Raw genomic sequence first — 144,179 nt, forward strand, 5'->3', positions numbered from 1 at the left:
GCTGCTGAAATTCAAAATAAGTAGTTTTCTATTCAAAGTAGTTTTTACTTTTTATCCCCCAGTCTTTGCAAGTACAAGGATTAAAGGTTTACTCCTGCACAGCTAGCATCTAGCCTTTTAATTTCCCAGAAACAGTGTGCTATCAGTGGCTTAGGAGAGCTCTGCAGAGATCCTGTTCCCCTACTAAACCGCAAAGTGTCAGAATTAACTTTGATTTTTGAAGGTTTTTGTTTTTCAAATCCTCAACTATTCCCAGTTCAAATTAAATGGCTCCAACTGCTCACTGTCAAATAACTGATGATGCATGATTTAAATTAAAAAAGTATCTTGTTAAGAGCAGCAACTTCGCAACCTTAAATAAAAGCAGATAATTAAATTTCGTAGAGAATTTTAACCATGATGTTATAAAATAATTTGAGTTTACTTAGAATTCCTCATTCTTACAAAGAACTTTCCGCTACAATACGTAACTGCTATTTTTTGAAGAACAGTTATTTTTAGCTTTGTAATCAGTGTAACAGAAGACAAGAGTGTTTTTACATATAACAAGCAGTTTAAATAAATTTAAGACACTTTCTGTAGAATCATCATCAAATGATGCTTTTTATCAATTACTTATTTAAGCTTTTAACCACATAAAGGATAATGCACATTACATTTTATTCACACTATAAAAAAGCACAATATACAGGCCATATCCTTTAAAGTGCAACACAAGAGAACATTTCTGCAACATTCAGTTTCTTCAAAGACCCACAGACGTAGGTATTTAATATTGAGAAACAAATCCTGTTCACAGGTGTATCAACACTGAGTTTAAATTCTGAACGGTTATCAAGATTGCTCCTTAAGTGCCACACTAAAAGCAATGCTTACGATCACTAAATGATATTATCATATCTGCTTCCATATTACACGCCTCCGTATCTCAAATCCAAAATGAAAGCTGTTATCTTTTAGTCAGTGAAGAGCATCTGCAGAGCCCTTTATTGAATACAGTTTCTTGACTATGTTCAAAAACCTTCTCTGAAGTATACTTAGTTTCATCATATAGGCTGCTGCTTCAGATGTTTTATCTACCAAGAAAAATATGGTAAACGGAATAGAGCAAGCATGTCTCTTGAGTTGGCAGCACATGCTTTGTTATGTTTGGCACTATCTACCAAATGCATTGGTAGCACACAGCATAAGCAAGTACCAATTTGCTTTCCACTTCATAAGTATTTTTGGTTGGATGTTCTGCTAACAGGCAAAAACCTTGCTTGTTCCTGAGATGAGCAAAACAAATTGAGCTTCATCTAAGGCTGCCAACGGGAAAATCTTCTGCATTTCTAGACTTGCTGAGCTTGATTTATAAATTCAGTCTTCCCCAAGGCGCCATTTCTGAGACTCTTCTTGACGCACATCTGGCCTGATCTGGTTTCTCATTCCACCTAGAACATTTGAGGTTGCCTCTGTTGCAACAATGAAAGGTTTCACCACAGTTGGTGGAATTTGGCGGAGGACTCCTCCTACTGCTCCAGTTACCCCTCTGTTTTCATGCTCACGAGCAGCAGTCTCATAGATGGTTTGGGCTGTGTCCGTAATTCCCTTTGAAAAAAAATAACAAATTAGTTATGCCAAAGACAACAAAGCAAACTCTCCTAATTTAAAGAGCAACTTAAACTGCTCAGTATTTTTTTTTTGTAATTTAACTGTGATACAACTACATTTAGACAAATCTGATTTAACCCTTCTAACGACTTAAAAATAACACTACCACGATCTTACAGATGAAAATGACTGAAGCAACTTCTGGTGGTATTTCTTGTAAATAAAGGAAGAAGTTCTGGGCTATTCTTTGCTATTCAAAACACAACGGAATTAACTGAAAACTCCCCAGCTGAGACTTAATTTCCTCAAGAACTACACACAACAAGAACTAAAATACAAAAAGTTCAACAAACAAAACCAACAAAACATCAGCATTCTAACTAACTTCTAATATGTTGTCAAGGTAAAGAGACAGAGCTTTTACTTGTCTGCACGCAGCATTACACTAACAATCTCAAAATTAATTGTGTTTAAAAAAAAGCCTTATATGCTTCTAAACAATAGTAAAATCTCAAAACTGAAGACGCACTCATGCTTCTCTGTCTAACACCTTAACTAATTTTTATTTAAACCATACAAGGCTTATATTAGTTTGAAACTACTGATGAACATAGTCTTGTCCAAAATGTAATCTGCTCGGCTTAACCTAGCATCTCACATACTATTTGCATGGTCTTTTCTGATATTTCTTAAATTTTATTAAGGACAGTTACGTTTGCACTCACCTCTTTTACAACACTGTATGCTTTGGCAACACCTTCTCGTAGATCTACTGGCTGATGTGCCAAACGATGGCGAGGGAATCGTTTAATCTTTTTTGTTTCAATAAAAGTTGGCCCTGGTGATACCATATCATACGCTGTTTCTGCAGCCACCTGATGATCAGGAACAGAAATAAAACAAAAAAAGTCTTATTTCAGTATCCCATCCCATATTTAAGCTACTTGTAGGGAAACATAATTGAAACAAAATTATCAAATAATACTCATTTACATCAGATTAAAGTTCTGTACTACAATAACTTCTAAAATGGGTGCAGTTTTAACTATTAAGTTCAAAAATGAAACAACAAATAACAAAAGGTTTTTAAGCTTCCTCCCTACTCCCCCCAACTGTTGTTGCTTCAAAAGCATCTTCTAACCTGTAGAAAACATTCAAAATGAAACTAATCTGAAATATTTGAACAATGATATGTTTTCTTGCTACAAAATCAGACATTTCCATTCATGAAAAATATCAGGTTTTGGGCACATATACAATCTTTGCAAAGTTAGGCAGTAAAAATATTTTATCATTAGGTATTTAACATTAAGGAACATAAATTTGTTAGTACTTCAAACCATGAGTAGAGTTACTGTCTATTACTTTTTCTTCCTCTTCAATGAATAAGTACAGAAAATGTTTTCAAAAAGTTTTCAGGATCTATTACTGGAGAAAACATGTGCAAGATGTTTCTTAATATCAGAAATGTTCTTAGTGCTGCTAAGCATTTTGCTAGTTAGTCTCTCCAATACCACACAAGGTATTCTAAGAAACAGGTAATAGTCTGGGTGCTGGGCAACAGTTCGGTACAATTTCTAGATGTTTCATTTGATGAAATCATTCAAACTGCCACAATCCTTGCCTAATCTCATCTCTGTTTTCCTAGTAGTACAACACTTAGTTATTCTTACCTGTTCTCCCAAGCTAAAGCATAGCATTAACAAATTAGCTTAACATAAAGCACTTACCAGCAACACTTCTCACTTATGCTTAACTTTACATGCAATACACTGTACCTGTATTGTCTGAACCATTCTGTTTGTTAGCTCCAGGGCTGCCATTGCAGTTGAAGTACCAAAAGATGCTGCTCCTCTTTGAAAGCCCCTTACAATACGGCCGTCCTTTCGGTACTGCTCGATTGGCAACCACACCAAGTCTTTCAGACCTTGAACTGAAATGAAGAGTTAGTAAGTTCTCAGGATGCATTGGGAGGAAATAGAAACAAGTTACCAGTGTTTTGTTGTTGTTGCTTTAGGAAAACAAAAACAAAGCAATGAAAAGAAGAATTAAAAAAAATGTCACTGTGAGCCTGAACAGAAATTAAATTTAGCTTACCTAACTGCACTAGTGAATGCATAGGTCCTACTCCTCCCAAAATTCCTGGCAGCTGGTTTTTCTTTATATCATTAAGCCATTCACTGATGGCATAGGAGAACAATTTATCAACACCTAATAATCTGAAATAAATAAAATAATAATTATTAAAAAAACACAAAGAATTCCTGATAAAATAAATGTAGTATTCATTGAAATAAGCAAAGATGTCATTCAAACAAGAGGTAAGCCAATTTCAAGTGTTATCTTGTGTTAGCCTTTGGCTAACAAAAATGTTTCACTTGCCTCACAAAAGCAAAGTTCAAAACTGTATACTACATCCGGTTCAACAGGAAACAAACACAAGTAAAATTATAGAGCGTAGCAAATATATTAAGTAGTTTCCTGAAAATAGATGTTCTTTTAACTGTCAATTTATAAATATTTCTCCAGTATAGTTTCTGTATAATTCAAAAAGCAACTGACCAGAAATTGTTTAAGGCCTAGTCAAAATTAAATACTCACTATAAATACTGAAATGGAGAAATGTATGTTATCAGAGAATTTGCTTTTTTGCTTGGTATACTTGGTTATTCACTGTAAACATATCCAATTTGGAATTCTGATGATAGCTAAAATTTAATTAACTTACCCATGCCTATAACAAAGTCTCTTCAGCTTTAATTCTGAGCAGTTTAACTGTGCAAGCCCAATAAGAATCCCAGCTAGTGTCCCCTGTAAGTGAAACATTTTGTTAACATAAAAATTCACCCATCAGCACTACCTGTGAGAGATAATTTCAATATCTTAACTCCTTCTGAAAGCATTTCTGCCTAAACTGATTGTCCCACCAAAACCCAAATGCCACTAGTCATAGCACTATGAATCTCACGTCCAGTTGTTTTGCAAGTTATATGAAAACTTGCAAAAAGTTAAAATCCAGTTTAATCAGCTGCTCTATGGAAAACATGAAGAGGGCACATTCATAAATACTAAGGTAGAACAAATAATGAAAACAGCTGTGGCATTACTATGTTTCAGGTATTATAGAGCTGCTATTTCAAGTTACTTTGGGTTGCTAACCCTAACCCTACCTACTTTGGATGTGTTGGTTGTTCAAAATGTTGCTGCTTTTATTTGTTTGTTCTCTTACTGATTTGCCATCAGAACAAAAAATCCAGCTTTGCAAACAGGATTTTCTGAGGCGTGCTATATAAAATTCAATATGATAATAAAAACAATCTGATAACTAATATATATTTTAAAAAGAAATATGAGCAATTTTATTTTAAATCTGTGCCACATTCTGATATTACGAATGAAACCCACACATTGCAAAGGATAGGGACCAAAAGAAAAATATTCTGGCATTAAGGAGAAAAACAACACATTGTGCAATTCTGGTATTTTTTGAAGGCCACCACAATTCTGTATAAGACTTGTAGCCAGTCACTGAGCTTATAAATAAGACTATCAAGACTCACTGCATTAATCATACCAGGAAGTGCTACTTCTCAGTATTCAGATTAAGAGTGAAATAAAATCAAGTTTAAGCTTTACTGAAACTGCAAGAAAAAAAGAGCTCTATGATTCTCAGGATTGCATCAATAATGAGTTGGGAACAAAATAAATAAACAAGCAAGCAAATAAATATATATAGCCCAAATCTTACGGGAGAAAAACAGAACATTTTGTTCTACAGAATCAGCAACATACACAAACCTGATCCATTGATACATGTTTGCCATGGTAATCAAGCCGTATCGGAACTTCTGATGTAAAACGAAACTCTCTAAGATACAAAGAGGAAATTTTAGAGTTAGGAACAGCAATAAGAAATAAGAGAATCCTTTCAAAAGAAACCCATGGTTTCCCATTCTCCCAGAACGGGATGCCACACCACTTACTGTAAAAACCTCAAATCCTCTAGACATCATGCTAGTGCTGAAGTATTGTGGAATAAGTGCACAAACTGCAAATTTAGCTTTTCTTGATTTATTACCATCTTGACAAAGTTAATATTTACAGTAATTTTAACAATACCGCAGAAGTGCTACTAAGTCTAAACATGAACACCTTCCCCCAGTTTTCACAGCATGAATTTTGCAGAGAGGGAAAAAAATATACTGCAAATGATGAAACTTAATCAAAAATTCTTTTGGTGATATATTTGATAAAAACAGAACCACAGCCATTCTCTCATAATTTGGCTCTGCCCTGCTTACCAAAACAAACATCTTCACTTACAGTCTGAATACATAATGAAGAAAAAGCTTCTGCAAAACAAGCTGCAATTATTGTAATCAATTCTCAGTCAGGAACACATTCAGAGTTTCTCTTGTGGTATTTCAATCTCATCCCTCTGCTGTGATTTCTTTTATTTTATGTACTTTGTTTCAAGTATTCTCATATCTATTTATATTAGAACTAATTTACATTGTCAAGAGTACAAAGACTGTTCTTTTTATATATTTGCAAAATAAATTACTGGTTTTGTACATGGCACTGCTTTGATTCGTTTTCTTATCCAGTGCACAGTAGTTTGCTAAAGTTCATTAAAAATTTATTATTTACTTTCCAGTTATGGAAATAAATACATTTCATTTCTCTTACTAGTGAATAAACCACCACCACAACTGTGCTTAAGATACATAAGTTTATCACCGTACTTCCTTAAAACAATCAGTAAAATAGCTGTTGGTCTCTTGAAAATTTTTAATTAAAATTTACCTGAAAAATACTGGCTGATCACTGTATGATGTCACTTCTTGTGAGAAACGATGATCATCCCCATTAATGACATCCATAGCATCAATGCTACCGTTTTCACTTGTTTGCTTGTGTGATGAGAAAGAAATGACTGGACTTGGGTCCTTAAGGCTACTGGCATACCTGGGCAAACTACAAGTAACTTCAGCACCAGGAGACTTTTTAACTAAAATGATAAAAGATTATGCATAGTAAACAGACTCATATTTTTCCATTTTATACAGTCATTTTATACCTTAACTCATCTATACCTTAACCTTTGTAAATACTAATATAACATAATTACATTAATTAGTAACTACTACTAATTACGTTTCATTACAGTACTTACAAATGTTACTAGCAGGATAATAGTTAGATTCTCTTGGATAGTAACTTAGCTACCATTAGAAATCATTATAAGAAGCTTGAGGTTTATGCATCAGCAAAAATAATCCATCCAATCTGAATAAGAACACAGATAGTACTTCATTACTAAGGCATTACAATATGATGTCTCAATTGAAATAAGTAAATCCCAGCTGCTAACAAACTCACTGATATAGCTAATAGAGAAAAAGTGCATTTCAAAATGTAAGGCTTTTTTTGATCAGATGTGCAGTTGAAGTGTTGATGTAACTGTACATATACATTTTGTCCTGCTTAGTTATAAAACTGACCTCTGTTTCTTCCCCAGGAGTTACACAACCCCAAACTGTCAGACAGACATATTAATTTATGCAAGAAGTATGAAATAACGTTTTTGCTTCAATCTAACAGTAACTCTCAATTGTTATATATACATTACTCAAATTTTCCAGAAGTTCTTATTAAAGGTGCTCTAATTTCGGTGAAACATTTTATACAGCAGAGTTCCCAAATGTTGAAAATCCTTGGTGTTTACAAAACACAAAACCAAAAATACCCAAAGTTTATATATTTTTTAAAAAGCACTACTGTTGATTTTTGGTCAGTATCATAACTTATTTTATACATAAAACTTGTGTGTCTACTTATACATATGTACACACATTAAAACAGGAAGAACACATTTGTGTTAGAAATTTTGAAGTTTACCTTCAGGATCTGGAGTAACTAAGAGTTCCACTTCTGCAGAGAGGCTAGTGAAAAAGTCCTTCAGGAAAAACAAGGCATCCTGGTGTCAACAAAAAAAATATAAACGGATTTAAAAACAATAAACAAAAACCTCTAAAATCTCTTAGAACAATGACAACCACCACAATCCTACAGTCACAGGTCTTTTTTCTCCCTATAAATATGAAGCAAACCTCTCTCTTAGTGAAGCCTGTTCTAGAACCCAAATATTTTAATGGTTATACACTTTACTCTGATTTCCATTAAAAGTGCACTGAAATTTACTTTATATTCACTTTTCCTAATGTCAGACCCATCATTCTTGATCAGCTCTCACCAGTGTTTCAGTAAAAGGCATTTATACCTCTACTGTTGTTTTATGTCTTGTTACTGTCTTCATATTATTACATTGTTTGCTTTTTTGAAAGATGCATCACACTTTCGTCTTGTGCATCCTGTAATAAGCGACATCTGGGCTTTCTTTTCTTTTGGATCCTTCTTGGTTGTTTTTTTTCGTTTGTCTGTTTGTTTTTGTTGTTATTGTTGTTGCTGTTCTGATTGCATGCAACTCTCTACTTCCAGGAAAGCTGTCTTTTATTTTACAGAAGTCATAAAAGGTGAATTTGGTTACATTATGAAACATAAGCATTAAAGCTATTAAGATAGAACGTATTTCCTCACTGGATGGCAAAAAACACAATTTTCTACACAAAACTGTTACAAACTATTCAGTTGACAGTTGGACTAGACTATCTTACAGGTTTCTCCAACCTCAATGATTCTATGACACAGGCTAGAATTTTCTTTTATGAATAAAGGAAAAATCTGCTCTCGAACTTGAGCAAAGGTAGGTGGGGAATTCCTAACTGTGCCCTTGGAGAAACATCTCTTCGTAGATATTCAATTAAGCAAAAAATTCCTCTACAAAAAGTAATGCTTACACTTGAAATTTGTATGCACAGAGATACATATCTTCCTCACTGGTACAAAAAAAAAAAAAATTTATAGTATGTGAAAAATACTTTGTACAAAGGCTTGCCAATAAATATAGAATAATTTCTCCTGGTTCTATTCCTCACACCACTGCCGTTGATAATGAGACTCAAGGATTCACAGTATGTCAGCGGTCCTTAAGTGTCAAGTGCCCTTGACTAAAATGCTGTGAATAGCTTCTGGTTTAATGATTAACATTCTTCCAGTAAAACCACCAAAACGACTTCACTAGCAAACAAAGCAAGATTACATAAGCATTATGCTTTTTAGATATCCCCACTTCAAAACATGTAAAAATCACCAGAAACTGCAAAAGATAAACTGGTAGTCTTGAGAAAACAGCCAGCTACATAGTTAGTTTCTAAATTAAAAACAAACAAAAAAGGCTAGTCACTGTACTAGCTATCACACTAGACAAGTTCCAACACGGACATAAACAGAAACTGAGACCCAGATATGAATGGCTATAATTAAAAGTTACCAAACGTGAGATAGCAACCCCATAAAACCAGGTCTAAATGTCACAAGTGAAAAAAAAAAAAAAAAAGGGAATCAATCAGTATTTTTGCATGAGCACAACCAACCTGGTCAATATTGAGGCGAAGTGGCATTAACGAAACACGTAAACAACATTCCTGTGGGGATCTGCCAGACTCTGGTCGGACATGTAACGCTTTAACTGTTAACTGAGGAATAACCAAGGTAAATTAAAAGTAGTAACCTTCACAATTATTACATCTCAGAACACTCAGTAGGACAGATGTTTGTCTCTAAACCTCTAGACTGATTTGTTTTAATGTGCCACTTATAAATCTAGTGATGTGCAATTACTTCAATTTCATTTTTTAACAAAGTTAATAGTAAGAAAATTTGAAAAATATTTGTAAATTATAAAACTAATAAGAACAGAATATATCAAAAGTACAACTCTGTATGTGTAGTGAAGTTTAAGAATACGCTAAGAAGTAGATGCTTGTTCAGAACAAAAATCTGAAAGCTACTAATGTAGTCCTGCACACATTTCTAAAGAAAAATGGAAAATTAATCTGACATACTAATATTCACAGTGACTTTTTAGGGAGTTTTAGCATTCACGAGGAGTCATGAAAAATAACAGTAATCATTTAAATGACTTCCATTGCTCTGTGACCTCACTCTTGTTCCTCTTTTTGAAAGATCAGTAACCGCTTATAACTTCCACAAAGACAGTTCAGCTTCTATAGTTATAAATGAATTAAAGCATTCCATAACAGTACCATGTTTGAATGTGCTTTTCTGGGCATCTCCTTACTACAATATAGATAGAGAAATTTATTCATCTGTGATGTAGCTAAGCGATCTCTGATCTCCAAGTCTTGAACAATAAAAATCTGCCGTGACACTGGTTGTTCCAACAGACCAGATTCACCTTCTGCAGCACTTTGGGGGTATACTTCATGCTGGAATTTCACCTTTTAAAATATAAAAGAATACAGCACAATCCATTTCAGTGATAAACAATTTTTAAAAAGAATATTACTAAAAACAAATAGACAAAAAAAGCCACACACAAACTCATGCTTAAGAAATCCTAAGAACTCAGTTCACTATTTTAAATTTTTGTGCACCTAACATAAATCTTTCAATTCATATTTGTGTAAAATATTTGTATTTCAGGATGCAGATGCAAGCCAGGTCAAATAGTAAGCAGTATAAAATGAAGAACAAGTTTTGCTTCTCATTTTAGTATGGACTCCACGCTGTAGTTTTACTTCCTCTTTCTTTCAGTGTATAGAAGTGCATATTATGCAACGTAGCAATTCTATGCTTCATTTCTTCCTTTTCAAACAGACTTCTCAAGTAGCTTCTTCCAGTCTCAGTTCCTTTTTTTTTTTTTTTTTTTTTTTTTTTTTTAAATTACCCACTGTCCACCTTAGTCCTGACAAATTGTAATGACTTCGCCTTCCTAAATTCTATGCAGTTCTGAATTTCTTTTTCTTCACCTCTTGACGTGATCCTCAATCAAAGACCTGTGGTTACCTACAAATCATGACTTGTCTCAAGTCCCCTCCTTTTCTGCAATGGGGTAGGCCACACATAGCAAGTTGAACAGTGTTCTACCGGCCACGTACCGAGATTTTAAGAAATGCTGAATGAAGTGCCCTGTACTGAAGATACACGTAATAAATCTTGAGATGAAAGGAAAACATAAGTTGGTCATAAATACTACTAAGAAACTGCTTGGTTTTTATAGTAGTTTCTTCATTTTAGGTTGTGGATGCCCCATCCCTGCAGACATTCAAGTCCACACTGGATGTAGACAGATGCTATTGGAAGAAAGCCTGCTCAATTCAAATGGAAAGCTGCTATTAAACCAGTATAGCATGTAATATATTTTCACAGCCATGGCAGAAGATTTTTGTCATTCACCTTGCTTAACTGTATTTCCATAAGGAAGTCTGGGTTTCTTCCTCTTCCCCCACAAGCCGTACTCCTTCCGTGTCTTGTGGGTGTATGAGAAGGAGAACTATGGGGACTTCTGTGGGAGAAAAAAGAAAAAAAGAACACTTTTCTTGACTAACTTAAAGCCATCTCACAGAGACTGGAAGTTAATGTTAACCAAAAAATCCCATTCTATTACTAAGTAATACACACTGACATGGAATGCTTAGCTGCATGTTTCCCATCAAATTAACTTTCATAAATTTTGCCCATGATAACATTAATTCATCTTTAGCTTACAGGACTTCCTTCAAATTACATCCCACCTACTACAGCAATAGTTGCTTACACTCCTTAAGCTCCACCTGCTTAGGAAATTTTTCATATAACACTTAAAAACAAAACCATTACTCCACTCTCAAAATAAATTAATAAATCAAATGCCACAACAAAAATCCAGATTGTTCAGCTTAAGATATTGGGAACATACACTGAGATAGACTAAGTAAGCACATTTCTTGTGTGGAAGGAACAAAGGAGTTAAGAGAAGACGACTTAAGGTTAATCTTACTATGCAATCTCAAATCAAAGGGAAATAAAGTATTTTAAAATGTACTAATGTTCAGAAGTATGCCAAATACTTACACAAAACTTTTAGCTGGAGATGTTGGTGGTGCAGACCCAAAATCCCTTCCACCATAAAGATGCCAAATAAGAGAGATTTCCTTCACAATGTAGCGTACCAGAGGAGCAGGAAAATGAAGGGGAGCTTTGCTTGCATCTGTTTTTTTCACAGGTTGACTGAAATGATTTTCCTTTATCAAAATTGCATCATCAACCAGTTTTCTTATTACTGGTTCTTCTTCTTTCTCCTAAAAATATACATAAAGATAAATAACATCAAGAAGATAAAATACACATTCCTTACTAAGATGTTTATTTTTTTTCATATGAAAAGAAACTGTTCTATGCTGTTTTCTGAAGGCTACACAACAGGCTTGGTTTAGGAATGATATGTATACAGTAACAAAAACCAAAAAGTACATAACAATAAATGAAAAATTGAGCTTAAGTGAAAAGTAATGAATACCAAACTGAAAATAAAACATTCTGAGGGTAAGGACACCACATACTCCATGTGTATACGACTAACACAGGTCTACTATATAAGGCATTACTGGAAACAGACCTCAAAAATAACTGGGCAAGCACTAATGATCAGGAATCCGAAACTAGCTCTGTTTATTAAGGAGAGTACAACCAGAGATTATACGAAGAATGTGAGCACAAACTGTTTTCAGACAGCTTGAGTATAGTATCCCAAATCTTTTAATGCAGTGGACAGATACGGACTGACATGGCACACAAGTTTTTCTGTGACTGGTAAGGATCTTATGCTCACAAGACTACTGAATGCTTGGTCCATGAGAAAAATGAATAAAATGTTAGAAGATAACAACTTTGCACATCTTTTAAGTATTATATCTTTCTTACAACTACTTTGTAAACCATCCTTTTATTGTAAGCCCAATGGCAATAATTAATCATGAATAAAATGCATATAAGCTTTTGACATAATATTCAGCTCACAGAACAACATTTTCCTGAGATATAGAAAAACTTGATCCAAAAATAACTGCATATATTTCCAATAATAATGAATGAATGTCTTTCACAAAAATAATTATTTTTGTGCACTCACAAAACCTTCTAACTCTGTTTACATATGGATTTATTTTTATTTTTTTATTTTTAAGTAATTCTCAAAACTTCTTACAGAAACAGCAGCTTTTGGTGCAAAAAGAATGCAGAAATCATCACTTTCTGCAGGAACATCTCCCACAGTTTCATTTATCAGATGATGAGTGAATGAAGTGTAAGTGGGACTCGGATCTTGTGAGATATTTCCACTCTCATCTGGAAACAGGAAGAGATCTGAGCAGGATGGTTCCTGAGTTTGAGATCTGTCATCCAAAACTCCTGGAAGCAGAGAATAAACATGCTTCATTAGAAAAGTCTTTACAAAGCACCAGCAAAATAATGCAGTATTTAAGTGAAACTTCTTACTTTAATTGCAGTATCAAGAGAAGCTGACAGGAGTTAGAGACATTTTCAAAAAATTAGTCTACTATACAATTAAAACAATTACAATGTATTCATAAGTAGTTACTAGTAGAGATGATTTTAAAGATAAAGTCTTCATAAAAATATCATATAGATACAAAACATCATCTCATTCTAGTAACAAGATGACAGTATCAATAACTTCCAGTATCACACCAATAGCTTACCTTCAACTGTGGAAATAAATATTATCACTATTTATAGTACAAAATCCTTAGCCAAATTAAACCTGGATTTAGCTGCAATCAGGATGCAGAAGCCATAATTCTGTATTTGATCAATTACCTTGTTATGTCTGCTAATCAAAAGATTTCCTCATGGCTCCAAGTTTTGTTTGCAACTTGGAAGTGTACCATCCTCCTAATCTACCTCTGTACACAGAATAGTGGTTTTTGATTCCTCTACGCCACAGAGTGCACATAGCTTACACCCATGCTGACTGACAATCAGATTACAATCTTGAACTACTTCTACATTACTGTTGCTAATAGTGAGAATTTAGTACCTGATCATTAGAAGACTTCATACATAAAAAGCATGCTGCAATTATTTCCGCAGTGTCTCAATATACACAAAACTTTTGATCCTACTTTATTTAGAGAAAGGTTGCACATCGTACATATTTATGGCCCCAACAGATTCTTACCATTAGGCTCTATCTTCACAGCAGAAGTCTGATGAGTCTCAATTTCCTCCATAGCATCACTCATCAGATCCCGTAAAATCTGTTGCTCTGATTCAGCGAGCAGTGGCCCGTGTGAAGAAGGCTGACTAAAGGTCTCCACCTGTAGGCAACAAACCATATATAGTCATATTTTAAAAAAATGGCAATATCATGCTAAATAAGATTTTGCTAGAATGCCCTGGAACACAGCAGTTGAACTTTATTAACGTAATTTTTCTTTGTATTACACTTTTTCTTTGTTATATATGAATTTGGTACATTAAGTAAACAGCAGAAAATATTTACAACCATCTAGTAGTGATCAAGACAGAAAAAAAAATTAAACTAAAAGGTAACATTTTACTCTCTAATATTTTTGAGACAACAAAATCATTTGCAACATTCTTCATGTTCTTTGGAGAAAGAACGTAGACATCAAAACTAAAACAGATTACCAGAAAGAGTACAGCTAATTACATCAATGTTATTTTGTGATTTTTTACCTTCATTTTTGGCTTGTTAACTCCGCATTTAATCTCTGTTTTACTTGGAGGATGTAAATCACCATAACTCGCAATATATTGTATAAGATTCATTAGTGCAGCACATGAATCAGAGCAGGTGCGAATATGGATTACATCACTGGAACAGTGCAGCTCAAAACGTGGTTTAGTCTGGATAACAAGAAACACACTTAAAAGTACTCTTATAATCAGTCTGAAGTTCCATAAAAATAGTTTCTATACATAGATAATTTAAAATTAGTAACTAGTCAAACAGAACTAAAAAAAAAAGTACACACAATCTTAAAATGAAGAATACTTGATTCTAAATATAATAAAATAATTTATAAATCACAAATCAGTCCTGATTATTTTAGATTTTATTTGTGGTTAAATACTTACTCTTTCCCCATCAGAATCAGATTTTACTGTTGTAATAGTTAGTTCCAGCAGGCCCATATCCATAACACGAACATAATCTGAAAGACAATGCACAAAAAATTTAAGAAGAAAAAAATGAAAAGGACAAGTATCTTCCTTTGTTTATTTTTGGTTGTTAAAAGTATTAAAACAGATTATTTTGTGAAAACTTTTTCCAGTACATCACCTCTAGAAACACTATTCGTGTGCAGTGCAATCTATTAGAAATTTATCCTTATCTTGTCCACATAAGTTACAGCCAGATGCACACAGAAACTGGATGAGTAAGCATCCTAGGTGCTTACTACTGAAGCAGTAGAGGGGACATTTTAATACTGTACCCATCTTTCAGCACCAAGAATAGCTTACTTCCCCACTTCTTTGTTTAAACACTGTACGCATGCCTTTATTCTGTTCTTCACTAAAGATCTCCCAACTAAGCTAAATACACACATCTGTGGCACAGGGCTTCATCACTTCTGCAATTTTTTTAAATATTCCTTCAAGTTTCTCAATTCCAACAGTTGTTACTGTATAAAACAGAGTAGAATATATATTTTTCTGATAAGACTACCTAGAATTCCAAGCCATACAACAACTTTTAAGTTCAACTACTGAGAATGCGTAACACATGAAAAGAGCTTCTCTGACATGCTACTGCAACTACAAATCTAAACTAAAACAATCATATTTCCTTCTGAGCTACTCATTTCATATTTAACAAGCCAATATTCATCTCAGATCTTCAATAATTTTAATATATGCTGAATATTCCTGTAAAGCTCTAACACGTGCTATGAGATATGGCTTAGTAGCTTAGTGTTAGTAATGGTGATAGGAGGACAGTTGGACTAGATGATCTTGTAGGTCCTTCCCAACCTTGTGATTCTATGATTCTACAGTGAGAAATTCAAGAACTGATTAAATCCTTACCTCTATGGAGGTTTACCATAACAGTGTTGCACTTGTCAGACAGATGCAAAGCAGCTTCATCTAAAATTACCCTAGAACAATCAGTAAACCAACAAATAAATAACAAAACAAACAAATAAATAATAGACGAAATAAACACAACAAAGAAATGCCACAAGATTCAGCAGGCATGGAAAAGAAACAATATTTACCATAGAAAAATTTTGTTGTTATCAACATACTAAATATGGTCAATAATCCCTAAATATTTTGTTAATTAATACAACGTCTGCACATAGCAAATCTTTATGAAACATGAAGTGCTGGTAATTAAGAAAAAGCAACTTTGTTTTTCCGGCTTTCCAAACTCATTAAAAATTGCAGAATTCTGGTTGTTAATGAAAGCAATCCAACAAAAAGAGTAAGGCGTTCAGCCTAACAAAAAAGAATGATTACACATGAACAGAGTATATTTCAAAGATACAGCTCACCAGTGTGATCATTTACACAATGTGAATGCTTCATAGATCAAATAATAAACAGGCATTACAAGTGTCACAGAACATCCCATGTTTCACAAGCACTTAAATTATACCTGAGAGTAGAATAGGATTTATCAACTGCAACGCTGCTGGAAATGCTGAAAGTTTCAACAGTAAGTAGAGATCTGACTGGCAAATACACGGGCCTAGCAACAAATGAAAAAATATTTTCTTTCAATTAAAAATTGTTGCTTATTATATAAAATGTGTATTATGTAATAACAATTTTTATTTTTCATTGATAAACTTTTACTTTATATACTTATACATTTAGAAGCAGCAAAATCTTCCTTGTTTTAGAGAAGGGTTTATCTTACTTCAGATTGCTTAGAGTTTGCCATATTTCCATTTAGAACTTTTTCCAAACAAACATAAATAAATGTTATTAACAATATGCAAACTAGAATGTTTAAAATTAAGAAATACGTTGCTGCAGTGCCACCAAACGACAGACACCTGCATTTCATTTACCTGTAATCGAGAGCACAACTCCACAGATGCACATGAAAAGTTGTAACTGTAGCTGGAGGATTATATCCCAAAACAGGCTCATCAGAAATATTCAAAAAATATAAAATCTAAAAATCATAAACATATCATTATAATTCTTCAGCATCTGATAATTTAACAAACAATAATGCATTAGAAAAGAAAAAGTCCGCAACAGGTATGATAATAAAACATTTATTATTTTATTACTGGAAGGAACAGGTAGTGAATTAATCTCAAATATTTGAAAGTGCTTACCCAGTATGTGAACACAGGAGAGCACTGAATGTAAACTGGGCAAAAAGATGCAAACAAACTAACGTGTAGAATTAAAGGTGTGGAAGAGACTGATCCACAGAATCCAAAGCATCCACCTGTCTGTCATGGTTTAGTGGGGTTTTTGTTGGGTTTGTCTGGGGGCTTTTTTCTTTTTTACCCATTGTTTATTTAAGTCAAAGATTATTAATGTACTTCCATAATGAAAAGGGCAAGAAATAATGGATTATTGATTTTTAATCTGAAATAATCTTTCAACAGCACAAAAAAAGGTAGGACAAAAGGTAATATTAAAAAAAAAAAATATAAGGTTTAGTGTCAAATTTGAAGCAATTGTCATAAAATAATGAGACTGAAGTTGAAAATGCAATTGAGAAAAACACTAGAAATCTGACCTGTTCATGCCAGCTTAGACCTGAAGGCAACACTCTGTGTAGAAGGGTGGCTCCTCTTAGTCCAACAGCAACTAGAAATTCCTGTACAAGAAAGCTGTACAAATTAGTTTACATGACATACATGCAAATGACTGAGATCTAGATAATAAAGTGTTCTTCCTTGTTCTCCCAAAATTGACTATAAATTGTCTAAGCAGAATTCTCTAAAAACTGAAGGACTAGATCAGGATTAAACAAAACAAGACAATCTGTTTCCTAAAACAGAAACCTCGTTCAATATAATCTAGTATTTGTTGCAATGGAATAGCCTGAAAATTATCATCAATTTTCCAGTGGCAGTAGAAAAGCTATTCATTCATTTATTCAGAGCTTCACCAGGAATTAAAAGGAGTACTAAACCAGTGGAGTCCCATATTACAGTGTGTTTAAACCTGAGTCAGCAGAACCACAGTGACACTCTGCTGCTATGCAGATTCCTTCCCTCCCTAGATAACTCTACCAACCTGTTTGTCACCATTATGCTGGCAAACAGGTCATCTTTGAGCCACGCTAATGAATGCTACTGTTGAAACCAACTCATTTACCAGAGAGCTGCGTCAAACATGCAAGCAAAGGCTATGCAATAGGCAACACTGTCAATAAGCTGATCGGAATAACTTTTAACTCTTCATATTTGTTTTGCCTGGTTTGATACCAGATTAACTCAACCAAGATAAAACACAAAAATGTCAGTTGGAGAGCAAGCATATAATATGATCAGCAAAGTAAAGCACTGGAAGAATTACTACATTGTGCTGATAAATAAAATCCACAGTTCACCCAAGAAAATCTGATTTTAACAAAACTAAAGGAAAAGTGGCTCATAAGTCATGGTTTCTTCATCTATAAACCTGTAATCTAAATGTTCCCATATACACTGAGACAAATAAAAGCGCAAATTTAAAAACACAAACCTTTGTATTGCTCTCTATTTTATCTGATTGGATTTTGACTGCAACGGTCAGCATATTTGGGCAGTTCTCTCCCACACCATCTGAAGATGTCCTGCTAAGACCATCTTCTTCCGAAAAACAAATAGTAGGTTCTAACCAATGGGGACGTATTGTGCTGGGTAGTCGTATTTCAGATGAAGGAACAGCCCCATCCACCATGCCTGCAGAAATTGTGCAATGAGTTACACTGAGGTTCAAAGCTACCTCTAATGAAGCATTAAGGAAAATCCTTTTTATTCTTAATGTCTTTTAAATCCTTCCATTACCACCAAATAAAGTCAGGCATACACACTGAAAACCACAAATTGCAAAAGGAAGGTTACAGGTGATGCAATATTTAAAAATGGTTATAGCTAAAATCTTTAACTATAGTTTTGTGAGATTTTTTTTTGTTTCTTTTTTGTTGTTTCTTTTGTGTCCAGAATCTTTTAAAATAAATATCTACTACCATGTACAAGAGCCTACATTCATAACAAAGAACACGTATAAGAGGACCACAAAATCATTACAGACTAGCAGTTGACAGGAAAAGCCTGAATCAAACTGCTGTATCACCGCAGTATCTTAGGAGCATTACCCATGGTTTAAAATCAAATGATACACTATTGGAGAGGAAAAAGCAGGAGGAAGTGTGGGAATAACAGCATTTCCTTCTACTGAAGAAATACAGGAATATCTCCTTAAAATTTAGCTCCCACAGCTACCTCCATCCCAACCCTACCTTGATGATACAAATTGAGGCTGCTAGAATGGAGACAAACGTAGTGTCTATCTTCAAAACCTTCATATTTAGTCACACTAAAAAGTGAACCATTGTTGAATTCCAACCAGAATTCTCCATATTTTCCTTCTAATGTTTTTCCATCATCCTGCTGAAGGAAGAGCAGAAGTGATACGCTGAGTTAGACAGCTCAGACTAACCCAACACTTCCTACTAGCATCATTTTTCTGCTTGCATTTTGTTATTCTCATGTTGAAATAAGTTTAAAAAAATTGCTAAAACATTATGTCACTTTACAATCTAGTTACATTATAGTACATAGAATGTAAGAAGATTACAGAGTTCCTGTTATATACACGTGTTCCTTCATGAAGATGGGACATTTTGCATGAAAGGGTCCAATGGCCAAAAGCAAAAAAACTTTCTACGTTTGATTTTGTGAAATTTTCCAGCCTCAGCATCTTACCTTTACATCTGTGAATATCGACACTAATCCATGCGTGACATTTAGCAGAACAGATAGAAAGCTTTGTGAATGTTTATTCTGAGAGTCAAGCTTTTTCCTTCTGCGTGAACGATAATTTGGATCAACAGTGGAATAATATTGTAGTGTTTCCTCTTCAGATCCACTCTCATCATCTAAGAGATAAAATAGCAAATGACTAACTTTCTAGTTAACACATTATGCCAATAATTCATTGTTTATCCAGGTGGTGCAATTTAATTTCACTTATTTTTACTTGATTGAAAATCTACATTTTTTTCCACTCAGTTTAAAAACTTTCTTACAGATTTGCAAGTTCTTTCCAGTATCATCATAATCACTTCAACCACTTGAGCTATTGTGATACAAAGGCTGAAGAGGATCTATTAAGTGCATTACCATAATTAACTGCAGATTTGAATTGACTGAAGCTGTCTTTACTGAAAGTATTGATGAGTTGACTGGCCACAGATAGTCCAACACCATAAGAAAGGTTTTCAAATGTTTCTACAGGAGATGGAGCAGTTGGTTCCCACAACAGCAAATCATTGCTGATTCTAGAAGGAAATATATTATTACCATTATATAATACACTAAATTCCCAGCAAGTATAAAATGAATAAAGCACTAACTCCTTCACAGATTTAATATATCAGATTTCATAAACAATGAGGAGAAAGTTAGGAGAACAAGAAAGAATAATATTTCCAGATATAAAGGCCATAAGAAATGAGAATATTTTTTCCTCAATAATTATAATATGCATATGGCATATTAGAGCATTAATAGTGACACAAAAATCTCTAGTAATTGTATGTTGGGTAAATAGGCTGGGGAGGAAAAATACTATTTTGATCACATCGATTTCAAAATGAAGTTGCAGGAAACATTATTTACTTTGATTTTACATGAGTCTGTGTCTATTAGTGGAACACAACTTGTACGTTCAATAACCTGAGCATTCAATGTAAGACTAAGCACTGCAACCTTGAAAGAGAAATAATGGCCAATACAGGATAGCATAAATCATTATCTTTCTTTGTGTAGGTGACGTAGTATAATAGTTATTTTTTAATTGATATAATCTAGTTGAGTTGCTTTTTATCCCCCCTCTGCAGATTAGGAACAACTAGCAGAAACAGTGATGGGAATCAGGATTTAAGTCAAGTTCACTTTCCCCCATTAGCCTCTGTAAGAGTTAAAATAACAGAAATAAAAATGTACTGTTAGAGTTTTGCCCATCTTACGAACTTTTAATTTTTAAGACAAAAGTCACTGAATTAAAAAGAAAAAATGTATTCAACAGTTTCTGAAGTATAACGATTATTTATAAAGGAGAATCCAGAAATATTAGGGCAGAACTAAGCACTGTGAACAAAGGTCTGAATAAGTTTTTCACTGAAAGCAAAAGTCTGTTTAACTTTATCCCTTGTTCACAAAAATCTGCTACATACTTTTTCAGCAACTGACTCCTATGGCACCAATCAGACATATGATAGTGTCCCTGAAGTTAACTCTCAAGTGAAATGTACTTTACAAAGTACTTGATATTCTTAGTAAACCATTCAAATGAATTCTAGCTATAGTTACTCATTTAAATGCTTTCATCAACAATTAATACAGAACTAAAAGTATAGGCAATGATAACTAAGTAAAACAATTATCATACTTGCCTGTTGTAAAGTTTTTCATAAAAGCCTTTGTTTGGTAATGTCAAGTGAATGTTTGGTAACATGAGCTCCAGTACATAATGAGAATTGTTAATTGTTTTATCCTGAAACTCAGTCATTTCAACTACATCTCCTGGCATCACCATCTGAGAGAAAAACAAAACAAACCCCAAGGTGAAAATAAAAATGAACAACTGACGGTCAGAAGATGCACGTAAGTGAGAAGATCTAAGTGTAAGAATACATTAATTTTATCTATTAACACAAAGCAATAATAAAATTTCAAAGTACCTCTTCATTTTCAAACATGACTCTACGAGAAGAAAAAGGAGAAGGCTCTGGTCTTCTAATATCACAGACATCTTTCAAAGAATGAGGTCCTCCTTCTTCTTCCTCTTGAAAATTACCATCTCCTTCCTCCTCCTCAGCTGCTATCCTTTCCAGAATGGAGTGCACAGCCAGAGGGTTTATTTTCAATACAATCCTGATGTTGGAGATGTTATGCAAAACAAGTCATTAGAGACGCCAAGAATTTTTATATTACTGCACAGACACATTAAACCACTACTACTATTAAACCAGTAAGCACAAGTGGACTTAGCAAGTCAATTATCAGGGTTCTTTTATCAGCAGGAACATTTCGTTAGAGGAGAGTTACACACTGAGAAAAAACACCAAACTTAAAGGCATAAAGGAATATAGAAAAAATCACCAGGCCAAAAGTTTAGTGTCAGCTATTTTCCAATCTATCAAGCAACCATTAGCTGACCAAATGCTTTTTCAAAATGTTTTTATCATCCTGACACCAGCAGCTATTAGAAACAAACTAACTAATGCTCTGCATGCTCTCTGCCCATTATGAGTATAAACTGTTATATTTTATTTCTATCACCGTACAAAAATAAAAAATACTGAAAAAAAAAAAATTAATGCAGAAAAAGCTACTGAAAACTGTGGCAAAAAATACACGCAGCAAATTCTAAAATCACCTTTTTAAGCAGCATTAAGTGATTCTGTTCAGTAACTGAGGCATTGTGTTGCCTTACAAGTTACAGTAACACTCAAAACATAAGTACTCTTATTGTTGTTACAGGTTATTAATATTTTGAGACAAAAATCTATTGCTGCTGTTCTGTTTCAGCCTTCAATGTAAAAGAGAAAATGTAAAGTGACAAATTAGATTGGACAAAGATTCAAGCCTCCTTCAAGATCACCTTGAACTGAAATTTACTCAAACCTATACAGAAAACATTATCCATTAGAACCAACTTGATGATAAACACAGAATTTTCCTCAGTTCTTGGATTCTTTTCATGTTCTTTCTTCACAATTAATTTTAAAGCATTCACTACACATGTAATCAGCATTAAAATTTCAACAACAGCAGTACTTCAAAGATACTAACTATCTGCACTGAAAAACAACACACTATTTTACCGAGGCCAATCAAAGTTGTCTGATGATGTTATATCTCCATCAACACCGCCAGACACTTGAAAAAATTTTACTGGTGCTTGTGCTTTATCTTCTTCAAATGAACCTAGAAAGAAAAATATAGTAGAAAAAAAGTTGACTCAGGAATTACAATTGCTCACTACAGGATGCAGGTAATAATCTGAACAGGGAAAGACAGTAGAAAAAATCATGAAAATAATGACAGCTGCTAAATTAAGGACACCTGCTTCTCAGCTTGGAGTCCAGTAGGTGAACCTATCCAAGCTGCACATAAGACACCTTTGTGCATTTTCTCTTCCTTTCCACAAAAAACATAAATGTCAACTTTTACAATTTGAAAGCAGCTTGCTTTCTATCTGCTTAATTTGTAAGATACTTCAGTCATAAGAGTACTACTGTTTTCTCAATGGCAATTATTTAGGAAACCATACTTCACTATATTTTTAAACTAGAACTGAGATTTCTCATTTTGCTCCCATACTATCTACAAAATTTAGCCTAAAACAATGAGAGATCCCAGGAAGATACTGAACTGAAAACAGACATAAGACAACATGACAGAAAATAACAGAAATATTAGCTCAGTTCTCAAGCACTGCACCCATGTACATTATTCTCATCTCCTCTTTGTACTAACTGACTTATGCTAATATCTAGCATAGAACATTACACTGCAGGAGAGATATCTGCTCTAAAATGGAGATGGAAAGATAGTCCATCAAGAGGAGAGAAGTAATTACTAATCCTCAATGTAAGACCTTTGTGTCAACTGTGTAATTTCTGGTAAAAATAATAATAAAAAAAGAATATTCAAACAATGTGAACACACTTACCAGTAAGCTCTTTAAAAGTAAGTTCTAATTTAACTTGTTCTGGAGTTGAGCCTCCAACAAACTCTGTTTTAAATTCTATATCTGTAAATTCAAGATGAAGAATCTCTTTCTGAAGTGACTTCTTAAACCATGGTCCTCTTTCCTGATCTGACCGCAGGTCAGGTATTGGGAAGCGAACAGACAAATTTAATGCAGGGGCAGTGACTTGAACTGAAACTCTACAGTTTGCAGGAGTATGCGAATCGTCCAGAAAAACTTCAGTGAATGCTTTATGCTAAAACAAATAAACAGAAAAAGTTAAAAGTAAAAAAATACGTATTAGAGAAAATAATGCTAAAAATAACTACGGAGAAAGCTTTTCCTGTAATACTCTTAAAAAAAAAAAAAACAAACAAACTCAGTTTCATATATTACACAAAATAGATAAGGACCAATCATTATTACTTCTCAGGTTATTCTTCTGTTACTGATACTGTTAAAAACCTTCTTAATTTTAAGTCAAGTACTTACAACAGAGGTAGCAATCTTTGATAAATGGCTAGTTTTCCCCGTCAAATTAGAGGAAGAGTTCCTAACTATACTCAGCAGCAGTTAGGAGATACTATAGAAGCACAGAATGTCCCAGTGGGAAGAGACTCACAAGGACCACTGAGTCCAACAGCCATCTCCACACAAAATTACCCAAAATTCAAATCTTATGTCTGAGAGTGCTATCCAAACATTTGTTCAACTCACAGCAGCTCAGTGCTGTGACAGCTGTCCTGAGGAGCCTCCTCCATGCTCATTATACTCTGGTGAAGAATCTCAGTCTGACCCTCCTCTGACACAACTCCATGCCGTTTCCTAGGGTCCTGCTGCTGTCACTAGAGATCAGCACCTGCCCCTCAGCCTTCTGTTCTTTAGGCTGAACAAAACAAGTGACCTTGATAAAATTACTACTCAGAGATTTAATAAATCAAATGCTACTGTTGAGAAGTCAAGAACTATCAGCATGCATGGCTGCCCCTTTCAGTATGTCCTGGGTTCCAGCTCCTATCACTGACATGCATCATTCAAGACTTCCCTGTGGATTGCTTCCTGTTGACCATCAATGAAAAGACTCAAATTTTCAGAACATAACTGTATCAACACAAGTTGTTAATATCTTTTACATTTTCTATACTATTAGCAAAATTTCATTCACTGATATCTGGACTGTCTTAATTGCGTTTTGAAAACTAATTGTTCTGTAATCAATGGAGCAATAAAATCCTGTGACAGTTTTTTTTATGTGAAAAAATCAGTTAGTTGCATTAAACTCTATTACGTAACTTGAAAAAGAACCTTTCAAGTTAAACATTCTTATGCTAAATATACTGATATTAATCCTCCTGAAACCTTGAACCAAGATTAACATGATGCAACTTCTGTTTGCCCTCAATCACTACAATGCAAGGCATCTGTTGACCATCCCTTTAGCTGCACCAAAACTGGATATGGCACAGTACAGAAAAGTGGGCTGACAACTTAAAATTTCAACACATATGTAAAACTATAAGCAACAAATACTGCTGCTAAAGGGCATGACAGGACAGATTCGAAATTAGCAATCATTCAAGATTTCCCCTTTTTGTCTGGCTCTGTCTCAAGAAGCTGTGCACTTACACAGTTTATGAAGAAGCTATCAAAGTCTTTAGGTCTGTTATCACACATGCAATCACTGAATCTAAAATGAGTATCCAAATCAGACAGCTTCTGTTCTTTATCAGAACTTATAAACCAACAACAAAAATCCCAAAGGTTAGAAAACTGACCTGTCTTCCTGGTGCAAAGATTCAGCATGTATGTTAACAAATTCCATTTTTAACTTACCAGATTTATGTGTTTGTTGTATGAAGTATACATGTGAGATGCCATCATCTCCACTGTAGTTAGTTTCTGTGGTTGAAGCAAGGAATTTAATCTGTCCACAATACTAATATCCAGCTCACAAAACACTGGACTTAACTTTATTTGTAACTCTGCTTTCTGTGGAATAGAACTAAGTCTGCCTTGACTACCCTGAAAAGAAAGAGGAAAAAGTACTAAAATCCTTAAAAATAATATAATGAAGCAAATAATTATATGTTGTATATATATCTCAGTTGTACAAGATACCTTTTTGTAAAAATGAACAGAACTAAACAAAGGCTACCATGTAGAAACATGGTGTTTTTAATATTCCTCCTTACCTGAGGTCCTCTACTGTCTGAATGCTTATAATGAAGCTGAAGGCATGGCAGAGCATGAGAATCATTTTCTTCTTCAGAACGAAATGTCAGCAGCTTTAAAACAATAGTCAAGACAATTAACTGATAAGAAGAAGAGTTGCCACAGGTGAAGACATTTATGATATTTTTACTAGAAAAAGATAGCATGTAATCCTGGATTCAAGTCAGTGAATAGAGCCTTGGCCCAACCCCTTTGCTCACTTTATTAGATGCTTCTCATCATTAAAAGAGCTGGAACAATAATCATCACCAGAAGGAACTTCCCCATTCCTTAACTCCATAAGCTAGTGTTTAGAAAATGCTTACTCTAATTCCCAAACTGAGTTAAGCATATTTGAAAGAGAAATAAACCAGTAAAGTTTGGCTAACTAACACCACTTTTGAAAGATATGACAGCAGCCTGGTTCAACATCTGATCTTAAAACATATCTTGAAACCACAGCATGTATCAACTTTTTACATATATACTGTAACTATTTCAAAAATCTAGCATTTTAAATTACACAATTTATATTCTCTGGGGAGATGCCCAATTTTATTTATTTATTTATTTATTTACCTCTGTATAGTGAGGCTGAATGGAATGAGAGTCAGTAGAGAAAAGGCATTCCAGAAACTCCATATTCCCAATGGATAAATCCGTACTAAAACTTCGAGAAGTAGACCTTTGTCTTTGTTCATAGGACACTCTGATGCCAGTACCTATAAACCTGAATTACAGAAATTACGAATTACAGAAATTAGCATGAATCAATAACATTAAGAAAAGTCAAGCTTTCAGCATGGGAGAAAAGTATCACTGCAAATCTTTTAAATATCATTAAAACTGCTAAAATTTGTAACTTAAAATGGTTTTTCTAGTTATCACTTCAGCAACATAATGAAAGGATTTCACATTGCATGTTCAACAACGATTAATGTACAGAAATTCATTAAGACCACTTCAGACATCTAACTTAACAGGTAATTCAAGAAAATTCTGTGAAAAGCTGGAAATCTAACATCCTTATTTGGACAAAGTCTGATGCCTAAGAAAGCTTAGATTAGAGCCATAAATTAAGAAAATATATTTTCTCTCCTAAATGTTCTGTATTTGAGACTGTGCTGGGACAATTAAGATTTCTGGACAAAAAACAATTGTTTCTGAAGCAGGATCTTCTTAACTGTATTGAATTTGTATTTTGCAGTAAGTAAAAACCTAAGTTTCTCAAAACAGAATCCTTTTTTTGCAATAAAGTTGGTCCTAGAAATATAACTATTTCTAAAGAAATCATTTACGTAATGATCCCGATTCCATAGCTTTCTGCAGAAGAAACTGCACCTAGTTTAATCAATCTGTAATAGAAGGGAGCTAGGCTCACTTCATTGTTTATGCACTTCTGTTTTTGTTTTTTTTTTTTTGTTTTGTTTTGTTTTGTTTTTTTTTAATAAAAACAGCAGTAGTCTTAGACAGAAGGTGTCAAAACATAAGGCTATTTTGAAATGAACAATCCAACATTCAGTTAAGTAGCAAGCCCACTGGATATAAACTTTACTGTTTATTCAAGCTTACTTAACAGACATATATGTGTGTGTATATATATATTTAATTGGTTTATAAATAAGCAAAGTTATACCTAAGGTGATCATGAGAACAAGCTTCTGAAAATACTTCTCGGAAGGACAGAAAATCTTCAGTTGCAAACTTAACTGGCTCAATCTTTTCTATTCGGGCAAAGAAATCTCGAGCCATTGGTGTCAAAGGGTTATGGTTCAGTGAACTTTCAGGTGGAGGTAAAGGGTCAATATGAAGTACAGACACTGAGAAAGTTCCCACTGTGAGTCTAAAAAGAAGCTCAGGTCTGGATTCATCCACAGAAACAGATCTGGATGGAATAGCTGAAATATAAAATTAAGTTTGTGTAAACAACAAATTCATAACGTCATCTTACTTTTTATTTTCTTTTTATTTTCTTTTTTTTTTTTTTTTTCTTTTTTTTTAAACCAAATTGCTAAATCAAAATTTATTTCCAGTATCATCTAGGGAGCAGAATGCAAATCAGCATTTTTACTTACACGTCCTCCTTAAGGAAGCCTGGTGAACCACATTGGCTGCAAGTGAAGAACCTCTTGGAGGCTGTAGTTCTTGTTTGTTACGATCAAGAAAATCACCCCAGGTTGGTTGAAGCTAAAACAAAAATATGTATGATCTTAACTTTGCTAAATAGATGTGTATGTATATATGTGCATAAAAAGGTGGCTGTTCCAAAAGTAATGCCTCCTATGTTATTACATTAGCTCACACTGTCAGAGGTGAATGTTGGAAGTAAAGCAACAGAGGCTGAACCTTTCCATTACTATTCCATTGTTGCCAAGCAACAGATGGCAGCAGAGAGGTAATCTGACAAAAAGGCATCCGACAAGAAGCAGAGGTGTGAAACTGAATTCCTTCACGAAGAAAAAATTGCATCCACTGATGTTCATCAATGCTTCCTGAACATTTAGGGAGACCAAAGAGTGGATGTGAGCACAGCAATAAGGTGGGTGCTGTGTTTCTGCAGTAGTTGGCAGCAATATGAATGACAGGCCATGTTTCAGATAGCCATGTACAGTAACACTATGAAATGAAGACTGTCTCGATCAGCTCATCCACACAAATCAGCAGATTATGAACAGGGAAATGTGTACAGGGCTTAACATCAGCTTCAGTCCATTGGAAGTGACAGTGGCAATGCTGGAACGTGAGGTTACTAATATTTGGGTCCCACAAGTGCTCATTCTGGAACAGAAAGAACATCGTATGCAAGTTTGTCAGGACTCACTGAGCCAACATGAGGCTGAAGGTTTCCTGGATCGCATGATCACTGGTACGAGATGCAATATCAACACCACAGAACAGAGTCAAAATGGCAGTCCACGCAGTGGTGACATGAAGTCCCCATCAAAGAAAAAGTGCAAGACACAGTGAGTAAAGTGATGTGATGGTCTTTTGGGGCAGGAAAGAGGTGATCTTTCTGGATTTCCTGGAACCCAGACAAAAGAAAAACAAAAACAAACAGGAAAAAAAAAAAAAAACAAAAAAAAACTCTGACCATTACATCACAGTGCTGACTAAACTGAAGGATCAAACTTCCAGAGTCAGGCCAAAGAAAAAGACGACAACCTTTCTCTTGCAACACAATAACACCATGCCTCATGTCAGTTTGAAGACTGTGGAGCACACTGCTAATCATGGCTGAACTGTCCTACAAGATCCATTAGGCAGCTTCTGACTTCCATCTGTGTAGAATGATGGAAGATGCACTGCAGGGACAACACTTTCCTAGCAATGACAGTGTCACAGCAGCTGTGAAAGAGTGGGTCACCTCCACCGTTGCCCATTCTTATGAATGCAGCATGCAGGCTCTTATTCATGGCTGGTGAAAACGCAGAGAACAGTCTCCATCACAGAGTGTTATTGCGCTTTTTGTGTATGTTGTAGTTTCCATGGAAATAAATAGGAGGCATTACTTTCAGAGCAATCCACACATGTGTGCATATGTGTGATCTAGCAAATAACAGACAAAGTGACAAAGAATCTGTACATAAACAATCACTAGCATACCATTTCATGGCCTGTTAAAACTCAAGTGAATTATGCACATATGCTTTACTTGAGGTTATACTTCTTAATTTTACAATAGCCGTTATCACATATTTGTAAAGCTGGATACACTTGCTCTCTCACTCAAAATATATTCTCCTGTTTCTGTGTAAAAAGCATACGTTTTCCATTGTTTTAACTAAACATCAGGCCACCTAACAAATTTTGAAAAGATAAACAGTATACATTTTTCTCATACCAGGTATTAATACAATGATTTTCTGCTTTTTATTGCCATCATCTATGTAATCCATAATAAAAGAAAATCCAAATATTCAGTTACAAAAACAAAAGGATCTTTCATAAGTTTTCTACATAATATCAAAGCAATTGAAAACAAATACATTCCATTTCCTGTCTCAGTAGCCAAACAGATGAGAATCTTTCCAATACAGTTTCAATCTCTCAGTGCAGCCTTCAAGGAAAAACTGTCAGATCTAAACACCTTCACTGCCTTAGTGAAGTTCTTGAACAATGTCTGGCCTGTCCTCAGATACAAACGTTTGAGTTAACACATTCAATTACACTAGCTTTACTACAGCTCTTGATATTGTAAAGAATATTTATAGAACACAAAGAAATAAAGAGGAAAGAAAAGGTTGATTTCAGGGAGATTTTAAATATAGCTAATACTATACATACCACTGTTGTGCTCAGTGGAGATCCTGCTGGTGTGTTGGTATACGTACTAGTTAAAGACAAGTCTAGATCCATAGTTGGAGGGTCTCCAAGAGGTGGAAGGGAGGAAAGGCTGTGAGACATGTCCATTTCAGCCATTGAGAAGAAAACTTCTTCCTCTAACGAGAATCACACATATTAAAGAATTATTCTCTAATGAAAAAGGATTGTTTTTGAAAGAAATGCATTTCTAAGTTCAGAAATCCAACAGCTAGACAGAACAGTCAAACAAATATATTATTTACAGGAGTTCCAAGTTAATAACCTTAAAAATATTAGAAAACAGAACATTTGACTTCATATTCAAGTTGACGTTATTTCTTTAAGCTCATACACTCTTTTGACAAATTAATATATTACATCTCAAATAAAAAACAGCAAAAAAAAAAAAGCAAATAAAAATGTAAATACAGGAACAATTGAACTGTTTTTCATTCTGTGTTTCATTTCCTCAGCGTGTTCAAAAGATGTGACAGTTCACATGCATTTACCATGCTGCACATATTAAATGTGCATACAGATTACCAAACTCTTTTAAACGAAGCCTAGTCTAACCTCACTGAACCTGATACTCATTTTTACTCAACAGTGTAACTAATGGCTTAGAATAATTCTACATCAAAGTTACTTTGATACTTAATCTACCAAGAATAAAAACTCAAGAGCTATTTTATATAATCTTGTATATAATCTCTCTATATAATCTAACGATGGGCTTTCTGCTATGCCATATCACTTTTATACTTGCCACGACTAGAAGGCGTTCTGGCTGTCTCTGTCTCATAGAAGCTTTGTTCAGATGAGGCTCCTGCAGATAAAGACTCTTTTCTTAAATAACGTTTCAATTCCATCTGAATTCGATACTCATCTTCCTGCTGCATTGGCCGGTTCTTCCTATCTTTATTAGACAATTCTATCCTGCTTAGGCTTTCTGAATGGAAGAAAAAAAATTACAAAATTCAAAATGCACTGTTATTTTCTTACCAATATCTATAAAAAAAACCCAGAACCAAATCTGAAAATTAACTAGCTGCTGGTGCTGGGGTATGTGTGCATATGTATTATTCGAATATATATATGCACACACACACACACACACATTCACTCTCTAGCATTACTTGCAACTCTGGAGTATTTTATGGTCATATATGCAGATTTTACTACTAAGGAATTACAAAAATCTCAGGCTTTAAGATGATACAAATGGGAATGCTTTTTCAGTTAGCCAAAGCCAATTAACAGGTCCAGTAAAAGAAAAATATTAGCATCATCAGAAGACTATTAAGCAAGCAGCAAGGATTTGACAAATCTTCTCAAAAAGACAACTAACTGTCCATCCAAATAGTAAGTATTGTTACATCAGGAACACACAGGGAAAAGAAAAAGCAACAACAAAAATAAACATTCTTATCTTGTTATTGCCATGATCTAAGTACAGTTTGTTGATTACTTAGCAAATACAAATTTTTCCTCAAGCATCATCTATTTAATGTTTTTGGTGCCTGTTTCCAAAGCACAGTACAGAGAACTAACTGGATTAGCTAAGCTCATCTGGTCAGATAGAAGCTATAAGAACCAAAACTGTTCTGGCTTCCTGACCATTTCCAACTATCATTTCCCCAACTGTTGTATTCTACTCTCCCAATTTATTTTATTGTCTACAACACTGTTGGTTATGAACTAAGAGACAATCTGCAACTGAATTGCAGTATCACAGTACTACACAGAGCAGCTACAGAGCTTTTTACTAAAACCAAACAGAAAAGAATAATCTATCACCACAAACATTTTTCTCCAGTAAGGAAACTTGTTTATCTTGTAAATCTTCATTTTTGTACACATAAACCCACACTTAATATTTACAAGATGTTCACTTGCCTGGTCCAGCAATAGCTGCTACCATGTCCAACAGAAGATGCACTTGCCTGGGTGACAAAAATAGATGTATAGAATCTATCTGTCCATCCACATCCAACTAAAGGAAGGAAAAACAAAATCATGAACACAGTTTTCCTTCTAAAGTCTCAATGATTTTGATAGTAGATTTTCATGCTATACAGAATACAGCCATTTCAGTAAAATTTTTATCTTCTAAACACCCAGAACTTTTAATTATGTATTGCTACCAATCTGTAGCTTGGCATGATGAACACAGATTTGCCACCCACAATTTACTTCCTTAAATACAGATAATATACATAATAGGGAAATTCAAGAATGCCCGTAGTTTTGCTTGCTCAACATTTCTAAAAGCAATCAACAGTATAAGGTTAGTATTACGTACAAATTGCAAAATACTGAAATCAACATCCTCTGAAGTAGATTTTAGAAGCTGCGAAAGTTCTCCTCAGAACTACTCTTATTGTAGAGATTAACAGACATGAATACTTCCTTGTGACTGGGTGGGGCTGTTTTTAAATGTCTCATTGCTTTGACAGTGTTCAACAAAGCGAGCCTCTTACCTCAGAAGATCTACTCAAGGTAAGTTTATCTTAACAACCTGTACAGATTTGTCAGTTCTAGATTCCTACACTCCTAGACATCGGTCCACTCATGATTATTACTCATTTTATTGTGTGTCAGTGACAAAGAGCTGGTAGCAGGGGATGCTGCAGGGGTGTTCTGTGAGAAGAGGCCAGGTGCTGCACAGGGCTGGCTCCTGTATTAGACTCTCCTTGGGACATACCTGAGTCCATCAGCAAAGTCTCACTTTTGTGAAAACATACTTAAGAAAAGGCAAAATGCTACACAGTCTGAGAAAGAAAAGAAGGTTGAGAGAAAAAACTGTGCAAAACCCAAGGTCAAAGAAGAAGGAGTGGAGAAGGTGCTCCAAGCACTGAAGCAGAGGTGCCCCCTGCAGCCCATGGAAGATAACGTGGTAAAACAGTATTTCCTTGCAATCCTACAATTGTTAAAACATTATTTTAATATCAGAGAGCATATATTTATACAAGTTTACTAATACGCTCACACCTTTTTTTTTAAAAAAAAAAAAAAAAAAAAGAAAGCTAAAACACTATTTTCAATTGCTTTGTTTCTTTTATCTTTATAAGTCAAATAAAACATTATTTTAAATGGTGGCACTTAAATTTGGCATTATTATTTGATTGCTATTAATTTTAATGTAAAAATTCAGAAGTGGAAGTGTTCACAAGAGCTTTACAATGCCACATGCTGTAGCCTCAGTAAGCAATGTTATAATTATATCCTTTTAAAAACATAAGTGTTTTTAATCAGTCATTTAAACATTCCACATGTACATAGGCAAAGTCAGTCACAGTGCTACAAGGAAAAAAAAAATGGATCAAGAAAGCAGTGGGAGTATCATGAAAACAAAACTATTTTCTCAAGATTCACTGCAATATATAAATTCAGTTTGTCTCCACAACACAGGAATTCTCCTTTAAGAGATGTCAGTGCATTTTTTGTATTTATATTTGAATTCACTTTGAATTGAAGTAGCAGGAGAATACCAAAGTAGATAATGTACCTCCCCATTTAATAAATAAATAAAAAATAGACCCATAAAAACCAAAGTGGACTTATGTACTTATTCTTATAAGTAGAAAAATCCTAACAGTTATGTACTTGTTAACAGAAAACATTTGTACATTTTTCCTGCCTTTTATTACAAATCCTGAGAACACACCAGCTGGCCACTGTGGAGCTGTCTTATTAGAGATATGTATTGATTCTGAATGAAAGAACCTAGAACAAAAACTAAAAGTATTGTTACTTTGCCTTTTGTTTTGTTTTGTTTTTTTGTTATGCAATAGCAAAAATGAAGTCTTATGTGACTATTAATTTAAGCATCAGGAAAGCATGACTAACCTTAGCTCCAGGAAGTACTTCATTTTGCTTTAATGTTAGGCTCAACTCCATTCTACCAATCAGCTTACTGATCTGCACAGGGTCAGAAGGAGTAATTTCTGGCAAGTTTCTTGTTAATTGTGGGTGAGGCTCATAATTGATTTTTGGGTTCCAGCTGGGTGAAAGCTTTGGTTCAGTTGCCTTGAAATGTTACACAAAGAGGAATTAGAACATGTGTCATTTCTTATTAAAAAGATATAAACATGCATAAGCTTATCACACGAGAAATAGTTATAAGCAAATATAAATTTGACTGTACTGTTAAAACGTATCTATTAATAACTGTTAAGAAACAACTAAAATCTGAAATATCAGGCCTTCACACAAATTTGATCAAGTTTCCGCAGAATATTAACTTAGAGAGTGTTCCCACGTATTAGAACTAGCATCCAGATTCCAGTACAATACTATCTTAGAGACTTTAGGACTGAGTAAAATTTATTTTCTTCCCCTTGCCAAAACTAACAGAACAGATTATGAAAGTCACTAAGCACAGATTCAAGTAGAAGTTTAATTTCTATATCCTCTAGAATGAATCTAATATATAAGCACAACATTACATTCCATCCTTCATCACGTGACATTTTACGTATTGCATTTAATTTTACCAGCTGTGTAGCTGAACAGACTGGGGAGGACTTTGTTGATGCGGGAAACTCGTCCCAGAAGAAAGAGACACCTGAGAGCTGAAGTAACTTGTGAGCAAAAGCTGTGGGCTGATGTACATTAATTCCAGAGCACTCATCAGCAGTTTCATCACAGTACATAGTTCTGGGAGACAAAAGCAAGGAAATAAAGATGGTAGGAACATGCAAATTTTTACCTTTACTGTGCCATATAGCCTCTAAGTTTGTATATACTTTCTCTCTCTTCAGACTATTTACAATGCCGTTCACTGCCCTGAAAGGAGAAACCACCACTCTCTGGGAATGGGTGGAAATCTTGAATTTTCTACATGACAAATGCAGCATGCTTTCAGTGCAATATATCCTAGTGTATTATCCTAGTACTTTTGTCTAACCTGATGGTAAAGAGTCTGTGCAACACTTCCATACAATTGTTTCTACTGGGATGTACATAACGCTTGTTTCAGAACCTTGATTTTTGGAAAATCTACCACATAACGTTTGTGTAGTCTATAAACACTACCTGAAAGAAATAATCTAGAAGTTAGAAATAGTATTCCAGTTCCATACATTTTCTGTGCAATTACATTTCTTACATCATAATACCAAGATCTAGAATAAACAGCAAACTCTTGAAAAGTCTCCACACAACTGAATTTGCAGTGGAAAAACACATCTGCTATTCCATACATAAAATGTATCACACATCAAAACAACATGCTACTTATTTCTTTCAAGTGAGAGGTCATCTCATTTGCTAGTACTATCCACTGACATTTGAACTTCTCAGAAATGGCATTCATAAACTGCAGAAGTGGTCATTATCTTGTCTTTAGAAATCTAGATCTGTTCTGATTTGATGATTAAATATTTTAGCTTCAACATGTTAAACAGAAGTTCAGTGGAGAAACTCTTTGCTGACTTTATAAGAGGTATTCTTAACATGGTTGCTGAAGAACTACTGTCTAACTGTATATAAAAACTGCACACATGGGTATAGAAAGTGGCAAGAAAATGTCCTTTAAACAAACAAACAAAACAAAAAAAATCAACAGATTGCTATTAAAATTTTTACCTTTCAATTCGAATTTCAAGTGCAGTTCCACTTTTAGAATTTTCCGGCACGTGTTCGATGCGCAGAACAGTGTCTAAGAAGGTAACTTTCACCCTTCGTAGTACTTAAATGAGAAAGTTAAAACAGCAAAGTCATCTTCACTCAATAATGACTTTTATAAACCAAATGAACACTTTAAGTTGGGGAAATTCTCAATGAAAATAAATTGCAAAATTCGAGTGGCAACGTAAACTACCATTAAATGTTTAATACACACATTTACATCGAGCAACCAACCTTCCACGCACAAATACCTGAGCAAGTGACAATTCAAACCAAGTTGTTCTACACCTCAGCATGGATGATCCTCAAATCACCTGCTTCATTATCCACACTGTCTAAACGCTTAAACACTGCCATGTGTTGTTTTAGCTTGCTACTTCTATTTCTGGAACCAATTTTAAAGATTTCCCTTCTAGCACTAGGCTCTCCACTGCATGATGTGGTCATCAGTCCTGATTTTCTTCCATTTAAAAACACACTCTGTGCTCTGGTATAAACAAAAGCCAATTTGGCCCTGAAGAATGGCTCATTCTGCCCACTGAAGGGATGCACAAATATTTTTATAAGTATATCTGTTGTTTTTTTTTTTTCCCCCCTCCTGCTTTCCTATTTAAGCTTTACAGTAAACACGTGAAGACATGCAAGGCAAGTTACAGTGAACGAAATGTCATTTTGTAAAACCAAGTCACAGCACAAATTGATAATCTGCGACATTCATTCAGATCTCAATAATGAATTCATACCTGTTTCAATAGTTTCTGCAAATTTTTCAAGTCCTTCAAAAGGCTGGGACCCTTCTCCTTGTTCATCTGTTAATTTCTGGCTAAGACACTCTTTTGCAAGTTGCATACTACTGGTCATAAAACTTGACCAATACATAGGTTCAGAGCCAGATGCTGCAGAGTAGAAGAGATATTAATAAGTTTGGCTGTAAAAATTTTGAAACAATGAAAACAAAACAAAATAAATTTGGCACAACAACAGCAAAAGTTTCATCAGCTTAGTAAGACATTATGGTCTGTCTTTATGGGATATGCTACTTCAAAATCCATTTACATTGTATTGGTACGATTCTGGTAGTTGAAAATTCAATCTAAATGAGATAAAACCAGAGTTAAGAGTAACCAATATTCAACACTGGTTTAAGTGAATAACTTCACTTAAATATTACTGTATTGGTATGACTTGCAGGCATAGCCAGCAAAATGAAATCAAAAGAAATTATTCTCTTTACTAATTACTTTACAGTTTCCTATTATATTTGATGTATATTTAATATATGTATTGAAGAAGGAGTAAGTTTAAAAGGTTATCGTAACATATTAACTTATAAATGCTTTAAAGATCCAACACAGACCTGAACTAATAACTGCAAAATAATAAAACAGCAATCCAAAAGCAAAACATGTACTAAGCTGAACAAAATTTTTTAGCAATCAAATTAATTTAATTGAAATCCTATCAGCTAATGCTGAGCACAAACACACATGGTAAACAGACAAAACATTCCAGCTTAGAATTCAGAGTAAAACTTGCATGACATATTCTTTCTACTGTTATAATGTACTCTGCATCAAATATAACTAAACAAATGCAAGTGAATAAATAAAGCTTTCTTCTAATATTACCATTCTTCCAAAGCAGTAATTTCACATCAGAAGGTAAGACTGCACAAAATTTAGTTCCAGTTAAACAAAGAAGAATGAGATGTGGAGCACGAATAAGTAAGTTATTTGAAATATCAGGCAAAAGAAGGGAATGAATAAATAAATAACAAGCCTACCAAGCCTTGGTCTTGGCCTGAAGACCATCTCTAATCCTTTTAATTCTAATGCACAGTTATCCTGTAGCAATGACCCCCATGGAACAGATAAAGAAATTGACTGAATAAAACCATCTGTGACTTCCAAAGGTGCATCTGCAGACTCCAGGATCTCATTCAGACACTAGAAGGAAAAAAACAAAAAAAAAAAAATAACCAAAAGAGGAACCATGTAATTTTCAGCATATTAACAAAACATAATGCATATATATTATACACTTGTACATATAGAACATACACTAAATATAATAACAAATAAAACAAATCAAGCTACCAGAAAATGAATTCTACTCAGAGAGACAATAAACTGGTTATTTTCAAGTATTTTGATTCCACTGCAAATTGTTTTCCACTTAGTTCTAAGCTTTCAGCATAATACAGTTTTACCTCTGAGCACCTGTATAACCTATGCTTTTACAATACATCAATAAATTCTGTTATAACTTTGGTACAATCTATTCACTTTTGTGGCAATACTTTCAGACAGTGAAAAACAGGCTGAGAGTAAAACCACCACAGGTATCTGGCTTCTGTGACAAGACTATTTCATAAGACCTTAATTCCAATGTGTTGCTTGTTAGTTTTCTCTGCGATAATTGGACACTGTACCCAAATAATCATTCCTTACTGCATACTGCTCTTGCCATTTCTAAATAATATTTAAACTCATTCAAAGTTATGCTCTGCTCTAGTTTAAAATTTTGACAATCCAAACTCTGTTGACAGACCAATATTCTACAGAAACTGCTCCATTACCATTAATCAGATCTGCTATAGTGATATTATAAACAAACCTGCAATCACATTGTCCTAAGTAACACCAAGAGTATTACCGATGAATGAAACTGATCACAAAAAAGGAAGCAGCTCTGAAGATGTAACTCAGGACTTTGATGCTGCCCAAATCCTCAGAAAAGAATCTTTTTGGCATTATAGAGCTTTCACTTCAACCATGAAGTCCAAAGAACCAACCCAGCATATTCCTGTCAATGCACACATACACAAAAGGAACCCCCTTGTTTGTGCTCTGATTCAGAAGTTCAACAGCTTCCATTTTAGTTAAATAAGCACCATCAAGGCTAATAAAACAAAGAAAATCTAAGTCAAAAACCAAATTTGGTGAGCGCAACTTCCTACACAAGATCCTACAAAAGATGTGGTTGCAGTATTATTTAGACATAGCATTTGACAGATAAAAACATATAGACACATGGTTCTGGCCTTCCTGTCTTGAAAAGAAAAAAAAAAAACAAACACACATTGATTTTTATCTCAAAAACTGTAAGCTTATGATTAACACACAGAGAAGGATTTAAAAGATGTTTTGCATTTTTAAAATGCTATTCCATTAGATCACTTAAAAATAAAAATGAACTGAAAAACTTTAGAAAACAAGATCTTTCATTAAGTCTTCAGTTTCACTTGTCATGTTAACTTGCTGCTCTATTTACATCCTTAGTAACTTTGCTTTTAGAATTTGTTTACTTTTCCAGTTTCTGTTCCAAAGTCGACTCAAGAAGTAGAAAAAGACATCCACTTCTAAAAAACAGGGCCTGAAAGAGTTCTGTTAGGAAGTTAAAAATCAGACAGCTAGTAAAGATTCAGTGACATTAAGATCTTATTTTGAATTAAATGTATTAATATAAATAATAACCGAAGATTTAAAAAAAAGGAATTATTTATCATGAAAACCTTATTTGAAATAACCACCAAATAATTTAAATTACTCAGATTTTTATAGATAAATTTGCTACAGAAGGAAGTGAACTATTTTGAAACCAATTTTGAATAAATCTGACCTCTGAAATCTTTTCGCTACATTGCAACAAAAATATTAAAGTATGCTCCCTATTAAACAGAAATTTACTATTTTAAAGGAGAATATATATATGTGCGTGTATGTATATAGATAGATAGATATAAAGCATTTTTAGATCAATTGTTCCCATAAAGAAAGAATTAGATCATTCTAAGAGAAATTTTAAAAGTGAAGCACAGTAATCAGGACTTGCTCCCATATGGGACTGAACAGAGCTGGATTTGCAGTCATACCACCAACTAAAGCACTACTCAGTGTATATTAAAATTCAACCACAAATAATGTGGGTTATATTCCAACTTCTCTAAACAGCCCAGGAAACAAAGAAGTTACACCAACAGTCCCACACATTCCTACTATCTCCATAAGCTATAAATAAACACGTGTAGAATATTGTCTAAAAGACTTATATTAAGATGAGTAAAAGTATCCACAAAAATGGATAAGACAACGTGCAAGCCACACTCACTCTGGTGATTCATCAAGAACCAGTTTACGATGACTAGAGGGAAACAGAGCTTCCACAACATCTGTTTTGCAATCTGTCATACATGAGAGTCACGTGCAGAGAACCTTAAACGTGTCACTCACTGTTTACAAGTCAGAAAGAAAAATGCTAATCTACAAATGGGAAAGATAATCTGAACATCAGCATATATGCATTTAATCACTCTGTATACACAATTAACTATTCATTTAGTACTGTCTGTAACTGCTACAGTTACAAAGTATTTATGTTTTAAATAATGAAGACTGCTGTGACACCCACTAGAGGGCACAACATTTCAATTAAAGCCTCACAGAAGACAGGAAAGCAAACAAACAGAAAAAAACACCAAACAACAAAACCTACACTAAAATGCTGGTCATGCTGAGCATTTCAGCAAAAATCTGTCTTCTGCCACTTTCAAACATACTTCATAAAGAAACTGGAAAAGAACTATGTGAAAACCTGAGGCATTTATTTTAAAATAATGCAGTACACTAAAAACCAGTTTTGAAAGCAGTGTGTAAAGCAGTAAGCCTGTGCACTTAATCATATACGCTGCCTTGAAAGTCAATGAGTGACGCACACAAGCGCTTAAGGCTCTTCACAACAGACACTGAACTCACAGGTACAACCAAGTAACATTGATAATTAACCCCATAAACTTTACGAAATATTACAGAGGGATGCAGACCTTTGCGTTACTACAGCAGGCTGGAAGTACGCATATGTGTGTATGTACAGGTGTATACATACACGTATACGTTTATAAATAAATATACACATTAAATAAATATACACACCAGGACTGAATAATGCTTCGGTTGGCTCTAAGCACGGCAGCCCACCTGCTGAGCACGCGCAGCTCAAAGAAGCTATACATTTCCTGCCAACACAGACCTCCAGCATTTCAAGACCAGGCTATGCAGAGGTCTAAAAACAGCCCCGAGCTCAGCACAACACCGTCAGTAAGAGCTAAGCTGCCTCCAAGCTGAAGACAAACGGCAGTCAGAGCAGGGATCGCTGTGTTTATGTCATCTCTGCTAGTAGCCAGTACACCAGATCCTCGGCAGCCACAGGAGCAATTGCTGGTAGCCTGGGTAATATTAGCTCCTCCTCCTCCCTGCCACCAACTCTCGCCTTCCTTTAGTTACACTGCCAACGCTTTTCCCCCTTTCCTGTCATCAATAACAAAACCGGGTCACGAGGACAGAGCACCGGGCGGGTGCAGATGAGGGCAGCGGTCGGCGGATTCCTCGGGCACAGAGGCGTCTCTTACCCACTTGTCCAGAGGGACTTGCGTCAGAGAGCCGGTGCCCTGGTAGAGATCCAGGCTGAGCTGTTCCAGGCTGAGCTTCTCCTGCAGGAAGTGGCCCAGGTACCTCTGCAGCAGATACCTGCAGGCCCTCTTCTTGATGGACTCTGAGAACGGCCACGGCATGGTGGCTGCGCGCTGGGAGCCGCAGGGCCGGGATCGGGACGGGGCTGGGGCCAGGGGCGGCCGCTCAGAGATGGGGTGCGCGGAAGCGGCCGGGCCAGGGCCCGCCCCTCAGCGCGGGTTACCCGCAGCCGGGCTCTCCCAGCGCCCCTCGTAAGGCTGGCGGGGCGGCACCGCCTGCCCTCAGGCGCCCGCAGGTAGCTCCATCCTCACTCGGCCACTGCCTCTGCCGCCATCTTCCCGGCGCCCCGCGAGCGCGGAGGGGACGGCGGCGCCGCACGGCACGAGGGCTATGGCGGCGGGAAGGGACCGGGAAGTGGCTGGGGCCGTTCGCCGCGCCAGCTCCCGCCGCTGGCACGGCCGGGTCGGAACGACGCGAACCGCTCGCCGCTTTCCTCCGCGAACCTCCCCCACCGCGCCGAGCGCCGTCACCGGCACCGTGACGCAGGGCGGAAGTGGCGTCTCGGAGCGGAGGAGGCGGGGGCGGAAGCGGTCGCGGGAGGCGCGCCGGGGGGCGGCGGCGGCGGCGGCGGTAGCTGAGAGGAAGTGGCGAGCGGGCGGCCGCGCTTTGGCGGGACGACAGGGCGGCTAGCGCCGTAGCGGTGTGGGGCTGGGCGCCGGGGCTGGTAGGTGGGCTGCCTTAGGGTGAGGTGGGAGGAAGGCTTCCGGTCCCGCCGCGCTGCTCTGCCGGGATCTGTGCGCGTTGTGAGCGCGGTTAAATCGCGGCAGTTCTCCGAGGAGCGAAAGCTCAGCAGCTCTACGACCGGCTCTCCCGCTGCTGGGAGTTGGCCGCGAAGCCTGCCCTCGTCTGACGTTTCTGGGCTGTGCTGATAGTTGTGTGTGGTAAACCGAGTGAGCGAGTCGTTCTTTAGCGAGGCTGAACAGAAAACTGCTGTTCTTGTTCTGCCCTCGTAATTACTGATAACCCCTTTAGTTCGCAGGCCCTCGTAAGTCTTTCTTAAATTCACGGATAATAGGTTATTATTTTCAACAGCCATTGGTTGTGGCTTTTTCGTACCTAATTTGGTTTTCCCGGTGCATTCGGGATCAGCGAAGTGCTGAATTAGTTACTGCTGAATCATATTGGAGACTTATATGACACAGCGTGAGCTGCTTGTGTAGGAGGCAGCAACTCCTTCAGTAATGCTTCCGTGTGCTGACATAACCTGAAGTTTTCAGGAGCTTTGTTTTGACTTTTCTGGATTGCTGCAGGATTCATTCGCTTTCATATTTTATTTTATTTTATTTTCCACTAGTAAATACATTTAATTAAGTTGTAGCTCAAGCTTTGTGTAAATGTTCAATATTGACTGTAGTGGGATGATGAATCTAAAAAAAATGCTTCCACATGCAGAATGGAAACTGACTGCACTCCTATGGAGTTGACCAATAACACAGAGTCTGAAGAGGATTCTGATTATAGAGACTTCGAAGAAGCAGATGTGAAAGACATGAGACTAGAAGCTGAAGCTGTAGTGAATGATGTTCTGTTTGCTGTCAGCAACATGTTTGTTTCAAAAACCCTTCCGTGTGCAGAGGATGTGGCATATATAAACGTGGAAACCAGGGAAAGGGGCAGATACTGTGTGGAGCTCACTGACTCAGGACTAAGGGTAAACTACCTTGATTATAATTTCTTAACTGTCTTCGTTTTGAATGATGTTCCTGTTCAGAAGGTACCTAGAAAGCAACTTCATTGATACCAAAACTGCATACGTATCCTCTTGTACTTTTATGAAAGTCAGTTCTATGTGTTCCCCTACAAAGTGGCACTTCTGTTAATGCAAACAAAGGAAGAAGGGAAGTTGGTTGGAAAATAGGCATTTATTTGAGACACTTGCAAAATAATGAGGGCTGAAGCAGTTAATGGACAAGTTTATTATGAGCACATCAGTCTTCACAGGTGCCTAGAAAAGTTAGTAACATAGTGTGTATACAAATCCATTCTGGACCATTCATATTGTTTCTGCAAATGTGTAGAAGTAAGAAGGTGATAGCGATGGATTTTACTGCTATTAGAAGCTTGAGAAAAAAGCATTTGAAACAGTCTAAATACTGTGTTACCAGTAAGACCCCCAGTAGAAAGCATAGACAGAAATTTAAATCAATGTTGTTGTTTTTTTTTTATACTACTGTACAACTGGCAAAGCTAAACTTTGTGATACCTGTTTCTCATTGCAACATGATCCTAATCACAAAAAAATAACCAGTGATTTCTTTGTTGCAGGTAGTAGCTTATGATTTTGATCAGACTGATGACAGTTTGCAAAACCCATACCATGAAACTGTCTACTCCTTATTGGACACACTCAGCCCTGCGTATCGGGAGGTGTTTGGAAATGCATTACTACAAAGACTGGAAGCTTTGAAGAGAGATAGTCAATCATGATGTGCTCTCAAGGAAGATTTAAGACTAGAAGGAATTATTTGTATGAGGCTCTGAGATCTTTGTTACAAATGCAGCTGCAAACATCTAAAGATTCATTTCTTGTATTGATATCTAATACATACTAGAACTGTTCTATAACATGTTGCTGCAGAAGATTTATGCATATCACAGTGCTATCCACTTGGATAGACTGTAAAATTAATCAGTGTTTTCTTTTTGTTGTAGGTGAGCTTATAACTTCTTCCAAAAATGTTCAAAAATATTTGGTCTCTGTTCAAAGTGTTACTATCGAAAGTTTTTGAAAAAATGTAGAGAATTAATGTTATATAGGCAATTAATAATCATTTTTTGTGCTTACTGGTTATTGCCATATCTGATTTTTAACATGGAAGTTAACCACCTAATTACTGTCTGTTAATTGAAATTAATGAAATAAAACAAGCAGTTAACTTCAGTTTCAAACTGAGAAATAGACTTTCACACCAATTTGCTATGCATAAATCTGAAAGTTCTGAGTTATGATAACAAGAAAGCTCTTGAGCAGTTGAGTGTTGCTTATATAATGACAGTATCTGAGCTAAAAGGTACTTGATCCATCCTTGTCTACAGCGAGCAACAAACTCCAAAGAGTGAATGATCTACGTTACTATATGAATGTATTGTCTGAATTGCAAATGAGCTAAGCACAGAAGTAAGTTAGGATGTAACAGGCTACATTCCTTAAGGATGATGTATGTATGCTATACTGTAACTTTTTGGGAGATTTGGAAGACATTTTATCTTGTTTACTATTCTGAATGTGTGTTTACATAATGTGCAGGATATATATACCCAGACTATTTTTGCTTCAGCCTTTACTTTCTACAACACAGTAATTTGGTACTCCTGTTTTTTCTTCCTCAATTTTACAGTATCCTCTCCTAATGAATACAAGTATGCATTGTAATACTGATTGCATTGTATTGTTTTGAAACCAAAGGTATGAAATTTATTAGGACTAACACAAGCTGGAAGACATAACTTGTATTTTCTACTTAAAAACTGGTACAAATCTCTTTATAACATATTGCTTTAACTTTTCAAGTATGTATTGAGTGATAGACTTTTTTTTTAAAAAAAATGCTGTTACTTAGAAATACTAGAACTTCTGAACTAGCATTCTATGACCATGATACTTCTTGTATTCTTGTATTATTCAATATTTGTGCATCTTGATTTATTCTGTTATGCTGTTGTGCTAAGTATATCTGTATCTTTATTGGAGTTTAAGAACGTATCAGTCCTTGTGAACTCACAAATTCTATTGACTTCGGTAGAGCTGTATTGACTTACACCTGTTAAGGAGTAGCAGTGTTAATTGGAGAAGGCAAACATTGGATTTTTTAGAATAGTTTTGGGGTAATGATGTTATAACTGTGACTGGTGAGATACCACAGTCATTTTTTCAATTTTCTACAGCTTAATTTGATGTTTGTTTAATTATCTTGTTAGGTTGATACTCCCGATGTTAATCTTTTGATCCTGGGTAAGGACCTATGCTGTAAAATTTGTTCATAGGCTCTGTTTTGCACACAGGTCTGTGGCATGTGGTTAGTCCTCTGTGAGGAGAATGTACTTTACCAAATTTATATTTGAATATTTTCCCTTGCAGTTAATTTCCTTGTTCAATTTAAATGACTAAAGCATTAAATAAATGCACCAGTGTGTTAGTGATTTTTGTGGGGAGGGAAGAGAGGGGAGTGAACAACCAAAATGATTATTTCCATAGACACATCTTAAGTACCAGATTATTAACAAGTATTTCAAAAGTACCTTTGACTGTAAATTTATCTCCAATGAAACTGTCCTGGAAGGACAGAGCAGACAACTGTAAAGAGGTTCTTGGAAAGGAAGCATGAGAATGACAAGTGGAAAAAATGACAGAATTAATGTTGCGCTGCCAGGTTTTTTTTCCTTAGACAACTTTAAAATGCTTTGTCATTACAAGTGCTTATTATAAGGCTAAGCTGAGAACTACTTACGTAGCATACAGTTTGTAGATGTTCTGGAAGAATTCTCTGCTGTTTCTTAGAAGGTAACGGGGTATTAAAAATTAGAGAGCAACGTCATTCCACCATGTTTGGCTGTGGGCTTAAGGAGGAAATGCTCTCCATTCTTTACATTCGGAATTTGTACCTACACAGAGCTGCTTTGAAGCACTGACAGTAGATAATTTCAGTTGCTCTCCTTAAAACAATTTGTTCATATTTTCTGAAGCCAAATGAGCTCTTGGCCTAATGCAGCTGTAAATCTGTGAACTGCACTTTTCTGGAAGTTTTAACATGATGTATTACTACAAGAATCATCACCACGGGGGATGCGGTTGGACTCAATCTCTAGAGGTTGCTTCTAACCACTACAATTTTGTGATTCTGTGATCAAAGCATGGTATTGCTTAGTACGAGTTACCAGTGACAGACCACCTCAAAGCCTTGCTGCTGGAACAGAAATCATATAACAGAGCCTTACAACGTTTTTTTTTTTCCTCTCAGCAGTATTAAATCTTGCCCTAACCGCTGTCAGGAAGTCGGGAATAACGTCCCCCTGCAGAAGGCCCTCGAGCAGGAGGTGATGGCAAGGCCGAGGCCGCACAGCCTCCGCCCAGCGCTTCCCGCCCTTAGCAACGGGTCGCGTCGCCGCCGCAGTTGCGGCCATGGCGGCGGGCGCTGCGCGGAGCCGGCGGATCTTCCTCAACCACCTCGATTCCTACTGCGGCCGCAGCATCGGCGAGGTTGGGGAACGGGCCCGCGGCGGGCAGTGCAGCGGGGACCCGGGGGGGGGGGGGCGGAGACAAACGTGCGTCTTGTATGTTTCAGTATTTATCCAGTTGTGTTGTCGGAGCGTCGCTAGAAAGTGTGGAAGGAGAGGAGGAGGAAAGTGAGAATCGCTCGGAGGCTGAAGTTTCCAGGAGGCCAAAGGAGGGACTCTACCAAATAGTGGGGACTCTCTCTAAGCCAGAGAGTATTAAACCATGCTTTGCAGAGGAAACATATGCAGTAAGTCATAACCTTATTCCAGGTCATTGTTAGACAGCATTATAAATATTGCAAGGCACGTAAATGATCCTCATTAATGAAGTGTTCTCCCATTGTTGCAGGAAGTTTTACACATGTTTATTCCTCTGCACCCTGTCGTCTCCTCCCTGCTTGTTCGGATATAACAAATGTTAAAACAAAGGAATCCAGTCTTAAAAAAAGATTATTTTTTAAATAAAACAACAGTTCTGGACATGTTGTCTACCCTGATCACCCACAGATCTGTTTTCTTTTTCCCTCAAAACACAATGTTGTCTCTCTCATATCTTCTATCACCTTCTAAACGTAGTAGTACTGTGAACAAAGCATCTTCCCTCCTTAACACTTCACTGGCATAACAGCTGTCACTAGCAGCTAACTGTTCCAAATACATACTTTTTGCATGTACATCCAAAGTTCAGTTAACTGAAGGAGGCTTGATTATTATTTTCTGAAACCAAAATTGTTTGTAACCATCAAGTTGATTATCCAGAATCTCTACAAAAATATGAGCCTTTTGATCTGAAATTCTATTAATAAAGACAGATGAGTCTTTATTTTAATAAAAAGTGAATATGGGTAACTATGTAATCTCAAGCGCTGCTGTCATACAGAATGTTTGTTGGACTTGTTTGAGTGATGCACACAATCTGTATTAGCAAAAAGATGGGATGTTGTTTTGTAAGGAAACTGATTTTTCTGTGTTTCCATTTTGCCACCCGATTCTTGTTCAAAATGGCTATAGAAGCCATAGATATTTTTGTGATATTAACAAGTATACTGAAAATACAAATCCTAAAATTGCATGTCCTTTTGAACTATGTAAATGTGAATTGTAAATCAGAAGTTTCAGCAATTAATTTGCATTCAATTGCTTTACTTTTCACTGACAAATAGTTTGACATGAGTACAGCAAGAAAACTACATTCTAGTTTTTAAGTTAAATTTGAAAAGGAATTTTGTATAGTAGGTTTTTTCCTTCTTTTTTCTTTTTTTTTTTTTTTTTTTTTAATATAACAATTTTTAACTATTCTTTTCCCTCAGGTCTCCTCTCAGAAAGAGCTCTTAAGCTATTTGCTTGAATGTGACATTATTTTATATAATATCACTGAGGATGCAAACCAAATCGAGGAAGCAACATGGGCTGCTTCTGGTTAGTACAGCTATCAACTGAACAGAAAACTGTTTTCTATACAGCCACTAAAGTTTACTATAGATGTCTAACAAATTAACCTGTAATTTATAGTTCACTATAATATAAAACTGGATTCCTTGCTGGGGAAATGATGCACGAATTGTTCAATTAATTCATGTGCATTCCATGGTCCATTGCTCCTTGGTCATAGGATGGTCCAACACTTGAAGCAACATAGCTGTGTGGACAGCTATTTAAAAAAAAAAATCTACTGTCATCTTATCCATTTGTATTTGCTCACAGGAGAAAATTTTTACCCACCTTCAATGTTTCTATGTTTTATCTAATTATCTTAATTGTTGGAGAGGGTCCAGAGAAGGGCCATGAAGATGATCAGAGGTCTGGAGCACCTCACCTACGAAGACAGGCTGAGGGAGCTGGGCTTGTTCAGCCTGGGGAAAAGAAGGCTACAAGGACACCTCATTGCAGCCTTCCAGTATTTAAGAGATTATAAAATAGGAGGGGAATCAGCTTTTTACTTGGGTAGATAGGGATAGGACAAGGGGGAATGGTTTTAAAGTCAGTTCGTGAAGGTTTAGATTGGATGTTAGGGGGAAGTTTTTCACAGAGAGGGTGGTGAGGTAATGGAACAGGCTGCCCAGAGAGGCTGTAGATGCTCTGTCCCTGGAGGTGTGCAAGATCAGGTTGGATGGGGCCCCGGGCAACCTGGCCTAGTACCAGATCTGGAGGTCCATGGCGGGGGGGCTGGAACTGGATGATCCTTGGGGTCCCTGTCAACCTAAGCCATTATATGATTCTGTGATCTTAGCAGATTTTTACTTAAATCTGTTATTAAAAATATCATTAACAGTTTTTCTACACCTTTCTCCTAATGGTCGTAATCAAATTCTAATGGTGTCTGGAATCATTTTACGGTGACAGTGCAATATTGCTCTTCATCTTAAGTTTAGTTAAACTAAGCTCTTCTTTCCTGCTTACTGTTTAATAGTTTTGCTCTGAATTAAAGAAACTTCCTTGAATTTTGTAGACAAGCTGTTTCAGTTACAACAAGCACACTTCTTTCAGTATCTCAGCTGTCAATAAAGATGAAGCATTTTTCTAGTATACATTGTTTCTTTGTTTCTTTTTCTGTGATACGCAGCTCTGTATAGATTATGTTAATTACTGACCACACGGTTACACATTATTTTTTATTTGCTTTCTTTTTATCATTGGTTCATTTCTATTTTACACCAAGCAAAATAAAGGGTATTTACTTCAAAACACTGAACACATAGCACTATAGCATAAATGTATAAATACAGGGCCAAAAGAAAATATAACATTTGTGTAATGTAGTCTAAATAGATTAAATCCTTTGCTTTCATTTAACAGCCCTACGTATGGAAATAGAGCATTTTGCAGCACCAAAAACGTTCATCCTCATTTCAACAGTAATGAGTTGGGCAAAAAGCAACCCCCCCGACCCAGTAAGTAATATGAGAGAACACTCTTCTCTTACTATTTCCATTTAATGGAAAATAAATGAATAAATATTTCCATTTGATTTATTTGTTAATTTCATTTAAAGTACTGCAGTGTGTACTTCAAAAACACTAACTTCATCTGCTATTATGAAGTATATTTTTTCTTCGTGGACCTTTCACTTCAACACCCATTGGTAAGTGGGGGCTCGACCTGTTAAATCTATTCCACCAAACAGACAAGCGTAGGCAATGAGATACTATGATGGGCAGACATTAGGACTGCTTGGACATACTCTCTCAAGTATCAGCTTTAGAAGTTCTAAGCATTTCAAATGAAAGAAAAAGAGATTTAAAAAAATATTTTAACAACTTCTTTTAAAGCATATAGGCTTTTTAAAAATATTCAGTTGTACAACTTGTATAACAGTTGCATTTTTTTTCTTCCTAGGAGGATTCCGAGATTCCTTTTACTGAGGAAGATTATCGTAAAAGAAAACCTCATCCTAACTTTATGGATCACATAAATGCTGAAAAACTTGTTCTCAAACTTGGAAAAAATGTATGTTAAGACCTTTTCTGTTTTTGTTTGTTTGTTTGTTTGTTTTTAAATAAGCTTCTTTACAAAAACTGAAAAACAAAAACATACTTAAGTCATCCTACTGTGTTAATAATGAAAGTTATCAAGTATTTGATTAAATTTGTAGTGCATTATACCTTTGATAAATGTGAATATCATCCCTTAGTAATAAAAAGCTAAGCATAGAAAAGGCCATGTTTTAGAATTAATAGATAATAGTTATATTTAAATTACAGAATTCATAATACAGATCCCAATGTTATTTTTCAATATCTACTGAGTAAATCATGCTTATCTCAATTTAAAAAAAGAACAATGCTATTATGTTGGTTGTACAAGAGAGAATTAAAACTGGAGCTTGTGTGGAGAAATCTCAAGCATAAAAAAGATTTTTACCTTTTTCTTTGTAGCAAAAAGATACGGCATGCAGCTTTTCTGAGAGAAGCTGCTGATTCAGAGGTACTGATGAGTTCAGAATCCCTAAAAAACATCTGCTACCACAGGCAGCTCATCTCCCAGCTCTGTTCTCAATGGCAGCCCAGATCCTGAACCCATCAATTTAAAGCTATTCCCACTTGAAACTTCTTATTAGAATGAAACTAACCATCAAACAGAACAGCCAAGCCCAGGGCTGATTATAATAGCTGAAATGTGACATCTAGTGGCTTCAATGGAAATTACATGGTAACCTGAACATCTTTTAACAGTAACTGAGTATGTTGTGTGGAACTGGAGCTTACCAAATCATCGCTTCATTTTATTCATGACATATATCCAACTGATCTCAAGTAGTAAATTCAGATGTGTGACTCGTGCCACTATATAGTTTTTGTTTGTTTGTTTTTGTAAGGAATTGGATCTGTTTTAGTGCTTTGTATTTCTCTGGGTAATGAACTGTGGTTTGTGTTCCATAAGTGGTGAGGAACCTACTGCGAGGTCAGTGATAAAATGGCCTACTGCCTCCCTGCTCTTTGGGTAGATGAGAAATGGCCTTTCCTGTACTTTCACAAGGGTCAGGTTTTTCCTGCTGGGAAACAGAAATTAGTGTACCTTCTCCTGGAGCACATGTGCAGTCTGTCCAGAACAAACCGGGGAGCAGCTGTTCTTAGGTTATGAATAGTTTCTATCTACTCAAGAAAAGTTAGCGGAGGAGAACTTGTGTTATCTATAATAACTTCTGATTGTAATATTACATGTGATTAATAACAAGTTGCTGTGTTCAATTGAGTTGAAATAGTTTTTATTACAAAGATTTATTTTGTAGCAGAAATATACAAATGCATTACACAAATACAGTATAGTGATATATACCTGGCACCTCTGTAGATGATGCTTTAATTATACAATCCAATACTGGCTAACAGACTTCATTGTTTTATATTTATGAAATAATACGAAGAGTGTAGCAAAATATTTTTTTTTCACATGCAAAAATCTAGATGTTTATTCTCTCTGTTGGTAAGTGCAAGTTTGAGATCTTTAGAAAACTAGAATTATTTGACAATCTTGTTTCAACTTAAAAATATCTAAGTGGCCCTCCATTAAAAGACTTGCTAGAAATTTCTCTCCTTAGGGTGATTTAAATATTATTTCTTCTGTGTATGTAACCATTCTCACTAGTGATCAAAGCAGTATCATTTTACATAAACAGTCAACCAGAACAGGCAAATTTATGACCAGGCTGGTGTTTATGGTCAGCAAAAAGATACAAGGGCTGACCATGATGTATGGGTAGGAAAACACTTTATAGTCTACTGATTTTGTTTAAGATTTTATATCACAATTAAAGCAAAACAATTACAGAAGTATTGGACTCCCATTTTCCAGTTCTGTAGGCAATCAAATACAAACAATACAATTAGGAAAGAAAGCTTCCACAAATTTTAGTTATATCTCTTGGAAAAAGAAAATGGAAGTGTATTTTACTCTGATCACTTCACTTACATACCTAACTTCCAATTCCTTAACTTTTAAGAATCTTTTATAATTTCAGCTCAAATGCAGATACACCAATTCTGAGCTTTTTTGTTTGTTTGTTAAGGAAATATTACCAGTAAGACTAACAAAACTAGCAGCTATGCAGTGATTGATCTAGCTCCAAATTTTAAAGAGAGATTATTTAAATACTTTCTACATTTGATATACAAGTTCTCAAGTTTTCAAGAGCTAGTATTCCATTAGCAATACCATCTTATTATAAAACTCTTGTTAATTTTACTTCACAGAACAAACAAGCATTTTCAACTTATGTTGTTGCTTCAGGAATTCAGTATGGAGCTGAGGAAGGAGTCTTACACTACTTTTTTAAGGTAGATATCCAAGTATGTTTGAAGGTTTGTCTAATATTTAAGGGCAATTTGCATTGGAATTAAATATATGTATAATAGTTTTGATATCATAGGCTTAATGTTCCTGCGAATGGAATTTATTACTTGATCCCTTTGATAAGAGTTTTAGCTATAATTAAAGTGATTTCTACTCTTTTGGCTGTGTATGTTTTTTAGCTTCTCCATAACTTTTTAACAGTATCTCCATTTGCACTCTGCAATCAGAACATATCCATCTCATCGATGCAATGAGAAAAAAAGTCTTTTCATTGTTCTTATTTTTATTACAAAATATTAAAAATAACATGTGGCAGAACCAAAGAGTTTTCTTTAAAAAAGTTTGGTTTTTTTTGTAGGCTGCTACTATTTCTCAGAGTTGTTTACTGTGGTCCAGTAATCGTTCCATAAATTGAATTTTAAAATCTTGAATATGTAAATGTGCCAGTACACAAATAACTTTTCCTCCTAACTTCATTATCCACTTTTATTTTCAGATAGGTTGGCTTAGCGAGACTAATGCAATACCTGTTTTTGGAAATGGAAACAATTATATTCCAACTATTCATGTTCGTGATTTAGCAGGGTAAGTAAATAATGTTTCACTTGCACAGTCATTGATAACAAACTAGGTAACAATTCCAAACCTATTAGAAGAGCACCAAGACTTTTAAATTAGACTTAAGAAAGCTATTTGTCTCTTCTTTTCGAGGACACAGACAGTTCAGTTTCTTCAATCCTAGATGTGCCTTCTGGAAACCTTACATATGTGTTGCACGGATGCTATGCAGTTAAGAGATTTCTTGCTGCACTGTACATAAAGCACAGTATCAGTTAATGGGCACAGAACTGAAAATGGACCCTACAGCTTAAGTTACTATTTTGTAAAGGTGTTGCTTTTTATCCTTTGATCTTCCTTACAAAAAAATTCTTATCTGTGCTTCTTTATTGAGGAAAATATACATGAAAACAACTTTGTATTAGGACTGCTTCTGAAACACATCTCACAAGGAAAGGCCAATATGCTTCTCAAACTACTAGCCTTAACTGTACCTCCTACATTCTAGGGTGTTACAAAACATAGCAGACCACAGGCCAAGGTTTCACTACATACTTGCAGTAGATGAGTCTATGCACACTTTTCAAGAATTAATAAAGGTAAGGAATTTTTGTTTTTCAGGTACCTACAGTATTATTAAAACTAGACATTTTTATATAAGTAGAAGTCTCTAGGCTTTCCCAAATTATCTTGTGTAATAAAAAATAAAATAATTTTGGAGTCCTCTAAGGGTTCTGTTCTTTAAACAAAATGTATTGCTTGGGGCAGATGCTACAGAATTAACTTTAACAGCTGTTCTGCTCACAAAGAAGCAAAATTTCTTCAGACAGATTCTTAGTGACACTAAGCACAGTATTTGTAGGTAGCCCAATAATCACACACAGAAAGAAGAGCTGCACTCACTCAACTGGTAAAAGGACTCTCACCCTGCAGCATTCCTAAGGAAGCAGCCTAAATCCCAAAGATTTAGCTCTTCCAGAAGTGGCTGATTCTTAAATGAGCCCAGCGTGGCTCCACTTTAGGTCCACCCTTCTGGTCACATGAAGGAACACAGGTGCAAGCAATCTGCCTGTGGCAGATCTTGCCTAGGCAAGACACACCCTTTCACCATGTGCTCAATCACCAGTTCAAGCTGTGAAGCATCTTAATGCTTAAAGACATCTGTGTATGACTTGCTAGGGGTTCTTTATTAAACTGAAGTAGGTACAGCGAATACCGTAGAATGAATTGATATAGATTCCCCAATGAAAGTTGGGAGAGTCCTTTCATGACTATGTGTTTGTTTACAGAATAGTAAACTGAGGGCAGCTTTAAATTGATAGTTTTTGTGATGGTAAGATGTTGCTAGGATTGTTGCAAAGAGCTATTTTGTCAGGGAACTGTATCAGCTCAGAGGAAGACTGGAAAGGTACTTAGGTGAGAGTTACTTAAATGTATGATAGGTATTTCTGTATGATAGGTATTTCTAATTCAGGAAGTCTCTGAACTGAAAATAGTTGAAGAGATACTTGGAAAGGATATCACATATGTTTTTCCTATTCTTATTTTCATTTAGGTGTCCATTAATTGAAACTCTTTGAGACAGAATACTAGAACATGTGTAAATTTGATAGCAGTTTTCATGATTTTATGGAATCTAGTGTTTATTTGAAATCTGTTTTTACGTCTGTTTTTTAGTAACTAACATCTATTTAATGATGAACTGGAGATAGCACCATGGAGAGTTGATGGTGTTCCATTGATCTGAAAACATGTCATGACTATTAACAGAATTAAACATGTAAGGAATCTGAAGTGAAAATGCTGAGAGATAAAATAGGTCTCCTAATTGATCTTAAGCAATAAGAAATTACATAGATTTAAGAGCTTTGGAACACTTATCTGTTTTTGGGTTTGTTGCAAGCACTGAAGAGGAGGCGATATATAGTGAAAAAGAGCTGTGTAATACTAACACAAAAGTTAAAGTTAGTATAATGTTCTTTGATCAGTGAATCATATCAGTATACTGATTTTTCAGATATAGTGTGACATAAAATAAAAATGATACTTTTTTATTTCTAGAGTTTTTTTTTTTTTTTCCCTAAGAATCTGACTAAATATATGTATTACTATTTTATTTTCTTTACAGTGTATCAGTAAAAATGTTGGACCAGGGAAAATTGAGAAGATTCCACAAGAAAATGCATTCTTAAGTAAAGAGTTAACGGTTAGTTTTTTGTTTTGTTTTGTTTTTCCTTTTTCTACATAATGGAAGAATTTAAATTTAGGTATATCATGAAATACACACACACACATATATATATAATTTTAGTCAAAAAATATGACTCTAAAATATGTCTAGAAATAAGCACAGAAAATAGGCAAAGTAAAGTCTAGTTTTCAAACAAACATGTTTTTTAAAGAATTATAGCTTGATCTAGAAAAGCAGTGAAGCAATGATGTTGGTGGTGTACTAGAGCATGCTGATGAAACCTAGAGAAAATAATAATAAATTTGTAAATAAAATGAAGTACTATGGACATGATGAACACAGCATATGTAAATTAAGATGTCTTCATCTGCTTATCTGGAATAAACTGTTCATATGTGAAATAAATACATTAGAACCCTGCTATTTTTAAGATTGCCCTTAATGAATTTCTGAAATAATGTTTTTTTTTCCTGTGGACAGTATGAGACTTCTGAGCAGTACTGAAAAATTGCTCAGTGGTGTGTGTTTTGACATTGCTTAAATATATATGGAAAATATATATTCAAAAAAAACACCTTAAAATGTTTGCACGCAAACCTGCTTTCCCTGTGCTTAAATTCTTCCTGTTCTCTACCCTCCATTCTAGTTTCTAGTTGAAGCCAACAGTATTCTTTTAAGACTCAGAGCTTACACATGTTAAATAAACGTTGTTTTGCTCCTTCAGCAAACACATGTGGATATGTTGCTTGTGAACCTGCGGATGGAAGCTATGTTTTTGAAAGAGGCTTTCAACATAAAGTGGGTTGCTCAAACAGGGCTAGTGGAGAACATTGAACAGATTGTTGAAGAGTACAAGCAAAGTCGAGGACTTCTGGTAATGGTTTGGTATATGCTATTCTCAAGTGCTCATTTTCTTCTTTTTTTTTTTTTTTTTTTTTTTTTTCAAACAGAAATGGTTATACAAATACAAGCTTTCATTTCTTTTAATTTCTTTTAGTAAGAATACATAAAAGACTGATAGTGACATAAAACAAGTGAAGATAATTGAAAGTTGAATTGAATGCTAATTAAAATGATCATCTAATATTTCCATTACATCTAAAGTTTAAAGCTTGTAGATGAAAGTAAACTTTCTGATAGAAAGCTACTTGTTTGAAACTAGTTTGCAGTATACATTGTTTTAGATATATTGGCTTCAAGAAAGCAGTAACTGTGGTATTGTTTTTGTTTTTTATTTTAGAGTCAATAATTAGATGACCATTTTGTGTTCCTTCATTATACTTAGCCAGGATATTAACTGCCATGTAGCTTTCCTTTTACCCTGCTCCACTGTATAATATAATGAACAATTTTTCTGTTTCCTATGTTAGCTAAATACTTTGAGCTTCTGTATTCAAGTATAAGGAAGTAGTTATTCAAAGGTTTAAATACTGTAAACTACCAGATCTTCTGGATTAGGATGTGAAATTAAAGATGTATGATTTTGAGTTATATTTATTGTTATTCTGGATTCGTAATTGTGTTTATCCCATAGGTAACACAGGCTACAACAACAAATTGTTTTTGGATTGTGATGGATCTGAAATTTTTGAGGTCAAATTAACTATGGTGATGACAACAAGTCTATCTCAGATGGGAAATAGTTGTGTTTATATAATAGAATATCTGCCATCTAATTCTAGAATCCATTGCATTCTATCCAAGGGGTTGTGTTTTGTCTCTTTTTGACTGTTTAACTTCTAGTAGTGCCACTATAAGTTAGTTGGTCTATGAATCTATTAAATAGAAATGTGCCTTTTTCTCAGTTGCTGACATTGTACTGCTAAATTAACTGTTACTCAAAGGCAGTGGATCTTATAGATGATGCTCATGAAGAAGATACATACTATGAATTAATCTAAAACATATTTTTAGTTTAAATGATTAGTTATTTCCTATTAGCAATAGGGAAAAATTGTTCATTTTATATAAAGAAAAAATCTGTATTGTTTGAATGATGTTACATCTTCATATTTTTTTTTTCCCAGCCTCTCAAAATTTACATTCATGGTCCTCCAGGGGTTGGCAAATCTACCATTGCTGAAGAGATCTGCAAACACTACAAGCTACATCATATTAAGATTAAAGATGTGATTTCCGAATCAATTGCAAAACTGGTGTGTGACTTTAAGATGCTTGGCATCATTTGAAATGAACATAAACTCCATAATTTAGTATTTAAGAATGACCAAAGGCAGTAATCGTATTCCAACAAAATGTTTTGAGAAATGACAATATACTGATGACTGTTGTCATTACACACTTTCTTGTCTCCTTTTCTGGCCTGAAAAATACATTACTAAAACATTTCAGATTTTAGAATAGAAATATTTTTGACATGCTTATGATTCTTGGGGATGCACTGAACTTAGACTCAAAAATCCTTTTACAAGACTGCACATTACTCAGTATCACAATGTCCAGGAGTATACATGGGTTTTTTTGGTTGTTTGGTTGGTGTGGTGGTGGTTTTTTTTGGGGGGGGGAGGGAGGGGTTGGTTGTGTTATTACATCAATGTATGTGAGAAAATTTGGCCATAGAATTTCTGAGCCAATTCACGTTTCTCATCGCACTTTCAGGAGAGAACTGTGGCTCCTAAAGAAGTGGACTCTGACAGTGTGAGACAAGAGGGAGAAGATGATGAAGAAGAGGGTGAAAATGTAGAAGAAGCACATGAGTTGTTAGCTGGAATTAAAGAAAGCATGGAGCAGAATGCAGGTAGGAAATAATAAGTACTAAAGCGGCATTATCTTTCTACTTCTTTATATATATATATATTTTTTTTTTTTCACTCATTGTATTTATATCTCTGTGTGTGTGTGTATGTAATCACTCTGTATTCAGTATCTTTAGATCCTTAGCCAGATCTTTTTTTTTTTTTTTTGTCAGGTTTTTTTTTTTTCTCAGAACAGAGTGCACAATTTAAATAATTCAAAGTAAAAGGTGAAGTATGTCAGTGTTGAATTTGTGAAGTAAAGTATTCCAGTAAGAAAGAAGAGTACTGGCAGTATTTAGTCTTCATGCCCTATTTTGTTGTTAAAAATGATAATGCCTTTTAACATGTAACATATTTTAAAGATAGTCTTAACTATTATAAACTAATGCTACTAGTAGCTGAAGCAAAACAACATAGGAAACTGGAGGCAATGGTTGCAAGAGGATAAAAACTAGGTAACAACAAGCTTTTTTACTATGGTATACTTTCTCAATAAGTAGCTTAAATTGATGAGTTACTTTCTCTCTCAGTCTATTTATCTGTAAATAGAACTTGTAAAGCCTACTTCACTTTATTTTGTCTTACTTAATTCTGTTAGTTGTAAAAATAAAACATTTGGTTTGTCACATGCTTTTTTCTTTTCTTTTTACATAGAAGTCCGACTGAATTAATCTAAAATATCTAATTTCATGTTTTGTATCCTTAAAGCTCCAATGTTTGTATGATTGCAACATTTATATAGTTGTAATTTTATAGCCATATATATAGCTTTATATTCTCTAAATACAAAAGCTATCCATATATAGCTTTATATTCTATAAACCTTTAACAGCACGTAGAGATTTAAAATATGGTTTTTTTGTGTAGTCTAAAAAATTGTCTCTTCTAATAGAACTGTTAGTAGAATAATTTCAGATATTCTTTTTTTCATAAGCTAGGTACTTAATAACCTTCTTTTTGTTTTAGGTCGTCTAGATGATCACTATGTTATTAAACTCTTTAAAGATAAGCTTAAATCTATGCCTTGTAGAAATCAAGGGTATGTTTTGGATGGGTTTCCAAAGACCTATGACCAGGCAAAAGATCTTTTTAACTGTAAGTACTTCTGCTTTTGTTTTTATTGCTGCTAGTACTGTCATAACTTTTATTTTTCTCAGTATCTTATTAGTTTAAGTGTATCAACACTGTTTTGACTGTAGAGCAGAACGCAGTTGCTTTCATGTGATGCTTTAAAAATTTAAGAAGGATTGTAATGGATTGTTAAACATATTAAGCAAGATGTTTCTGAAATGACCTTGGCTGGCAACATACTAAATAAATACACAAATAAGAACGATACTTTCCATGTTGAACCACTCTACACAAGAAAGCTTTAAGACAGATTTTTCTTCATAATATACAAGAGCTACTTAGTGAGGGGGTTCAGCCAATTCATGTTCTGTGAGAGTGGGTGTATTACATGAGCTTCAAGGGATGCAACGTAAGTGGAATTCTGCAGTACATGTTTCAAATGTTAGCCAGCACTGTCTGTGTATGAAAAGCAAGAATCAACTCTATAAATTAAAGGATAGGATTTAAAGAAAAACAAAATCTAGTCTTGTTCATTTTAATGTGGTTGGTTATAAACCACCTTGTTCAGCTGATACTCATCAAGGAGTTGAGCCAACTGGTGGAGTAGAGCAGACAGCATCATAAACCATTTTAACCACACCGTTCCAAGCCATTTCTACACGCTGTTCCAAGCTGTGTCTCTTTGGTGGAGGAAAATATAAAGCAGCAGGAGAGGCCAGGGACAGAAAAGTAGTATGGATATATTTTGTAGCTGCATATGCAAAAGAATGCTTTGCTGAATAGTTAAACAGCTATTAGTGTCCTGTGATAAATTTGTGGTGGCTGAAAGCATGGGTTCCTTAACAGCTCTCTCTAAAGCAGTGTGCAGTTCAGATTATTCAAATTATCATTATTGTTGGGAATTATTTTTTAAACGGTGTTTGTATAGGAGAAGTTATTTGTAAATACAAAAGCATTGCTACTTCAAATGATAATCTCAATTACATATTATTTTTGTTTTAGTGAAAGAAGAAGAAACTACAAACAAAATTCCTAAATATGATGAAATAATCACACCTGGTAAGTTTGACTTAAAAACAAACAAATAAACAACAACAAAAAAAAGCTTTCAAATATTGCTGTCACCAACAAGAAGTCCAAAATATCACTCAATCTGTTCATGTTACATTGAAGATAAACAAAATGTCTTATTCATGAAACATAGTTGCTGTAATATTTGAAAGTGAGCAATTAATGAAAATGAGAATTTTGACTTGCTTTGTGTGTTCTTATTCCCTTCTTCTTGTGAAAATGCCATCAGCTGTTGGTTTATATTTACATTATGTATCTATTTGTGTTTATTTGTGACTTCAAATTTATTATTGAAAGAAGATAGATGTGAAAGAGGAAAAGTCAAGGATAATGTGTTCTTCTTCACAGAATTTGTGATATCTTTGACTGCATCGGATGAATTTCTTAAAAACAGAATAATAAATCTGCCAGAAAGCGTTGTTGCTGGAACTCATTATACTCAGGACCGGTTTCTGCAATCTTTGAATAACTTCAGGGAAATAAATGCAGAAGATGAAACTGTTCTCAACTATTTTGATGAACTTGAAATACATCCTCAGTTTATTGGTATGAAATAATAAAATTCTTAGCTGAAGTATGAATAAAAATTCCTATTGTCACAAAATTTGAATTTGAAAAAGTATATTACATATATAAATAGTATTTTCATTAACATATCAGAATACAACAAGTATTTAATTAAATACCTGCAAAAATATCTGTATGTTCATACGGATTCATTAGAATCTATAGGTAATATGTTTTATAGATCAGGTTTTGTTTTGATCATTTAGTTTTGCAGTCCAATTGACAAATTAGTTATATGACATCATTTATGGACCTCTGCTCTTGCCATCTTTCTGGACTGGCATAGTAGTATATTGCTGTCCACTGAAGTAGGTAAGTATATAGCTTTATATAAAGACTGACTACAAAGATAACTTCTGTGAGAAATCTTCAACTCTGTCAGTACTTTTCCATTGTGGCTGATGCTGCAGTTGGTTTATAAGAAGTGCTGAATTAATATTATCAGATTTAAACAGATAACTGACTTAAGTCAGATTCTGAAGGAAGCTGTCTGTATTTACTGGCCTTAGTGGAAAATTGTTGAACTGTGTTGATTCATTAAATACTGAATCACATTAGTCAAATGTTTCTTCCGCTATAATTGTAGAAGATCTTAACATATGGCCTTATGAATTACATTATAAGATTATTTTTTTTTTTTTCCTGAGCCTGAAATATGATTAGTACAAATGAAGTAGGCTTCAAGATTCTGGAAATCATATTTCACTACAGTAACTCACTTCATGAAGTCTGCAAATCAGTTACCTTTGTGCATTGTCATTTTCATCTGCAAAGTGGAGATAATGGCATGTGCATATTAGATGATGTACAAAAAGGAATACTCAAGTTATAATAGTTTCCTTTTATCTTAATTTATGAGGACTTTTGGTGATCTTTTCTCTCCCTTAGAATCAAGGTTTTTATTTTTTAATTTAAAATATATCTTTAGTAGATATGTATTTAATTATGATTGCTGTAATATTCATGTTGCAGTCTTGCTTGGTCATCTGAGAAAAGGCTGTATTCTTTAAGTCCTCAAATTCAATGCCAAGAATGTTCTTAGCAGTATTTTAAGTGATTAAAAAGTTGTCTTGCACTGTGATTTTTATATCCAGCTGCAGCTAAAATTGCATTGAATTTATGTACTGATGGCATAAAAATAATTGTTTGGAATACTTCAGGAATGTAATTCTCAATATACTGAGAATGAAGAAGTCTAAAAGGAATTTCATTGTGTAGAATCATGTTAGATTTTTACCTTGATTAATCACCAGAGTGCGAACTTCAGATTCAAATGACAGACGTGCATGCGTAGAATAATTGTATTAGCTATGATTTAGTATCTTCTGTCTGAATTAGTGAAAGAGATGAGAAGCAAGAGTGAAAATACTGGAGTTTGTTGCCAATGCTAATGCTAGCAACCTATTATGTAACCTATGTGGAGATACAGGTTCAGAAGCTGATGATTTTGTACCTGTAGTGTAGATAAGGTGATATTTAAGATTGGTCTAAGGAACATATCTGATACTAGAATAACTTCATTTGCCAATTTCAAAACTTAAAAAGCCTGCAAGTGTTAAACAGAATAGTTGTAAAAATAATTCTAATACATTTCTCCTGAGAAAGACACGCTATTTTAGCCTAAATTAGTAAAGAAAATCAGATGTAGAAAATTTCATTTTGCTTTGGGGAAAAAAAAAACCACAACAACAATTAATAAGCAACACAAAACAACATATAACAATTGAAAATTCTAACAGCATTAATACTATATATACTTAGGTCTTGCAGTTATTACTGGCTTGATAATTGAGAATAGTCTTGAAATGTTTTCTCTTGTATTGTTTTAAAGATGTAGCCAAATATGAAGATTCTGAAAACAGATTTATAGTAAAACAGATCATCAAGGAAATTGGGGAACCACGAAATTATGGCTTGACAGATGAAGAAAAGGAGAGTTTGGAACGTAAAGCAGCTGAGGAATGTCTTGCCAGAGAAGCTAAAGAAGAAGCTGAACGGAAGCGTAGAGAAGCTGAGGAAAGGGCTGAAAGGATAGCAAATTGGGAAGAGTGGGTAAGTCAATACATATTTTTGGGGAAGACATTATTATTTGTGTGTTATAGAAAGTAGAAGCAGTAGGGCTTCTAGCAGTGTTGTGTAAGAATACATGGAAAGGGTGGCATAAATTCTCTAATTCCTTATATCGTACTTTAGATCTGGCTAGCATCAGTCAATTCAATATTCCAGGCACTGTTGGAAAGGACTGCCTGAGGCAGGCTGAAGGATGCTTCAGCTTCACAGGATTTGCATATACTTTTTTTTTTTTTTTTTTACTTTGCCACTCCTAAAATATATTTCAGGCAAATAATGTGAAATGCATATTATAAGAAATTTCTTGTTCACACCTGAATCACAGCTAAATCCATGGTGGTTTGTTCTTTTTCCTTTCCATTCCCTTTCCACCAGAATGCTGCTCTTTTACAATCTCCAGTTATAGCTATTTAAAAGGAAACTGACATTCTATAGAAAAATAATTTTCTTACATTAGGATGCCTATACGTATTTGTGGGAAAACTATAACCTGAAATTGCTCCTTTAATATGTGCATTTAATATTGCTCTGATGTTGGTAAGAGTTTCCTTCTGTGCTTGTTTTCAGTTTCATTTAAGAGTAAATATTGTTCTGTACTCTCCATAAACTTGCCTAAGAGATTAGTAAAGGTAGTTAACATATCTTAAACATTCTAACTTTCAAGAAAGTGAACTGCATTATGTAGAGCCAAAGTAGGTATTAAAGTAATATCTATACTCTATGCTTTTAAATAGGCAGGTGCTCAAGAAGTCTGTGCTATTACTCATTTGTCCTTGAGGCTGTACTTCAGCTGCAATTTGAGGAAAGTGACTCACAGAGTTTATTCTGTAGCATTTCTGGACTCAGTTAAACAGGAAAACTTATTTTTTTCAAATAATTTATCAGTTTTATATGAATGGTTGCTTTTGTGCTATGCCTTGGATGTGCAAAAGCAGTCTTCAAAGTCTCTTCTGCTTGCTGTATCTGTGTATGACTAAGGCTACTAATGAGTAAGATGAGAAGAGAGGAAAATAAACATGTTTTTGAGTGATCTTTTAGCTCAAACTAGTGCAGTATTTTCTAGCCTATTTCCCAAATATCTTATTGAAATAGGAGAACCTGAAAACTTTAGATGTCCTTTTAGGCGTTAAGATGAGAGGAATAAAATAAATTTGCCAGGGAGGTTTTCGTCATGCTCTCTTTGCTGTCCTTAGTGTGTGCCATGTTCTCTAAATTTAGCAGTCCATATTTTTTTCTGGTAACTGAGTTTTAAAGTTCTATCCGTGGCTTTTAACACTACTTTTTTTTTTTTTTTTTGTCTAGTTAGCCATCATTATTTAGTCAACTACTATTTAGTAACTTAATATTAATGTTATTCTTTGTTGCTTTGTAAATTATTTGTAGAATAAACACTTTGAGGAAGTTAAAAAACAAGAACAAGAACTATTGGAAGCCCAGTCCATTCCACTACGAAACTATTTAATGAGGCATGTCATGCCAACACTTATGCAAGGGTTAAATGAATGCTGTAAGATCAGACCAGATGATCCAGTTGATTTTCTGGTAAGGTTATTATTATTATTGTACATTAGGAAAAACCCCAGTGAAAATATTAATGGATCAAAGACTGTTAATATAAGCACTTAAACTATTTTCAACCTACTTGCATTATAACCATTAATTATGTGCAATACAGGTGAACTGTGATTATTGCGAAAATTAATGTACCCTATAACTGTATGGGATCATTTGACATTGTATCACTGTATCAATCCCATTTTGCTATGGTGCTTAGGTTCTTCTGCTTTTTTTTTTTTTTTTTTATGGTACCCTGCCAATTCTGCTGCAAGGCTGAGACATGAGACATGTAGAAGCATCACTCTCGACTCTGCTTACACCCCTCTAGATACAGCAGTACTATTTGAACATTAGTCTTCAATGATCTCTTTACAATACACAAACAAATTAATGAGTGAATATAGCAAGACTCCCACAAAACAATTCCAGTTGCAAGGGACCTCAAGAAGTTACTTAGTTCAGCTTTCTGCTGAAAGTTGGGTCAGCGCTGTATTCCCACAGGGATTCAAATGCTGTAAATGTGTCACTGTATGGATGTTCTTGCTCAATTCTCTGGAAAGTTGTTGACAGGCAATCACTGTTTTTAATGAAGAGAAACTATCAACTCAATGAAATCAATGAAAAGCTTAGAGTGAACATTTACTGTAGGAGTAAGAGATCATTCCTACTTACTGCATAACTTTGTAAGAACTGTATTATTCATAATACAGTCTTTTGAGTTCAGAAGTCAGGCCCTAAGGTGGTACTTATAATTTTTTGTGGAGTAATTAATAAATAAATAAAATGGGGTCAATGCTACCAAAAATGAGACAAAATGAGGTGGGTGTATTTGTAAGAAGCTTCTTATAGGTATCCAACAGAGATGACATTTTAGACACATTTAATACTTTATGCACTTTTTTTCCAGTATATTGTTGTTATCTTATGTACATTTTAAAACTGGAAGCTTGAAAATGACTTTGAAAATCTTCTGTTTGCAGGCAGAATATCTCTTCAAGAACAATCCTGATGTGAAATGAAATAGCAGTTTCTACAGCTGTTAGGATTTAATACTAAATAGAAAGGGAGAATGTTCCCAATGTTATTTACAGTAAAAATTCTTAGGCTTAGTTTTGTTCAAACACTATTTTTAAAATGTCCACTTTTTTACACTGTTCTAGTATGTGGCATTGAAGTTTTTAATAGTCCTTCTCCTGAAGGACTACACATTGATTAATACACAGATGTGTCTATTTCATGCATCATCTTCCAACTGTGAACCTTAAGAATCTGTTGTTGTTTTTTTTTTCTCCTGGATTTTTTCAGTTACATATTGTATTTAAACAGCATTTCTGCTATGATCCATAAAGGAAGTAAGCAGGGAGCCTGAGGAAAGTATTCTCTTTACACTTTTTTTTGTGTGTGTATGTTTAAGTTCCTAGATGTTGCCTGTCCACATCACCACCTGAAGCAACTAAAGATGAAATAATTGGTTACTTTAGAAAAATATTTAGTTTGAGACTGTCTTATTTTTACCCTTGCTTTAAAAAAATACAATGACACATATAAAAATGCTTTCTGTGTGGAATTGCTATACATGCTATACATGTAGTACATGTACTTTCCTAAGAATAAATTTTTGAGCAGCTTGTGCAAAGCATAATTTTTGTTTTTGTCTGAACTTGATCTTTGTGGCTCACTTCCACCTCGGGCTAGTCTTTGAGATAGATGTAGTCTACTGCAAACAGGGCTTTCATAGCTTATTATTAGAAAACAGTCTCTCTGCTCCGTGTGGGATCTAAAAAAGAAAATAGGTCTGATGTAGGTGAGAAGGGACGAAAGCCAGCCCATGCCTGAACAGAATTCTCTCTTTTATTCAACGAAACGAGGTGGAGGGACCTTCCGCAGGCGGCCCCTTCTCAAGCCTCGAGGGCCCTGGCACCGGCCACGGATGCGGGAGTCGAAATGCCCGCAGCCGCGCCGCATCAGTTTCCATGACAGTTAAAGGCTCCCAGGCCGGCCGGCGCCAGCGCGGAGCCTTTCGTCAGAGCTTCGCCCCTTCCCGTCAACCCCTTCAGCGGGGTCGCCCCAGCCTCGCCCCGCGTTAGCCCGGCGGCGCCGAGGTTACAGGCTGCCCCGCCACGCCGTGCGCACGCGCCGCCTCACGGCCGTTGGAGCTTTGTTTTCAAACCCCGGCGCACTTCTCGCCAGAACTACAGCTCCCAGGATGCCTCCCGGCCCCGCGGCCAACTGAGCGTGCGCGGACCGGCTAGCGTGCGCGCCGTGCGGGGGTGGCCGCGCCGCTGCGTAGGTTCCCCCCCCGTTCTAGAACGTTGCTGTGGTAGCGCCCGGGCGCCATGTTAGAAGGCCGGAGGGGAAGAGGAAAGTGAAGCGGCGGCGGCCGGGCCCGACGAAGGGCTTTCTCTTCCCTCCGAGCCCTCACCCCCGCCCCGGCCCCTACCATGGTCACGGCTCCCGCTTCCCGGCGGGGCGAGTGACCGGTCCGGAGGCGGCAGCGGTGGGGGAGGACGAAGAACAAGAGGAGGAGGGAGAAGGGGAAGACGCGGCGGCGACGGTGGTGGTGGCGGCGGCGGAGGAGGAGGAGGAGGAGCCGGAGAGACGATGCCGTTGTAAGTTGGAACCCTCGCGGAGCAACTTACGGGCCCGCGCCTCGCGGCCGGCACTTGGCGCTCTCTGCCTCTCGCCCTTCCTCGCTCCCGGTCCCCGCCGGCCGCGTGCCCTTCCGGTGCCGCAGTGCGAGGGGCAGCGGGGCCGGCCCGCCCCGCTCCTGCCTCTTCCCCGCACCGGGGGAGACGCTGATGCGGCCTTTACTTTGTCGTGGTCTTTTAGCGGCCGGAGGGTGAGGGGACGTGCGCGGGGCTCTGGCGGAACGCCGACTCAGGAGGCATTGAGCGGCAGCGCCGCGCGTGTTTATATCCCGCCGCCAAACGCGAAGCTTCCCTTTCCTTCAGGAGTGCCGGCGAAGTCTCTCCCACGGCCTCCGAGCGAACGATTTTCCCTCATCGTGCGGGCGGAGGAGACCGGGGCGGCGGTTCTCACGCGGTCCCAGCCCGGCCCCTGTCCTTGCGGAACTCCCCCGGCCCGCGGTGACTCCAGCACGGCGCTGCGGTTTACAGCGCCCCCTGCCGCCCCTCCCGCCGCCACGCGGGGCCGGGGCTCTCCTGCACGCAGCCTCGTGCCTGGGGCCCGCCGCGCCGGCACCCCGCCGGGGGCCTGCAGGGCCGGAGGGAGACGCGGCTCTGGTCTTGTTTCCTCTCCGCTTCCGTTTATTCCGCCCCTTCCTCTTTTTTTTTTTTCCCCCCCCCCCCTTTTTTTTTTTCTTTTGCCGCCGTTTTGACGGCGCATGATTGAGATGAAAAAACTCTTTTGTTCCATAGTGCGAATGTTAATAGATTATTTATCCTGAACAAGTCAGTGATGGGTGTGACTTGTAGGTATAAGGTATGTGTACACCTGAGAGATGGTGGGATGTTGAGTTAAAAATAATTTGGAGTTACAAATAATTCGGAATTACTGCAATCACTGTTGTTGTTTGTGTGTACAGTTCACATACAGAATAGCCCAGTTTGCTTATTGAATCTAAAATACTGCTGTATTCATCACGGTGCAGATAATTTGAAACAAAAATATGTGGCAGGATTGCCACGGTGGGTGAAGATAATAGGGAAAATGGTCATCCCAAGGAATTTCTGAGCTATGTATAATGAGAATGCAGTGTATTCGTAGATAAGTTTTGCACATGTTCATTATGTTCCGGAATGAAAAGTTGCCAGAAAGTTTGAAGTGTGCCATATTGGATTTTTTTTAATTCATTGATTGTTTTTTTTCCTTTGTTTCTTAAGGAAAACAGGGAAGTGAGATACTTTGTTTGCTTTCGTTTGTAGTTTATTTTGCTGTGACTTTGTTTCATAACAACATTCAAAGTTTTGTGCTACTTCTAATGAATGAACTGTAACACTAATGATCTTCTACTTCAAAAGGTGTAGAATTCCTTGCTTAGTTTCCTTGAAGTTGAAATTTGATACCTAAACTACACATTCTTAAGTAACATTGTATAGTTTGAGTTGCAGATCACTTCCTGATCTTTCAAGACCCCCCTGTAAACTTTGCCTTTGAGGATGCTGTCTACTATTGACAAGCCAAGTCAAAGCTGATCTCTCACATAACCAGCAACTTTCAAAAGTCTTTATGTCAAAAGCGTTAGTTTGAAGTTCTCAGCAAGTGTGCAGCATACAAGGTGCTTCAGTTGTAGGAGAGCAGACTCAGGTTATATTGAGGCCAATAGCTGGTATTTTTTGAAAAAGTCTTTTCATGGTTGATAAAAGCATTAAATTTATCCTGGGGACTTGTGTTTACCGTGATTCTCATTAATTCCTTGTGTAAAAGAAGAGATTTCCTTTATGTAACTAATTTTGTAGGGGGTTTTTGTAGTTTGTTTTTCTAGGCCTTGATGGAAACAAAAGTAAAAAGCAAATATTTCTCGTGTTATAAAGGTACGTTTCAGCTAACTATTAGATAAACAGTAGTCGTTGGTGAGCGTTGTCTAGAACATAGGATGGCAGGGAGAAATGAAGCTCACTGAGTTCCATATATTTCAATAAGGATGAGGTTTTACGGAGAAAAGTTTTGGAATCAATGAAGTGGTGCTGTGTTTCTGTAAATTGATGATGCAGCCTCTTCGTGTAACCTGGGCCTTTCGGTCTCTCCAAACAGAAATCTGTCTCTCGTTAAACTAATGATATTATTGCATCTAAAACTTCTCTGCTGAACTTACTCATCTGCTAAAGTCTTCGTAAAAATCTTTGTGAAAAAAAACTTTTTTATCTTTAACCATAAATGGAAAAAGCACACAGAATCAGCATTCTGAACACTTAAGTGTAGAACTGCTGTGAAAGTTGTTGGTTCTGTTAAGTGGTCTTTGACTTTTGGGGCATGGGTAGTGGTTTGTTTTTTTTTAAGAGCAGAAAGTCAAGTTTATAAAAAAGTATTACTTTGTGAGTGGGACAAGGTAACTGTTGTGTTTCTGAACAGAGCTCAGGTTTTTATAGACTGAATTTTGGAAGGAATTAAATGCTTACTTATTCCAGAAAGCACCAGACATACTCCAGAAGAAATCTGCCTTAAAGCTTTGATAGTCAAGGGGAAACTCATCTAAAAAATTCAGCTGAAGGTGAAGTTGTTGGATGTTGTGCAGTAGGAACCATAAGGCAAATGGGTGCTTTTGCAGTAGTTTTCAGTCTTCTACTGTGACTCCAGGAAAAAAAAAAAAAAAAAATGTTTGATACCTGTGAAGATAGAGATACAACACAGTACTTGGGAGTGCAGTTATTTTGGGCTGGGTGAATTTCACCTTGGAGGCAAGTTAATCTCTTAATATTGAACCATTTCATCTGATTCCTGTCTTTGTTGCTTCCTGATATTCAGCCTTACAGAATTTCTCAAACTACTACCTTGAGTGTTTTGTCTCAAGAATAGCAATAAATCTCGGATGGCTTTTTTTTTCTCTTTTTTCCCTTCAGTTGCTGCCTGCGCAGTGCAGAAACAATTTCAGCAGTTTAAACCAGAAGAACATCAGAAACTGTTGTTAGTAAGAATGTCATGGATGGGTGTGTGTCTGGACGTGCTGTTTTTGCTATTCTGTACAACGACTGTCCCAGACAGATGAGCCAGAGGGGATGATTGCCATAGCTGAATCTCTTCTTCCATGCTTCTGTTGTTTGTCATTGCATCTGCTTTAGGTGCCTTGAACCTACCATACTGGCAATTTACACACTTTATTTTTTGCTGAATTTGAAAACCTTTTGCTCAGAAAGGGCAGCTGGATTGTCTTAAGGTGAAATGCGTGTTTCTCAGTGATGGGTTTGTGCAGACTTCATTGAGACTTTTCGTATATTCCTGAGATGATGTGTGTAGTGGTTAATACATTAGCATTAAACAGAAACTTTAATCTGAAATTGACGGGTCAATCCCTAATGGTGAAGTCTTCAAAATAAACAAAACTTGTTGAGATATTCTCTGAAATCTAACATGCTGGAACTTGAGCTTTGTGAATTTAGCCCCAGTTGATTGATCAGATGTTGTGATGACCAGCGTTGCTTCAGGAATCTAACTTAAGTGGCTTATCAATATTTAAGACAGACTGAATTTTACTGATGTAGTCAGTGGGGGCAAATAGAGAGGATAGTTACTGAGAGTGTTTAAGATGGATGTTCGTATCTGGAGGCAAGACTGAGCCAGAATTCCTGACTGAAGTTAAACATTTAAAGTTAACTTTCTGTGGGTTGCTGGTACTACTTTAGGACAGTCCATGTTTTTTCTTGTTTCATCAGTGTTGGCTGTATGTGTCTGGACATGATAATTAGATGATAACTTCTTTTTTTCTGCACTGTTGTAAAATGGTTTCAGCTGTGGCTGTATTACCTGGGTTTATTCTTCTTAATTCGGTATTTATTGATAACTGTAAGATACGACCTGTTTTGGTTTCTGAAGGAGAAAAAAAGTATCTTAGCTACGTTTCTGTAAACTTAATATAGACTGGAACTTTGTGTGTGTGAGGGGGTTGGTAGGGGGAAAACTGCATTACAGGTGTTCTTTTCTGAGAGTTTGAGATTAATGTTTGAATATGAGTTATTGCATGCTACCATCGTAGCTGTGGTTGAGTTTGCTGATGGTGTAAACTGCTTGAAGAGCCTATGCTCCTTAAATGTTCAGGACAAAATAAAGCGAGAGCCACAGTGTCTTTAAATTTAAGTCTACATTTATTTTTCTGCAACTTTTTGTATTGTGTTATGGGCAAAAATTTTATTTTCATAGTAGTGCAGGAACCACATCTGTGCGTGTTTGTGGTTGATGGGAAATAAACAACATCAACCTCAAAGAATATCGTAGTCTTCATGATCTTAAAAGTTTAGTCTCATTAAAATGAATAAGTAAATAAGCATGGTTTGAGTTGTCTGCTGGACTCTGATAGGGCCTAGCAAATCTACCCCTTATGTTCAGATTGAATGGTTGGGTTGGGACTTTCTGTTTTAGTTTAATATTCCTTGGTTTTTGTTAATGCTTAACTTTAATGAGAAGCGGACTTGACTAGCCTTCTCACTCCCAATCCTAGGGACTTAACTTCCCTAATCCTCTCAGCTAGAACGTTAGTGTTGATACTTGCCTGGCCTTTCCTTCTGTGTAAATTTGCTGCAGGTCTAGGATTGTTAATTGTTTTCTGGCTAAAATGAAAGGTGAATACAACATTAAAAATAAGCACGAGGTTAAATTCTATTTTTCAGTTATAATTTATTTTCCATTTATAAAGCTGTGAGCAAATGCTTTATTTAAAATTTGTTTTCTCATCAGAGGTAGAGGAAGAAACTCATACTTCCAATTGTTGTATTACCATTTTGAAGATTTGCTGTCACTTATGTAGATGAACGCGAGTTACGTAGAACTTGATTGATTTTTTTGCATCCCAAAATGAATTTTACACAAATTTTCCATGCTGAATACCATTTCTTCTGTACTTTGCTGATACCTTCTGATATGCTGTTGTACTGAGGGCAGTCTTCTGAGTAATGCTTGATTTGGCACCATAAGTCCAGTTTGATATATGAACTATCATGATTACGAATTCACTAACAGTGTGCTGCCTGATTTGTGTGGCACTGGTCAGCGAGCTCACTCACATCTCCCTTGTTAGTCTAGTGGTGTTCAATCAATCAAAACTCACACGGCTCCATCTCTGGAAGAACTTTGGCCATGCCCATGCAGAAGTCACGTGACTGGCTTAGTGAATGGTGCAGTTTATTTGCAACAGATTACAGATTCTTTTAGATTGCTGGTGATAATTCACTATCTGCAGAGTATGTGAGGTTAACCAAGAATAATGCAAAGCGCACGCAAAGAACTAAGAGTAATACAGCCTGCTCCCAAGTGTGCTAGGTTATAAAACAAGCTCTGCAGAGATTACTGAGTTTCTCTATCAGCGTAGTGGGTTGTGTGAGCCTTTTCCAGTAGGTGTCAGTATAGAGGAGGAAGACAGGCTCAGCCTGTTGACAGATCCCATGGACCAGTGATGTCCTGTCTTGTCTGCAGTGGTACTCTCTCCCATATTTTCTCTTGTAATCCATTTCATTCTATTTCTTACTCTACCAATGGAGCTTGAGTCACACTAGTCATTACATTTATTCTGATTGGCATAAAATTCTCATGCATTGCTTTTAAAGGTATGGGATAAAAAAATTCAGAGTGCACGGTCAGTGGTCGTGCCTTTGAGATGGTAGCTTTTGGGATGGAGGTGTGTTTCGGCATTATAATGGGCAAAAGTTCACCAAAAGATGGCATTTTGTCAAAAGGATGACAGACTTTTGGCCGGGGTGGCAGGTAAGCAGTTTGGCCCCACCACCATGTCCCCATCCAGGTGTTGTTCTTAGAGTCAGTACATCAGATTCTCCTGTGTTGTGGACACTTAAGGTTGCCTAGGGACCTACTGTGGATCACAGAACTTGGCCACAGAGTCTCCATTTCTCTCCAACTTCCACTTTAATGGCACACCTGTTACACTCTGCTCTTATACCTCTGCTATATCTTATGCAGTTATTACATGTATGTGAAGGAGCTTATGGAATGGCCTTAACTTCACTACATGTCAGTAGAGAACTCGGTCAGCATTACTGATTTGACTTCAGGAGTCTCCTTTATTATTTCTGTGTCAGAGTCTTTTTTAATACAGAAACCATTTCTGCCAATGTGGGTTTAGTCAGACTTTTCTGTGAAGTGTAGTACTTGTTGAATTGCATGTAGTTATGGATGAGTGAAGCTTAGCAAGTTTATGGGAGAAAAATATGCAAGTAAAACTAAATCGTTGTTTTAACTTACTGGTTTAAAAACCTGTAAAAACAAACTGTAACATTTCAAAAGAATGTTAATTAGAAAAAAAAAAAAGTTGGCAAAGGAAAAGAGAAGTTGTAGTTCAAATTTACCTACCTGCTTTGTGGTATAACTAAAAATGTGCATAACATGCAAGGGATGTTTATGTATTGAGAGCTTGTATTTTGTGACCAAGTGGTCAGGCACTGGAACAGCCTCCCCAGGGCAGTGGCCATGGCACTGAGCTTGCTGGAGTTCATGAAGAGTCTGGACAGTGCTCTCAGACCGATGGTCTAATTTTTGGGTGGTCCTGTGTGGAGCCAGGAGTTGGACTTGATTATCCTTATGAGTAGTTTCCAAGTTGGGTTACTGTATGATTCTTTCAAATGGCTGAAAGTACTGTTAATGTTGACATCTCTAAGAAGATTCTCTTTAAAACAAGATTGTTTAGTAACTTACTTTGTCCTTAACTTGAATTTCTGCTTTATATAATTCGTCTGAACATCAGTGGTTTCGTTCACAAAAAGTCCTAAGGTCTGTATGAATGTTTCAGATGCTACCAAATTATTTGCTTGGCAATTAAAACCTTAGTTAGAGGCAGACGTGTTAAATAACGTTTTCAGAGATGACTACTTAAGGTTGATTTTTATGTACTATTTTTGATATTTTTTTTTCTTCCTGCTTTGCTTCCTTTTTTCCTTTTTCCAATAGGCAGTTGTACCAGGACAATTATGCGAGGACTTGCTAAGCGGAAAGTTTAGCTTGCAAAAGAGCAAATTATAGGGCTCAAAATCACTTGAATTAAATCAGTTTAACTTGTGGAAAGTTATACTAGTTTTTGTTGGTTTTGGTCAGTTTAAGTTTATATGCTTTTATCAATATTCAGTCTTCATAAAAATGAGGAATTAAGTCCTGAGCAGATGATGGCCAGATGATGGAAGTGAAAATAAAGTTGTGCAGTAGCTTTTCTTAGCAGTGCAGTAGTTAGGTGAAAATTCTACTTTATTTTGTTTTATTTTATTTTACTTTTCGTAATGCAGTGATGCGTGTAAACATGGAGGAGGGACAATACAGTGATACACTGGGGAGTGTTACATTTGCCAAGAATGAGACTTTCGTAGACATGGTCAGTCTGAATATCTTACAGAGACAAATTGCTTTTTAGATTTTGTGAAAGCTAAAGGAGATCAGATTGATAATAAAGCCTTTTCCCTTGTAGAATAAATAGCTGAATTCATGAAAAAGAAGTATTAATGTCTAATCTGAGCCCAAACTAGTAATATATTATGTACATCTGGTGTTAAATGCAAACATTGCATTATAGTATTGAAGGAGTAAGGTTGTGTAGCAAGAGGGTAACACTGAATATTAAACACCTTTATACAAATATTGCTTTAATGTTCAGATAATGGTTTAGATGTTGGAAAAGCTTTTTGAAGTAGCTGTTTATTTAATGTCTACTTTTCTTGAGATGCATTGTGATGAGGGATTATAATACTGGTCTTGTAAGAGCTCATTAACAAGTTTGTTTCATATTTTAATGGAAACATTCTTTTTGGTATACTTTGTGATTTGTCACTTTCAGATATAAAAATAGTAATATACATAACTTAGAGGAAACTAGTCAATATGTCCATATAAAACTAATTTTTAATGCTGCAAGTAATATATAGAGCTACTTTAACAGATTTACATAGGGTAGTTTTTACATCTCTGAAGTATATAAGCAGCAAGGGTCCTAAGTTCTTAACAGTTAAAATTTGGCTATTGCACTTGTTAGGAATATATCATTTCTGTGATATGGAGCAAGTTTAAGAGTTTTTAACTGTTTTTTGTTAGTTCAAATAAGCTTTAACTATATGAGTATAGTGTGCAGCAGTCATGGATTCTAAACGCTTGTATGTTTCATAGGAGCATATTTACTTTTGAAATACTCAGAATTGCTGCTCTGAAAATAAGGCCCTGCTTGAACATGAATGTCACAAATACGTACTGATCATCAGTAACTGCCTGGCTGTTCACGTACTCCAGATGCTAATCTAAGAAGGCAGTTACTGATTTCATAATATTATGATACCTTCACCTCTGTGTTTCTCATTAAACTCTCTTGCTTGCTTGCTTGTCCTTTCAAAACCTTGAAATCTGGAGAATTGACTTGAGTACTGTCCTTGTGCTTGTAGTTTGACTGATAACTATTCATTTAGTTTGAAAAGATGATCCTGAAAGGTTCCTTTCAACCTAAAACATACATATAGCCTTGATTCACAGAATAACAGTACTTTCGCCAACAAAAATTGAGTTGTCATTGGTCCTCTAAACCATCCTGTATTTCTAGCCAGAAGAAAAGTCATTTTAAAGGTAATTATGTGATGCTGTTGAGCTCAGAATGTGCTAAAGCTTTCTTACTTAGGTGTTTTGCGTAAAGTCAGTTGATACAGAAGATGGTGCCTCATAGAAATTTGCAACAGTGCAAGAGAAAAGTAATTGTACCACTATCCGTAATAACTCAGAATTAATACAGGTTGGTCTGGGATGTGACTATCAGCAGGCTTTATTTTTTTTTCTTTGGCATGTGTTGTGTTTGCTACTCAGATAAGAATGAAATATATATGTTGTTTCTGTCAGTAACTTATCCAATTGTCTTTATTAGTCCTGTTACAACCCAGGGATCACAAACACAGCAACTGCAGAAGCATTATGGCATTACCTCACCTATCAGTTTAGCTGCCCCCAAGGAGATTGACTGCATGCTTACCCAGAAATTGATTGAAACCCTTAAACCCTATGGTGTATTTGAAGAGGAAGAAGAACTGCAACGCAGGTGAGTAAACATGATTGCACCAGTTTTCTCTTATCTCAACATTCACATGGTTAACTGCTGAACCCCAAGCACGTTTGCATTCTTTTAGATGCTTTTTTAAAAGCTTGCTGAAATACTGAATTTATTTTCTATCTTCAAGAGCAGTGTGTTAGAATTAAAATAGCCTGTAAATATAGGAGATTGGCTTGCATTTTTTTCCTGTAACTGTTGTTCTGGTTGCTCGTCTTTTTTTTTTTTTTTTTTTTTTTTTCCTTGTTAATAAGCTTGTTAGAATTTTTTTTTCTCACTTTTCTTTAAGATTCACATGGTTTAATCTGTTTTTGTTTTTTGAAAGTGTGTAGAATCCATTTATCTAAAATGTGTGTAAACCTTGCATGCTTGCGTTGCTTCAAAACTTAAATTACTGAAATATCCTTAAGGAAGAAAAAGTGGTGTGACTATAAGAGTGCCTTTGTTTCATTGTATTTTAGAGATGAGATCTATAATTAGATCTACAATGTTACTCTAGTCGATTCATTGTATAATGATAATCAAGGTCTTAAGAAAGTGTTACTGTGCTCTTATGTACGTGGTCTGTGATTCTGCTGTTCTGTCAATAGGATTTTAATTTTGGGAAAACTGAACAACCTGGTAAAGGAATGGATACGGGAAATCAGTGAAAGCAAGGTATGGATATATTTTACTTGAAATAATTCAGTCTAAGACTGCTGTATCGAGATATTTTCAATAAGTATTACCAATTATAAAATGATGCATCATAGGAGAAGAGAACTCTAGTTGTTTGTTTTTTTTAGCTGTTTTTGTTTTGAGCATGTTTAGAGTTGTATTCATTCTCTGTGCTTCTTTTATGAAATGGGCATTTAGACAAGTACAAGGTTATTTAAAAAAAAAAAGAAGAAGAAAGGACATTATGAAAGAACAAAGCACATAATGTACAAGTTGTTCCTTGGAAACAAAATAGAAACTGGATCTTGACTGGTGTAAAATCTGAAACTACTTGAAGTTCATCCAACATACTTTATTTTATAGTTTGTTTTCAATTTCTTTGTCTTTTGCTGTGTGACTACCAGTGAATTGTAACATAGTGCATCCTATTCTGAAATGATAACTGTCTTTGGCCACTGTGAAGCTGTGGCTTTAAAAGTTCTTTAAACATACAAACCTGGGAACTTTAGTATCTTTATGATAGTAAGTGGAACTAAACAATTTTAGTGCAAAATAACTTTTCTCACAAACACAAACTTACCTTAAAGAATGTAATCTTGATGTCTCTGAATGAAAGTAATTTAATAAACATTGGTACTGTAAATGATATTTTTCTGTTGCTTTAAATTTAAATGTCATAATTTTGAAGTCAGCTTAAAGTGCTTAAAAGTGCTCAAGTATTAAGAAAGGTGAGTTAAGCATCTGTAATATTTTGAAGCTCCTGAGGTATAGAACTGCAGAAATGATTACCAAGACTGAAGCAGTAAAGTTTAGCATAGTTGTGATGTTACAAATAAGTTTCACAAATGCAAAATGTACTTCTCTTTTAATCCGAAACAATGTCTGTATAAGGAGTGAACTGCTATTCAAAAAGATGTTAATCTGTAATAACATGAATTTTATGGATATTTTTCCTTTTGTAATACATGTGCCATTATAGTTTGCTAAAGTAAAAATAACCAATTCTATTTGCTCTGTTTAGAATCTTCCACAGTCTGTAATAGAAAATGTTGGAGGAAAAATTTTTACATTTGGATCCTATAGATTAGGGGTCCATACAAAAGGTAAAATTTGCATTTGTTATAAAAACTGTTCTATGTCTGAGATAGTGACATATCTAAATGTCGTGCTGAAGTGTTAGATTTTTGTCAGCCACTAGTTTTCATTGTAAGTTAAAACATGGATCTATCCATGCTCTTGTGGGTTGGAAAAAACAGGGATGGGGGGGCACATTGGAAGTTGCTTAAAAAAAAAAACAAACAAGAAGGTTGCATACTTGGCTTCTCATGGCTTGTTTGTTTTTAAAATGATTGCAAATATGGCAAAATAAAAGGATATATGTGTTGTGTGTTTCATGGCATGAACTTTTAAAAAGTCATTCCCAGTCAGCTCTGGGAGCAGCTATAGAAAGAAAAACTAAATTTTGCTTTATTCTAGAAGAAAAATCTTACTACTGTTGGCATTTCATGTGTGTGAAGTGTGAGTAACCTACTTGCATCAATGAACACTTCCAGGTGCTGATATTGATGCCCTGTGTGTTGCACCAAGACATGTTGAAAGAAGTGATTTTTTCACATCATTTTATGAAAAACTGAAACAGCAAGAAGAAGTAAAAGATTTGAGGGTATGTGATCTACTTAATAGAGCTGACTGAAGTGATAATGTTGGGAAGTGCAAGATGGTTCCTTGAATAAGTAATTGCAAATTTGGTGTCAAGGCTTGCGTGGATTTTTAGTTAAACTGTTGCAAAATGTATCAACATATGTGAAATATTTAGAGATTCTTGCAGTGTTTTTTTGTTTGTTTCATTTACTGGATACAATCGTTTCAAAGTCTGGATGACAGAAGAAACTCCTGGCCCTGTGTTGTAAAATTTTGGCTTGATTTCTGTGGCAGAGGCAAATGTAAAAGTATTCTGTCCTGATCTCTTTCAGGCTAATTTGTTTTTGATGAAAGTTTTAAAAACAGTAGCACAACGGTATACTTTTTAATGTTGTGCATATGTAAACCATTACAGTGATTGATATTTACTAGGTATTTTATGTTGTCTGTCAACTGTGATTCTGAAAATCGAGGTTGCATTTTTAGATGCTTGTGCAAGATGGCCATTGTGTAAAGATGAAGATTTCCCTCTGAGGAAACAAAAAGGCAGTAGCAAAAAAAAAGAATGTTGTTCTCTATTATACGTGAATGACAAGCCTTCCTAGGTCAGCCTGGGAGTTTTAATTTTTCATAGAGTGAGGTTGGAGTAGAATTTCTCAGCTTCAGTTCTTCCTCCTTAGATGAAGATAATTGCTGGCAAATGTTAAAATTCTTTGGTTTAATCCGACTCTGTCCTAAAATAAACTTGTCTGTCTCTGCAGTGTTCTTTTGCTCCGTGCATCCCATAGTTAGTAATTCCATCAGTGTAGTGCAAACATCTGGTGGTAATGCTACGTGCGCTGAAACTACTGTTCTAATGCTTTGTTGTCTGAACTCTTTTTAATAATCTGGCTTTCAAAATTTACTATAAATTTCTTTAGTTGTGATTCAGACTTTTACAAAAACAGTTCTCTGCATATTTGCATCTAGTGTGAAGTTCAGTTCAGGAAGATGGTATTCCTAGCAGAATAGATACAGATAGATGCAGAGTAGATACGATATTTCTTGTTTTTGCTGAAGATGCAATTTGTTTGAGTATCTCATTAATGACCCCATTTAGAAAAGATACTTGATGTTTTGTTTTTTTTTTTTAAATGGGAATGAAATTGCTTTTTGTCATTTCTCACGTAATATTGGTTGCAGAAACAATAGAAAATAAGGTATTTGTTAAAATAAAAATCTCCATAGGTTGTCTTAGAATATTTAGAGGAAAAGGGGAAAAAAAGAAGCTTGATTGTGAGCTACAGTGTAGTGAGGGGAAAAAAAAACGTTGGACCTAGAGGTAACATCATCTGAGCTGGCTAGCGTGAATTTGGGTTGTAAGTTAAATCAAGGTATCTGTAGTGCATAGTAGATCAATGTTTAATTCCTCCTTGGTGGAAAAACATGTAGCTAACAAATAAAACTGGAAGCAGAGGAAAGCATCTGTATATGTGGTATTTCCTTATGATTGTTCAGATCTACTGGCTACTGCTTGTTTTTCTCTATACTGCAAGTAAAATACAACTTTTTTTTTTTCCCTAGGCTGTTGAAGAAGCTTTTGTCCCAGTTATTAAACTATGTTTTGATGGAATAGAGGTAAAGATTTTACTTTTTATTTTGGTAGAACGTGGTTAAAGCAAAGATTTCAGCATTTCCTTAAATATTATTGGTGAATACAAATTCTGTTAAAGTGACCGTACTAAATTCATATTCACGTAGTTGACAACAGTCCTTGGTTGTGAAACCTCAAAGTGCACTTTTAAGACTAGCCCTTCTTAGCCTGCTTAAGAAGTTGTGTGAAGATCTCCCCATTCCTTTTTTTATTCTTCTTTTTGCTCTTACCCACTTGTACTGATTAGTTACTGATCTATGGGGTACCAGTATTACAGTTATTAAAGAATTAACGTTGACAATAATTTAGATCATAAATTTTTTCAGTAGGTTTTTTTACTTTTAGTTATTAACTGCTCAAAGCTCAAATTCAGATGTGCTTTAATAGCTTATACTAAAGGAGAATCTTAGGAATGTGTTGCTGAAGGGAGTTAGCTAGCCCCTTCACCCCTATGTCTTCGTGGTTTTGTTAAGGTGACCGGAATTCTGTCCATTTTGTCTGTAGCCTCACAGATTGGTTCTTGTGGAGCAATAAACTTGCTTAACCTGATTTTTACTATTTTGGGAAGTGCTGAAGAAAACTATTCTGTTTTCTTAGAGGATACTATAAATCTTTTTCAGACCATCTTACAGACAGCCTGTCACTTTCTTGATGACAAGACATGATAGAAATATACACATTCATATACACAGTTTCTCAGAGGTCTACTTGAATAAAACTCGAACTGGTGGGTGTAAGAAGGGTTTACAGTGAGGAAAAAATGCCCCAGCTAATTATCTGACATGTTACACAGTTTGAAGAGTAACTGTAATTAGGTGTAGCATTGTAGAGCTCATTCTCTCCCAGTGTCATTTGGATCTCTTCCTTGCAATTATAACCGTCCTTAGGGTACTGGCAGTTTTTGAATCTCAAGAAGATGATGAATCATCTCACAATTCCAGCTTTATTTTTTGTATTTTCACTGACATTTATGTAAATTGATGCTTAGCTGGAGAGATGTGCTTATTCCAAATTAGAGAGATGTGCAGAGTATGTGATACTATATGGTAAGCTAGAATATGATTTTTCATTTATTTCAGACAGTTTATTACAGTTGGACACCAGGAACATTCTTCTGGATAACATTTTCTATTTACTTAGTTCAAATATTCTTACTAAATATTGAAACTTGTCACAGATATTGTTGGTTATTTGTATTCTTTTTTTCAGTCATGTTCTAACAAATGTTTGCTCTCTCTCTGTAATATTGAAAAGTGAAAATGGGAGAACTAAAAGGACTATTTACTATAAGTGTAATAGTATTTAGCTCTGCTTCACTCATCTGTAACTGATGGGATATGGTGGCTTAGATTTATTAGTGGAGACTTAACCCACATTTCTGACAGTACATTAAATAGATCTCTTGTCTTGAACAAACTCATGATAAGAGGTTGTCTTACGTGCAGGTGTTGTTTCTGATGGTTTTGTTTGTGTCAAGTACATTGGGATTTGAAGATTTTTCTTTAGTTTTTCTTTAATAATAAAGGCAGAAGGTGCCAGGAGTTAGTTTCTCTTCTGTGAAGAAAACATTTAGATCTGAGGGAAAGGCGTCAGTGATCAGTTATGTAGTGGGCCTCAGTTATGTGGTGATCTTGTCAGTTAGATTTTAAAATTTTCTGTTAGTTTGTTTTATACTGGTAGCATATATTGCTTAAAATAAGAATAAATATTCTTGATTTTTGCTTTTTCCTGTAGATAAACGATTTGGTTTTTTTCTTGCCAAAAAATGATACAGAGTAGGCAGTTCGTTTCCTGATTTGGAATGTCTTTATTATTGAAGAACTTTTGAGCTGCTAGGCCTTCTAATGGTCATAGTAGTTTATTTTGAAGTATAGAGTGATAGTTGCTCAGAAATCAATGCCTTCTATTTTATTATCTTGGCTCATTGGCATCAGATGCAGATGTTGGTGGTCTGGCAGTAGAGGTGGAACTCTGGAGAATATTCAGTTACATTTTGTTGCCATGTGACAGATGGCAGTAGAGGAACAGTTCTGATTTGTAGTGCTTTAGAAGCGAAGGTGTGAGACTGAAGTCTTCCATGTGGGGAAAAAATGTGAAGCCGCATTCTGGATGACCATGCAGATTTTTTCGAGTGTGGCATGCAGGCTCTTGTTCATCACTGATGAAAATACGTAGTTGTGTAGTGACTGTGTTGAAAAGTGTTTTTTAACTGAGAGTCTTTTCTGTCAAAAAATAATATTGTGCTCTTTGTATCTGTTGTAGTTTCTGTGGAAATAAATAGGAGGCATTGCTTTTGGAGCAACTGACATAGTATTTCCAACTGAAATAGAAGCTTCTCCTTTTTCTGTAATTTGGTGACAGTGTCAACTATTTCAGTTCATTCTGGCTTACCTTTTCATAATTCACAAAATTCTGCTGTGCCAGTATTCTGGACCTAGAAGTTCTATTTGTCCCACGAGGATTTTTGTACTAACAGTGGGCATAATTTTTATGCACTGGTCTTAATATATTATTTTACCCTCTTGGAAAATGAGTCTTAAAATAGACAAAACATCTAAAAATGGTTCATTTAATGATTGTGAGGGGTGTTACTGTGTGTTGTTTAAATAGATTAGTTGTACTAGGAAGAGTGCTGTACTTAGTCAACTTCATGAAAATGGATTACAGAAGAGAAGAAGAGCTATCTAATGTTTTTCTATTTTTTTCTTTGTTCAAAGATTGATATTTTGTTTGCAAGATTAGCGCTGCAAACTATTCCTGAGGACTTAGACCTCCGAGATGATAGCCTACTTAAAAATTTAGACATTAGATGCATACGAAGTCTTAATGGTATGTATACGCAAATTTTATACAGACTTTGTCAAATCTTTTAATAAGTATCTTAGATTGTTTGATGTATTAGATGAGTTGCAGACTTAGGTAAAAATGCAGGAACTCCATATCAGAGTTGTTTTTTGTCAGCCAGATTTTTATGAAGCTTTGCCTCTCAATTGAATAAGTGATGCCCTGTAGAAACTAATAAGACTGGAAGACTTTTAATGTATAGCACTACCTATTTCTATATAAATAAAGATGTCTGCATTTTTTAAAAATTTTGTGTGTTTTAGTATGCATAAACGTATACAGAATCACTTCAAGGATATCAGTTGGGGATCTCACAATTCTCCCAGATCAAGTTAGGATCTCTAGTAGTTTACCAGCTTGAAAAACTCTTACGTTTCTGTAATATTACATCTTAAAAAATACCTATTTATGGAGAGGAGACTCCAGCCAGTATGCAACTTGGCACACGAGAGAGAGGAGCACATGTATTACTGGTTTCTGTACAGTCTGAACATTTGATAATATCAAGTGAAAATTGTACATTTTTGGCAATGGGGTGCTAGGATTATCCCAATTCCCATTGTTTTGTGAAATCCTTGTGTGGTTTCTAGAATTCTTGTTTGTCTTTTCACATTTTCCTTCTATTCCTTAGGAGAATATACAAAACTTTTTTTCTTTTTTTTTGTTTTTGCTACCAGCTCTCTGCAGCTTATATTATTATTATTATTCCTTTAATTCCTTTTAAATTCCTTTTAAATACATCAAGTAATATAAATGCATATGTAGTAATGATACAATGAATATGTTGAATCGCTGTTCTCTTTAGCTTGTTCTTGTCATAAATTCCTGCAAGCTTTGACTTTAGGCTTCCAGGCTTTCTGTGCTGCTGTAAAAACAAGATGAAAATTATCGACTGACAAAATAATCAAGTTTTCAGATGCAAAAGTCCCAAATAAGCTTCTAATGTGCTGATATAAAGTTTGACAAATTTTAAGGTGGGAGAGAAGAAGAGAGCAAAAAAACTTGAGGCAGCAAATGTAATGGGTTTTTTTGTATTGGCAGGTTGCCGGGTAACCGATGAAATTCTGCATCTAGTACCAAACATTGACAACTTCAGGTTAACACTGAGAGCTATCAAACTGTGGGCAAAACGTAAGCAGTTTTATTCCAGAACTTGTGAAGTTTTCATTAACTCTTAAGGTTGCTGATAACTCTCTCTTTTTTGTCTCTTTCCTTCTCAATTTACAGGCCACAACATCTATTCCAATATACTAGGTTTCCTTGGCGGTGTTTCCTGGGCTATGCTAGTAGCAAGAACTTGCCAGCTTTATCCAAATGCAATAGCATCAACTCTTGTACATAAATTTTTCTTGGTGTTTTCTAAATGGTATGTTTTTTTAAAATTTAGTCTACACTAAAATAAAATTGTTTTGTAGACACTAAATTTTAGTCCTGTTTTTATGGTATCTTTTTCAGCTGCTACCAGATTAAGTTAATAGTGATGAGCATTGTTCTTGCTGCCAGAAGGTAGTTAGCTTGGGTTTTTCAATAAAAGTCATCCAACAAGTTTTTTTCTTAAAGTAACTGAAACAAAAATATTTAGTTCTTTATTAATTTTCTTAAGTATTTGTTATAAATCAACATTACCCTTCATCCTTGTATGGCTAAATAAGAACAGGCATCAGAAATCTGAAGTCTTTTGACATTCAGATACTGAGATGATGGTGAAAAAAGGTATATCAGTAAGCTGGTGTAGGCATATAACTTAAATGCAGTTCAAGAGAACCAGTGGCAAGTTTTTTTGTTGATTTTTATTTTTTAAATTTTGTGAATGTGGAGATGTAGGTGTTTGGTTTTGTGTTACTGAGATAGTTACCTTAGAAAGCTGGTTTGTATAACTTAGGGGAACAGTGGGAAAGTTCAAAGTAAATTTAAAATGAACTGGATAGAAGTATACTTAGCAGGTTACGAACACTGCTTCTCCTGAAGGAACATCTCTGGAGACTGTATTGTTCACGAGACATGGACATACCTTTAGAATCATTGCAGCAAAATGTACCTTTATTTCAAGCATAGCGGCTTTTCCTTAGTTCTGCAGTTTTGCTGTTCTGAATTCATAGGTTTTATAGCCTCTGAGGATAGAGCATATTGAGTCTGATACAGAAAAATTGGTTCTAGGCTCTATTTGTGCCTTACACTGCTGTACGTTTTGTATGTGCATTCCATAGGAGCATTAATTTGTGAATACCAATTACCTGCTCTCTGCTCTTTATAAGGAAGATTAGCAGTGCTTGTGATGGTAGAGACATCTAGAGCATAAGTGGCATTTTTGTGTTTTAGTGTTTCTTTCAGTACGGTTTCTTTTTGCAATTTGATTGGAAAATTCTTTCGTGTTTAAGTATGTATTCTTTTTAATGATGCTACAGAGCAATTATCGTGCTAGCTGCTTTTGTATTTTGTCTGTGGAAGGGCTAGCATGAAGATGGATTCAGTATTAGTTTTCATTGAGGAGAATTTATTGTTTACTTCAGTTACCTAAACTACTTGTTTTAAAGTTCCAAAACAATAGAAATTAATTGTTCTGATGTTCTGGAGAAGCCAATTAAAGCTATGATGTAGTTCAACACTAGAAGTTATGTGAAGAACTATATTTAGTCCAGCTCTGTCTTGAGAAAATGATGCTTGAGAAGAGTTAAGAAGAGTCACATTCAGAAGTATTGTTTGTTGAACATACGTGGTTGTATCCAATAGTCTTATTCAGTGCTACAATCTTTTTGAACAGGGAATGGCCAAATCCAGTGCTATTGAAACAGCCAGAAGAATGCAATCTTAATTTGCCTGTATGGGACCCAAGGGTTAGTGTATTATTTTTTCCCCTATAAGTCACACTGTACAATAAATTCAGTTGCTTAAGAATAGTAGGTGAACTTCATTGTAGATTTAATAAAATTAATATCTGGGTATGTCTTCTCCATAGTTATCTGTGATTCTCCTGAATATGCAGCAAAGCTTAATTTTGTAAACATACTGCTTGAAGGACACTTGCTGAACAATGTATTTTTTACTACAACTTTTGTAACAGGTGTTCTTAAGTATTCAGTATAAGTAGATATGCCTTGCAACAGTGCATTTTTGAAAAATTACTTAAAACTTTTCTGTCAGCCTTAAGGTCTGTTAATTTTTGCAATTTTAGTGAATTCACTTTAATGCAACGATCACAGTTGGGTGGGCTCAGTTATACGTAACTGCATATGTAAACGTCTCTTCATCTTGAACCGAAGAAGATCATATCTTGATGTCTTAAGTTTTTGGTTATGCTGTTTACAATCTTCGTAGCACCCATATTGAAGGCTTTAGACATGAATATCCTTCAGGTAGTCAAAGAAACAGTTTGCCACTGACACATAGTCATATTCAAAGATTTCAATAGAGGATAGTGTGGATGTATTTAGTGGTGTTTTACCAGTTTTAAATTAATGTTCAATTCATCATTTTGGGGCAATAGAGTAAGCACCAGAGGTTGAGTTTTGAAACTGTTAGTATTTTAAATCTGTTTTTTTGACTGACAGATGTCCACATTTAAGCAGTGTGAGACAAAGAATATTTACTGTTATCAACTGTTATTACTGGGACAGTGGGTTTGAGATCAGTATGTGATACCACAGAATTGCCTGTGCAGCTAGACATAGTGGGACGAGTTATGACAGGGCTTTATCTTTACTACCTACAAGATTGCTACCCTAATGCCATTTTAAATGTATTCTGTGTGTGTGCGTGTGTGTGTGCGTGTGTTGTCCCTCCTTTTTTGTTTCCCTGTGTACTGTTCAATAAAAGATATATTAATGCAAGCGTTGCTTCTCTCAGGATACCTAGAGCCTCAGTTGTTAGGCTGGCTCTTTATTTTCCATAATCCAAGAAATAAAGTACAAATATTTTTCACAATGTCTGAAAACAGTCATTCCTATGAAGATGCTCATGTGGTGATGAAGTATCCTTGTTTTGATGTAAAAACAAGCTAGTTTCTATTAAATGGAATGAAATGGTTCTTTTCAGTTGGTATTTCTGGATTTCTGCATCTTATGTGCTGACAGGTTATAATCCTCCCACAACACTGTTTCAGAGTAGTGTCCTTTGTCAAAGCACTATCCTTGTATTCTAAACTTTTTCTGAACTATTTGTAAATTTACTTGGCCAAGAGACTGAGATCTCTTAGAACTTGACTCAATATTAGCAAAGGGAGAAATCCAAATTTGTTAACTTATCTGTATGCTTGAAGATAAACTGATTGGCTGTTGTTATGTATAGGTAAACCCCAGTGATAGGTACCATCTTATGCCTATAATTACACCAGCATACCCACAGCAGAACTCTACCTACAATGTGTCCGTTTCCACACGGATGGTCATGGTTGAGGAATTTAAACAAGGTAAGTATTTATCTTATGCTCTCTATATAAATGTATTCAAAAAGATTTAAAATAGTTCAATTTTGGGTATACTTTTGGGGTGGAGGGATATTAAGTAACTTTGTAATGTGAGAATCTATTTTGAGAGATGAAGCTAGTCTGTTACACCTGGGTGGCTTGATGTTCTAAAGTCAGCACAGAATTCTGTGGTTCAATCAAGAATTCTTCTTAACTTTTAGAAACCGAGGGTGATTAATTAGTGCCTAGTGCGCTGAAAATCACATCTTTGATTTTTAGGTTTATGTTTATGGCTTGTGTCCTGCCACATAGATTAGTAACTGCCATCAGGTGGGATTGCTGACCTTAATATAAGGCAATGTATGTAAGGCTTTTTCTGAATTCACTAGTTTATTCTATTCCATATCTACTTCACTAATTATAGTAGCTAAAAGATAATGTAATCAAAGCAAGAAGTAGATACAGAGGGGCAACCACTGGTAGTTCTCACTGGGTCTAGCTCATTTTCTTATTGTTTCTTTGCCCCGTCATCATAAAAAAAAACAAAACAAAACAAAAAAAGACCCTTGCACAGGTGATTGAAAAAAGGCTTGTATAGATGATTGAAGCAGTGAAAGGCATGTCTCTTTGGAGTGAACATGGAGTGAACTCTGAACATGAAAATTTAAGTTTTGCTGTGTACACTACAAAGAAAACAAAGATGTAATCATCAGTCAGAATTAATTTGAGCATGTTTTTTGAATAATTATCTGTGTAAATAATTACTTAAGATCTGAATAGAATGTAAAGCTCATTGGTAGATTCCTTTTGAATTTGAAGGGGGAAAATTGCCTACAATAACATCTGTTAAGTTAATAAGCTGTTTTTCTGTGGATATAAGATTGTATTTAAAAAAAAAAAAAAAAAGCTTAAATGTTTTTCTGTAATTTAGGTCTTGCTATCACAGATGAAATTTTGCTGAGTAAGGCAGAGTGGTCCAAACTTTTTGAAGCTCCAAACTTCTTTCAAAAGTACAAGTATGTATTTTATGGCATGGCAGAATATTTAAGTTTTATCAGTTAAAATACTTAATGATGCTCTGTAGTGCAGGATCTTAAATATATTTGACATCCAATAACTGTTTTGTTAGGATATTTCTATATAGGAGAAAATGCACTCTTACCCTTTCTCTTATAAAATGAGCCAGATGATCGGATACCCTTTGTGTCTTTAGGGTGTAATTCAGAAGCCTGTTAGTTTGTGACCCAGTGTTTAGAATTTCACTATTTAACTATAGATTTGGTATGTTGCCAATAAAATTGAAGATAAATCCACTGGTTTGACTGGTGTAAAAGTTATCTATTGGTTTCAGTAAGCATTCTAAAAATGGGTCTTGCCTCTCAGGAGAATCAAGATGATAAAATAATTATGGAGGTCAATGTTCAAGGTGAATACATACTTGATACTGTGTATTTTCTTTTGTCATTGCAGACGACAGTTTACTCTGATAATAAAGCATTTTTGCATTTGTGTTGACTAACTACCAGATGTACTAGCTACTACTGGACTTTTTTCATTAAAGCTTAAGGCTTTTGGCTCTTTATTAATACATTTTCACATCTAGCTTTGCTAATTTTGTAATGTTTCTACAATAAGAGGAAAATTGAAGTTCACACAACGTTTTTAGGGTTTCTAGTAATATACTTGTGGGGCAGAAGCTTGTTAAATGTATATTGATGAAAGTTGTATTTTTATAATAAATATGAATTATTAAATATGGACTACATCTTCTTTGCCCTCAATTGAAATTGGAGACCCATTTTTCTTGAATCGAAATCAAATATATTTTACAGCTGTTTCTGTGCTGGGTGGTTGGTTGGTTATGTACTAATCCAAACAAGATTGAAATATACAGTTCCCCCATTAAAAGAGACTGATGACCTTCATAATGTGTCTGTGTTTTGTTTCTATATCTTTTGCATGATAAAAGCTTTAAAACATTGGATGGCTTTTATGTTATAACTTAGAGGTAAAATTTGAAAATGCTCAAAGGGGCACTGCGCAGTTGTTATTTTTTGAAGTTAAAAATGGGCGGCAGATAAATTAGTTCGTGCTCCTTCTAATATCTTTATTGTAATATTTTTCCTATTTTTGAAAGAAACATTAAATGTTACTTGAAATAATCCCAATTTCATCAGTTTTTTTTTCTTGTGTGTATCAGCTGTAGAATTTTATCAGTGCCACAAAAATTGCTTTTGCCAGCACTGAAGATTCAGATTTTGTGTGCAAAATCTTTGCTTTTTTTCTCTTTTTAACTGTGTATGGTATTATAGAGCATTTTTTAATTTAAATTACCCAAGATGCCCTCTGTTACATCATAGTAAGTTTATTTAAAACTTCGGTTAGTAAATGTTAGAAAATAAATAATTATATGCAGTCATAAGAGTGTAATAAATATGCTTTCATTGGTCAAATCTCCATCTGAAAGCTAGGTATATATTTTTCTGCCCCTGTTCATCCTCTTTTCCTATTTAAATTGTGTGTGTTATTCACTTGTTCCTGCTGAAGCTCAAAGCTATGTTTAGTGTTCTTCTGGATAAGGGTAAATCTGATTCTTGCTGTAAGACAAGCTTTTAAATGCTTTTAAAAGCATTTCTTCCCTTGAAGGATAGCTTTAGTAGTCTCTGTCACTCTCCAGTAGAAATTAATTGCTAAGCATTAGTTTTGGTCATAATCACTTTTGCTCTATTAGCTTTGTTTAAAACTTCAAGGATGTGTAACTAAAGAAATCTGGAGGCTACTGCATACCTGCATGGCCAAGAGTAGATTAGAGATTGCGAAAATATGGAAATCTGTGTTAATTGTTTTGATTATTATTATTATTATTATTTTTACATCAAGAATTACTTGGTGTGAGGGAGTTGTGCTTTCTCCACTTTGTGTGGTTTCTAAATTCTGAGATGGTGGGAAAACAGTAATGAATTACATTGCTGGCTATAAGAATTTGCAGGGAAATGACAGGGATGAGTTCAGGCGGACATAACATCACTGTGAACTGTTTCACGAGAATGAAATAATTAGAACTTAAAACCAAGAGGTCAGTGTGGTGATGAGAGAAATACACTTGAAGAGCTCTTATGCTTTTCCTTTATTACCAGGGTATATCCTGCTAAATAGATAAATATGAGCATAATTTGAAAAGGTTTGTAGCCTTGATAGGACTTCAAAGCAGTGGGTATATTGTAAGTGTAAATCCTGGGAAGTTTAGTACAGATAAAGATGAACAAACAAGTTCATGTGCTCTTGGGTTTTTCAGGAAGCCTTTTGTCTCCTAAAAATACTTCACTTTTATGTGTGTATACAAGTCAGTTTCATAATGTCTGTGTTCAGTTGCTCTTAGGAAAACTAAATGCTGATAGGGAGACAGTGGGAAAGGATAAGTACAAATTTATTTTCAGAAGAAGTACTTCCAACTAATATTATGTTTATCTTAGGTGAACGCCATCAGGAGGTAGTAACTTCTTTTTTTTTTTTTGTCTCTTATTGTAAAGTAATGGATACTCCTGAGTTTGACTTTTTTTTTTTGTTATGAAATGACAAATGAAGAACTGATAACTGTTAGTGACTTTCTAAAATACAGCAGTGAGACCTTGAACCCTAAAGTAAAGTATATTTTCAGTAGTAAAAGCTGTTCTAAAGCTAAGTCTTAGTGAAAATGTCTGTAGGGGTTTTACAGTCATTAATTCAATTTCAGCACAAATAATGCATGTATTTTCTGGAGTAGAGAGGGGAATTTTCATATTTTCTTATTTTTCAATTAAATGTTATACCTAGCACTATCCTGGCAAAAATATCTAATCATCAATCTTACTCTCATAAAGAAAGCTTTTTTTGTGTGTTTTCAGCTTAGTTGAGGTTCACAAGTGTGAAATCCATGTTTTGTTTTTGGTTTTTTTTTTTCCCTGAACTTTTTAAATAAGTCTGGTTTTGTACTTATTACCTGGAAAAATGAGTTTCCTCAAACTCTTGCAGTTTTCTCTCTGATTCTCTGATAGAAAGCATCAAAAAGATTAACTTGTCTTTTCCATTAAATAAAATCCATTAATGTAGTGATAGGTAATAATGTAGGAATCTTTTGTATGATAGTACTATTCTGGTGCTCCTTAGAAGAAATCCATATTAGAAATGAATGACTTATATGGAATTCGAGAAATGGACCCTTATTCTCCTCTGTGGTGTTTGAATATTTTTCTTAATGCTTGTTTTTTTAGGGTTCCTTCATCATGACTCAACATCCAGTTCAGGTGGCAGCGTGTGTACTTAGATTTAACGTTTTGGAAAAATCTGTTAAGCTTCTCCCTCACTTTCTTTTTTGCCCAAAGCAATAATTGAGATTTTAGGAATAAAAGTGATAAGAATCATGATATTCTAAGAAGGAGATGAAAGGAGGAAGTCTTCAGTAAAACAGTATGGAAAACTCCTTAATGCTTTCTGTATGAGGAGGTTAATACCACCAAAATGTAAAAACAAGTTGATAAAACATGCTACTTGAAAGAGGAGGCAGGTTTTTTTGAGTCTCATTTTGAATCCATGTAGTTCAGTGACATTTGCTGACTGAATTTAAAAGGACTGTAGCATTCACCAGAGATTCTTTTCCTCTCCCTGTTATATCCCACCTATATGGATAAATACAAAAAATGTATAGTTCCAGTTCGGTCTATTGATTTTGATCTACTATTACAGTTTGAAGGTCTGTTGTATCGAAGTGCTCTTTGCACCATAGTTTTTCCAACAGCATTGACTTTGCTTTCCTTTCTGTGATGTATGAGTGTATATACCCTCATGGTAGTAGTGATGTTTAAATCCTGCTTGGAGAATACCTAAGTAGACCGTATCAGTATAGTGAGTAAAGGCAGTTTAATTTAGCTAGGAGAGTCTGCTTCAACATCGTATGCTTCAGAAAAGCCTGACTGTAGACGTGTAAGGTTGTCAGCCACCCCACAATTATAAACTCAGGTTAAAAGAAAGGTTTTTTTGTATTGTTGCTATTGAAGTTCATAATAATCATCTTCCTTTTTACTGTCCTAGGTTGCTTTGATTAAAGTACCATTTTTATTTTGTATCTTTGAAACTTGCTTACAGCGAGTGAATACTGGTTATCCTAGAATATAATTGGGAGCTTAAGAATTTGTCACCAGAGGAAACATTTTTGCTTGTAAAATTCCAGATAAGCATCTTTAGGTGGTTCTAAAACGCAGATATGAAACTTTTGTAAACCATAATTCAGCATTACTTCTGACTTAGAATGAATGTATGGTAACATCTCATTTAAAAACTCAGATTTAATGTTAAAGGACAGTTAGTGTGTGTAGAGATGATTGAACAGTTGTTTTTGCTTGCAAGGACTCGCTAGTGGCTAAATCCCCACTTACTATGTTTGGAAGCTTCTGTGCTGTTTTTCAATTGGTGCTATGTTCCTAGCTTTTTATTAAGGTTATTGGCATTCAGGTGTTGTTGCAAGTATTCTAAAACTTGAAATGCTTTGAGAAATCTCTTAGTCACATGCTTGGGGAACACAGCCCCTCTGTCCATTTAATAAAACCCCCTGTAATAAAACTAAGCTAATAATCTGTAGTTTGCAATGTAGACCTTACTAATGTTAATATTAAACTTTGAATGTCTAGTTTTAGAAGCATAAATAGAATAGCATATTGTCTTTATCTCCAAAGGCATTATATTGTGCTTCTAGCAAGTGCACCGACAGAAAAACAACGACTAGAATGGTAAGTACAAAGCTTACTATTATTATAAAAAAAAAAAAAAAAAAGGCAGATTAAAACCTGTCAACCTTGAATTCAAGGAGATTGAACAGTGTATTTTTAATGAAGCAACGTGAAACTTTCAAAATGTAATTTTTTTTGTTCCAAAATTTAACAAAGGTGATGATATATTTCTGAAAAACAATAAAATTGAAGGATTAGGACAGGAAGACTATTGGCTTAACTATGTTTCTTTTCAACACTACCAAGTTCACGTCACAAATCTTATTTTCTTAAGCTTTATGCGCATTAAGAAGCAGTTGTTAGTAGGTCTGTGTTCAATCTCTAGAAATGTTTTTATCAAACTAAAAATTCCTACTTCTACATTCTTTTTCTGTTAAAGATCTAAGACTGTCAAGTTTTGGAAACTTCCGCATCTTTTCAAATTCTACATTGGATGTTAAAAGAAAATGGCAGAAATACCTGAGAGTTCTTTTGTGCTAACTTATTACTTATGTTTAATTGTTTGCTATTTAAATCTGCTTATAAAAGCAGATCATAAAGCTTCAGGGCATTCTTCATTTCAGAGCTTGCTTTGTGTAAGTTTTTGTAACACGCTTACTCGGCTTATTGATTGAATTTGTCATGTATAGTTCATTAGTTCATTTGTAGTCTCAAAAACTTCTGTAAGCAAAATGCGAACGGCTTCTGCCTGATATGTAATGTTTGATACTTCTATTTCATATTAATGAGAACTTACTAATGAATAACATTTATGCAGGGTGGGTTTGGTGGAATCAAAAATCCGTATTCTAGTTGGAAACCTGGAGAAAAACGAGTTCATTACACTGGCTCATGTGAATCCACAGTCATTCCCAGCACCCAAGGAGAATCCTGACAAGTAAGCAAAAATATGACAATTAATAAACTAAGATTTTTTTAGAATTTTAGGTTAATTTTTCGTGATGGTCCCTAAGGGCATACAATTTTCAGCTGTTCAGAAGTTTTTATAATCGGACGCTCTTTGTTCTGTATAAGAATGTGTCTAAGCCAGAAAAGAGTCTTAAAGAAGGAATGTGCTTCACTAATTATTGTAGTAATTGCATGATTGCAAATAATAGTAACTCCTTGTTATCTACTGTTATTTCACTGCTGTTGATTGACTATCCTGGTATTAGTTGGCATGACAGTTTTAATTACAAGGCAGCACTGAGAATTGAGTAGAAAATAAAACATGATAGAAGTGAATTTTGAATAACTTAAGTAGATGAGGTAAGATTTAGCAGTTGAGAAGCATATCATTTAAACTTGATAAAAGCTGATACTAGAATTCTTGAAGATTTGAAAACATTGAAGGGAATACCAAGCACTTAATGCCGTCTAGTACTCTGTGGGGTTCTTTAACTTCTTTCACCCTCTGTCGCTCCCATTCTCTACCTCTCAGAACAATGATGGAGCTGAGGGCTAAAAATTCTCTTTTTAAGACTTCAGCTTCTGTATAAATAGTGTTGTAATTACCTTTAGAAGGAATTACAATTTTTTGTGAACTACGAGAATGGAGAAGTAGGGAATTATGTAAAAAATGTTTACTTTTCATACACTCTTCCCAGACATCAGGTGCTTGAAATGACAGTATGCTGTTAACCTTAAAAAGTTAAATATAGAAATTATATTTGTTCCAAGTGAAAAAATGAATAAAAGAGGGCACTAAAACTTCAGCTCCATTTTAGTAGGTAAATACAGATAGAACTGCATAGATAATCATGCACTGATTACCTCTTATTTCAGAAGACTGAATGTGGCAAAGCTATTAGTAAAGACTCTTCTTCTAATGTCAGTGGAGTGTTGTTCTTCACCTGCCTTTCTGTAATTTGTTCAGTAATTGATTGGAAGGTGGAATTGTTCTGAAACAGTCTTACAAGGAAAATGCGTGGAATTAAAACATCAGGTGCCTTGAGGTGTTCTGATATATTCTATAATGGGATGTGATAGTTCATTTTCAGTGTACAATAACTGAGAGTAAACTGTCAAAGTAAAGAGTTTCTTACCTGAAAACTGCACTTTGCTGTCAGTTAGAGCTAAGAAATTTGAGAGTTAAAAGCAAATATAGATGGCAAAATTGAAATTGTTTAGTCAGGGAATATGTTAATATTTTGACTTAGAGGTCAGGTGCTGAAAAGCTGCTGTTTCCCATTTCCTATATGGTTGCAATGCCCAGTGCCAACTCTTAAGTAAATCAGAATCTTTGCAGAAGCACCGTTAGTTAGATGATGTTATTTACTGATAATCTTGGTTTGAATTTGCTGGAGATGGTATGTTTTGTGACTTCTTCATACTGGAAATGAAACAGCAATGTCAGCAAGCAACTTGTTATCCTGTTGGTGGATATTGTAAAAAAAAAAAAAAAAAAAAATTAAAAAAAAAATGACTTTACATAAAATTTTGCAGGGAAGAATACCGTACAATGTGGGTGATTGGGTTGGTGTTCAAGAAAACTGAAAATTCTGAAAATTTAAGTGTGGATCTTACTTATGACATCCAGTCTTTTACAGATACAGGTGAGTTTTGTATTACAGATGTTCAGATATGAAACTTGTTACATCCTGCTGCTTGTCTGTTTTTTTCATAATCTATTCTTTCAGTAGTAGATCTGTACCTAGAAATAGAAGGATTCAGGTAAGGAGTTAGTGTTATTTTGTGAAAAACACTTGTAGTGATTTGTAATGCTTCCAGAAGCTCCCGATGAATAACTGGATTGATTATTATTGATCCAAGTGATGAACACAAATCTTTTGGATCTCATTAAAATAATAAATTATATTTGGATCTTTGTTAAGCAGATGTGATTATTATATGTAATCAGCCTCACCTAACTTCATTTATACAAAGCTTGTTTTTTCATCTTTTTGTGAAAGTGATTTTATGAGTGGGTTATAACTGATACCTAATGAACTCTTGAACAAAGTGTCTTATTGCATGGCATTTCATACTATATTTAATTTTGGTTTCATGTCCATCCATAAATGCAGGCAACTTTCTTTCTTAATGCTTATTCCTTCACTCATGAAAAACTTCTGGAATGTTAGAAATTCATAAGGAATGATTTGATAACATGGGAAGAGTGTGATTATGTTTAGGATTGGAAATTCTTTATTTATTATGTATATCTGCTGTTGTCTGTGTGTATGTATATGTGGTTATATTTAGATGAGACTTTGTCAGTCAAGGTGATTATTATTTTCCAAAATGAGTTGGAATAACACTTTTGATTGTAAGTGGGTAAAGATGAAACTCTAGACATCATTTTACATTCTGAGGGTTCAAGAATGTAATAGCTGGTCTCTTTATCAAAGCAGTACCCAAAAGCCATGAGCTTTTAATGAACTGTACTCGCTGTTAAAATCCTTACGTCTTTAGGCTTCAATAGAGTATGAATGGATCTCAGAGCAAAACAATTTGGTGAATTCTAGAAACCTTGCCTGCTTTATTTTTCTTTCTTTCTTTTTGCCTTTGGAAGAGCAGAAATTTAAATGCAACTATGAACATGAGGAAACTGATGCTTTCCAGCATGCTACAGAACTTAGAAACGTGCTTTTGTGGATCTTTTTACTTCTGTGTGCACTTACTAGCTAGTTGTTTGTCTAGGTTATATTTTCAAAGATTTCAGAGGTCCACTTTGAAAGTTTCTTAGTGTGAGGTTTTTATGTCCCCTCACTTAGAGTAACTTCTACTTTGTATAAATTCAGAATAATCTGAATTTTTATGCAGTTTCAGCAATAAAATTAGCAGATTTTGTGATTGTGCTCTCTGTGTTGGTGTAGTAGGCAGTTCACTTATTTTTCCAGAGGGTTTTCTTGAGGGTGACAGATATTCTGTAATACAAATAATTTTTTCCAGGGCAAATAAGTGGACTTTGCAATATACTTTAATACGTATTTACGTTATTCTAATTGTGTAGTTTATAGGCAAGCAATAAACAGCAAGATGTTTGAGATGGATATGAAGATTGCTGCAAGGCATGTGAAACGTAAGCAACTTCACCAACTGCTACCTAATCATGTACTTCAGAAAAAGAAAAAGGTAAACTGTTTTTACTTTAAGTGCTTTATATTAAGAACTTTTTAAACTTATAGAACATTTTTTGTTACAAGTAGGCTTGATTTCAGTACATTTCAGGGAGCAATGCAAATGTTAAGTCATGCATCTTTTTAAGTAGTCGTATGTCATAGTAGGGTTTTTGTCCTCCACTGATATTCAGCAGTGACCTTTTTGCTGTTTAAGTTCCAGATGGTCTCTTAAGTTTTTGTATTTGTTTTTGTATCCTAAAAATGTAAATTTTGGTGTACGTCACTATTAATTTTGAAGCTAATGTAAAAGCAGTGTCTGTAAGCTGCAAAGAATAAAGAAACAGTTCATCTTCTGTTTTTAAACATCATTGAATCTGTACTTGATCTTTGAATATGGGAAACATAAGTGCTTATAGTTGGAAAATTGTCCATTCGTATTTTGTATTGTACATCAGTCCTCTTTTCAGATTTTTTTCTGAAAATAACTGTATTTAGGGCACTTGTATGTGCTTAGCTCAGTGGAAGCTTACCACTATTAGATTACCTCTCATTTCTTTTTTCTTCACAGATGCAACAGCTGATATTTTGCATGACTAAAATTCCATGTCTTTTGAATCTGCTTTTTTGCTTGTTTATTTAAGTCCTTTACTAAATCTAATTTCTTTTGTGTTGTGCATGGTAGCATTCAACAGAAGGAGTCAGACTGACAGCTCTGAATGACAGCAGCCTAGACTTGTCTATGGACAGTGATAACAGCACGTCTGTGCCTTCGCCTACTAGTGCTATGAAGACGAGTCCATTGAACAGTTCTGGAAGTTCTCAGGGGTAATGAAGACTTTCAGTCTTGAGGCTACTTTCTGTTCCTGAATTGTATTTAAGTATGGCAAGTACTGCATTCACAAGATAGTACTGTTATGTTGGGGTGTAAATATTTCGGACTGGAACTTGAAGACTTCTGCGGTTCCAGTTTGAATGCTAGAGCAGAGCTACGTTTGTGGGATGGGGAGCAGCACAGCATTGGGCTTAAGATGAGGAGTTATGACATTGGATACGAGAGCGTAGAAAAGGTGAAACAAAAACTTAGTCACCATAGTAGTAGGGCTGTGAGAGGTTGTGAACAGCAAGTTGAAGTGTGAGAATATGGAGTTTTTGGGCAAATACAGTATCTGGCATGTCACAATTGAAGTATAACTTAACCTGTCTTATTTTTAAACACACAGTTTCTGTAGTTCATGAAAAAGAGAGGGAAGAAAATTTTGTCATGTGAAATCCCAGGTTTTGCTGAGAAGATCCGGGCAGGACTTACATTTGCAGTGGTGCATGTAGATTGAAAACAGGCTTTCTATTCCAGTCCTTGTATATCATTGTTGTTCTGTCCCAAGGGAAAATAATTGCTATACTTCCCCCTGTATCTCATCTGATCAGACTTGCCTGAACTTTTGCCTTTTTTTTTTTTTTTTTTTTAATGCAGTTTCTTGCCAGTCTATAAAGCTGTATTTGCTCAAGTTTCATAGATGACTAATGCTAAATTCTGTCTTCACACTTCACACTTTATGGCATAAAACTGTGTGATGTACTCTGTAATGTAGGTTGTTTCAGCTGTAGTGGCCACGTATACAATGTGGTGATGAAAAGTGGATAGGCATGCTTTACTCATATTAAGCATTTTTTCATTTTTTTCTTCTAGCAGAAGCAGTCCTGCGCCAGCTGTAACAGCAGCATCTGTGACCAACATACAGGCTTCTGAAGTCACTGTGCCACAAACAAATTCCAGTGAAAGCTCAGGGGGTAAGGAAAATGGTGTAGTACATTGCTTCTATTGATTTTTGTAGAGCAGTATTTCTTCTATTGAGGTCTTCATTAAATATGTGCTGTAACATACTCAGCTTGATAAACAGATATACTAATATTTTTAGACTTGGGAAATCACGGCAGGGTATTTTGTACAGCAGTGTTTGTTTATTCTTTTGTTTGCCACTTGCACTAGCAATAAAGTTTTCCAGTGTAGATGATGTTTACAGATTGACTGGTTTAATGAGAAAAAATGTCCAAATCTGGAAGATAATTTTTTTCATTTCTTTTTAATCCATTTCATAGTTAAATCCAAGGGGTGGTTCTTTACTGCCTGTAAACTGCTCCCATGTTCCTTCTCCTGTTTCATGAAATGAATTCTAAGAGTGAAAAAGCCTCAGTACAACGAATGCTCCCTAGTGATGTCTTTTAAAGCATATCCAACTGTGTGTGCTGCTTTATCTTCTATATTTTCTACAAGAAAACATAAACATACTTCTGAAAAGAATTGATGTTTTAGTGAAGTAACAAAGGCATCTGGTGAAAATGTTCACTTAAGAAAGGAGTCGCTGGCTTGCTGGTACTTCAGCTGTGTACATGAACCAAAGCAGATGCAAAAGGGATTGCAACTGGTTATCCTTCCAAGGTGAAAGTTCATCAGTCTCAGAAATTTAGCATGGTGAAGTCTTATGATTCTGATTTCTTTTATCATGTTACAAGTGCATTAATATGAGTAGGTGTGTAATTTTTTTTCTCATCACAGGATAGAGGAAAAACATCCTACATATGCTTATTGATTTGAGATAGGCAACTGTTGAGGTATAGCTTTAAGTGGAACATTTTTCAAAAGGATGTAGAGAATGTCTGATGTTTATGTCCTTCTCTCTCACTTCATAGTTTTGTACACTGAGCCCAAGCAATGATACACTCAGGGCTTCTATGAAAAAGGGAGTATCAGATTTGCCTTGGATTTAAGGCACTCTTAGGCAGTGTACATATGGCTGAGTACTTCTCTACTACAGAAGTAGTACTTCTTTGAGTACCAAGAACACAATAGGTATATTAGCACAGAGCTTCACCTGGCTAGTATAATCTGCTGTTTAGCAGGGCTTATTAGGCCTAGCAGAGTGTCACTGCTGTCGCTGCCTTGTGTCTGGTATGTGAGTTCTCCCTTTAGAAAGAGCTTGAAACTAAACATTTGCTGTTCCAAATGGAATGCTTTTACCACCAACTTTTCCACTTTCTTGAAGACTATTTGATTAATGATTGCTGGACTAGTAATTGGAAACTGAAATGTTTGTCTGAACTAATCTTGCTAAATCTTTTAAAATTATTTACCTGTAGGTTCTTCAAATGAAAGCATTCCTCAAACTGCCACACAACCAGCCATTTCTCCACCACCAAAGCCTACCATCTCTAGAATTGCTTCCTCAACACATCTATTAAATCCATCACCCAGAATTTCAGGAAATGTTGCAACAAAAACGCCTAGCCCTGTCACAGCAGTGAAAAGGACATCTTCTCCCCATAAAGAAGATTCTCCCAAGAAAATGAAAATTGAAGAGGTATTTGAGATTTTGAGATTGTAGCATTTTGCAGTGCTTCAATCCAAAACTTTGAATATTAATTTCTTCTTCTGAGTACTGATTCACATGTTCCAGATTTCAAATACTTTGTTAGTTTTGTGTATTTCCTCCTCTGATTGCATCTTCTTTGTATATTCAGTTTACTAAGGTGTTATGTTCTGTATTATGCTGATACTCATCATGTGACATACAAATGCATCAGCACAAGTATTTAGATTCTAAATTCTTAAAAGCAGTTTTTGAATATAATGTTACGCATTGCAGTTAATTCTTTCTCTGTGTATTTTCTTCTGTTTTTTAACTAATGTTTTCATTATTGGTAATAGTTTTCTTGTTTTGTGTGCATTTCAGCAGGATGAAATAAGTGAAGCTACTAGCTGTGTAGATGTGAATGAGCATGAAAGAATGGAAACAAAGGTATCTATCACTGGTCTATGTAATTTGTCTGCATTCGTTGCAGCTCTTACTTTGGAAAATCACTGTGGTTTTTTTTACCCTAGAAATGACTGGTAGTACTTGTAGATATAGTATAGACTCTCCATTAAAGACATCAAATTCATATGTTCTTCTTAAAGGGTATGTTAACAAATTGCAGTATGTTACCTGATACTAGTTTACCTTCTCCCCAAGTCTGTTGACACATAGATAGTGATCTATTTTTTTTTGCTGGTCATTCCTACTGTGTTATGCATAGCACAAAAAAAAAGCTTGTGCTGACTTGCCAAGTTTTAGATTGTGGGGAAATGAATGGTGCTATATGAAGTCTTTTCTGATGGATATTTTATGCAGTTGTAGCAAAGCCTCTGGGGACTTCCAGAGGTCCAGGTGTGCTCCTACAGTATCTTGTAAATTGCCAGGCAATATTTTTGCTTACCATTGGTGGAAAGGGTGATGGTCTGTCCTTATCTTTATGATAACCACTTACACTGTTTTTATAGGGCATGTCTTGGTACTCTTGGAATACAGTGGAAAGTATGCCAAGAAATTAAAATAACTAGTATGCTTTAATACTTGTGTTTAACTTCCACACCCTTCAATGAAAAATCTTATTTAGTCACCTTGAAATTGCTTTGAACTTAAAACAGGTGAAGGCAGAAATGGTTGTAAGCATTTAATCCTAATGTCGAAGTTAGATCCTTTGGATACAGATAATTATAAAAGTTGTAGGTAATCCTTTTAGGCTCTGTTGTAGTCTTGTCTAAATCTTATGTCCATAATTTGTATGGTAGGACTTGAGGGAATAGACTTCTTGACTAACATGGACTTGTTTTTTTACTGCTTTGAAATGCATACCTCTTAGTAGGGTGTGGCTTATTGTTTGGTACAATTTTAAGTAACAGGCTTTCATTAAAAGGAGAATGACCCACTGTCCTGTTTTAGTCATTCAGTCCCACTTAATGCCCCACAGATGTTCATCTGATCGTAGAAAAAACTGATTTAATTTACTAAAGTAGCAGGAATACTATTCTGGCAGAATAGTGTATTTAACCTTGTTATCAGTTTGCTCAGTAACAAATCTATATAAATGTGAATTTAAAAACAGTGTTTATTTGCAACCTTTGTAAAAGTGGGCTTAAGTAATTTACCTTTCTTCTGGCTTCATTTTCCACAAATAACTCTTAAAGTATCTTCAGTCCTTCTATTTTTGAAAAAACTACTGGGGCAGGAAGATGCAGTTATGTGTAGGGATTGAGGATAACTTGGTCTGTAGTAATAAGTGTAGGGGGGCTGCTAAAAAAAGAAATGAAATACTGAGCAATGAAATTAATGTTCAGTTCTTGAAACAGCTTCTGTATTTTGATTACGTAGGAATTTAGTCCTGATCTTCAGCTGTTTATGAAGTGTGTTCAATGACTTCAGCTTAGTTCTGTAGCATTGAAGGAATTTACTCAATTCATCATAGTGGAAAAGCAGTCAAATTTTGCAAGAAGTGCATTAATCTGTCACGTAATCTTTCTTGATACTACCCTTTTTCTTTAATAAACTGAATGACACACAACTTTTTCCTATAGGATTCTGCTTAAAAGCTATGGGTGGTGTACCAATCAACAAATGAGAAGTGAGGTGGCTTGTGTTGCTGTCAAATTCCTAGTGGGCAAAACATTTTTTAGTGTGTTGCTCAAAATGGAGAGCAAGAAGAAAATTCACAGGCAGTGGAAGCATGGGCAAGTAACCTGGGGGGAGTATATAGGATGGTGCTAGATAGCTGAGGTTGAGAAGGCCAGCGCCCTGCTGCAACCAACATCGTTGATTTGTGTGATGGTGTAACTCTGATAGTGGACAAGGGAAGAGGCACTGATATTATCTATCTGGACTTCATTAAGGCCTTAGACATGGTTCCTTATCTGTTTATTTTTAGGAGCTATTGGATACGGAAGTGAGTGTTAATTCCCAAATGGAACATCTTCAGACAACTTTGCAAGCTCCTCAGGTACTGGTTTTGAAAACAATGGATTTCTGTTTCTATATGTTGGTCTGTGCTGAAAATATTGAAATGAAAATAAAGTTGCTTGTTGTTACTGTCACAATTTTTGTGTTTTAGATGGTCATTGATCTTATTGAATATGCATTGTAGCTAAACATGTATGGCTTGCCATACAAACTGACCGAAGCTGGATTCGCTCTTCTGAATTGTGCCTTCAAAGTAAGGGGCTCAGTTTATTCCTTTGTGCTTTGCACATCACAGAATAATCCTTTCTAACAAGGAAAAAAATGCTTTAAATAGCTGCTGCTCAAAGATGTCCTGGTAGAGTTTGGAAATGTGAGAAAGTTGGCTTCAGATTCTGGTGTTTGGTGTGAGAGGGGAGAGAGAAGTTCTGTTCTGATAGTTTATTAGCCAACTATCTCACTTCACTGCTGGTGAAGGAACGTAAGTAGCATTCTGTGATAGTCTCTTAAGCTTTCTTTCCTAGTATTATAATCACTTCTGGAGAACATCTTTACTGGCATTTTTAAGCCTTACTTGTTGCTCTACTGATTAAAAGCTCACAATTGCAAATTGTTTTATGCTCGCTCTGCTCTTTAAATGATGTATAGTAAATGTATTGATTGAAAATGGGGATGTATTGCAATAGTAGTATTTGTTAACAGGCTTTTTGAACTACATGAGCAGACCACATGAGCAATATCTAATAAAGGTACCAAAATTAGCAGAAATTGTAGATGTTATGTGGGCACTTCAAACTACTTCAAGGAAATTAGTTTCTTTAAAGATCACGTAGTATGCCAAATTTATTTCATTTATTAAGAGATTATTACTAAAGTGTTCTAGTTTTTACAAATACAGTAGTTGTTACTGTAGCAAAGGTAATCTGGAAACTATAAAATTATGTTGGGCTTCTTCTGTCACTTTTTCAATATTTTCATTGGCTTCTAGAACATTGCTTATGTTACAGGACATGAAAACAATGCAGGTCAGCATGAACCAGGCAGTGGGCTACTGGGTGCAGGTTGGTGGGGAAGGAGGGTTATCAAAGCTATTTTGCTGTGAATCTTTGTTGCGTTGTGTTTTGCCATCATCAGTCAGCGTACTCTGCTGATTCATTTTAATGAAGCAACTGTTGAGAGTAGTCATTTTAATGCAGTTTTTCCCATATGTGAAATGTTCTTTATACTAATTTTGAATGTTTGTAACATAAGAAAACATTTTCTGTTAAATTGTGTGAAGTAATAAATAATAACTGAATTATTGTGATGTCAAATAATATGCAAAACTGGAAGGCAAATGAAGGGGTAGCAGCTTAAAAATAAAGGCTTCTAAGGCATGTAAGAAATTAATTTATTGTATTGAATATTGAGTGTTTTCTTGGTTTTAGAAATAACTTAGGCAAACAAGATTTAATTATTATTAAGGGAGACAAAAGTGTTCAGGGTATTTTTAATGTGGAATTCTTTTCCTGGTCATATAGCAGTGTTTTATCATACTATCTCCATGTTAATCTACTTTAATTCGTTCTGGAAATTCGATCAAAATGTATTCTTAAACAATCTGAAGTATAAATGTAGAAGGACACAAATTGCATAGGGGTCAGCCATCTCATCTTCAATCCGGAAGAGTGTTACTGAGTTACTGAGTTATTCATACCAATCTTGAAATATTAAACATCTTCATCTGATAGTAGATGTCAACCTTATTAGGTGAATATTATATCTTTATTATGGTACAGACTCTTAGTAGGCTCAGCTTTCTCTGCAGCACCTCCTAGTTTCTTGCAGTTGTGGAAAAAGGAGATGCAGACTTTGAAAGAGATAGCTGCACTTTTTCGTTGTTAAAAATGGCTATGTAGGCAAAAGGAATATCTGCTTCTGTCTTTATAGTTTGTAATTATCCTTATCTTGGTATGTTTTGAACTACTCTTCAAGATTTGATTTGTTGTTGAACACTGGTGCCAATTTCTACAGTATTCCTGTAATTTACAGTTAAAATACAAACAAACTTCTTCTTTTCTTTTCAGAAAACACCCAGTACAGATCTTTCCGATATCCCTGCTCTCCCTGCAAATCCTATTCCTGTTATCAAGAATTCAATAAAATTGAGATTGAACCGGTAAAAACAACCTCAGGGGTCCATAAACAATATCTGCCAACTCAACCTGTTGTCTTCTAATGCTAGAAAAAAAAAAAAGAAAAAAAAAAAAGGAGAACAGAGAGTGCAAGACTAGAACATGATCGGAAATGGATTTAGGTATATTTTGTGCACTTCCCTTTCTGGGCTAAAATCACCACTTGATTGGAAGTCCAGGTTAGTATGTGAAGCCAGGAGTACTATTAATGTGTTAGCAACAGTTGCATTAAGTATTTCAAAGGATTACTGCCTTTAAAAACATGAACACTATTTGTATCCATATTTGACATACTGATTGAATTTGTTTGATGCATTGTTTCAAAATTGAGATAAAACTGGCATAAGAATCCCTTAAATGCACTTTTATGTACTTTTTTTTTTATTGGAGTATGACTAATCTTAGATCTTCAGCTGATGCGTTTTCATTTTATTGATGAATCTCTTCAGTAGTAATCTGCGAATGGGATGATGATCTATGATATGCTATACATTGAAGACAAAGTGTATAGTGTATCTAGTTCAACTGCCATCAAGCAGCAGTAAGCCTTTCAAGTGGAATGTCCAATCCTGGGGTAATGAGACATATGTTGAGGAAGTAATTGGGAAGTTTTTGGTATTGGTGGGACTTGATTAAGATGTTGTCTACTTTTATTTATAGGATTGTTTTAAGGTGCATACAGATCAGCAGTCAAACAGCGAATAAACTTTCCTTTGAACTAATCAAACTTATTTCCTTTTTGAGCTCTTTATTGTATTTCTTGGGAAAAGCTTTTGCATTTAGTGTTGGGGTTTTTATTGCAGCTTGTATGCACCGTATAGGACAATAGTTATACAAAATAAAAACAAGCCAGACCATAATATTGTTTTTTGTTTTTTGTTTTCCCTTACATAATCATAATACCTTGTGGCCTGTAGGCACAAATTCAAAAGTTTGTCCCATCACTGAAGTGTTTAAGTAAATCTGTGTGCCTGTGAAATGTAACACCTGTCCTGATGGCCTCTGAATCACTAAATATGAGATGATTTTTGTACACTCCATAAAAGTTCTGTATGCATTTAAAAGGTTCAAATTTTAAATAAAGGAAAAAGATTTTTCCCCAAGAATTTTAAACTTCTTGTTTTTAGATGACTCATCAAAAATAGTTTTACATACTGAACAACATTGAATTTTTAAAAATATTATTTCTAGTAAGCACTTGACATCTACTAAGCTCTCTTACTCCTATTTTTTGTTCTGTAGTCCTATAAAAAAAAAAGATAAGTAACAACTATTTCTTTTGAAAGAACTGAATCTCTCATGGCAAAGAGGAGCAGTATGGAAGAATATGAGGGATATCAGCAGTAATAACAAGTGTAGATAACAAACTTCATGTTACTGTTACTTATTTGATATGTGGGATATCAAATCATATTCCCCTACTTTGATTAGCATGTTTTATGAACTCTCTTCCCCCATTGTGCTCCATCCTCTTTACACGTGCATCTTTCATGTTAAAATTAAATTACTTACACTCTTCCCCTTATCCTTCTAAATTAATTCTCCAAAGTCAGAGTGTAGCTTATCTTTTACTTAGGCTGTGCAGTAACTGAAGGTTTTTTGTTTTTTTTTTCTGCCATTTGTCTAAGAAGTCTAGTATACAGATCTTCACTTTTCCTTGCCCTGTGCAGCCTGCTGTTGTCCACCTCCCAAAGAAGGTTATATTAACAGTTGAAGTGTACAAGGTGTCTGTGTATTTTGTGTAGCTATGGAGTTTAGATCGAAATTGCCAGGCACAATTTTAGTCTTGTCATTTTGTTTACACATCAAAAAATCTTTTTCATTTTATTAAACGTTTCATGTAACTGCACCCAAGTTTTGCCAAGCTGGGAACTTGGAACTTTTCTGTATAGTGACTTTTTAATTCTAGTTTTCATAACCTGGAGATCAGACTGTTGCTTTCGCATGATGTACGTAGTGTCTCATGACTGGAGTTTGCTTTGTTTTATAGTATCTGTACTCCTTGTATTTTTCAAGAGCTATTTTGTAAACAGATGATGTATTTCTCCATTGAAAACACAATAAAAAACAGCACAATCCCATAGTTGCCTCATTTTTCTGAATGTACGAAAGTGTCTTTACTCTGAATTCATACTTTTCTCCTAATCTTTCTGCTAATACAAATTTCAACATGATCGAAAAGAAGTGCAGCATAAATCAACATTCTGTAAGTAAGCATGTTGTATGTAGAAAGTAACTCTGAACAGGATGTTGAGTTCTAGTCTGTGAAAGGGAGAGGCTGTGGATTGTGCAGTGGGATTGAGGACGGAGATGTAGCTTGCCAAAATGCTTAAAGAACATCTCTTCCTCATCTTCTGATTAGGATTCCGTCTTAACTTTAAATTATTAGACAGTACCAGAAGAAATGTGCATAAACAATCTGGGGATTCACTACTTTCTTTAGAAGTTGAAACTAAGTTTATTAAGAAAATCATTGACAGTCTTGCTGTTTTATACTCCTTTTTTCTGCTGTTACTTCTTTTGTCAGCAGATGGCACTGTTTCTTGGGGAACAGTATAAGCTTGCCCTGAAATAAAAGTAAAAATTACAGATAACTGCATCGCTTGATTGATCTTTGTACCAGCATGAGCCCAATCCTCCAAATGCTTGATGTGAGTAACTTTAAGTAGCCCCCCTTTGACTAAAATTTCTTCAACTGCTAAAACCACTGATGATTATGGTCTTCATATTATAATTACCATGCCTAAAACAATGGACCTTTGTGTTGTATATATTTTTCACAGCATGCAATTGCTTGTCTTGTTTAGAACAGATTCATCATCTTTATATCTTGCCCGTCCCTTCTCGCCTTCATCACTGATGTTATTTATGGCTTTAATTCCTTTCTATTCTTTCCAACCAATAAAAATCTGCAAGTAGATGTACAGATTTCTGTTCAGTGTTTCTCATCCTACCAACAGTAGGCTTCAATAGGTTTGTTCTGCGTTCTGGAAGTTCATGAATTCATAAGGATTTGCAAAGATGACATTGAAAATTGCTGTTATAGCCAGAATAATTAACATTCATAAGCCGCGTTACTAACAGATCACTTTGGACATGCTGATTTGAATCAGACTTCTGAATTGATAGGTTTTAGCTAAAATTGTGCTTCCTCGCTGTAGTATGCAAACCATGCTTTGGTGTGTTTTTAGCTACAGTATGTTGACAGACACTGGTAGTCATGTGTGTAGTGACTGAGCAGTAGAGAATATCAAATGATAGTATGTGTATCATAATAAGAGAACAAATTTTAACAAACAGTAAAAAGCGAGTGCTTCAACTCCTAGAATAATGACTGTATAGCAAGAGTCTGCTAGATATTATTGAAGCCAGAATCTACTCTTAAGTGCTGGGAATAATGCTAGAGAAACCACTGATGGTATACAGAATGTTTTTATTGCTTATGTTGTTACAGAAGGCATTTCACATGTTAAAGTGATTGTGGCATGTCTTATGTGAATTTATAAGTACACTAGACAAGTAGATTAATCTCTTTTTGACATTGTTGCTGAACAATACTAAATTTTTATCACTTATAGAAGTACATCTTGATTGTACACTCATATTTATCTGTACACAGTACATTAGCTTTGTTCTTGATAGGTTCACTTTTTAAAGATACAAATGCTCATATTGCAAGTACATCAGTAAAAACCATTTTTTATTTTACTTTAATCAAATTAGTAGAGCTAAGGCTCTGCTTAGTAGAAATAAAACATCTTGGGTTTGTTGATAGAAGCAGATGCAGTTTGATACGCCTACAAAGTTCAAACTAATAATTTGAAATATCTACAAACATCAAACATCTGCTGCTGTCGTCACCAAAGGAATGTGAACTTTGATATAGAACTGCAGAGGGCACATTTTATTATGAAAAAGATAATACAATGAACCACTGCTGAATGTCCCATGTGTGTTGTTGTAGTTGTTTCGTTTATTGGACTTTAAAGCTTTCACGGCTTTTTATTAAAGTTTAGGCATAGCTAATTTGTAGTGCTCTGACTAAATCCTGGGATGCTATCTTTGGGATGCAGTGTTTTTTTCTGTTTTGATGGTTGATTTCTCCTCCCTTCCTCCTCCTCCTTCTACACTGCAACTGTGATCTGGTTAATTCATTTTTTGGCATATCTTTTAATTTTTTTTTAATGACTGTAATTCTCTGACTCTTGTTTTATAGTGGAATGTTTGAATACACTAAGAATATGAAATGCATTATGAAACCTTTACCTTATAAGCTTGCAAGGTATTGAGTTACGTAAGTGAAATGTAATAGCTTCCTAATAGTTCAAAAACAAACAAAAAAACCATACCTGGGATATGCAGATATTATCATGTTTGGTTTTGCAGTAAATTTCCATCTTTAAATAAGAACTTGAATCCAGATAAGTAATAGGAAAGGATAAAGAGGAAATTTACTTCTGATGTATGGTTATAAAAACTTCAACCTGCTGGCTAAGTAAAGCTGCGTTTATTTATTTAACTTGAGCAAATAGCCAATGCATTTAAACTGCCCAATAAGTACGGCCCACACAGATACCGGACAGCTTGCAAGTGCAAATGTCTTTCTCTGTCTTGCAATCTAGCACATCTATTTTATGAATACATTTTGTATTCATCTTTTGAAAAGTAATTTTCTTCGTTAAGGCTACTTAAGTAAATGTTTTGCATGCTTAAAAGTCAGCACTTCAAAGTTGTCGATTAATCTGAGATTATTTCTATGATGTTTGCTTCACTTAATAATAATATACTAACCTAAGGCAGATACAGTTATTAAAGTTGAACAGAATGTTTGGTTGTGTACACTTAATTGATAGTACATTTCAAATGGTGTTAAAGCTGGACTGGGGGGGCGTTGATGTTTGAAAAACAACTTTCTGTCTTTTCCATCCTCCCTACCTTTCCCAGCAGAGAAACGTGGATTTGTTCAGGTTTCCTTTTCTGAATTAAATACATGATGCTTCTCAAAACAGCATATGAGAATTTTGAGTTGCAGCTTCTGGTTTGGATTTACTGAAACCTTGCCCTGCATAGTGTCTGGTGCTGTGTGCCTTCCAGAAATCTGGCATGCGCATTGTCCTTGTTTGTGTTCTCAGTCTGCAGTGGAGCTGTTAATAAAGAGATTGATGATAAAGTTGTCGAAAAGAGACAGTTGGACAGGACTACTCGCCATGAGTGACAGAGGGCATGCTCTGCCTTCACAGCCAAGAACGTTGCCCCCAGCAGAGAGCTGGCCATGCCTGGACGCTGTGCCAAGACTGTTCAGTGCATGGGGAGAGAGGAGTCTGCAGCTTCTATGAAGAATTTCTATTAGATTTTTAGCGTGCACTGTTAAAGTAAGATTTTCTTTATTTAGGATAATCACACTTAGGAAAAAAAATATATATATATATATATATATTGTCTTGAGAACAAATACTGCTTTAAACAGTGATATAAAGGATAGTGCAGATACATTTTGAAATTTTTCTGAATGGTCTGGTAGTGCTTTTGAAATATTTCACAGTGGACTGGGTCAATGGAGTGAAATGGAGATGCTTTGTTCTTAAAATCAACATTTTTTTTTTTTTAAATGGGGAATGAATGCATTATTCATGTATTCAGTCTAGATATTAGCTTCTGTAGGAATGTCCCTGCCAAGATGTCATAAACTTGATTCAACTCAATCACATGATTGGAATAAGAGAAGATGGGAATGATGGATGGAAGCATTCATTGTCTCAGCGACAGTTTATCATGTATAATTTTTATCCGTCACCGCGTAAGAAACAGAAAGACCGATAAAACATTTGATACTTTGGGCCATCTGCTCATGCAGGATATTAGAGTTATTAGTGATTATTCCTACTGCTTCTTATCTTCGTCCAGAACAGTGTGTGGATTTTCTATATGCTAATGATCCCTCTGACCACTAAAGGCAGTATCTCATCTAGGGGTACTTTTTTTCTCTGTAAGTAGTGAAAAAGATATTCTTACAATCCTAAACAAAAGCAGTTACTTAGAAGCAGTTTCAGTAGCCTGCTTTCATGTTGTGCTTTTGAATGTATGTACAGGAGGAAGATTAATCTTTTCTATGTGACCACATTTTAAGTGCTGGTAGCTCATTTTCTGTGGACAAATTGTACAAATGCTATCATTGAATTTTACCAGGGTTGTTCTCTTAGGACAATCTGTTAACTAATTTGTTTTTAAACCAAGTTGAAGTGTGTAGTAGTTCACCAATGAATCCACAAGTTAATGCTTTATATAGATTCTTTGTCATTCTTAATTTAAAAAATATACATATACAGCAACAAAAGTTTCCTTTTCTGTGAGCTTTTGAGTTGCACATGGTAAAACTTCGGAGTAATTTGGTGAATAATCAAATGTTGAATTGATGTAGTTAATATATTTTCAGTTGTTGATATAAACACAGTTAATTTCTTCAATTAAATTTTGCATCAGGCTTTTATTTCTCTCTCTCTTTCTCTCTTTTTAAATCACAAATTTTGAGTTTGTTGTATGAAAATGCTGGTTTAATTCTGGGGAGTCTCCACTCTGTCAATTTATTTTTTAACGCAGCGATGTAACCTAACTTGCCTTTGTTTGTTCTAAAGGTGTAGGAATTGGATTTTAGTCTCTGTAGTGCTGTTCTGAGTAAGACCTGTCTAGCCAGAAGCGCACCAGATGTTCTGTCTTTGCAGATAAAGTCAAACCAGCAAGCTTGATCTAGTACTATTAGGACTTTTTTTAACATTAGTAATACTTTTACATTTGATTTACTTGGCATTTGTTACAATCACCAAAAATAGTTGCTTTTCCTTTCTGGCCGTTAATTTTTCAGAGATAATATGAAAATCCATTATGGGCATTTAGTTTTATTTGTAATAGGGATAATTTACCTTTTGTTACTATTTGATGTTCTAATATAATAAATTTTTAGATTCCCTTAAATGTATCATTTTTTACTTGCAGCTCCCAGAGCAGTGTAAAACAGAGTGCAGCATCACTAGTCTTAATGAAAACAAAGAATTTCAAACAATTGTAAGAGGCAGGACATCAGGCCTTCAGCTGTAACACCTCGTTTTGGTGTTATGGGATGCTCCCTGTTTTTACAAAATAGTCATAGTCATTTACTGCTCAGAATTAAAGAGACAGTCTTTTCAAAGTTGCTGTAATATGAACATATAAGAAAAAAATATATAACATAAAAAAACCACCCAACCTCACTGGTTGGTGCTATGATATGGAGTGGTTTGTTAGAAAGACTGGCTCCCACCAAAGCCATGTCTGAATTCTAATGTTGAATTGCATGTAGCTACGCAACCTTGACTGAGCTGCATTGACTCTTTGTTTCAACCTTGTGCACAAAGTGAGATTAGTGATTATCAGACATTTCATGAATACTGGTTGTTAACATTTGAGACTTTGAGAACGTTCTGGAATTCTGATGTGTTAAAATAATTCCACTGGATTTTACGTTAAGCATGAATCACGCATCTCTTGAAACTCATGCTAGCTTTCCCATCTTGGTTTTGTATCAGATGTATTATCTATGCATTATCTTTGCATCCTGCTGTAAATTAATTCTAAGGATCATATGAAAGAAGAAGTTACCTATGTGTGCTGTTAGAACAGTCTTCCAGTAGAGGAAAACAATAACAATGGGCAATTTGGTACTCTTATTATTAAAGGCATACTACATGCTATTTTCTTTTCTCAAAATATATGTACATGCTGGTTGTCACCCAGGAAAAATACAGAGGTTTGGATACTAAAAGCTGTAACCTACTTTTCTTTTTTTTTTTACTTTTTTTTTCTTCGTTTTTTTTAAATTTTTTTGGTGTGGCATTTCAAGGATAGCATATCTGAAAATAAATTCAGAGTGTACTACTTCTCAGCTTCTGGCACTGCAAACTAACAATGCAGATATGTGGTCTGTCCAGCCTGTAAACAAAGAGAGGGAATGCAGTGATGTTTTTGGAAGATTGGTTTCCTTTTCCTTTACAGCTTCTAGCTTTTTCTAGTTGTCTGAGTTCCAATTGTTTTCATACGGAACGCTGTCAGAAAACTGGGGTTGCGTAAGTGAGGTTGTTGCATGACTTGCATTCGAGTTCTTCACAACAGTAAGGTTGAAGGGTTTTAATTTTTAATGAAAAAAATACTTTTAAAGCACAGTTTGCATATTAAATGAAAAAAAAGAACCTTCTACTTCTTATTTCCAGTTGATATATAAAAAAAAAAATCCTTTTTGTGTAGTATATCTGACAGCTTTAGATGAAAGAGAAGCATGTTAGTCTTACAAAGTAGCAGAAGGCAGTGCATTGTTCCTCTCACGTATATAGCATTGCACTGAAGTGCTACCTTGATTAACAGAACATAATCTAATCACAGAGCAGAATCTCAAACTCACCACCTTTTAAGGGCTAGCCTGTGCAATGTAGTGGAATAAAACCTGGAAGAAGTATAGACCTTGGTAACTAATCATGAAAACTACTACTAGATTGATTTATTTAATACAGAAGTGTCTATACTTGTACTAGGTAATAGAATGTGTCCTATGATGATCCCATTCCCATCAAGTCTTCTCACCAGCTTTCTAAATAATCCTGTTATTTTAAGATAGTTCTACCTATTTTCTTCTCACGTGGTGTACTGAACTGAGGAAGCAAATACAAAACCTAAGTGGGACAATGTTATGGTAATGTCTGCCATGCTGAATGCTTGCCAGTAATGCTGTGATTATCCACAATGTGTTTATCCACATCTCTTATCCAGGCCTCTCTGAAAGGCTCCTCAAAGTACCTAAGTCTTTGTCTCATCTCTTCTGGTTTAGCTGTATTTCAGTTGGACAGGATCAGCACGTTCAGCATTTTCCCTTCCCACATCAGCATGCTTGAAACTAGTTTCTGAGAGGCAGGTTGTAACTAAAAACAGTGAATACAAAAGGTGTGCTAGGCTTTTGGCAGGGGTAGGAGTGGATATTATATGGTACCGAGCAAACCCATCTTCAGCTGATTGGGTCCTGTCGGAGGTAGGACAGGACTTGAAAAGCAAAGTTGTGCTGTGGTATCTTTAGGCTGCTTCTGTAAGTCAAGGCTGCTCATCACCAGATTGGGGAGAAAATGAGAACAGGGTCTTTTGATGGGTATTCATCAACCAAGGAATAGTTTACTATAGATTCTGGAGTTATTCCTGATTCTTTATTGAAGATCTGTGACCTCAGTGCTATTAGGATAGCTGTGAAGTAGAAAGCTTATTTGTTTAGGCAAAGGTTATATTCTTGGCAGATAGTAAACTCGAGCTCTTTCTCATAGAACAGACAACAGAAGGTGCTTCCTAGTGCCCATTGATTGAAGAATAACAGTATATAAGAATGTTAGCTCAAACCTGATGTGTGTGGTGCTGACTGCTGCTGGAAGTTTTTCAATAGTGTATACAACCACTCTGAAGAAGGGATTTCCAACTATAATAATCTTCCCAATAGAACTTTGAAAGCAGCCTGATGATTAGATGGAATGTGAAACTCAGCACAGTAATGATAGGAAACCATCACAATTGTACGTAGAAATCCTAGTTTGTAGCTAGAAATACCTAGAAAGTAGGTAGAATCCTGATTAAATGCAGTTTGACTTGACCTTACTATGCCTTGCTTACCTCAGAAGTGCATACTGAGGTTGTGGCACCCTTATTTAGTTGGGAAAAATAGTTAATCTGAATCAGAACCAGAAAGCATGTACCAGAACAGTCTTTCAGAACACAGAAAAGTTGAATGCAGGAAGATTGTAACACATTTTTTATCAGCTTCTGTTAATTGCTGAATTTCTAATTCTTTTTTCTTTTGAACCATGTAAAAATGAGTCTACATATCAGTCTAATTCTAAAAATTCCTTTTTGATGTTCTAAGTATCTGCACAAATGTTTGTGAAATGCATATCTCATTTAGAATTTTTATTATTAGAAGTACGCGTTTAGTCAGCACTACATGTCTTTTCTTTGTTATTGTATTTCTGAGAGGAAAATCCCATAAAAGAGATGAATTTTGCATCATGTTTTGAAGTTCCGTTAGTCTTGGAAGGTAGACAAAGCAACTTCTTAAGATAAAAAAAATGGCTTAAACAGGCAGTCACCTAACTAGACCACAGAGAGAGGGTGCACCTTCTAAAGAAATCCCACCACTTAAAACTTGCCAGGGTAGTGTTACTTACTAGGCCTAGCACTCTGACAGCTGCACTAAGCCCAGAATCGAAACACTGGGAATGGGTAGAATTTCTGCTAGTTACATCTGCAGCAGTGCTATGTGGACTGGATGATGTATGTAATACACTGGATTAGGTCTAATTCTGGGGACAGGACTAAGATGTGTGCGATGTGCTTGAGTATGTGTATCCTCCTTTGTAAGAGCTCCATTCACAGCTTGCATGGACGGGACGCATACTCCCTCCTTCAGCATGTTGCATCTCATTAGCAGTCTCTTTCTGTGGAGTGTAAGAAACTCCTTTTGACCGGGGCATGTTGTTTACTTCCAAACCTGTGTACAGCTGGCATAAATCCCTCAAGGCTGTGGTCAGAGCTGGAAGCTGGCCATTAATACAGGCTTCTTCTTTGTCATGGTATAGACTTAAAGAAAGGAAAGCAGGTGCCCTCCTGGCATTTTATAAAGAGTCATTCATGAATACAAGATACTGCATTTTGCATATTAGTGTGAGTGCCAATATAAACCCAGCTGTGTGCAAAATAAAGTGAAATATGTATTTCAAAAACTAGGCCACAGCTTTTCTATGGCGCAATCTGAAAGCATTTGAATCAACTTTGCATATGCATAGCCTTTTCTTTTAAAATTATATTTTACCTTTTTTTTTTCTTTAATGTGTTGATTTTATGACACTTTTCCTAAGGTAATAAGACAATACCACAAGCACAAGCTGAGGAAAACACAGGCAGATGCTGCAAAACACATCTTAAAAATGTACTTCTGCAGCAGGTTTCAATCTTCTTTTCTGGTTCCAGCCTGGAGACTTGCTCTTGCTTTGAGCTGGGATTCTTTTCTACGTGCAGATGGATCCTAGAATGCCTTGGGTTGGAGGGGACCTCTAAGATGCTTCTCACCAGATCAGGCTGCTCAGAGCCCCATCTAACCTGGCCTTGAGTGTCTCCAGGGATGGGGCACCCAGAGCTTCTCTGGGCAGTCTGTGCTACACCTCCCCACCCTCTAAGTGAAAAATGTTTTCCTAACATCTAACCAACATCTCTCTTCTTCTCTGATGGAGAAGGTTGTCAGTAATTTTATTTGGAATTTTGGTACACTTTAGACCAATGTCTGCAAAGCTAAATGCTTTTTAGTGCTCTTTTTCAATAGAACAGGTGTAAATTAAGGTGGAATTTGAGAAAGAAGATAGAATGTGGGTATTAGTGCAGCAGAAAAGAACCCTCAGGTCAATGGCACGGTTCTCTACTTCTGCAGCGGCAGCCACCAGGGTAACATTGGGGATCTTAGTATCTGGGCCAGGGCCTAGTTTGGCCCTCCTTGATCTCTCTATGCAGGTAGTAAAACAATTGAAGAATATTTCCACTTGTGTGGAAATATTGAAGAGTGTGTGTTTGTTTGGCCCAGGGAACTGGAAGAGGTCTTTTGTGTAGAGGCTGGGTGTCTGCTGCCCAGCCCTTTCTGTGGGTAGGGGTTGCAGTGAGCTGCAGGTGGCTCTAAGGATACTAGGGGGTGGCTGTGACCTGAAGGTTTCTCTCAGGGACCTGAGTTATGGTCAGCTGAGAGATGAAATGAGCTTTCCTCTGTCTCTCCCTGCCTGTACCCTGCTTTCTCCTTTACGCAGAACACGGGTGTGTGGGACTGTTGCTGAGGAGCTGATGGGCCAGACCAGCCCTCAGAGCCTGCCTCTGAATGAGAACAAACACTCTCAGCTCCCATGTGAAGGTATTCAGTGTGTGAGACTACGTATGCATCAGGGTCACAAAGAGAATTGTGCAGAAGGACCCTCTGCTATCCTTCCCAATTTCGTAATCTAACCAGCAGATGACACTACCTTCTTTTTTGCGCTTCTCTGAAGTCCCATAATGGATCCATCTGCATGTACACGCAGTTAAAAAGTCTGATCTGGGGACAACTCACTTTTCTGCAGCAAATTGTAAGTGACAGCCTGTGGCACCGATGCAACAGAGGATTTAAAAACCACATATGCACCTGTGGAAGGAAGGTGTGGGGATTAAGGTTGCAGTGACAACAGATTTTAACCCAAGTAGAACTATACCTGATTTAGTTTGATCTAGAGTGAACACTGTTTTGTTTTGCTGAGATTCTTTGTTTGCCTCTTGTTTTCTTTTGCTAACAGGTGCTTGGCTTTAGCAATATTCCTTTGCTGCTTGGTTCTGGTAGATTTAATAGCATAGTTGCTAAATTGAGTTTAGATAGCTTATCCTGTGTATATTTAGAGATAAGAAGTTCATTTAGGGATTAGGGAATGCTTCTTGTCTATGCACCATTAAGCATAGCACATCTGCTACTCAACTAGCAATCAGCAGAATATTGACAAAAGTTATAAAGAAATCTTTTTGTTCACTGGAACACATGTCTATATGCAAGGTTCTAGGTGCTTACCTGACTGAAGAAGTAGCCCTGAGAGCCATAAAGAAGATCCAGATTCATGCTGTGCTTGGGTGAAATATGAATACGGGTTTCAGTTAGAATCTGTTTTGGAAGTGGGTTGAAAGAATTGATGATAAAAGAAAAAAAGTATCTTACAGGAAAGTAACAGATTTACCTCTAAATTGTGTTTTCCACTTTTGAAAAAGAAAAGGAAAGGAGCTTGTCTTCTAGCATATGGAAAGAAGCTGAATAAACAGCATGTTGTGAGAAACAAAAAAACGGAAGTACAGATTTTCATACATTATTTTAACTGGAGAGTCAGGCCTCTAAAAGTAGCCCTCAGATTGCTAATCTGAACAGAATACCATTTCTTTAAAACAAACAAACAAACCTGAAAAACTGTGGAAATAATAATGAGGAAAAAGAATAATTCCTGGGCTGCTGGGCGAGAAGGGGAGTTGTGCTCACGTTACTGATCCTCACCAGCTGGTAGCCAAACCAAGGAGGGAGTGGTGAAAGTGAAGGGGAGTCATCGAGATAGTCAGGTTATCCAGCCCTTATTCGTACCAAATGTAACACCTTAGATCGCAATTAACGGAGAAGTGATTAAATCTTTGAAACGTGGAGATGAGCTTTTCAGACAGGCAGGTGGTTCTTCTGCAATGCCTGCTTGTGGAGGAGAGATCTGCGTGTATGTGAATGCATGGGCAGCGAGACTCCCGCTGAGCAGCTCAGGGAAGATTTTCTGGGCTATTTATGTACTTTATGGCAGGCTGTTTGCTTTATATGAGAAAAAGCTGATTCATGCTGGTGTGGAAGCTGATTGTGCTGCCAAGGGGAGAGGCAAATTCTGGGTATGCGAGGATAATTAAGCAGGAGATATGTATGGCTGTAACAACATGATTCAAAAACAGGGATGAATTTTTTCTAAATGAGATGTTTGCGTGTTAGTGTGTAGGACCCGACTGCAGGTGTCACTGTTACATCTAGAATAGCAGTTTGCTTTTCAACTACAGCCATCACAATAGGCTCCTATTTTCTAGGAACACCACACTTGTGAAAGTAATGTGAAATTCAGAAAATGTATAGTAAGCCATAATCAGCTCCAGCTATGCATGTGCATCTGTGTGTGCTGAAGGTGCATGTATGTGTGTACCTGTGCATGCATCTCCCCCTCCAAGAACCAACCTAGCAGCTTCACAACAAACTCAAACACCTCCACAGATTAGGCTTACAACTTTTACTCTAAGTTGTAGGTTTTGGAATCGTCCCTTGCTATGGGATGGGTATTTAACTTCCACTGACCCTTAGCAGAGTCATGATGCAGTCTTTAATACGGCTGTAGAAAGCACAGACATTAACAAGAGGATTTGATAGTGAGTATCTGAGATTGTTTCCAACGATTTGCATTAGTGCAGTAATTCCATTCCCCTCTCTGTAAATGACTTTGCTTGTTTTTTTGTTTTGCTGTTTTCTTTTGTGGTTGTTTGTTTTTAAATAGTCTCCTAGTTTTCACGCAGGTGAACAGCTCTGATTTTTCCACTGCAGTTATTCAGATGAGTGAAGTGCTGCAGGTTTACTCTCTCTCTCTCTTTGCTTTATTTTTTTCCTTCTTTTTATCTTTTTTCTTACTTTCTTTGAAAGAGATTTGAAAGAAAGATAGAGGGGATGAGAAAGAACTGAAAATGGGATTTAAAACATCTCAGAAGAAAAACTTCCCTTGTGCTTAATTTGAAAGTATAACGCATTGTTTAGCAAATGAAGAAAATGATTCTGAGCGTCTTTTGGAGAAGCTCCTCAACAGCTTTTTACAGAATAAATTTTAAGAGAAAGGTAATATTCTCATTAAGTACCCATCCACACAGCCTGTTCTTCTCCACCTGGATACTGTGCCTTCAAAGCTGGCAGTTCTGTATGTGACACTGATTAGCTCACTGCATTAACATTTATGATGCTTTGTGGGTTTTCTCTTGTTGGAAGAGTTTCTTAAGTGTTTCTACAATTTTATGAAAAATATCCGTAATCTAGGTTGCTTTCTTTTTTTTTTTTTCTATTCCACTGGTCCTAATTTTCATTTTTTTTAAATGTTACATTGTGCACCTATGTGGGGTTTGTTGTTGTTTCTTGTGAAATCCTGTAAAATGCAAACAGTATATGTTTGTGAGACTGAAAAATTGTCTTTCTTCAAATCAGACAATGGAGTTTTTCACTTGCACAAATAATTGTACACATCTCTGAATATGCTCACCCTAATTGATTTCCGAATGTTCTGGAGGGATTTATCCATCTTTTTAGAATTTTTTTCTCGAAACAAAACCTAGAAATGAGAAAATATTTTGAGGTGGGAAGGAACGGGAGGGGGAATAGAAAAATAAAGCAAATAAATTTTTGAATAAGAATGACCCACGTACTGTGACCGGAGGGCAAATGCAAATGTCTGTTTTCAAACACAGACTCGTGAATTCTTATTAGGGGTTCGTGACTGTGCCTCCAAGCACATCATTACATATTCATAAGTGTGAGGAAAATAGACTCCTTCCACATTCAGGTGTGTTCGACTAAATGCTGCCCCTTTAATCTTAAAGAACAGCTCATTTGGTCTATTTTCTTCAGTTCACAAAGTGTTAAGGGAATATGAGATAAAAGATGCACACACACAAAAAGAGAAAGAAGCAGCAATATTCCACAAAGATCTTTTTAGTGTCAACTTAAATGCACACAAATAGCAGATGATGATCTCTTTTATTGGACTAACATTTATCCAGTAATATCCACACACTTTTAAAACCATTGAGACCTCCTCTTCAGGTGTTCATTTGAATAGAAATAGCTGAATGAGTGTTTTTATAATTGATCCCCTGAGTACTGAATGTCTAGTGCTGCATAACCAACATTTTCCCATTGCTGATTTTTTTCCAAATTGCTACTCTGCAAAATTAGGATTTTGTATAGTTTTGATAAGAAAATTAACCTTCCAAATGCCAGATTTCCTTAATGTTACTTAAGAAATGATGTGAAGGTACACTTGGAACTATTGTTCACAAACAGACTATTTCATATACATGAGCAAAAAAAAAAATATTTCTTTCCATAAAATTATGTTGAATCTACAGCTTTTCCCACTGTAAGGATAAAAGTTGCTTGTTTTGGTTGAATTTCTTATCTCCATCCCTTAGATAAGAAGCTGTCACCTTTAGCGTGCTTAATGAAATGCCTTTGCTTTCACAGCAACACAGAAACTTTGTAATACTTGTTTGCTATTGTTTGATTTCTACACTGGGTGAAAAATATGATATATTTTCAACTTCTCTTTTCATCTTTAAAGTCATCTTTAGAAGATTTTTCTTGCAACTTTTATTGAGTGTCACAGAAGCTGAATTTTCCAAAGACATATCCATGCACAGCATACATTTCTAGATTATTTTTTTTATTATTTTAATCAGAAAAGATTGCAGTTTTGGACTTGGAATTTAAAAAAAAAAAAAAGATCTTGTGAAGATACAGAGCAGCTGAAGTTTAACAGCACGCATTACAGGTGGCTGATCCTTCAGTGGACCCTTGAAGGAAATGGAATTCCTAATTGATATGAAATCATTTTGCAGCAGCAACACCTGAGTAGTAGAGAGAAAGGGAAGAAGATATGATAATGACTGTGTGATAAAACCGGTTAGCATTTGTGTGCTACAGTAAACACTCATGAGTATAAAGAAAATACTAGCTAGCCACTAGAGATATCCACTTATGTTCATGATACAACCACTACAAACTCTGGTTCTATCAAACATCAAGCACAAGATCCATCTTTAATTAATTTAATCCTGTAGAGCTGAGACTCATTTTATTTGTGACTGTGTAGAGAGAAATTACACTTCCATACTTACCTTGAACTTCAACCTTATCCTTTCCTATCAGTCATATTGAATAACACAAAAGCACATGCTCTGAAATTCATGTCCTGGTTTTTTTTTTTTTTTTTTTTTTTTTTCCTTTCCCAAAGATCAGGTAGGAAGATCTGAATGTGGCTTACTCAATAAAAAGCACAGAAAATGCCTAGTCCCCCCTCTCTTCCACCCCCCTTCCCCCCCATCCCCTTCAGGAGAAAAAGTGATTTCTTTTGCAGATGGGAAACAGCTTATTAAATCAAAAATCTTTCTCACAATAAGAAGCATGTATGTTCTGTAAAAAGGGCTGAATGATTCTTTCCTCTTTTTACTGCAGGAATAAACAAACCATGTCCTGTGGAGGGTTATACCTGATGGACGTAGGATAGTATATTTTGCCTTTTTTCTCCCCTTTAGTGGTGTGTTTTGTGGAAATTACCCATTCTGCATGTGCAACTATAACATGGCTCTCATTAACCTTTTCAAGATGCCATTTGGGTGCCAAAGTACAGCATCCAACCAAAGAGATGCACACTCCTGGGATCAGCCCTACCAGCGAGGATCCTCATGACGGAATTTCTGAGCCCTGCTGATCCATCTCAAGGAACAGTACAAGAAGTTCTTTTAAACATTTCTTTTCTCTAGTTCTCAGAACTAAGAGCCAATCCAGGGCAAGCTGTGGTACTGCTGCACAAGACACATACAGTAGTTTGTAGTGTCTCCAATATGACCGTGAGGGACTGGAAAAAAAAAACCAAAACTCTATGTTTTGGTGGTTTGCGTTTAGGATGTAAAAAAGCTTCAGCTTTTATGTGAACCTCTAATTATAGCCCTAGTTTTGGTTCACATCTACAGGGATGCAGGAAGGAAAACTCCTCATCTGACATTTAATAATGGAGCGCTCTCTTTCTTCCTTTTTCCTTGAAAAAATTTGCAATAGCTAAAAGAGTGCAAGAGCTAAATTCTCAGATCTAAAGGAAAAAATTACTGGGCTTCCCTTTGTCAGCAGGCTTATAGACACTGTGTGTGCCTTTGCTCCAAAATGGGCCTCTTTCTCTGGGATGTGTCCCAGAGAAAGTCTGGCTTTCTCCCAAATTATTTAGGCCAGTCCTGCATGTAGGAGGAAGAGTAGCAAGAAAGAATATTTGTAAGTTGGTTAAATAGGCAGAGAAAAGAAGCAAAACACATTGTTGTTGCTGCTTCTAAATAACATTCACCAAAACAAATGGCAAGGATTTAGCTGAGTTTAAAATTGGAAAGGTGTATCAAACTAAAAATGTGGAAAAAATCTAGTTCTGATGTCTATGTAGAGGAGAACCTGCATTCTGCCAGGTCTCTCCTCCCTTAACTACCTCTGAGGATCACTGCCCCACTGCCTCCCTCTGCATGGCCAGCATTGTTTCCTCTTTTGGTAGAAAAACATAAGCAATAACATAGTTTGTTTTGATTTCCAGACTAAACACTGGTAAGCTTTGTAGAAATAAGTTGTTACCTTTTCAGATTTCCTCTTATCCATCTCTCAGTCTCACATCCCTGCCGGTTTGTTATTCTTAACTGTGATGCAGGTCTTAAATACTGATTGTATGTCTGAGAATCTCTCTGTTTAAAAAACAATAGCGGAATTTGTGGGCATACAGAAGCACTGTAGTTGCACTTAAAATATTTTGCATAAGTTACATTTCATATTGAGCCTGGAACTAGTCCCAGCTTACCTACAAGTGCAGTGAACATAGTTAATCTCTTCAGACTAACCCGACTATTTTTCTTAACTTCCAAAATCTGAGGGCAAAAAAATTCTTAGTGCAAGACATAAGAAAACAAGGCAACTCTTAAATAGTTTGATCCATGGCTCTTCCTCCCAGCCTTGCCCACATTAGCTCCCTCCTTCTTCGGAAGATGATGTTATGCCTGCTTCCTATTTTCTCCCTTCAATATTTCTGTTTTCTCTCACACTTAAGAGAAGAGAATAAGAGAATTAAATGTCAAGAATTATCTCATTTCAGTATGTGGGATTTCTGTGATCTGAGCCTGCTGCCAGACTTCCATTCAGCACAGCCAAGTTCCTGTGTTTTATCACTAGCTTTATCAACAAGACCTTTGCTAATTCTTCATCGTCTATAAACACGGTGTTTTTTATAATTTTTTCTGTTCAAAGCCAGCCCTGTAGTTCATTTTACTAGTATGAAAGAGTATTGCTCTGGCCCTGGGTTCCATCTTGTTGCCTTTTGCCATTCTTGGCTTCCATTAACTCATTCTGCTGCTTTTTGATTAGCTTTATTTTCCTTTAAAAATTTTACTCCACCGTTTGAGTTTCTGTCTCTTTTTTTCTGCCTTTTACTCTGGTAGGGAAGAAAGGACGGGTCTCCTATATGAACATTTTTTGTGGTAGGCTGTCTTCCTCTGGTAATAGAATTACCCCTTGCTGTGCCTGAACAACGGAGTTATTTTTCCCTCTTCCTCCCTATTACAAAGTCACTTCTGGCTCTGAATTCCACCTTCCCCTGCTTCTATCCTGGATTATCTTTCTGAAGGGCTAATAATAATAATACTTACCTGCCTCTCAGGGGTGTTGTGAAGATTAATTAGTTAATGAGCTCTAAAGACAAAAAGTGCTGCATCACTGCTAAATATTATTGTTGTTCTTATTCTGTACAGATTGAACTCATCAATATCTGTATTTCAATTATAAATCTCACCCTACCATTTTGCAATTATGCCCACTAGATCAAATTATCCATTACTCACACTACCTTCTTTTTCCTCTGGCTTATTTCTCTTTCCTCTTTTGAGAATAGATATGTAGTGATCATGTATTCCTGAACAGAAAGGATATATCTTTTGTTTCAGAATGTCCCCATCTTTTTTTAGTACTGGAGGACTCTTTTTTAATACCCTGGAGGACTCTGAGCAAAATGAAAATTTCTATTTCTTTATTTGAAGTAAAATCTCCTTCAAAGTCTGTTGCATTACTTCTTCAAAACAGTACACTCTGCAGAAAGGCTGTAGGAGTTCAAGAAACCAACTTGTCTCCATTATCTCTCTGTTGTTGGATCATCATCCTATGCTATGGCTTTTGCCTTCTTTTAGCAACTAACAGACTTATCTTTAAGCCAATGAAATCTCCCTTTGCTCCTGCAGATTGCAGTGGATCTGCTGAGTGAGACACACAGGAGTTCCCCTTTACTCTCCAGCTTCCCACAAATCTTTTTTGCTGTGCTGCTGTTGTGGATGTTAGGATGCACCATTATTCCTTTAGGTGAATGGGAGATGTTCTTGATTGTCATCTTTGCAAATCAGTTGTCAGTCAGCATTACTACATTTTGGGTTTGCTCACCTTTTTCCATTTCACCCATGTCTCATCTTCTGTTTTCGGATGCTGCTCAGTCTCATATTCTCCAAATCAGGGGAGGTTCAGGTTGGATATTAGAAAATACATATTCTCCAAAAAAGTGGTGAGGTATTGGCAAAGACTTCCCAGGGAGGTGATGGAGTCACCATCCCTGGAGGTGTTCGGAAAGAATGTAGATGTGGCACCGAGGGATATGGGTTAGAGGTCATAGTGGGGATGGGTTGGAGTTGGACTACATGATCTTAGATGTCTTTTCCAACCTTAATGATGCTATGATTCTAACACATGCTGAAAAGATATCTTGGGAATGAATGCAGATTTGCCCGGGATATCAGTCCATCATTTCATCTGCTCCTGTCTCTAGTTAATCTGCATCATCCTGTTTGAGAAGCATGATGACTGTTGTTTAAAAAATGATTGTTAACAGTATTTTCTATTACTATTAGGTGGCAGAACTCCTAAAGCAAGTGCCACCGCGGTGTTGTAACCGTGGCAGAGAGGCTGGAGGTGCTCTGGCTTGGTGCAGCAAGCAATGCTTGCCTGGGAGCAGCTCCAAGGTTTTGATTCCTGCACTGAGACAAATCTGCACCTTTCTTGAAATCTGTAAAAGCAAATTCGTTCCCACCCCCCTGTATGCATCTGTGGGAGGAGAGAGAAACATGGAACAACCAGGGGCAAACTGCCTGCTTACATCCCAGGCATTCACCTTCAGCCCAGGACTGCTGTCAGCCTCAGTCACTCACTCATTCTCATCGGAGCTGTTCTACTTTGTACAAATAATTAAGTAGTCATTGGGTCTGAGAGAGCAAAGTGTCTGCAACATTTCTTGGAGTCGAGGAGGGACACAATCAGTCCAAATAGCCTGCAAAATTCAACTAACTCTGCAAGACATCTTAACTCTTCTGTCTCCTGTCTAGATCTTGGGAAGCATAATCTTTCTTTAGAGAGGCGTTTGCACATCAAGCAGAAATAATGCTGGCTGAGCTCAAGTACCAACCATATTTGATATTTTCTGCTGATTGAGCTGTCCAGTTGACTGGAAAGGGCTGACAGCAGAGAGAGCCCTGGTCTGAGCAGAGCAGCTCCCAGGCCAGCTGGCGAGGGAATGGGGCTGCGCCAGGTAATTATTGCTTAGTGCAGAGGTCGAAAGCCTCAGAGAGTCTGATGTACTAATGAAACACAAATGGGACATCTGTGTTCAGGAGTTCAGCAAAGCACAGAAAACAGAGCTTTGCCAGGAATATACGTACTACTGAAAGCGAGCCTACTTCCTTGAGCTGAGGGAAACCCACTGAAGAGGAAAGACACAAGAACGCCTTTTGCAAAAGACTTTTTAAGTTGTTGTGCAAACAAAAGCTTTTAGAGACTGCTCTAGACATTACAGCATTGCAGTGGGCAACCAAATGCATCCAAATAGCACAATGCAAGGTAGTGTGAGGATGTAAGGGAGGGTTGAGAGAGATACTAAAAAGTTGATATAAATGAGGTTACTGGGAGTCTTTATTGATGTGGCTGGTGTTAGATCTTCTACAATTGTGTGATGCTGGGGACATCTGCGTAGGTTGCTACTACTAAATAGCTGTAGTTACAAATGTTAGCATATTGATTCTTTGTGTGTGTGTGTGTGTGTGAATTTTGATCTTTTCGTGCCTCACATAGCTGTGGTATTTTGCATTTCAAAAGTACAGTGGGATAAGATGGAGCTATTACATGTATACATGCATATCCATACACACATAACCATATAACCAGAATAACTATGAAGAGAATCACGGTACAGATATTACTGATATCACACTGTCATAGTTGTGTTCAAGTGGAGATGAAGGCTGTGTACTGAGTAAAAGGATTTTAGCTTAAACCCTGCACATCAAGGTCAGCCTCACAGTCTGCCTGGGGATTTCAGCACTGATTTAAGCAGTTCCTTTGGGCTTCCTTACCAAACCTTGATATCAACCACAGGCTTCAAGCACTGTTTCCGCTGTGAGCCCCTGGTCAGTAGGGAGAGAAAGCAAGGCTTGACCTTGCCTTTTTCCAGTTTCCTCTTCATCCACTAAGTTAGCAGTGAGGAATGAAGGAAATTTAAATCAGCTGGAGCTGCTTGTAAATGACTGTCTTTCTATCTACAGAGAGCCTTACTGTGTCCTTTTACCCAACACTGGTGAAGTGCCTGCAGAGCAGCAGACATTGGAGATAGCAGTCATTTTCTGGAGTGAAAGGGCTAATATTTCTGACATTGAGAGGTTTAATGTGCTTCAGGTTGTCCTTGTGCAGGTGAGCGCAATGCTTCTCTAACACTGCTGATTCACTGCTGGGTGTGAGGTGATGTCAGAAGAGATTGTACCTAGGACCCTCTGGCTTAGAAGTGAGAACACAACTGCTGGCATAAAGATCTTGACTATGAAATATTGTGAATGAACTTTGCTGGAAACTGGTCTGTAACAAGAATGGCATAGGTGACTCTTCAGGTTTGCTTGTTCTGAAGAGCTGATAGCTCCTCTCAGATTTAATGCCGTCAAAGCTGAAGAATGTGAGCCTAGTTTCTTGATGATCTAAAGATTACTACTGTCAACAGTAGAGTAGAGCATTTGTTGCACAGAGAATCTGAGCTCAAATTGGCTGGTGCCATGACACTCCCAAAGGCTGTGACCCAGTCACATCTCTGCAGCAGGCAGGAGGAGAATGCTGGAGAAATGTACAGTGCTTGGTGTTTAACAAGGGCATTCTTCCCATCCAGGAGCTGCTAATTCTCACCCGTCACAAGAAGGATTCTGTGGCTGGCTTCTGTGTGATGCCCAGACGTTATCTTTAGCACAGACATTTGATGGGAGTACTCATAAGAGCAGGGCTTTTTGCTGTGTTCTCCTACTAACCAACAGGTTACTTAATTAAGTTTAGCATACCAGTAACTTTCTCCTCATTGCATATGGTGTTCCACCTATGCTATGTTGCCATTTGATGCTAATTTTCCTTTTCTGAGTGTTGCAGATCTTCTATGGCATTAGTGACTTCATTTCTCAGATAGGTGAATTATATGTATTTAAAATTAAAAATCCATTACCTGAAAACAGTTTGGGGAAAAGAAAAATCACCAATAGAAACACAGGAAAAAACCTCTCATCCACCAATAGCTGGGCAATGTATTGGGGTGGATAATACCATGTTCTGCCATTGCTTTTTTAGACCTTGCTTGGATTCCTTTCCACATTTCTCATATTACAAGTTGTTGTAATTCAAGACTTTAGGAAATGATCACTTCTTATGCTGAGCAATGCATTTTAATCAGCTGCACTAGCATGCTTTGTGCACACAGTGATCACTGATCACTGTAGCAAACTTTAGGTTATTACATTTACGTCAGCACATAGCTGCACCTTGTCTGGAGAGGCGGCTGATAGGGATAAGCCAGTGTCTACTGGACCGACTGGGAACTTATCCAAGGGAATGCTGGATTAATTGCTAAATCTGAGGAAAAAGCACTTGGGGGTGGAGAAAGTGAAACTCATTTTTATTTATGAGAAGCAGTTTCACTGTTACTTCTGGCTGGAGAATAAACATTCAGGAGGAAAGATATAAAATATGCTTGCTTACTGCTGGGATCAGACCTCAACTCACTGCAGTCTGATCTAGCAGGCCGTATTCCTGCCCATGCAAGGGGAGAGAAAGGTGTGCTCTGTAGTGAGGGGCTGTGGATTGGATGGACATGGGAAGTCTGCTGCTTACTGACTATGTGGAGTCAAAAACAATCTTAGAGTTTATGCTGCTAAATGTTTTCTCAGTTCAGTCTAGAGACGTAGAGACCAGGAGTTAGAAGATAAAACAACAATTTAACTGGTCTTATCTGCTGTCCCTTCCCCCTTCATACTGCATTTAGATTCATAGTATTCCTGTTTTCCTTCTAACAATCTATTAATTTATACTTGAAGAGAAGGTGGTGCATCCTAGCCAGTCCTCGGGAGCCAGAATTATCTTAATTCTGTTAATCCAAATCTCAGTCCAAATCCTCCTGAATTCTTTTTCAGAAGAAATAGCCTGAAAAATCTGGAGAACTGCACTGTATTTCCAGCTGGGTGGCTTTATTTAATCCACTCAGTGACTCCACAACACACAAATTAGCTCATTTAATATGAGGGAATGTAGATAAATCTGGAATCATTTGGAATTGTTTGCCCTAACAGGTTTGGGGAAGATTACAAAAAGAGCTGGAAACAGAGCCTAGAGAGAAAGAAAATCTATCCAGGTTGTCCAGACTGTAACCTTCAGAGGAGATTATAGACCGTGGTAACCAGAGAGGAGGTTTCCCATTAGAAAAAAATGGACTGGGGAATTTTTTTTTCTTTTTTTGACCCTTTCTCCACGTACAGTTTCTGCTGCACCAGAAAAACGAGTTAAGGATGAAAACCTATTGCCTAGCAAGAAAGAGATGCCTATAATGCATCTGAAAAAGGCAGCCTGGGGGTGTGAGAGCTCAGTTTGTAGGAGAGGATGACTCTTCTTAGTTTTTCAGGCAGCAGTTCCACCGCTGGGTCAGAAGAATTTGGTCTGAGCTTGTCTCACCTCATCTTCCAACTGCTAGTGTTCATCTGGTTTGTACCACAGAAAATCCTGATCTACATTCCTGAGAAAAGTGTTGGAAGCCATCAAGATCCATGGCTGCTTGTGCCCCTGGGCTACTCTCAAAATGGCTCCCGTCTCGATGGCTCAGGCAGCTCATCAAAGATTTTGTTTACACAGTGCAGTGTGGAGCACAGAGACTCTACCCGCGTCTCAGAGTACAACAGGCAGGGCACCACCGTGTTTTTAGGACAAGCTGTAAATTTTTAGAACCAGATAGGCTTCTTCCTCCATGATCTCCTTGCGTCTATCAGAGAAGAAATCGCCCAGCTGTCTGAGCTCCCACCCTCACTTTACAAAAGTGAGGAGGCCCAAGCTGTTGGGGCTACCAGTGCTGGGACAGGGACTGGGGGTCCCACTTGGTGGTGTAGTTACTATGTGTGGTGCTGCTGTGTAGTGGAACCAAATCGATCAAGATTAACACAGAACCTCATTAACTGACAAACGCTTTGGCTTTCCTCTGGATGGCAATGTGTGTCTGGACATGACGGCTGTTGAGAGCCATCAGTGATGAAGCTCTGAGACTTTTGATTCTCAATGAGGTTGGCCTCATAGAGACATGGCAGAGAGGCCCAGCAAAGCCCCCAGAGGAAGAGAAGAGGGCATATTCACTGCGTCTCGTTTTTCTGGATTTTTTTTATTTGAGCCTTGTTTTTTCTTTTTTTTTTTTTTTTTCTTTTTTTCTTTTAGAATAGAACAGTGCAGAGTACAGAGGCCTGACCCACTCTTCAGATGAGGACAATAAGTACATAATTAGCTCTGGGGAGAAGAGGTGGATTTCAGTGATTTGGACAGACGTTTTGTGCATCAGTACTTGAATTTCTGACTTTACTTCTGGGCTGATGAAGGACTGAGACAAATCTACTCTCAACCCTACATTTTTACCCTCAATTTGTCCAGGCCCCATGTGACCTTGTTTAGTTGTGGACATAACTGACTAACTGCAGGAAAGCCATTTTGTTGTCTGAGCATCTTTCTTCCTTTGATGCTATCCTTCCTCTCTTTTCCCTTTCTCCGTGGAGCTGCCAGGCCACCAAGTACGCAGGGTGGGACAGAAAAAGAAAGGATGCAGCCCCTTCCTCCAGCTGCTGCACCTAAACCATGCACAAGAAATTCTCCTACCTGAGCCATTCAGTGGCAATGCTATGCTCCCACCAGGCTGGCCATAGAGCTAGAGATGGACAAACAGAACACAGCCATCTCATGAAACTGACAGAGCCAAGAACTTGCCAGAAATGTATTCAAGAAACTTGAATACAGTCTGCAGGAGACAAGATAGAGTGCAGGTAAAATGGATGATGAGCAGAAAGGCACAAAGATGACCTTCAGAAGGAAAAGCTTTTTGATCTTGAAGACAGTGAAGCAGTGCAACAGGCTGGCTTTGCAGGCTGTGCTTTATCCAAGATCCAGCTGAAGAAAGCCCTGAGCTGATTTGGACTCACTGCTGACCTCACTTGGGCTAGAGCTCTCCTGAGGTCTCTGACAGCCTGAACTATCCTCTGATCCAAAGGTAGCAGAAGAACTGTTGAGTCAATGATGTGGCCTTTCCTTGGCAGGAGATGCTGATGGTAATAGGTGTCAGGTCCCCAGTGAGCTTGCTTGTTAGCACTCTTGGCTATGCTCTTGCCTATCAGAGATTGAGGATGTGACCAAATTTGGGATTTCCTAAAGAATAGAACCACTAGAAGTACCAGAGTTATGAACAACCTTATGCCCATTTCATGAATGTCTGTAGATCCTGGCTTGTTCAGTTCATGCAGAGTGCTCCATTTCTATTGAATCATCAGTTTTGCACTAAGATGGTGCTAAGATGCTTTGAAACTCTGGCTGCAAATATGTCTTTGGTAACAGCAGGACTTCTGGTGCTCTGCAGAACTCAAGCCTGAAGTGTGCCAGTGGGACCTAAGTACTGCTGAAAGTAAGTCTAATGTGGCTTTGGATGCTGAGACCTTAAAAAAGTGACTCAGAGCTGTGAAAACATGTATCAAAGAGCTCTGTCCTGTCTGAGCTATCTTTCTTACACTCATCATGCTGGCATAAGTGATTGCTTAACGTGGAGTGTGAGGCAGAGGTGGGTGACACCACATGAATGCAAGCCAGGGGCCAGGGTGTGAGTGCTGATGGGGATGCACTGGAAAGAAAAGCCCACTTAAGACCAGTTTTGTGTAAAGAGTACAATGCAAAAGAGGCACAGAATCATGCTCTAGTCTTAGAGCAATTTCTATGCTTTAAAATTAAAAGAAAAACAGAAAACAAACAAACAAAAATCCCCAAATAGGCTTTAAATCTTCGTAAGTGCAGATGATCTGTACTTTTCACACACACAAAAAAAAAAGATGTAGGAAACACACACACACACCTTTTAACTAGTGAGCAATTTAAAGACTAATAGGATTCATCCATAATTACATAGTTAAGTAAAATTTATGTATGAAGGAATTAACTGATTTCCCTGAGGGCAATATAAACCATAGAGACAGTGCTCTCATTTAAAAGTACCATCTCAATGTTAAAATACTTTGTCATTCTTCTGTAGCGATGGTTAGGTGCTGTGAGAGCCACATGGAAGTTTATTTACTGATCCACAGACAACTGATAACAGATCTCTGCTTTGTTTGGAATAGAAAACTTGAACAGCTTGTCTGCACCTCTCCACTCGGACATTAAATCAACATGGCTCTATTAGTGGCCCTAGGATGCCAGCTGAGCCATCTCTAAGCCTGTCACCGTGATGTCTTCATCTGTAACCAGAGCAGACGTGAGCTCCTGGCAGCTTCGGGAGGTGACAACAAATCCAATTAGCTCCTCTCCATGGCGCCACAATACTACTGTGAAACGGCCTGACAGGGAGGGTGGCTGCAATACCCCGCACAGTGGGCCATATCCTTCGTATTAAAAAAAGAAAATCTACCAACACTTAATTGCTGGAGTGACTTTCCAGGCGGCTGCTGGAACCTTGTGCGCAATCTGGTCAGAAATGTGAGCTGTCCTGGAGGGCTGGTTCGTGCACAGTTTGGGGAGGGCTTTGAGAAAGGGTAAAATGTTCCAAGAGGATAACTCTATGCCAGCACTGTTGTCCTCCTTCATCACAAGGAAAATTCAGTCTGGAAATCATGCAGAAGCCAATCCTTTTCTGCTCCAGTCTCACATTTCAGAGACTGGTGCCTGGAGGTGGTGTGAGCTCCATACTGTCTGTTTTGGCTGTGGTGTAAGCCAAAAGATGAAAGCAAACTTCCTGCTCCAGACTTCATCTGCTGGAAGGGAACTGTGGGGCTGTTCCGTGTTTGTAAGATTTGGAAGTAGACAATCTGAAAGTTTCCTGGGGTAAAATGGGAAGAGTTAGTCACTGCTCAAAAGCTGAGGCTGATTGAACTTAGGCAGCTGTATTTAAATCCAACTTCCTTCCTTCCAAACTATTTTAGGAAAAAATATTTTTCATGGGGGGTTTGAAGTTGCTGGTATCCCACGAGGCATAACGCCTTAAGTCATTTAATTTGTTTAGACATAAGTAATGTGATAGTTCTGCATTTTCTGACCAATACTTGTATCTAACAGTGCCAGGTGAATTAGACTGGGGAAAAACTGAACTTAGGATGAGTTTCTTCCATTTTATTCTTGAAGTCTCAGTCTAATAGAGGGCTTTGGAGAAACCTGAGCATCTCTGTCACTAAAAGATTGTATCTTTGAGATGCAAAATTCTTCCAAAATTGGTGTGCAGGTGGTCCCCAACCCCATTTATGTAGGGAAATACTGTCTCTTCCAATGTTGGAAGCTATTAGGGATCCCTGTAACCATACTCTGCTCTCAGGGAGATGCCTGAAATTATTGAGTAGCCTGATTTCTCTGCTTTCAGTGGTGTTAGGCTGGTGTTACATCAGACACCTCTCACAGTATACATTCTGTTTTCCTAGTAGAAGGCATGTGCCTTTTTGCACATTGTGAATCTGTGTGAATGTGCAATGTTAACAGAACTAGTTTACAGATGACTATGAAACTAAGGGAAGGAAGGCACCAGCAACATGACAGCAAACTGTTGCATTGCTGCGTGTCTGCAGACTTGTTTGAATGGAGAATCTTCATTCCTCTGAGAGAGAATATCTTAAATCTGGGCAAAAGACAGCACGAATCTGGAGCCTGGGTTTGCCTCATGTATGCTTTTACTGGTGATGTGAGTGATGAGGGAAAAACAACTGAAAAAAAACCAAAAACCTGCAGCAATGGTGCTAGGAGGAAGCACAGAGTTACTGTTTCCAGCAGTTTAAATGCAGATTCTTTAACTTGTTCCCCTGATGCTCAACTTTCGTACTTCAAAAATGCAGTGAGATCTGGGAACGTTTCAGCACTAGTCATGATTTCTGAGGATGGATTTCTCTAGGGAGAGCATATTGCAGCAGTGTTTGCCTCCCAGAGCCAAGCACACGCTCCAGTCAATGGGTAGCAGTTGGCAGGCCACCTCTCCCTTGTCAGGAAGCCAGTTGTACTGTTGTCTCCTGCCACATCCCTCAGGAATACCTGTGGGCACTGGCAGACACACAGCTAATGAGAGAAAGGTAAAAAGGTGTAACTGGGATGAAACAAAAGACTTAAAAATATTTTTTTCTTCTTTTTCCTCTAACAGAAGCAGCTTGTTGCAAATATACATTGTTAAATCAAACTCATTCCAGATTAATTGGGCACAGTATCTAGGCATGTGGCTGCTTTACAGAGCAACCAAACACTTAGTGAGCTTTGGAACTTACGGACTGGTTTTGGAAACCAATCGAGTGCTGCCAGACCCAATTATTTTCAGCAACATCTTTCTGCTACCAAAATGTGGCACTGTGGACTTTGGCCTGCTTGGTGAATGCTACTCACTGATGGGCACAGTCCAGGCTGAGGGCCTTCAAATGAGACTGCAGAGCACAGAGGGAAAGGATACATGCACTGATCATTTGCAAGAGGCTTTGTCTTAACTAGCAATTAGCAGTGGCAGTGGTTGAGCCTGAGTTTTATTTAAAACTAATTACATGGGTGGCTCCAAAAGTAACGCCTCCTAATTATTTCCATGGAAACTACAACAGATACAAAGAGCACAATAACATTGTTTGATAGAGCAGATTCCCAGCTACAAAACTGTTTTTCATCATACTCACCATCATTAGCTCTGCATTTTCTCCAGTGATGAACAAGAGCCTGCATGCTGCGTATGTAAAAAAATCTGCACCAGTGGAGGTAACCCACAGTTTCATAGCTGCTATGATGGTATCATTGTTAGGAAAATGTTGCCCAGCTTTCATCAGCTCAAATAGATGGAATTCTATAGTGCCTAATCCAAACTACATCATGGGTGTGGTAGGATGGTCCAGCCAGGATTGGTAGTGTGCTCCAAGGTCTTCAAGTTCGTATGGGATCTTGTGTTATCATGCTGAAAGAGAAAGTTTCCTCTTGGACCTGACTCCAGAAGTTCAAGCCTTCATGAATTTGTGTGGTTTTACCTGTGGCAACTGAGTTTTGCTTTGCCACTTTCGGGAAAGTGATGAACTGGCCATAAAGTGAAACTAGAAGAATACAACTTCTGTATTAGTCACTGCAGAAGTTTTTATTGGCTATATAGTGCCCTCCTACCTCTTCTCTAGCAGACCATTCTGAATGTACTTACTAAAAACTCCACTTTTTGCTGTTCTCTGGTTAGTGGTAAATACTGGTTACAGTGTGCCAAATCTTTTAATTCTGTTGAACTTGTATCAAGCAAAACATATGGCTTGATTTATTAGAAAGTTTTGGGAAAAATTACCTGTTAGATTATCACAGGAGTTGAAAAACATGTACTGAGATACATATTCTAAAAGGAAGTTTCAGTGAGAAGTGCTTAATTAGGTGAGGAGGTCTCTGAGATTTTGCTCTACAAAGCTTTTTTTTTTTTTTCTTGGAAAACCTTTATCAGCTCTCACGTATTCAAGACAAAATTTGTCCCCATCTTGAAGGAAGTGTTCTTAAATGCAGTCATTCTCTTCCTCTTTGTGGGATGTGACTTTCTGAAATCATTAAGGTGTACTCTGGATGAGGACAGTCGCATAGTCAAGCCTCTGCTGCAATCGTAAAGCTGCTAATCAGAATAGCATGTCTACTGAGCATTTCCAACTCATTTAAAGGTTGGAGAGGCGTCTCACAAGAGCTGGCATTAGTCAAACTGCTCCCTCGGTAGGCAGAGGGCCCGTTCTGATAGCCTTAGGGAGCCTTTAGTTTAAATCAAATGGATTCTGTAGGCTTATTCTCTTTGCATAAAGTTTTTAAATATGTCAGTAATAATGGCTTCTGTTGGGAGCAGAGGGTCATACACAGAATTGTGTCAAAAGACTTACATCCCACGTGATTACCTCTCTTTAATTTGAATAGAAATCAACCATTTTAGAAGCTATGATTTTGGAGTTTCCTGAGCTGTCTTCTATCTTTGTCTCCTAGTTACCCTTGTTTAAGCTTTAAAAAAAAACTATTCTGAAATGGGACTCTTGGAAAAGTATAATGTTGTTATGAAGAAAATAGCTAGCAAAGATGGTGTCGGAGCCAAGACAATTTCCCCTTGGTTTTTGGCCAAACCCTCTAGTGCTTAAGTATATGCCATCTGCCTTTTTCCTCTATGGTATTGCAACTTCTCATAGGCTTTAGGGCTCCTCCAGGCAATAAAAAATAATTGCACCAAAAATTATTATTTGAATCACAACACTAAGTTTCACTCAAGACAATAACTTCACAAAATTCTCATTTTTCCTGCTCTCTTCTGCTCAGACTTGCTTTATGAACTACATGCCATGTTTCCATGGCTTGTAATAATGTTGTTGCTGAACACTTACATTACGACAGTGCTCAGGAGTACAGTCATGGGCCTAACTGCTTTAGGGGCTAATCACAACATTAAATCTAGTTTTTCATGGGCAGATAGCAAACAGAGTAGTTAGAACATTGCTCACCAATATTTTTCCTAGTATTATTGATTATTCGAACTGACAACCAAAGGGAGTTCCCACACAGAAAACTATCTGCCTATCCCATAATGGAGTTAGGATATTCTTGCAAGATTATTTAAGATACATGAACGTAGCAATGGAGAGAACTTCATCTCCTAGTGTCTGCTGGGGAAGGAGTATGTGTCTTGCTCTCCATGTTTCCATGAAGTTAACTGGGTTTAGAGTGCCTTTCTTTTTATTCCGGGAGCTTTGCAGCTCCTGGCAGTTCTGGAAACAAGCTCAATCAGGATTCAGACTTGGGCTTCTTACCTGGGGCTACTCAGCATTGTTTCTGAACTGACAAGCCATTTTGTAGGTGACTTCTAAACATGCAAAGAAAATTAAACAATTCCTTCGAATATCCTTAGCCAGAAGAATGGCTCAGAGGGTTATTGGATTTTATTTATTTATTTGTTTTGAGTGCACAGTTCTTGTTTATTTGAATGCTGCATCAAAGCTGTGAGAAAAGGCCATGGTACCTCTGATTGGATTGGAATTTTCTGCGGCAGCACTGGCCAAAGGCGGCCCATCCTCTTGCAGGCTCCCCCACGTGACCCTATGGGGAATGGGGGAGGGGGAAAACCTGACAGACAAGCAGACAGATCAAACACGACACTTCAAAGAGAAGAAAAAATGCAAGAATGAAGCAATCCGGCACTACAGTCCCTCAATGCTAAGAAACAAAGCAGACAACCCTCTACACATGGCCATTCCTGCCGTCCAGAGACTGAGGCTGCATAGATGAGATCTTACCAAAAGCACTAGGGAGTGGTCTCTGGTGACTACATGACCAGTTATTGCACTATCCGTGCTCAGACACTCTGAGGGGCTAATTAGTGCTTTTAATATGTAAATCAGAGCCTGAACAGATTAAATCTAGGGGAAAAAAAAATAACCCAGCTGGTGAATATGTTGTTTTAATTATTGCTCTAAAGAAAATATGGACATGGCTGAAGATGATGATAGGGAAGACCAGCTAACACCGTCTTAAAGAAGTTGTCACTGTTCATAGAAAACCAGCAGGGGAAACTCAGAGCTGAGCAAAGGAGGAGCAGAGTGAACATATACAGGGCCAGTAGGGCCCTGCCAGCAGTATGCATCCTTCCAGCCTTGGATCCTCCAACCCAATCAAGGAAGTTTTCAAAATTATCTTAGTTTTACTTCTAAGTATACATATGCCCAATGGTTTAGCCAGGATTTCATCTTGCTGGGTGTTGTTTAAACATGGAGAAAGAGCTATTTCCTGCTCCACAGGGGCTATTATTATTATCATACCACACGTTACTTTGCAGAGATGGAAGTCTGTAATCTGTTCACTTCCAGGTTAGCTTGAACCTTTTATATCACAAGGACACAGAATTGGGAAAGAAATAAATGCTACTTTTCCAAGTGGAGTTTGAAGAGAGAGAGGAAAAACAGCTAGAATGGGTGGGAAAGAGAGACTAAGATGAACTGAAAGAGAGAATGAGGAAGACTCTATGGAAAGGGACAGATTGGATAATTGTCTGTGTTAGATATAAAAAGCTGTAAGTAGGAAAGAGGCTATTAATTTTTATTGAGCTGTGTCCACCAGTACTGGAATGAAAAAATTTGCACAGCAAGCCTGGACTTCAATCCTCTCTGCCAAGCATGAGTTAGGAGGAGGAAGTTTGCTTTCCAAGAAAAAACTTTTCAGAAAGGAGGGCATCTGTGTGCCTCAAAGGCCTTGTGTTATTCAAGTCAGAGCTGCCTTCCAACCTGCCTGAAGGAATTCAGAACAACTTTTCTCTGTCTGTTGCTGAGGCTCTTTTGCAGCCTCTAGTGAAGAACATTTTTCTGTGGTTCAATTTTTAGCTTCTGTCAGTATTGAAACTCTGAACTATTTTCCATAGAGCAAGGGAATAGAAGGTAATTATGTTTCCTTTGAACATTCATGCCCTTTTATCTGTGTCCTCCTGCCCACCTGTCTGTCTGTTTCCCTATTAATCTGTGTACTACAATTAAGGATTGGAAGTTGCACATGAGGCAAGTTCCTTTTCCCATTCTCTTCCCCTCTCCCTCTGCTTGAAACAGACAATTAAAGTGTCTTCTGTTGTTCTCCCAATATATGTATAGAGATACATGAACATATTCGCATGTACCTCAGTATATTTATTTAGTCATAAGATTAAATACAGACTCCTTCAATAAATTAAATTATCATGTGCTCCTGATCAACAGTAAGAATTAAGCTGAGTGACCTGATTTGCCTGTGATATAGATATTCCTTTCTCATAGTTTTTGTAACGCTATTTAAAAAGAGCACAGTTTTATTCTAATTTCACCCTTTCCTCATGTTCTTTCCTCCTGTCCAACAGTGCTGCTGCACTGTTGCTGCTATAAAAGGCTATTGTGTCTCTCTTAAAAACCTCTTCCCTCCTCCCAGAGACTTTAACTCAAATAACAATGACTGTGGGGTGTGATCTTCCCAATAATAGCTCCTCCTTTGTAAATCAAGAATGCCTTCAGTGAACAAATCTGAACACACATCAGTCCATGTTAACCTCTCTGCTTAAGTTCTAGAGCTCCTTGAAGGAATTTCTGCATGATTTGGTGGCTAAAAAGCCAGCCAATGCTGTTGGTTAAAGACATGATGCCCTGCTACAGACACTTCCACTCAGTGTGTGGACTTTGGATTTTCAGTACACATGTATACATTAGTATGTATATATATGTGTGTGTGTGTATAATTTCCCTTTGCTAGGAAAATATGTGAGTGTAGAAATTTAAATGATGTATGTTATTTGATGCTGTTGTTCCTGTCCTTTTAGCCCCGACATGGACCTTTTCAGGAGTGCCCAGCACCCTTGCCCACACACAGGAGATTTTGTGTTATATAGATGGCTTGACACTTAATGACAAGACACCAGGCATGCAAGGGACTTAAAACACAGGACGATCCTTGCTTTCTTAATGTGTTTATCACATTAATAATTTCTTTGATATATATTTAAGTAACTTTTTGGCCAGACCCTGCATGCAGGAGACAGTGTGGGTAGTACTGCCATTACAAGTCAAAGAGAGGTGAACCACGGATATTTGACATCATGACTTCCAATTGTGCAGCAGAAAATTTCCTTCTGATGAGTCTTTACATTTTGCCCCCCTGCCAACCTTTTACCTTTTCTGCAGAGGAATTGTAAGAGGAATTTTAAAGTGGTTTTTAATAACATGTGCTTGTCTAAGTGGCTTTGTCACTGTGTTCTTGAGCCTTATAGCAGAGCTTCCTATTGTGGGGACCAGTCCCACATTTTTAATGAAAGCAAAAACTCTCATGTTTTCTTTCAGCAGCTTTCCCAGCAAAGATAAAACTTTTTTATGGGCTTCAGGAATTACCTGCTAAAGGCAGCCACTTCAGCTTCTCTGTAAGTCTAGAGATCTTCCTGCTCCTACAAATATTTACTTTCAGTATTCATTAATGGTTAAAGCAAGGGGAAAAAAAAAATATAAAAGAGAAGACCACCAAAAATTGTACTGCAAAATAAGTCATGTCAAGGATGTGTAAGCCTTCCTCCCAGTTTAAAACTTAGAAAAAAGTTTCTGGGAAATTGCATGGTGGACCTGGCTGGGTGACCATTTTGTATTTGCACCTCTGCATATCAATATTCTGATACTCTCAGTTTACCTGAAGTCCTTTCAGGTAGACTTATTTGCATTAAGCTGAAAGTTAACAAGGGAACTCAGTGCCCATCTTTGCACTGCAGAAGTATAGGATAATCACCAAACTTGTCCTTTCTTCAAGGAGAGCTAAATACTGGTGAAGTATTGCTTCTGGCCGAATTTTCTGGAACCTGGACTTTGGAATGAGAGCTGCTGTATCATGAGGCTGGGATGCATCTTTTGGTCCTGTACATTCCATCTCTTCAATGTCACTATTTGCACAGTGATTGGTTATCTGCATGTGATCTACTTTGAGCTTTAGATAGCACGCTCCTTCCAGCAAAACCAACATCTTTATTTGATCAGGCTATTTTTCTTGCTTGGTGTGGTAGATTGGGGCATTTCCTAATTTGTATAACTATTAGGCAATGTGGAGAATTCCCTGTCAGCTTGTTATTTTGTGTCTTCCTGCAAGAACAGAGCAGACTGGAATCCTGCAGATTCCTGCATCCATTGTGGCTGATTTTTGTCATGTGTCTATTGGAGTGAATGGAGTCCGAGTGGAGAAATCATGCCCAGTTCTGCAGGCGATTGTCCTGAGATTCACTATGCCATGAAAGTTTTTTTGAATTGTTTTTGTCAATTCTTTGCATTCCTGTAATTCATAAACAGATATAAGCTGCTGAAGCAACCAGTCCTCTGTCATTTACCTGTAGCTAAAAATAATTGCTAGAAATGATATTTTGCTGATATTTCAAATCCACAAATGCAACCGAATTAATTTGCTCTAGACATTTTCAATTTTAGTGTCTGTATACATATATATAAAACATAGCCACATCCATATTTATAAGTATGAAAATGAATATATTTTGTACCTAGAAATATCCCCACGTACCTCTTGTCATTGGGAAATACACACAGGACTCGGCAGGAAGAAATAAAAGCAGCAGAGGTGATATCCTGGGGTCTGCTACCCTCATGGATCATTACGTGGTGGAGGAGAGCCTGACAGGGTGTAAGACCTTCAGCAACTCAGCTCAAGTGTTAGCCTATAGGACTAAGGACAGTCCTACTCTGTGCACACAGAGATGATGTCCCATCCTATGTGATGCAGGCAATACCGAGAAACAGGCCGCAGGGTTCAGATTGATAAGCTGTTTGACTCTCAGAATTATGCCCACATAATTAAAAGTGCAGTCTGTTGAAAGCCAGGGACATCCTGGCAAATAATGCCATGACAGAAAAAAAAGTGTCTGAGCACTGGCTTTCTTCCTCCAAACGTTTCCACTACAAAGCCAGTCATTTCATTAGATGTAAACATAGTTTTAATGAATGAGGAAATGCATTCAGCCATCTAGGGTAATGTGATGTGTATCTCTGTGTTTGGATAAATCTATGTGCAAACACATGTACTGATAAGATGGGTCTTTTCTCTTACACTGGGAGATGTATAATACTTCCTAGGAATTGTATTTTTTTGCTTGTATTACAGAAGTATAGAAAGCATCAATGCATCTCTCGCTGAGGACTATTTCATGCTCTACGATAGCCATGTATCTGCAGGCAGAGATAAGCTGAGATTTCCCATTTTCCTCCTAAAAATTAGTGATCTAAAAGCACAATAAAACCATCACCTTGTGTCACCAGTGGGAAGCATTTAGTTAAGAAATGATAAAATAACAAGTATTAATGGGGAAAAACATTAAATGATGTTGGAGGGAGATTGTCTGCACATTCTTTTAACTTGAAAATAGTTTTGAGAGAAAGAGAAATGCCTTAAGTCCTGTGAAAAGGAAATTAATGCAGCGATTAAAGGAATGTCCAGTAGCTAAACACAATTTGAAGTTGATATTTGCAGCAAAACTGGCAAAAAAAAAAAAAAAAAAAAAAAAAAAAGGTAGTTTAGGGGAATCTCCCTGGTCCTTTTCATTGAATATTTTTAGATTGCTATTTTCTGTCTGCAAAAAAACACACTTGGTAATGGGACTCCTTTGCAGGTAATAATTTACAGGGGTTCTCCTGGCACTGTTTTCTGTGAGAGTGATTTTAAGGCGAAAGCATAACCAGTTAAATAGTTATCCTTTTTTGCAAATTTTGTAATCTGTTTTGTTGTTGTTATTATTATTTTTTTAAGCCCAGAACAAAACTCTTTTTCTTCCCTGCTATGGGGCTTTCCGGCACAATTAGGCGGAAAATTCCCTTCCCTGACGCAGAGCGCTCTCAGAAGGTAGCATGGGGCTCCCCTTGCTTTCCTCAGCCTTTCAGACGCCCAGCACACTCCGAACTTTGCACAAAGCCCAGCCCCAGGAACAAAGCCCACCGCCACCACCTCCGGGAAGTGGTATTAGCCCTTCCCGCAGCCTTCCCACTGTGGACGCATGCACAATTCCCGGATAAATGCACCTTTTAAACTATATTAATGTAAAAGTTTTATTTGAAAGATGCCAGCTGTGGTCCTAGCCCAGGTTTATTCATGTGGGACATTTACTGGGTCAACTTAATACTTGACTACTGCTTATTATCCCATCAGTCTTCAGGGACAACCCATGATCTAATTGCCCGGCATTTATGTTGCCCTGGCAACTATAAATACAGAGTAATAATCCTTAAAGGGGCAGTGTAGAATTTCATGCCCCTGCAGTGAAGTACACTTCATTTCCCAGAGCACCCTGTGTTTTTTAATTCAGTGAATAAAAATGTGTAATGAATAATTAATTATGTGCTTGGAGGCACAATAGCTGCCTACTTTTGAATATTCATCAGTGACATTATTAATTCACTAGAAATCCCAAGGAGCAGTGGGATAGGCTTTTAGCCTAGCTGGAGGACTTACAGATAATACTCGGCAACAAGAACAAACTTTTTTAAAGCAGACTTTTCTTTGGTAGAGTTTTTTAAATTGAATTTACATCTTAATAAAATAATAATAATAAAAAGTTCTGTGTTGGCTGTTGCCAAGCTGCAGTGAGCAATAACTGACCGTAGCTGGCTGAGTGCAGTGAGCTGAGATATCCCTGCCCCACTGCCCATCCTTTGCTGCAGGACCAGTGCTAGAGAGGGAGAAAAACCTGAGAAGCCCTTTCAGTAAGGTTTTAGAGAGGAAAAGGATGGACACTCATCGTTTGGAATTGGCCTCTTTTTCCCAGGATGAGAGAGAATGGCTTCAAGTTGTCCCGGGGAGGCTTAGATCAGGTATTAAGAGAAACAACTTCTTACAAGGAGTGGTGAGGTATTGGCACAGGCTGCTCGGGGTGGTGGTGGAGTCACCGTCCCTGGAAGTGTTCAAGAAAAGGGTAGATGTGGCACTGAGGGACATGATCTAGAGCAGTCAGGCGTAGGTCTATGGTTGGACAAGATGATCTTATTGGTCTTTCCAACCTTAATGATTGTATGATTCTTTTCTTGTAATGCACTGAATTAACTGATGAAAAACATCTTATTTGCCTCTCAAACAAAAGTAAACACCTGAAATCTTGTCTAGGGTGAATAACTTGCTGTCAGGCTCTACTGTCGAGTAAAACTGAGATCTTTCTGGAGGTAGGGGTGTGACTATCCATGGGACCACATTAGGTTAGTGATGCCATTCCATTTAGAATGGGAGACAAACGTCAGCTGAAGGCTGACGCTGGAGTGAAGAAACAAACACTATCAGTTTCTTGACAGAAAAGAAGTGGAATGATTAGAAAGAAATCTGAGGCCTTCTTGTGAAGTTTTCCTTCTTTCCCTATCTGATTTGCAATGCCAATGCTGTTTCAATGCAGTCTCTTTTCACCGCTGATACCTAAGGCCAGATTCTGTGCTGACACGATTCCTTTGACTTGAGAGAGAATTTGATCTTCAGCGCTTTGGGCCAAACCTTGCAGAGCCCTCTCCACAAACAGCCCACCTTAGGGTCTTGTTGGGAATTTTGCTTCTGATGAATTTTTAGATGAAAATGTTGTTTCTGCGGAGATCAAAATTCATAGTTACAGTCACTTGAAGTCCTATAAGACACTGCAGTATCAGAATAAAATGTAATTTATTCCTTGAACCAGTCCAACAGACCTAAAATATCTGCAAAAATTATTCCTTTTCCTCTGCCTCTTGAGGTTGCTACTCAGCTGTAGCTCCTGTTGGAATATTTGCGGGCCTGGCTTTTTGTTGGTGAAAGAATAAAACTTTTAAATCCTTCGCAAGGCAGATTTGGGCTGCTAAATCACAGAGACATTTTTAAAAGTGAGACTATAATCCACTGAGGTTCTTAATGGGAAGAAATTATTATGCCTAATTAAATTGAAAGTAGCTCGATTTGTGTAAAGCTGGCAAAAACAGAGCTTACTTGAAGCATATGCTTGTCATAAGTCGTATTTAATCTACCTGCAAGGTAGTAGGGTCTCCTCCATGTAAAAATGAAATCTTTAGTTTGCTTCCTTTCAAATCTCTTTCTCTTCTCCATCATTTGTCTTGGTCCTGCTGGCATGTGAGGAGCTGCACCTGGAATCCAGCAGTGGCCTCATCTTTATTCTGTTCCAGCAGAACCAGAACAGTACACTACTTGGATCAATCTTGATTCTCTGCAGAACTTGCT

At 36.5% G+C, this 144,179-nt stretch overlaps 4 protein-coding genes across 12 annotated transcripts; 3 read left to right on the forward strand and 1 right to left on the reverse strand.

Moving 5' to 3' along the window:
- Positions 1-397: 397 nt before the first annotated feature.
- ATG2B (autophagy related 2B) lies at positions 398-41,268 on the reverse strand. Of its 2 annotated transcripts, none has more exons than XM_048947904.1 (42): positions 40,976-41,268; positions 37,352-37,514; positions 36,312-36,464; positions 35,527-35,629; positions 34,434-34,596; positions 33,787-33,966; positions 31,834-31,930; positions 30,704-30,886; positions 29,920-30,074; positions 27,711-27,822; positions 27,272-27,533; positions 26,215-26,365; positions 25,617-25,709; positions 25,258-25,446; positions 23,407-23,680; positions 22,556-22,658; positions 21,410-21,602; positions 21,122-21,264; positions 19,848-20,005; positions 19,431-19,603; positions 18,965-19,112; positions 18,205-18,404; positions 17,252-17,332; positions 16,563-16,669; positions 16,145-16,237; positions 15,571-15,641; positions 14,620-14,696; positions 14,218-14,388; positions 13,697-13,835; positions 12,704-12,906; positions 11,572-11,798; positions 10,915-11,023; positions 9,762-9,956; positions 9,090-9,191; positions 7,495-7,573; positions 6,400-6,604; positions 5,392-5,461; positions 4,322-4,404; positions 3,691-3,812; positions 3,372-3,526; positions 2,319-2,468; positions 398-1,590 (listed from the first exon to the last, which is right to left on the reverse strand). In XM_048947904.1, the coding sequence occupies exons 1-42, from the start codon at positions 41,135-41,137 to the stop codon at positions 1,360-1,362; spliced, it is 6,228 nt and encodes a 2,075-aa protein (XP_048803861.1). In that variant the 5' UTR covers positions 41,138-41,268; the 3' UTR covers positions 398-1,359. The 2 variants fall into 2 exon arrangements, with proteins under 2 accessions (XP_048803861.1, XP_048803860.1); XM_048947903.1 differs by having other exon boundaries at positions 18,965-19,115; positions 40,976-41,266.
- LOC125694529 (GSK3B interacting protein) lies at positions 40,960-45,185 on the forward strand. Of its 4 annotated transcripts, none has more exons than XM_048947909.1 (3): positions 40,960-41,074; positions 42,489-42,747; positions 43,362-45,185. In XM_048947909.1, the coding sequence occupies exons 2-3, from the start codon at positions 42,490-42,492 to the stop codon at positions 43,521-43,523; spliced, it is 420 nt and encodes a 139-aa protein (XP_048803866.1). In that variant the 5' UTR covers positions 40,960-41,074; position 42,489; the 3' UTR covers positions 43,524-45,185. The 4 variants fall into 4 exon arrangements, with proteins under 4 accessions (XP_048803866.1, XP_048803867.1, XP_048803864.1 ...); XM_048947910.1 differs by lacking the exon at positions 40,960-41,074 and adding an exon at positions 41,239-41,331; XM_048947907.1 differs by lacking the exon at positions 40,960-41,074 and adding an exon at positions 41,633-41,760.
- A 399-nt stretch (positions 45,186-45,584) lies between these two features.
- Positions 45,585-65,617, forward strand: AK7 (adenylate kinase 7). 2 transcript variants are annotated; one of them, XM_048947905.1, is made up of 18 exons: positions 45,585-46,293; positions 46,379-46,558; positions 47,621-47,729; positions 49,107-49,201; positions 49,647-49,757; positions 52,001-52,084; positions 52,597-52,685; positions 53,167-53,257; positions 54,787-54,864; positions 55,574-55,723; positions 56,877-57,005; positions 57,469-57,607; positions 58,572-58,700; positions 59,679-59,735; positions 60,096-60,293; positions 62,146-62,366; positions 63,768-63,926; positions 64,922-65,617. In XM_048947905.1, the coding sequence occupies exons 1-18, from the start codon at positions 46,216-46,218 to the stop codon at positions 64,958-64,960; spliced, it is 2,136 nt and encodes a 711-aa protein (XP_048803862.1). In that variant the 5' UTR covers positions 45,585-46,215; the 3' UTR covers positions 64,961-65,617. The 2 variants fall into 2 exon arrangements, with proteins under 2 accessions (XP_048803862.1, XP_048803863.1); XM_048947906.1 differs by lacking the exons at positions 45,585-46,293; positions 47,621-47,729 and having other exon boundaries at positions 46,424-46,558; positions 64,922-65,614.
- Positions 65,618-66,253: 636 nt separating this feature from the next.
- PAPOLA (poly(A) polymerase alpha) lies at positions 66,254-106,640 on the forward strand. Of its 4 annotated transcripts, none has more exons than XM_048947834.1 (22): positions 66,254-66,550; positions 75,448-75,618; positions 76,218-76,284; positions 77,306-77,387; positions 77,838-77,947; positions 79,489-79,542; positions 82,276-82,387; positions 83,444-83,533; positions 83,630-83,768; positions 85,164-85,236; positions 86,687-86,807; positions 87,736-87,820; positions 92,513-92,566; positions 93,324-93,443; positions 94,991-95,100; positions 96,501-96,622; positions 97,292-97,434; positions 98,300-98,397; positions 99,745-99,965; positions 100,341-100,403; positions 102,346-102,417; positions 104,441-106,640. In XM_048947834.1, the coding sequence occupies exons 1-22, from the start codon at positions 66,543-66,545 to the stop codon at positions 104,534-104,536; spliced, it is 2,211 nt and encodes a 736-aa protein (XP_048803791.1). In that variant the 5' UTR covers positions 66,254-66,542; the 3' UTR covers positions 104,537-106,640. The 4 variants fall into 4 exon arrangements, with proteins under 4 accessions (XP_048803791.1, XP_048803789.1, XP_048803790.1 ...); XM_048947832.1 differs by having other exon boundaries at positions 66,255-66,550; positions 98,297-98,397; XM_048947833.1 differs by having other exon boundaries at positions 66,255-66,550; positions 100,338-100,403.
- Positions 106,641-144,179: the final 37,539 nt, after the last annotated feature.

This window comes from Lagopus muta, chromosome 6 (genome assembly GCF_023343835.1).
Source record: "Lagopus muta isolate bLagMut1 chromosome 6, bLagMut1 primary, whole genome shotgun sequence".
Classification (NCBI taxonomy): domain Eukaryota; kingdom Metazoa; phylum Chordata; class Aves; order Galliformes; family Phasianidae; genus Lagopus; species Lagopus muta.

What these genes read in the sequence shown, in the direction of transcription:
- AK7 (XM_048947905.1), top strand. Translation starts at nt 46,216, where the DNA reads ATGGCGGCGGGCGCTGCGCGGAGCCGGCGGATCTTCCTCAACCACCTC. An exon ending in AAAGCAACCCCCCCGACCCA is followed by an intron (nt 49,202 to 49,646) that starts GTAAGTAATATG and finishes TTTTCTTCCTAG; the next exon opens with GAGGATTCCGAGATTCCTTT. An exon ending in AGCAAAGTCGAGGACTTCTG is followed by an intron (nt 55,724 to 56,876) that starts GTAATGGTTTGG and finishes TTTTTTTCCCAG; the next exon opens with CCTCTCAAAATTTACATTCA.
- ATG2B (XM_048947903.1), bottom strand. Translation starts at nt 41,137, where the DNA reads ATGCCGTGGCCGTTCTCAGAGTCCATCAAGAAGAGGGCCTGCAGGTAT. An exon ending in CTGATTCTGATGGGGAAAGA is followed by an intron (nt 14,389 to 14,619) that starts GTAAGTATTTAA and finishes CTTGTTATCCAG; the next exon opens with ACTAAACCACGTTTTGAGCT. An exon ending in AACATGTATCAATGGATCAG is followed by an intron (nt 4,405 to 5,391) that starts GTTTGTGTATGT and finishes TTTCACTTACAG; the next exon opens with GGGACACTAGCTGGGATTCT.
- PAPOLA (XM_048947830.1), top strand. An exon ending in ATTAGGGGTCCATACAAAAG is followed by an intron (nt 77,388 to 77,837) that starts GTAAAATTTGCA and finishes GAACACTTCCAG; the next exon opens with GTGCTGATATTGATGCCCTG. An exon ending in AGAAAATGAAAATTGAAGAG is followed by an intron (nt 99,966 to 100,337) that starts GTATTTGAGATT and finishes TGTGCATTTCAG; the next exon opens with CAGGATGAAATAAGTGAAGC.
- LOC125694529 (XM_048947909.1), top strand. Translation starts at nt 42,490, where the DNA reads ATGGAAACTGACTGCACTCCTATGGAGTTGACCAATAACACAGAGTCT. An exon ending in TCACTGACTCAGGACTAAGG is followed by an intron (nt 42,748 to 43,361) that starts GTAAACTACCTT and finishes TCTTTGTTGCAG; the next exon opens with GTAGTAGCTTATGATTTTGA.